Source organism: Podarcis filfolensis (genome assembly GCF_964270895.1).
Source record: "Podarcis filfolensis genome assembly, chromosome: 7".
In the NCBI taxonomy this organism is placed as follows: domain Eukaryota; kingdom Metazoa; phylum Chordata; class Lepidosauria; order Squamata; family Lacertidae; genus Podarcis; species Podarcis filfolensis.
The window spans coordinates 32,873,838-33,018,016 of record NC_139603.1 but is presented as its reverse complement, the minus strand read 5'-3'; the positions used below and the strand labels follow the sequence as shown (position 1 = coordinate 33,018,016).

General features: G+C 42.7%; 2 protein-coding genes and 5 long non-coding RNA genes across 14 annotated transcripts in view; 5 read left to right on the top strand and 2 right to left on the bottom strand.

Annotated features, from left to right (window-relative positions):
• Positions 1–23,028, bottom strand: part of E2F3 (E2F transcription factor 3) — a 23,341-nt gene extending 313 nt beyond the window's left edge. The window contains exons 1-7 of one of the 3 annotated variants that reach the window (XM_083623905.1): positions 22,291–23,028; positions 10,682–10,793; positions 9,202–9,421; positions 6,736–6,894; positions 6,026–6,140; positions 3,817–3,952; positions 1–2,045 (exon numbers count right to left, since the gene is read on the bottom strand). The exon at positions 1–2,045 is cut by the window's left edge and continues 313 nt beyond it. In XM_083623905.1, coding sequence (XP_083480031.1) covers positions 1,780–2,045; positions 3,817–3,952; positions 6,026–6,140; positions 6,736–6,894; positions 9,202–9,421; positions 10,682–10,793; positions 22,291–23,013 — 1,731 coding nt within the window. In that variant the 5' untranslated portion in view covers positions 23,014–23,028 and the 3' untranslated portion in view covers positions 1–1,779. Of the gene's footprint in view, positions 2,046–3,816; positions 3,953–6,025; positions 6,141–6,735; positions 6,895–9,201; positions 9,422–10,681; positions 10,794–11,223; positions 12,395–21,359; positions 21,624–22,290 lie in introns of those variants that run through there. The other 2 variants (XM_083623904.1, XM_083623906.1) reach the window with 2 other exon arrangements.
• Positions 23,029–23,281: 253 nt separating this feature from the next.
• On the top strand, positions 23,282–25,361 carry LOC310767294. The gene is made up of 3 exons (XR_014550849.1): positions 23,282–23,357; positions 23,904–23,997; positions 24,805–25,361. It is a non-coding gene; the product is annotated as an uncharacterized lncRNA (long non-coding RNA).
• A 9,481-nt stretch (positions 25,362–34,842) lies between these two features.
• MBOAT1 (membrane bound glycerophospholipid O-acyltransferase 1) lies at positions 34,843–83,757 on the top strand. 6 transcript variants are annotated; one of them, XR_014550608.1, is made up of 14 exons: positions 34,849–35,011; positions 44,265–44,410; positions 44,790–44,867; positions 45,754–45,849; positions 47,995–48,050; positions 49,677–49,731; positions 50,326–50,509; positions 51,512–51,704; positions 55,187–55,290; positions 56,052–56,116; positions 58,040–58,172; positions 59,380–59,531; positions 60,216–60,405; positions 78,868–83,757. XR_014550608.1 is itself a non-coding variant. In XM_083623940.1 (13 exons), exons 1-13 carry the CDS (start codon positions 34,922–34,924, stop codon positions 60,352–60,354), a joined length of 1,491 nt encoding a protein of 496 aa, XP_083480066.1. In that variant the 5' UTR covers positions 34,849–34,921; the 3' UTR covers positions 60,355–62,720. The 6 variants fall into 6 exon arrangements, 2 of the variants coding, with proteins under 2 accessions (XP_083480067.1, XP_083480066.1); XR_014550609.1 differs by lacking the exon at positions 78,868–83,757 and adding an exon at positions 76,085–76,470; XR_014550610.1 differs by lacking the exon at positions 78,868–83,757 and adding an exon at positions 73,671–76,470.
• LOC310767217 lies at positions 64,513–74,357 on the bottom strand. Its single transcript, XR_014550756.1, has 3 exons — positions 74,274–74,357; positions 68,517–68,690; positions 64,513–66,382 (listed from the first exon to the last, which is right to left on the bottom strand). It is a non-coding gene; the product is annotated as an uncharacterized lncRNA (long non-coding RNA).
• Positions 83,758–87,998: 4,241 nt separating the features above from the next.
• LOC310767260 lies at positions 87,999–92,261 on the top strand. The gene is made up of 3 exons (XR_014550809.1): positions 87,999–88,530; positions 91,813–91,979; positions 92,136–92,261. It is a non-coding gene; the product is annotated as an uncharacterized lncRNA (long non-coding RNA).
• Positions 92,262–102,987: 10,726 nt separating this feature from the next.
• LOC310767253 lies at positions 102,988–117,111 on the top strand. The gene is made up of 3 exons (XR_014550801.1): positions 102,988–106,512; positions 109,021–109,135; positions 116,927–117,111. It is a non-coding gene; the product is annotated as an uncharacterized lncRNA (long non-coding RNA).
• A 13,833-nt stretch (positions 117,112–130,944) lies between these two features.
• LOC310767310 lies at positions 130,945–136,463 on the top strand. The gene is made up of 4 exons (XR_014550865.1): positions 130,945–131,223; positions 131,600–131,718; positions 135,000–135,138; positions 136,109–136,463. It is a non-coding gene; the product is annotated as an uncharacterized lncRNA (long non-coding RNA).
• Positions 136,464–144,179: the final 7,716 nt, after the last annotated feature.

Sequence of the window (144,179 nt, the reverse complement as noted above, 5' to 3'; positions counted from 1 at the left end):
CGCTTTTACTTTTTCTCCACAAGACAAACTTTAAATACTCTATTTTATTTACAGACCCACAGTAAGATTTTTCAAGAAATTACAAACCAGCTATAAAATATTCTGGCAGGTTTTACAAATTCATTCCTATTGTACAAAACTGTTAGATGACTAAAGTTTAAGAACATACAACTTAAATAATCAATGGAATAACTATGCACATGTTTGTACACAAACACACTTAACACTGTTTAACAGTTCTTAATGTGTTGCCTTTTTCACACAATTATATTCCAAGGCTCACTCATACAGCTTTCATACTGTTACTCAGCCATTTAAATTGTGAGTGTTTATAGCAGCATATCAGTGGTACCAGAAAATCCGCACATATATATTTAAAACAAACATTCTACTAATTTATTAATCATCAGATAGAAAAAATACAAACTGCTAATTCATCTAAAGTGGCAACATTTTACACAACTGTGTGTAAGATGTATGAATTGTATTAGTTTCAGAACACATACCCTAAACCAGCAAAGTGTTATAAATTAAAATTCACTACAGAGGGTACTGACAGGTATGTTATTTACACTTTGGGTGAAATGTCAGCTTTGTATCAACTCCCAAAATTGGAAGCAGAGGCAACTAATCCACTAAAATAAACACAGTGTTCTGAATAAGTGAAGCTTGGCATAAATAGTATCCCTTACAGGAAGAAGCCCACAGTGCAACTCTAGTAGGCACTTAACACAAAGCCCCACTTCGTACCACAAAATGTTTACGTACCAGTTCTATTGCACACTGCAGACCATGAAACTTAACGTGTGTGTTTTTATTTCATATTTAACAAGTGACTTCCTCACGTATAGAATTTTAAAATTTCTAGTTCCTATGGCAAAATGGTCACCCTGATCCAGCTAAAGGTTACAGGCACGTGGAAGCAGATTTCCACACAAGTATTCCACAAAGTGGGTGGACAACTTCACAGAAATGTGTACAATTCTCAGCCTTGTCCAACACATGGGGGTGTGCGCATGTAGCTCTTTGGGGGTAGTGAAATCCCATCAACTGACTGTCCAGGAAGGAGACCAAGGAGCTGGATTCAGTTTACCCTGTCCACTCTCCTCCTCTCTCTGTTAAACAGCTGGTCTACAGAACTTCAGTTTTCAAAAGGTTAGTTAGGGGTGTCCCAGATATGCTGTGTTGCACTTGGGCCACCATTAGTTTGTTTTATTTAGAATTGCAATACATTTTTATATAAAAACTCCTCCAAGATAGAGGCATGGAGAAGATTTCAAACATTCCACAAAAGCTTTGGAAGAAGTCCATCTCACATCTTTCTGTATTTTGCACTTTTTTTGCAATAACTATGACGGAACATACAAATTGAAGTCTCAAGACACACACTCTACGGAAGGCACAGTTTGAAATATAAAGGAAGAATTGCTATGTGTGACTAAAACTGTTCTTCAGCCCTTCACAAAGCTTGTAGACACAAGAAAGTATAATCATTCCTCCATTTCAGATTTCATCCTTCTATACTTTGCTAAAACCAGTAGCTACCAGAACGTGGGATTGAGGTAACTCTGATGAGAAAGTCTGCAGTTCTGTGTTTGCACTATTCTAGAATTATTTTTTCCCAAATATCAAGCATTCCAAATTATGATATTGAAATGGGACAAGGATTAAGAGGTAAGAGAACAGAGAACATGGAATGACATCAGGTACTCTGGTTTCATTTTAAAAATATGTGGGGGTGCAGAGTGAGAGAGAGGAAAAAAGAGACACAAGGGATAATCAGCTGCATAAAAATTCATCTACCAATGCTGGCAATTTTTCAAAATCGTAAGAATCAAAGAGGTCACTGATACCCTCCTCTTCGCCAAGACTGATCAAATAGTCTTCATGAAGTAGAGGCGGCAGCAAGCTTACAAATGGCCCTTCAAAACCTGATGCAATTTGGTCCTCTGTCTGCTGCAGAAGGTTGGTTGGAGAGGCCAATGGGGAGATGGTTGCTGTAGTTACTGAACAGTCAAGACTTCCCGAGTTATCAGAAATCAAATCTGTTTCAAGAAATAGCATTATTTTTTAGAAACGTGTAAGAGGGTTGCACACACGATTTTACAATATTAATGCATGTCAATGTTTCCCCCCTCCCCTTGCCACTCAGCCCTTCCCTTCAACGTCTATTGTTGCTGTCTCTACACAGCTTATCTTGGTAGACAAAACAATTTTAAAAGTGGGTAGGTTGCTCTGAGCAACAAGAATGCATCAGAATGATTAGGATACAAGTCTTTCCCTCCCTTTGGCTGTGTTCAGTGCTGAGCAGGGATGCACATGTTTAGGCCAAAATTGTGATCTTTGGGGGGTGGGAATATTTCCTGGCGGTTGCTTCTGTCAGGTGCAGAGTTCATCTCAAGATGCCACTGGAGAAGTCAGCACAGCTATTTGGTCTTTTGGCCACGCCAGTGTAACAAATGGGTTTTTAAGCTTGTATTTGTTCAAAGTAGTCCTACTGAAATGAATGAAACCAAGCCAGCCTTAAATTTCCATGGGTCTACTCTGAGTAGAACTACCATTGGATACAATACCAAGTCTCACGTGGCCTTTTATAAAAAGAAAGAAGTTTCATTTCTCAATGCTGAATGTTACACACACAGCCTTCTATCTAAGTGGCCAAGAGGTGGACCCAAAACAACCAAATAACAATTATTCTGGAGATAAATGAAAATAAAGTTATCAGAAGATGGTTGTACGTAAAGCAGCCTAAAACTGAAAGCAAGGACAAGGCGAACGTCAACAGACACAGCTCAAGTTAACACTATCTTTTTCAACCAGCAGCTATTTGGAGTAATTGCGGCAAAAAGAATGCCTTCCCAAATAGGGATGACATTTTATTGGCAAGATACACCCGGGTGATGGTGGGGAGGTCTTTAGCCCTTAACTCTCCCCCTCTTGCAACATACGGACATTATCTCCCCACACACCAGTTCTCCATCCTGCTAAGAAGACAGGAGGGTTGGAGCAGGAGAAGCATTCTTCTGATTGTAAATTGTGTTGTCTGCTTTTAATACTTCATGTTTACATTCTTGTAACCTGTCCTGGGAAGAGCGGCATTGCTGTCAACCTTTCCCTTTTCTTGCGAGGAATCCTATTTGGAATAAGGGAATTTCCCTTAAAAAAGGGAAACGTTGACAGCTATGAAGAGCAGGTAAGAGCAGACCCAGTAGATAGTTGCCTGGCCCTAGAAGAAGCGACGGCTGCAACTTGTGGCAAATGCAAGTAGTGACAATACCTTCCTTCCTGTCCCACCAGCCAAAAGCCACCTTCTGAGCTATGGAAAACTCACCTATCCTCTTTCCCTTTTTTGCTCTGCCTCACATGCTCTGAGCATCACAAGAGTTTTGGAACTTGACAGAGCATGTCTCTTACAATAGACAAAAATAGTCAGCCACCACTTTTAAGTGACAAGAGATAATTCATAAATGACATTACCTATCATGCATAAATAGACAGCTCATAGTGATAGCCTTAACATGTACATGCATGACGGTACATGCACAGCAGAATTAGTTTATGGTCCGTGATTTCCCACATCCACCAACCTAGATGGCAAGCTCAGGGCATGGAAGTACTTACAATCAAGGCTATATTCTGAATAAAGTATGACAATGTAGAGGGGGAAGATACATTCCCCCCACCTTGTAGCATTCATACTTCCTTTAGTCTAAAGAAATCTAGCATTCAGCACATCATTTATTAACTGAACAGACTGAATTACGCTTTCCCTTTAATTATACTTGGTCAATACAATTTTAAAAGGCAAAATGTTACCTTTGGAAACATTCCTTGAGATATTTCCATTATGATCCTGATCTTGCGTTTTCATTGGACTGTGGTAATCTGTTTCTTCTGGACACAAGTAAACTTCAATAGGCCCCTGGGTACTAGATAAGTGTATCAGCTTATTCTGCAAAGACAAAATATCCCCATTTTCAATATGTCTTCCGCCAACAAAATGCTACAAGCGGCTACTGGATATTTATGGTTCATTTTTATAAGGTCCAATGTGCTAATCAAAGTCAGTTTTGTGTGGAAGAGTAACATGTTTCTGCAAGGGTCTGTGCACATTTAATCATGCAGGTGAGACTGCTATTCTTTTACAAATGATATAAAAATTATGCGTAAGGAACAAGTGGATGGCACATTCTCTTCCTGAACATCAACCTTTGTCTCAGGACAACTTCATATGCAACCTCACAATCCATTTCACTCTTAATATACTAATAGTGCAAGTCTGTGCATGCATATGCAGAAGTAAGTCCAACTAACCTCACTAGGATTTACTTCTAGGAAAGTATGTATAACGACGGTAGCCTAACCTAAGGAAAAGCCCTGCGTAGGTTGAAAGCTTACAAACCAAAAGAGAATTGGTCCAGCAAAATATACTGCTAATGCTAAACAGGCCAGCAGCAGAGCATATGCTCGCGTTGCCCGGGGCGGGAACGTGGGGAACGGTCCCAAGGGGGCACGGCGCAGAGGGTGCCCTCCACAGGTCACAGTTCAGGGTTAGGAGAGGGGTGGGGAAACTGCTGCCCACTCTCCTCCTGTTCTGGTCTGACCTGGCAGCAGAGCTGCTGCAGCCAGGCAGGAGGTGCCTCGCAGCCCAGGAGGGTGGGCAGCAGTATTGCCACCGATTCTCCAGCTCTCCGCCGCCGGGTCAGAAGTGACTTGGTGGTAGAGCTGCTGCAGTGGCCGAGGATGGTGGGCAGCAGCGCTGCCGCCCACTCACCTGCTCTCCTTCCCCAGGTCAGGCCTGACCCGGGCCCCGCGGAGCTGCGCCAGGCACAAGCACCACAGTCAAAGTGCAGCTCCTTCTAGCACGGAGTCAGGCTCCAATGAAGGAGCCTGCTGTGGGGGCACCTGTTTGCACCCCCTCTCAAAATTGGGCCTGGGAACACGGCACCAGCAGCATCCCTCTGCTTGCTGCCCATTCCAAATTGCCCAGCTGAAGCCTTCTTAGAGGGATATTGCAGCAGTTCTTGCAATGGTTGATTTTGAAGTGTTACAGTACTCTTTCCCCCCCTTTTGTTGTAAGCCACTTTGATTCTTTTTGTGGAAAAGCAGCATACCAGTAAAATGGTGAATGAAAAATAAATGAATGTTAACGGCAGGTGGGTGTGGCCTGCCCAAAATGGCCTGGTGGACCAAACTGGGAGGCTTGGTGGGCCAGAGGTTCCTCATTGCTGTCTTAGAAGGTGGAAAAGCCAATATTTTTTTAAAAAAAAATCAAATTAGATTAAGAAGTACAGGGTGGAAAGTCAGTGTACGAAACAGCAAGGCACAAGGCACAAACACTACAATGAGTGAAATAATCAGAGGGGGTGGTAGCAGACCAACTTCTCAGGGAACAGAATGAGCAAAAAAAGATAAATGAGACAGCGTTAACCAAGATCTAGAAGTCAGAAGGAAAGAGAGGGATAGAAGAATGATCTCCCAGGTTCCAGTAACCAAAAAATTAGAAGACTGCCCATGAGCATTTTTATTGCCATATAGAAAAATGATCCCATTCAGTAAAGCTTATGCATAAATATGGTATAAGACCACTGCAAATGTTACACGCTGTGTAAGATTGACGCGGGTGGCGCTGTGGGTAAAACCTCAGCGCCTAGGACTTGCCGATCGCACGGTCGGCGGTTCGAATCCCCGCGGTGGGGTGAGCTCCTGTCTTTCGGTCCCAGCTCCTGCCCACCTAGCAGTTCGAAAGCACCCCTAAGTGCAAGTAGATAAATAGGTACCGCTTTATAGCAGGAAGGTAAACGGCGTTTCCATGTGCTGCGCTGGTGCTGGCTCGCCAGAGAAGCTTCGTCACGCTGGCCACGTGACCCGGAAGTGTCCTCGGACAGCGCTGGCCCCCGGCCTCTTAAGCGAGATGGGCACGCAACCCCAGTCGGTCACGACTGGCCCGTACAGGCAGGGGTACCTTTACCTTTACCTTTAAGATTGACTTACAGAAGAAAAACCATAAGCATTTTATTCTTACCTCTATTGGGTCAGGCACTTCAAGTTTTGTTTCTGGAGGAGCTTTCACAAGTATGACAGTTTGGTCTTTAAGGCTACTTATTTCTTGAATGTCTTCGTATCTAACATAAGCTAATGTAAACTTTGTTAAAGAATTGTCCAGCAGCAGCCTTCAGTCACATGTATCAGCACACTAAAGTAAATATTCTTACACTTATTCCCACATCAAGGCTACTGTTAGCTGCTCTCTCCCTACTTCTAATACTAAATTTAAAAAATAAATAAGAATGAAACTGAAACAGCCCTGAAGTTGGACAAAGCGAGGAGCGATCTGTTGAGATTTCTTGGCTATACTTCACATTTTTTGATTATGAAATAATTTGTAAGGTTTTTAGAAATTACACCAACAAATCAGTCTTGTATTAACTAGAATCCAAACAGTGTTGAAGTGAGCTGCGACTGCAGAACATCAGTTGTAGTTTGAAAAATATCATTATTATAATTCATTTATTACCCACCCTTCACCGAAAGGTCCCATGGCAGGTTACACAATGAAAAGAGTTTAAAACCGCTTACTTACATGCGATATAAAATTATCAGAATAGCTATAAGTAAGCATCATGCCTGCTGCAATATATCATTAATACCACCAATACAATCCACTACCCCTAGCAGTTAGAGAAATGTTAAGATTTCCCAAATGAGTTCAGCCTATCTGATATAAAAGGATATCTCCGATTCTCAGAATCTTCTCTTAGTAGCTTTAGGTCAAGAGAGCAGCTTTGTATCAACTCGTCCAACTTTTGCTCTTCCTGGTTGAGTTCTGCCACCTCCTTGGACAAGCCTTGACAGTGTGCCAACATGCCCCCAAAGTCCGACAGACTGCAGCCCCTACAAGACAAGTGAACAGACACTTCACAGGCATTCCTAAAGTTCCCCGGTCCAGACAAGACAAGAGTTTCTCTTAAAACTTCATGTGACTATTCAGTTCAGAAGAAGCTGAGCGCTGAAGATTTGGCGAGTCGCACCGTCTGAAAAACTAGCACATCAAAGCAAGCTGGCGAGAGGCGAGGCTTAACAATATCTCCTTTTTAAAACATTGTTTCACTTTATTCCATACGTATACAGAGGGATTTCCAGATTCCACCCATGATTATCTCCTTCTGGAAGGATGGTGCGCCTTACCTGATGTGCAAAGATAACAAAACACCATTTACTAATGGCATTTTGGGCATAACTTTCTTTTAGTGGCCGTGACTCTTGCTGCATGTTTGAAAACGCTCTCTAGTTCCATTTGTTTTTGTCATTTACTTTTAAGATTCAGTGTTTGCACATAGTTATTAATAACAAAGAGCTGCTGCTCCTGCTTGCTCTGCTCACTAACCCCAACTTCCCCCACACCTGGCCAAGCCCTCCTTCCTTTACACCCAGCCCAACCCCCCAAGCTGCACACTTCCTTCACAGCATACTTTACTCCCAAACCCTTTTGAAGGAGGGTGGGAGGTGCTTCAGAGAGCTGCTTGCTAACATACTCTCTGAAGCACCTCCCACTTTCCTATAAACAGTGAAGCCATGTGAACTGTAGCATGATTACATTCTTGCAATTTCATTATATAGTAAGAAATGTGGTGGGGGGGGAGGGAGAGAGCCTCTTCCGGACCTTTGGGTAGTGGATAGTGGGGTGCTTCTCCACTTGGACCCAAGTCCAAGCAGGACCCCATAATAAGAGTTTCAGACTAAGAAAAAAATCGATTCTCACTTCTTAGTCCAACCATTATATTCCCTGTTTTAGAAGAATTAAGTCAAAGCACATAAGAAATGCACATGTGCTGCAAAGTATCTTTTTGCCAAGAGATCAATACCATCAAGTATCAAAATTCTCAAGTTGAATGTACGCCACCTCCATATCTGGATCAAATTTAAAGTTCATCTCATTTAATGGGAAGTACATGGCTATGAACTGGAAACTTCTGGTTCAAATTTCAACTCAGTCATGAACTCATTATGTAGCTGTCGGGCAAGCCACTCTTCCAAGCTCACCCCAAAATATCCACCACCGTATTAAAACCAAATTTCTACTGAGGCTATGCTCAAGCTTCAGAACAAGCAAACTCTCAACAGTACTGCTGGCGTAACATGTGTACTTGAGCTGGGGATGTCTAAACTCACACCTGCACCATGCATAGACTTCTCATGGCCTCCCCCAAAGAATCCTGGGAACTGTGGTTTGTTAAGGGTGCTAAAATGACTCTCTGGAGGCAAACTGTATTTCCCATGATTCTTTGGGGGAAGCCATGACTGTGTGGTATAAATGTGCTTTTCATATGTATGGTGTGGATCTGACCCAAATTGTCCCTGACCACAGCTCAAAATGCTTCGTGTGCATTATTTAAGCATAAGCTTAAACATGCAAAATTTGATCCCTTTCTGGACTGTAGCTCTGAATTACAAGTGAAAAAAAAATATATTTCTTTTTTTCCCCCTGGGCAAGTAAGTCCCCAGCCATAGAAAGCTAGTGGATAAGGAGAGTAGAGGGCTCACTTCCCATAATATACCAGTTTCTACATACAGAGAAGTTGCTTTTATTTTATTTTTTAAAGAAATGTGAAAATATGCCACCAACCACACTCAAAATACAATATCAAGGAAAGGGCTGTGCTACATAATATTTCTAGATGTTTGAGTAAGCCATGAGAATGTAGCTGAATCACTTTGGGCACATCAGAATTCAGTTGTCTGTCTCCACTGGTAGCCAGAGGACTCCAAGCAGCTCATAAGTAAAACATGTTGTAGGTTTGTCCACAGCACCTGACAAGCAGAGGGACGCTGCCACTGAATAAGCCTCATTTGACCAAGTATTATAGGCAGTGGTTTGCAAGCCACCATTCCCTTTCCCAATGTATTCCATGTGATATGTGGCCTTGACCTACAGCCAATCCAAACACACACAGTCAGACCACGTCATAAGATACCTCCGTGAATGGCAAGATTAAATTTCCCTGGGTGGGAGTCAACTATGTTTTACTCAGAGTAGATTTAACTTAGCGGTGTTCATTGATTTCAGTAGGCCTACTCTGAGTAAAGCTTAGTGGAATAACTCTTGTTACTCTCCAGCATACAAAATACTTTTGTGAAAATGAAATGTGAAAGTGCAAGGCCGTCCTGTAGGCAACAAGAATATAGCACTAGGATACTTACATCCACTGAATGTTGTTCTTGGATTTTTTTTTAATGAGGTGAATGCCTTCCAGGACATTGGTGATGTCATAAATCCTCCTTTTTTGTACCTTAAGGACTTCTGCTGCTTTGTTCAAATCTACGACACCATCTGGGGACTGGCTCAGAAGCTGAACAAACTTCTTGGTGAGAAGACCCAGCGATGTATCGTATCGCGTCTTTTCTGAAGGGGATTTGGGAGCTTGAAGAAAAATTAAATTCATGATGATTATGAAGCTGAACTCTTTTTTAAACCTTCTGAGTTATTGGGAGTAATTGTGTGAATTGTACATGGAACCACTCAGAGCCAGTTCAAAATTATACATCCATAGAGCAGCTAGGCTCGAGCACCTTTTTCCATTGCTTTTCTCGAGGCATGTGAACTTTCAAGCCATATCTATTGTATAAAGAAAAGACAGTGCGAATAAACTTGAGGTATAGCTTTATATGTAAGAGAAAGGTAGAAAGTGCTTTGTGATTTTGTGCATCACCAGCTTGTAAATAACAAGCTAACAGAAGCTTTAAAAACAGTTACCTCAGTTCAACCACCCTCCAGTTATGACCAATACCTCTCTGTTGTGACATTCAATGTAACTCTTAACATGTTAAGCATTTATTTTGAATGTGTGTATCCTGCATTGTAGCCCCAAGAGCAGCTTTTTAAAAAATCTGCATTCACATTCAAAATAATTTGCACATATAAATCAGAAGCAACATAGTGGGCACGTTTATTCAGAAGGCTCAGTCCATGATGGAGACAAAAGTTCCCTTACTTGTACTAGGCAGCTTCCAAGCGACAGTCCTACTGAAGACCTCAAAAGCAAGGGAGTGAAGCAAATGGCTAGAACTCACTCAACGCATGATGAACGTCAAGCCTTTCTTTGTTGGCAATAACCTTGATTTTCCACAATTCTAGAACATGGGGGGACAAGTAGCCCCCACTTCAGAAGATTTCCTTCCAAGTCATGGAGGGCAATTGCAAAGTCAACCCACATGTATGTGCATAAAACTAGCTCACTTTCATCTGCTATCCCCCACCCTCATATGTTCACTTTCCACAAGCTAGAGAACACATGAAGACTAATATCTAGCTCAATAGCAGTACCTGTGGCCCTCCAGATACTTTGAGATAGAATCACAGACTTGTACAGTTGGATTGGACTACAACTCCCATCAACCCTGACCACCGGCCATGCTCACTGGAGCTGATAGGGAGTATAAGCATATCTGGGGAACCACAGCTTCCTCACCCCTGATCCTGCATACATGGTAGAACAAAACTGCAATGTGAGACAGGGGCTGATAATTTTAGTCAGAGCAAAAGCAACCATGAAGGGTACCTGAGAACACACTGAATGCATTGGCTTGATCAATGGGCAAGGAGCAGTGATTCAAAATCCAGAACGGTAACATAATGCTTTGAAGCTCTTTGCAACACATTTAACAAAAAAATGTTCCTTACTTTTGGGACTATCTGGACTTCTAGTTGCAGCTCTCCCTTTCCCCTTCGGCGTTCTTAGTCCTTCAGCCAAAAACTGCTGTCCGCTTCCTCCCAGTTCCAGTCTTCGCTTTGCCTGTCAAAAGAGCAGAGTTCTCGTAAGAGCAAAATCAACCTTATAAGATGAAGTTGTGCTTTACAGGACCTAGAAATTATTATAGTCAGGAGGTGAGCCAGGAAATCCATGTATCTTTCTCAACTTCTTAGGTGCCTGTAGATATTGTAGAATGCTTTTATTTTGTTGCAGACACCCACCCCCAAAGGCTCCCTCTTAATGGTGTTCTGTAACATAGAAGCTCACAAGTGCTTCAAGTTGAAAGCCTGCATATTCCTGCATTGATTAGGGCATAGAATCATAGAACTATAGAGTTGGAAGAGACCCTGAGAATTATCCAGTCCAAACCCTGCAATGCAAGAATATGCAGACGTCTCATGCAACTGGCACATCATGAGGCTAGGATCTGAGGCCCCCAAAACAAAGACTGTGATCGCAAAGTTTTCCCCACCTCCTCGTTATGCAGCTGAAGCAAATAGTTCACTATCTCCTCCTTTCCTAGTGCCATAGCAAGACCGCTTTCACCCTTCCTATGTGCTTCAACTGTCTGCCCTAGATCACAAACAAGATTCAGCAGCTGAGTGAATAACCCACCATTGTTGCATTCTAACTGGGTTACTTAGTCTGCATCAATAATGCTTTGCTACACAACCTAAAGTTGCTTCTGCTAAACTCTTCTTCCAAATATATAACTTCCTAGTATACTACACCAGGCTTCCCCTACATGCAGATAGCTTGAAGTTCTCATGTGGCAGCTACAGATAAAGTTCTGTGGGCATCGTGACAACTGTAGGGGCTGACTTTAGCAGTATTTCCAAATCATGCAAGTACAGTTGTTTTGCCAAGTAAAATTATCCAGTTATAGAAGAATATCTATGTTCACCATGTCTCCATATTCACTATGTTATAACAAGCCAAGTTTTATATGGTCGCCTCAACTCTATTCAATGAATTCTGTGGTATGCATTTTATTTATTTCCTGCATTTTATAATAATCGTGATATTTTAATTTGTCAGAAAACTAAAAAAATGGCCAACATACACAATGAACACAGGTTAACTGAATGCTGTTAGCTAGAAACAAATGTTGTAAGACATTCTAGGTTTTTCATTTGACCTAGAATATCAGACGGACTAACATTTTCACGGACCTCAGTAGCAAAGTTCACCACCACAGTGGCAACATTTGTCAAACACAACACACATGCAGACAATATGAGGTTTGGCACCGTAAACTTTGTAAAATTGCCTAATGAGACTCATTGCTATTTCAATCCTTTTTTTATGGTGGTAACCATAGATGGGGTGAGAACAGCTTTGAAATACTACCAAAACATTTCAGTCATCTTACGCTTAAGTCTTTGGGGACTAAGAGTTTTCCCACAAATCCGAGCTCCAAACTTGCCACCATGTTTTGGTTCACTAAAAATGAAACTTTTTGAGAAATATGGGCAAAAAAGGAGCAACAGCTCAGAGAAGAATACATGCTTTGCAAGAAAATGGAATCAAGTTCAGTTCCTTAAACATCTGGCTGAAATACAGTGGTATTTCAAGTTTCATACGCTACAGGTTACAGACTCCGCAAACCCAGAAATATTACCTCAGGTTAAGAACTTTGCTTCAGGATGAGAACAGAAATCGTGCAGTGGCGGCGCAGCGGCAGCAGGAGGCCCCATTAGCTAAAGTGATGCTTCAGGTTAAGAACAGACCTCCAGAACAAATTAAGTTCTTAACCCGAGGTACCACTGTAATGTTGACCTGTAGACCTAAGCTGGTGTCCAAGATCTTGAAAATCCATTCCTAGTGTTGGGTAAGATTTGATATAAAGACAGCTCTTTATATCTTAACATACTTCTGTGGTCACCATATTAATCTGATGCCATCCCTTTAGTTGTCTGTCTTTGTGGGCTATATTAACACTTCTACTGCAAAGCCCTAACATTTGACTTAACTGAAGGCATCCATTGTAACAGCATTCTAACAGAAAACATGTTCAAGTAGGAAATTTCCAAAGAACCACCATGAAAGTTAAGCTTACTTATAAAGTATGTACTATGAAATATAGTTCATGTTAGGTTAGTTCAGGGATAGGTCCCCCACTAGTTAATTTGACACTCAACACATCCTTCCATCATGCACCCACTTATATATTGGCATGAGCACTGCCATTAAAATGAGAGCATTTAGAAAAGGGTTTGAAATCTGCAACTCCTCAGATGTGTGTGGACTACAGCTCCCCCATCATCCCTAACTGCTGACCATGCCAGTTGGGACCAATGGGAGTTGTAGTCCAATAACATCTGGTGAGCCACAGTTCCCACCCCTGCTTTAAATATCTCGAAGCAAGGGCTGTGAGAATGACTGGCCTATTACTGCAGAATTTAAGGAAATCCACACCCCATTCTAAAGATGCACCCTTCATATTTATTGGCACAGTCCATTTTGGTTTCAGGTATGTATGCAACAGTACTGCAGACTCTTAGGGGTTGTTTCCACAACTGTGTAGTTTTGTCTCCTTTGAAGTGCACCAATCTTCAGCCTCTTACAGAAGCCTTACAACTTTTGAGCTGGCTGTTAGATTTGGATTTATATGATGGGGTAGGCATTGGAAGATTGAAAGGGTTTCAGCTTTGTTATGTGGGCATTGGACACAGAATTTAAAATTAAACCACGGATCTGTGGCAACCTGCCTCAAGATATGTGTGTGAGAGAGAGTGGGGAGGGGGGAGATTTAATAATAACTCAAGCAGCACCTTCAGCTGCAAATTGAAAATGCAAATATGCACGTCTTGTACATAGCAGTCACAATCTCAGCAGCCACTTATTTCCTGAAAGATCTTGGTCTGCAACAATTCAGATGTTGAAAACTACAAGAATTACTTGAGGTGAGCATGTACCTAGAGAAATCCATGCCTTCTACAATGGGCAACACCCTCCACCCATTAACAAACTACAGAATTCAAGCCAATATATATTTCACACAAATTAAATATATGATATAGGACGCGGGTGGCGCTGTGGTCTAAGCCACAGAGCCTAGGGCTTGCCAATCAGAAGGTCGGCAATTCAAATCCCTGTGACAGGGTGAGCTCCCGTTGCTCGGTCCCTGCTCCTGCCAACCTAGCAGTTCGAAAGCACGTCAAAGAGCAAGTAGATAAATAGGAACCACTCCAGCAGGAAGGTAAACAGCGTTTCCGTGCGCTCCTCTGGATCGCCAGAAGCAGCTTAGTCATGCTGGCCACATAACCCGGAAGTTGTACGCTGGCTCCCTCGGCCAATAAAGCAAGATGAGCACCGCAACCCCAGAGTCGGTCATGACTGGACCTAATGGTCAGGGGCCCCTTTACATTTAAATATATGATGTACTTTAAAAGGTGCTGTGTTTTCATCAGTTAACAATAACCACAGTTGGGATGATACATGTTGTGGTTGAAGAGCAACATAATCAAAAGTACCCAAGTGTCTCCTTGGTTGAAAAGAAGTCCCCAAGGCCAGCTAAGGCTTGTTCTAGTCACACTAAACTATAGTTTGGCAAATATCTGAAGGTGGCCAGTGAGCTCTTTGGATCCTGGTCTTACAGTTAATCTGTAAACATATAAATAAGGGTATTAAGCCTGTTGACTTTTCTACTTCAGTCAGTACAAGCTAACCTGAAGTTTGTAAAAGACAGCTGGATGCTGACATCTTCCATAAGGTGGCAACCCAAAAAAACAACCTGAAATGGCTTCCGAAATAACCTGAAATGGCTTCTGAAATATCACAGAAACCATTTTAAGTACAGAATGGTTACCAGTGACTTCCAAGAACATGTAACCTAACCTTTGCAGCTGCACTAGCATGACTCATATGGAAACCCTCATTCTAAATTGCAAGTTTCACAGTTTTATATCATAATCTTATGCCCATCTACTGAGAAATAAGTTTGCATAGGATTGCAGGCTTAGGCACTTTCTGTAAATCAAGTTATTTGAAAAACACACAGAACTCCATCTATGTTTTTCAGCCACCAACATAATTCATGAATAAAACGTAGTTAACAGTGTTTCCTTGAAGCTTTAGTTCCCCTTATCATAAATTGCATACCAGCAAAGGGGAGGGTAAAATTATGGGGAGAAAAATAGCAAGGCGATGGGAGTTGGTTTTATTTAAGTGTGAGCTGTTGGTTTCCACTGATTTCTCAGCAGCTTTTGGCACCATTGACCATGGTGCCCTTCTGGAGCAGGAAACCATGGTTAATGACTTTTTGACAAGCCTGGGTATGAAGCCAACTTCACAGCATTGCTCCATAACCTGCATTGTTCTGAAGCTTTTAACCATAGTTTATTGGTCTGAACTAAATGGGAATCCAGAGTTAATGGGAGATTTTGCTTCTGTGTGCTGTCAAGATTAAAAAAGGGAATTATACATAGACTCGCCTTTACAACTACCGGTAATTCAGCATGTATGTATTTGGTATTTGGGAGTCCACTTAGAGTGCAAAACCTAACATGAGAAGCAGACATAGGCTAAATATGTTCATAATGGAGTACCCCTTTTGCAAATGACAAGTTATTTCCATATAAAGCAATCAAAGCAGAATATTCCTTTCCAGAAACACAAATATTCCTAAACTCCTGATTTCATCACTTTCCCCCAAACATTTAAGAGCATAGCATGAATGATTGGCTTACATGAGAACTGCTCCAATACTAATAAGCATAAATGTTAAAAATTATGGTCTCATGCTTTCAATAAACCTTTTAAAAGAATGTTAAGTAGAGCCCTGCTAGGACAGGTCAGTGGACCTGATCCAGTCCAGCATCCTTTTCTCACAGTGGTCAGCCAAATAGGACCTGAGCACAATAGCACTTTGACCACTTGTGATTCCCAGCATGATTAAGCCGCTTCTGGTGAACCAGAGCAGCGCACGGAGCGGTACCTATTTATCTACTTGCACTTTGACGTGCTTTCGAACTGCTAGGTTGGCAAGGAGCTGGGACCGAGGAACGGTCAGTCCCCATCACGGGGATTTGAACTGCCGACCTTCTGATCGGCAAGTCCTAGGCTCTGTGGTTTAACTCACAGTGCCACCCGTGTCCCAGCAGCTGCCTCCGACAGCCGAGGTAGAACATAGCAATCCAGGTGTGGAGTTGCTGAATGTGGAGAATATTTCAGAAACAAGAACTTTACTGCCACCCTCCCCTCAGCAATAATCTCCAAAGTACTATCTTGATAATGGCTTTACAGTTGAAGAGCATGTGGGGTTTTTTTTTTTTTTTTAAAAAAAGCCGAATTCCTTTGCAAAAGCAGCCTTCATTTTATATGAGCAGATCATATAAACAGCATTTTAAACAGAAAAAGAGAGATCACTTTTGCCAATCAGGTGGGAAAAGGTGATTTTTTAAGTCAGGCTTCCTCAACCTTGGCCCTCCAGATGTTTTTTGAGACTACAGTTCCCATCATCCCTCACCACTGGTCCTGCTAGCTAGGGATCATGGGAGTTGTAGGTCAAAAACATCTGGAGAACCGAGGTTGAGGAAGCCTGTTTTAAGCGATTCACCAAAAGCTTCATTTTTGCTGCTGCAGACAGCTATATTCTAAAAGAATGAAAAACTCTCTCTCTCTCTCTCTCTGTGTGTGTGTGTGTGTGTGTGTGTGTGTGTGTGTGTGTTTTAAGCTCTCCTGAAATGCAGGTGGGTAGAATAGCTCTATGACATGCAAACCCCTACCCAAGAAAAAATTTTTTTTGCAATATTGTATTAAATGTTCAGGTAGGATAATATTGAAAATGATCAATTTGTATGCTGCTTCTATCCCTCTCACAATCCAAAATTACTAATGGATTCACTGCCATTCCTTGGTGAGTTGCTTATCTTTTAAACATACTCTCATTAGCTGCTCTTTTCCACCATCATTTCACTTGTAATATCCAGTTTCCTAGAAATCCAGACACATTTTAGGGGTAGAGGGAGATATGCATTTCCATTTGGAAACAAACCCAGTGTGTCACTTCAGACATGCACTAAGCCACACTCCCTGTAGCTAACGTCAATGGGCCACAGGACTCTGGAGTATGTTTCTGTTAAAATCAATTAGCTGCCTTAAAAAAGATTGGAATACTTACCATCCTGCAGATGAAGGGTAGTCAATGCAGTACCTTCCAGATGTTGTCAAACTCCAAATCAATTATCCCCTGTCCTCATAGGCAATGGTTAGAGTTGATGGGAGTTATAGTTCAGCAACATCTGGATGGCACCGTGTCAGCTAGCCCTGCTGTAGATGGTATCTGAATCACAGAATCATCTCATCAGGACCAAAAAGAGAGCCCTAATTTAAAGTAAAGCATTCAAAGCACTAATTATCTCAGCGTCCAATTCCCCAAATCAGTTCAAACCTACTTCACTTTAAGACGCTACTTAAGAACTACGCGGGTGGCGCTGTGGGTTAAAACACAGAGCCTAGGACTTGCCGATCAGAAGGTCGGCAGTTCGAATCCCTGCGACGGGGTGAGCTCCCATTGCTTGGTCCCTGCTCCTGCCAATCTAGCAGTTCGAAAGCACATCAAAGTGCAAGTAGATAAATAGGTACCACTCCGGCGGGAAGGTAAATGGCGTTTCCGTGCGCTGCTCTGGTTCGCCAGAAGCGGCTTAGTCATGCTGGCCACATAACCCGGAAGCTATACACCAGCTCCCTCGGCCAATAAAGCGAGATGAGCGCCGCAACCCCAGAGTTGGCCACGACTGGATCTAATGGTCAGGGGTCCCTTTACCTTTTAAGAAATACGAATGGTCCAGTCTTAAGGGAAATTTAATTCAAATGAAGCACCACTGATTTTACTTTTTGTTAACATGAGCAGGATAAGACAGCAAGCTGCAAAGGCAGTGTACCCCAATACACAAGTTCATCCCCCCACTGAGTAGTGAACAGTGCAATCCTATGCCTGTCGACTCAGACAGGGCTTACACCCAGACAAGTGTGTACAGGACTTCAGTCTAACAAGTCCCATCAATTTAAACAAGGCACAACTAGCTTTCTCTGAACTGGGGCCAGTATTTTATAACCGCTTCTCTCAACTTAACCCTTGTTTGATTTTTTTGTCCATTTTAGAGCAAATGCACCTTCCATACTATCAGAATTTTATTTCTATTTCTTTGAATGGATTATGTCTCATCCCCATCTTACCCAGATACCTTGCTTGGGTTGTTTTTCTAAAACAGGCTACTTCACAGTCCTAAAACACCTACTAACATATGAGTGCTCATACAGTTAAGAAGCCGTAACATACCGGTACCTTGCTGTTCTTAGGAATCCACAACTCAAATTCTGCCAGAGAATCAAATCACTATTGGAAACAATAATCTCGGGCATCACAGACCTAAGAGACCCCAACTTGCTCACTGAAAACTTTTATGTGGGAGGTTATGGTTAGGTTGAACTGCCCTAAAGAATAAAAGGCCACAATCTTACCTCACGTACCTGGAAGTAGCCCAAATGAAGTAAATAGTACTTTTAAGAAGAATTTGTTAGGATTGCACTGTTAATCATTAACTTTCTCAGCTCTCAGATCTTAATCACTTAGGCACAGATCTTATATCTAACTTTTCCATTTATATCAAAATTATCCAAGATGATCAGAAATCCTACTTAAAAGATTCTTTAAGAGGCCATGATAGAACCAAAGGTCCCTATTCTCTAGGTTCTTATGAGTTATGTATTAGTTTAATTCAAGCCTTAGCCACTTCCATGATGGGCTACAAGCATTTTCACTATGCAACAAGGCAAGGAAGGCTTTGCAGAATTTGGGATTTAATTCTTCTGCCCCCACCCCCATGATATGCCAGTTGATATGCCACAAACTAATAACATTGTGTGACATCCTAAGCAGTATTTGCAGATAGCGATCAAATATTCATTTTTCCACTACACAGCAAGCTTCAAGTTCTAGAGGAATACAAACTGCTGGCACAGCTCTAAATGTGTATCTTAATTTAAGAGAATATAAACTATGCCTGTATTATTCAGAGTTTAAAATCTGAAATTGTCACAGGATCATAGTAGTTCCTTGCCCTGATCCAACTCTAATCAGATTCTAAAAAAAGAAAAGAAAGATACATAGGCATAACTACTTGCGCCCGAAACACGGGTACAAATAAGCATCCCAGTGAAAGCAATGCAGTTAGCTAGTATCCTCTTTCAATGTGTATTCCAATACATGTCCTATTTGTACAAGTACTGTACTTCCGTATCCAGGAAGTGATATGAATACAACTATCTACTTGCCCATAGTTTGTTTCAGGCATATAAGTTCAGACTCTTACTTTCCAAATTCTGTGTATTTGTAGAGCACGAAATCAACTATAAACTGTCACTAGAAACACTATGGTGTCCTTTTTCTTTTCTTCTTTTTTTTTTTTTTTGCTGGCATACATTGTGGACTTTAATGCCCGCCACAATATAGAAAAGGCAGAAAATAATATAGTTCATATTAGTTGATAAATCATTAACCTTCACTACATTAGCTATATGAGACCCCAGAACTTCTGCCATGTAGAGGCCCCAACAGATGACATAGAAAAGGGTCGTTGAAGGTAAAGTCTTTTTAAAATTACTTCTCTAAAATTTCACCTAAATTAGTGTGATGTACTGGAGTGCCCAGTCACCATGGGCAAGGGCCTAGATCACAGAATCTGCTCTCAGCAACAGACAACCCATTTCTGAGCAGAATTTGTGGTAGAACAAGGATTTGCACATGTGTTAAATCATTCTAATATCTATACTTGTAGACACTACCACTGGAATAAGAACAGACTGTTCTTCTCATTGAAAACCACACAACCATCATGTTACAAATAGGCTTTCTTCACAACACAAGTAATCATCTGCTACTTGACAGACAGACAGAGTTTCTATGGGACCAATACTATGAAAGACAATTGGGCGATCAGTTTTCCAGATTCAATACCATTTGGTAGTACATGAAATATATCTGCACTATGGCAGATGCCTGGCTTGATGTCATCAAGATTTAAAGCCTTATCTCACCATCCCAAATCCCTTAGAGAGCATGCTTCATATGACAAAAGCTTATATTAACACTCTCCAATTTACAGAAAGTGTCCATTAGGCCATTTTAATGTGATTCATACATACATTTTAATTCTTACTGCATGTTTAACCCTGAATTGCCATAGTGGTGAGATGGCATTTGTTTGATTATTTTAATAACCTGATTTGAAGGCTGATAAGGGTAAGAAAGATGGAACCATTCACTTTATTTAAAAGGAGCTGAAATTTGGGTTGTCTTTCTCTTTCTCTACCCTCCAATCCTGTCAGTTGGCTATAGGCCTTCTCTCAACTGAGCGAACAGCCAAGACAAAAAACAAAACAGAGATGATCAAGGCAACAGTCATGTTGTGGGTATAAGCCTCAGCCTAAAAAAGAAAGGTTCAAATGTTAGATCATACAAAATAAGTGGTGTGGTATCCTACATCATCAAAACAATGTCATGGTGATTGGGGCAAGAAAGGTCATTCCCAAAAGCATGCATACATACTGTCAAGCACTCTTTTCAAACCTATCAGTGTAAGCCTACTTAGCTACCTGACAATACCCATAGAAAGGCTCAAAATTCAACAAACAGAAAAGGCCTTCTGGTCCAGAAAGGCCCAAAATAGGGCTGCCCCAAAGTTGAAGACCACACCTAGCAGCTTCCCCATTTTATGGCTGTGTCCTATTTTGCAGGCCTATATTTCCTTACACAGCAAGAAGAAAAATGGGGTTCTATTCCTGTCTCTTATCTCCTCACTGCCACTTGTATATCCAAACTTCATTTTGCTTCTGAACTACTAACTCCTGTGGAAAGTTTATAAGTTATAACAAACAGGTACGAAAAGGCCTCCAGGAACAGCTTCAGAGGAGAAGTCGAGAGGGTGCAGTAACTTAATTATTCTGTAGCCTACAAACCACATTCCCACAGTTTATAAGCCTAACACAACAGGGTTTTTCCAACTTAAAGGGGAAAAAAACATTCCATTCCTCACAGACATCACCCTTCCACCACCTTATCAGTAAAGAAATTATAATCGAATTATACTTAACAGGAAGGGGGGGGGGGGAGAAGAAGAGTTGGAAACAAGACAAGTGGAAGTTTCAGTTTGAAACCCCGCACTGACCCAAGCTCACCCCACACACCCTGACCCCACACCCAAGCCCTGAAGTCATTTCAAACATGAAGCGGCACACAGGCAACGGTGGTCTGAAGCAGTTACTTGAACCGTCCCAACTTTCAGGGAGTCATCTCCAGTGACAGGCAGAGGCCCAACTCAGCTCAGCCACAGGAAGGAAAACACCGCATTCAGGGGCGGGGAGGGTGACCCCACGGTCATTCCAGTCGAGGGGCAAGATGGGGGGAGGTGAGGGGGTACTTTTTAAATATAACCTAGCACCCCAACTTTAATGCCCCCCCAGTAAAAGGACAGTGCTTGAATTTTGAGAAACTCTGCCGGGAAAATGAAACACAGTTCCTTCAGTGGGCGGCCAGTTCTGAAAGTGCCCGACCCCCCCCACCGCACCCCCAAAGAGCCCACACGCCCCCCTCCCCCAGCCTACCTGCTGCAGGGGCATTTCCAAGCCTAGCGGTGCCCCCCGGCAGCTCCCAGAGTTGAGAAGCAGGAAGGGCCGCGTGTGCGAGAGAGGGAGGAAGGCAGAGACCCGGGCACACGCGCGCTGTTGTGTGTCCGGGTGTGCGCTGCGCTGCGCGGTTGCCCAGGCCAGAGGAAGAAGGAGCGTGTGTGTGCGCGCGTTTGTGTGTCCCCCTCCCCCCGCTCGGCTCCGCGCCCCCCTCCTTCCCTCTCCCTCCTTCGCCCGGCTCCCAGTCACAGACGCGGCCTCAGCGCACGTGTGCGAAACGTCACCGCCGCCGAGTCCGGGGGTGAAGCGAAAAGGAGACCAGCGGGACAGAGAGCCTCCCCCTTCCCCCACGGCCATGCTGCCGAGGCAGACCCTGAACCCCACCCGCCGCCCCCAGGGAAGGGGGGGCAGCCGGATCGCGCGCCCCCTCCCCGCGGCCGCCCCCTCCAGTGCAGCCGCACACAAGAGCCGAGGTCCCGTGCCCCGCGCACCGATGTCACGGGTGTCCCAGTCCGGCAAGCACGCAGCTTGCAGCACCGGCCTCTGCTGCGCTCTCTTTGTTCCAGCCACCAGAAATTGAGGGGGGAGACGGGCGCAAGAGACGCCTCCCCCCCCGACCCTCTTCCTTAAGGGAACGGCACCCGCGGCCCCCCTGCGTGTTTTTTGCACCGAGTGGGAAGACTCTGATCGCTTCCCTCCCCCCACAATCCCGGCCCACAAGAACCCACCCTGCGCTAAGAGGGGCCAGGAAATAATAATAATCATAATACAGTAATAAAGTTTCTAGCAAAACAGAGCGATCCAAGGCAGGCGGGCTTCCTCTCCCACCCCACCCCACACACCCCGGTGTGGGAGGAGGGCTGAGCCCCGCCAGACATGCACAAGATTGGGGAGGGAGGGAGGCATTTACCGAGGGTCGGCCTGCACTTTCCAGGGCGGGCTGCAGCAACGCCGTCCGTCCGGAGGGCCCGTGCGGGGTGCAGCACAAGGCGCTGCCGCTGCCCACGAGACTGGGCCGGGCGCCCTCCGCCCCGCTGCCCGCCGCCCCGGGAAAGCAGGAGGAGACCCAAGGCGCCCCCAGCGCGGATGCCCCGGAACTGCTGCGGATCTGGAGGAAAGCAGCGGCGGGAGCGAAGCGAGCAGGGAAGCTGACGGCGACGGCAGAGGCCGCCGCCGCGGAGTCCATGGGAGCCGAGGGCGGCCGAGCAGCGAGGCCGTGTGGCTGCAGTGCTCTCCTCCGCATCCTTCCCCTTGTGGGTCTGCCTGCGCCCGGAGCGGAGTCTCCTCCCACCCTTGGCGCTGCTCCGCCGCCGCCGCCGCCCCCCGCCCGGCCTGCCGAGCTCTTTCGCCGCTCGATGCCCGCGCCGGACTCGAAATGGTCCGGGCCGGGGGTAGCGGGGGGTCTGCGGCTGCCGGAGGCGTCGTCGCGAGAGCGAGCGAGCCCGCGCGGCGGGCAGATGCCACGGATGGAGCCCGGCCGCTGCCGCGCGCTGGGGCTGCCTGGAAAATGGCTCCAGGAAGCAGCGGCGGCGGCTGCCGCTGACAATGAATGAAGGGAAGGGAGAAGGGTTACGCGCCAAGAGCCTCCCGCGAAACTCAGATTTCCCGCCCGCTTTTCAAATCGGATTTGCATAGCCAGGCCCCCTCGCCACGCCAAGCCTGCAGCGCCGTCTCATTGGTTTGCTCTTTCGGCCGTGCCTTCCAATCGCGAGCGGCTTCGGGACTTTGCCGGCTCCTCATTGGGCTGCGAAGGCGCGGGGTTGCCCTGTTTTGCATAGTGCTTGTCCATTGGCTGCGGCTTCGGGGGATTCCCTTCTGAGCGGCTGGGATTCCGTACGCCGGGCTGACTGCTTTCCCTCCTCCTCCTCCTCCTCCTTCTACTTCTCCTGGCGCTGAGCTGCGCGAGTTCCCGAGCTTGGAAAAGGCAGGGAAAGCCCGCAGGTGCCTGGCTGAAGGCCAGCGAAATTGGTCTCACAAGTGAGTGAATGGGAGAACTCAGAACTCGTCAGAAATTACATTTTATAGCGCGGTCTTAGACTTGTTTGCAGAAGTAAGCACTGATTTCAATGAGACATACAGTACTTCGAATAAGTTTGATCGGCGGTATTACACAAGTATCTGAGACAGAGTCCCATTGAACTCAGGGATCTTAATCAGACATTATATGTATACTGACAGCGCTGTAAATAAGTCTTGTCTAGACTTGCCAAGTGTTATGAAAATGAATGTAGCCTAGCAACCTTTGTTTCCATTGCTGCATTGCTAGGGGGTTGGACTAGATGACCCTCGGCGTGTGCCTTCCAACTCTACAATTCTATGATTCTTTGAAACAGATATGCAATTATTTACCCAAGACAAGAAGTGTTCCAAATGACAGCTGTTGTTGTTTTAATTATAAACAAATATTGTTCAAACATACCCTTTTACATTCCAGAATCTACTTCCCCAGATGATGTGAACCTCTTCTTTTCTGTCCATTGTAATATAAGTTATTTTCATTTTATCCCGAATGTTCTTTTATAGGCATTTTGTACAGAGAAAAAGTGTTGTGACCATATTCCCTTGCATTGAATTTGGAAGTCTGGAGGATACTGCATTGAACAGGTCACGTTGAAAAGTAATTAGAACTATTGCTAATTTATTAAACCCTTTTGATTTTGCTTGCTTAACTTCTCCATCTCCTGCAAAGGCTTTCAGATTCCTCAAACCAATCATAGGCCTGGGATTCAGCCTGAAGTCTAGAAACCCTAGATCACTATCCTAACTTGCATGTCTAAAACTGAACTACATATCTTTCCTAAGCAACTGTCCTCTCCTTTATTAGACTCTCTATGAAATGAGAGACAAAATGAGAGAGAAAAGAGGGACGCAGGTGGCACTGTGGGTTAAACCACAGAGCCTAGGACTTGCCGATCAGAAGGTCGGCGGTTCGAATCCCCGCGACGGGGTGAGCTCCCGTTGCTCTGTCCCTGCTCCTGCCAACCTAGCAGTTTGAAAGCACCTCAAAGTGCAAGTAGATAAATAGGTACCGCTCTGGCGGGAAGGTAAACAGCGTTTCCGTGCGCTGCTCTGGTTCGCCAGAAGCAGCTTAGTCATGCTGGCCACATGACCCGGAAGCTGTACACCGGCTCCCTTGGCCAATAAAGCGAGATGAGCGCCGCAACCCCAGAGTCGGCCACGACTGGACCTAATGGTCAGGGGTCCCTTTACCTTTACCTTATGAAATGACAGCATTGCCATCCCTTCTTTTGATCAGCCATGAAACTCTGGCTTTGATTTTTCTCTCTCCCCTGCCTCTCTGCCTCTGCTTCTCCCACCCAACCTGCCACCAGATCACAGCTTCTCCCTGTACAATGTGAAAATGTACCTCTCCCTCTCTGCCCCTTGGATAAAAGTCTTAATTATTTCAATCACTCTCTCTCAGCCTTCAGATCTTTTCAAAACATTTGATCAAAGCCATAGGTCAACATCCAGGGTTGCACAGTCGAAAAGGGGAATGTCATGACTCAGGGATAATAGACCATCTGCTATGTGTTCAGGTCCCAGATTTAATCCCTGGCATCTCTGGGTAGGGCTTGGAGAGTCTTTGGTCTAAAATCCTGGAAAGCGGCAACCAATGAAGTGAGCTAGGTGGACCAATGGTCTGACTCAGCATAAAGAAGCGCCCTTTCTTCCTAAATCCATGTGTGCAGTGGGGCCCCTGACATGCCCAGAAAGTCTGCTCTGGAGGGTTCCTCAACCCCCTAGAGCTGATTTAGGGGGCACATGGGAGGCTGAAGGAGGTAGGAAAAGAAGGAGAAGCCCTGTTGTACAAGTAGATGCCTGCTCACCGTATGTTGCTCTACCACTCACACTTAGCTCAAATAAGTGTAATTTTGTTTGTCACATTAATTCTATGCTACCTTTTACTCAGCTTCCAGTCTTCCCTTCTTTTGGGAATTTGTTGCCTTTTATTCCCTCTGTTATTACTTCCATGATTCTCATTTAGAAGAAGAAGAGAGAAGAGTTTGGATTTGATATCCCGCCTTTCACTCCCCTTCAGGAGTCTCAAAGCGGCTAACAATCTCCTTTCCCTTCCTCCCCCACAACAAACACTCTGTGAGGTGAGTGAGGCTGAGAGACTTCAAAGAAGTGTGACTGGCCCAAGGTCACCCAGCAGCTGCATGTGGAGGAGTGGAGACACGAACCCGGTTCCCCAGGTTACGAGACTACCACTCTTAACCACTACACCACACTGGCTCTCACACTGTAAGCTCCTTGTGACCTGCCTTGTTTACTTATGTTTCTTTGTAAGATGTACGTTGAGGTATTTTATAAATAATAATCTTAAGAAAATCTTAGAGAATTTCACAAAACTCTTCTTCAGGCATTGTGTGTGATGTATATCCATAGCACATTTGTAGCCCAAACAATGTCTTTTAAAGCAGCAAAGAATGTATTTTAAGAGCACCGGTCAACAGCATTTCCTCAAGATATTATCTATCAAGAACAGAAGCAGCCAGAATGATTAATGGTGATTATACTGAAGTGTTGGGGAGACTGGGGTTTGTTTTTATTGTTCCATAAGCCTTGTTGTAATCTTAATTTCCTTTTGTAATTTTTGATATCTACACTGTTTCTTTCTTTCTTTTTTTACTGTAAATCAGCTTAAGATTTTTCTATAGGGCATTGAACATATGAAATAAATAATAGAGCTCATTTTGAATTCTCCCTTTTGCTAGTTTCTGCAGAAAGAAACTGTGTATAGGATGTCACTAAAGCAAATTTGCAGCTTCCAATCTAACAAATGGAATGTAGGTTAACTGGAATGTATGTAGCAAATTAAACTGGGATTAAGAAAAAAACCCCTCAATCCTACTTTTGGCAAAGGCACTAGTCCATCTGTTACTATAAAAGTGGGTTATTCCCTTTCAATTTTTATTCTTTTCTCCTTGAAAGTGGAAGGGCTAATGACTTCCTGTTAAGCACTGGCTTCCTATTTCTGGTAAGACTTTTATCAGCTAACTATTTCTTTAGCTTTTGCAAATAGATTTCGCTTGTGCAACTTTGGGCGTATTTCCTGAAATTGAAAAGTTTGCCACATTTATTTAATTGAAATATTGGTCATTTACTTTTTGACTTAACTTCTCCAGTGTAGCTTATAAGAAACTGAAAACAATACATACTGAAAGCAAAGTGGGTTGATTTAAATCAAGACAACTGAAATCAGCGAGGAAACAAAGGCCTATTTAAATTATTGAGCTAAATCAAATTTCCCATTTATGTCTCTTTGTAGTTCATAAACAGTTTTTCAAATCTAATTAGGAAACCACATTGACTTACAAATAAGGCTGTTATCCTATATTGAAGATATGCACTATTGGCTGCAGCAAGGGACGCGGGTGGCGCTGTGGTCTAAACCACTGAGCCTCTTGGGCTTGTCGATCAGAAGGTTGGTGGTTCAAATCCGGAGGGAGCTCCCACTGCACTGTCCCAGCTTCTGCCAACCTAACAGTTCAAAAACACACCAGTGCAAATAGGTAAATAGGTACCGCTGCAGTGGGAAGGTAAACCTCTTTTCCATGCACTCTGGCACTCGTCACAGTGTCCCATTGCACTAGAACCATTTTAGTAGTGCTGGTCACATGACCTGGAAAGCTATCTGTGGACAAACACCAGCTCCCTCAGTCTGAAAGTGAGATGAGCGCCACACCCCATAGTCACCTTTAAATGGACTTAACCATCCAGGCATCCTTTACCTTCACCTTTGCCTATTTGCTGTGGCACAAATACCACTGCTGTACTACATGGGATTCAGCTTCCTAGGTATGCCTACACAACACTCTACCCATACAGCTGCTGAATTGCTGAAAATTCACTAGCAGGATGGCATTGTAAACAAGAGGGTGGGGTCCCAGCATAAAGGTAAAGTAAAGGGACCCATGACAATTAGGTCCTGTCGTGGCCGACTCTGGGGTTGCGGCGCTCATCTCGCTTTATTGGCCGAAGGAGCCGGCGTACAGCTTCTGGGTCATGTGGCCACCATGACTAAGCTGCTTCTGGCAAACCAGAGCAGCGCACGAAAACGCCATTTACCTTCCCGCTGGAGGGGTACCTATTTATCTACTTGCACTTTGATGTGCTTTCGAACTGCTAGGTTGGCAGGAGCTGGGGCCGAGCAATGAGAGCTCACCCCGTCATGGGGATTCGAACCGCTGACCTTCTGATGGCAAGTCCTAGGCTCTGTGGTTTAACCCACAGCACCACCCGTGTCCCTGGGGTCCCAGCATAGGACACATTTAATGCCCTGTCCTCACTCAGGCCACACCCTGTTGATGGTGCAACTTTACACTGATATCAGAACCAGCAGAAGGAAATTCCTTCCCATTTTGTTCAACAGAGAGTAATGGGGGGGGGGGGGAGATAGCTGCTCTGTGGTACCTATATCACCATTTATTTATAAACAGATTTATATATGTTTAGGGGTACTCTCATTTTGACTCAAGAAAACCACCATTTTATAGTTCAAAATGAGGAAATAAATACAGTAAATGGACAAAAGTACGAAGATTCACCAAATGTTTAGGGGTATGCATACCCCTGCTCCCCCCCCAGAAAAAAGCACTGCATATGGCTATATCACAGAAGACATTAAAGTCCAATTTAAATTAGAGATCATCGACTGTTACAGAAAGATGTTTTCTTAATTGCCTGCATAAGCTTAGCAGCAAAGTTTTCAGAAGGTTTTCAAAGGTTAACACAGAAAGTGCTGCTAAATCTCTATTGGCAGAACATCCCACTGGACTGGGCCCAGTGGTCTGCAGTCAATGGACTAGGGGGACTATCCTAGTCCACTAAATGTTCCCCTGGCAACTCTTTTGCAAAGCCTAGGAAGCTTCTGCCCAGCTTAGGGAGGAAGGCGCAGTGCTCAGACATACAACATCGCCCTCATAAGCGGGAGCCTCTGGCCCTAACTGTTCCCCTACTAAAATTTCACCACATGCCACTGACTGGGCTGATGACACTAAAGGCCCAATTTCTTGTTACTGTCAGATGAGTCTCACCTGCTCAGGGTATGCCCAACTGCTCCTGCAGATAATCTCAATGATTGCACTGGGATGAAAGGGTTCAGGAGGTCCCTAAGACACCCTAAGTGATAGAAGGCTTTGTAAAGGAATACAATGACCAAGCCCCAGTACACCACTACCCATATACAAACCCCACACAAGGATGCTACAACTTAGATGATAGGTACTAAGGAGCATTTGGCAATGTACGTGGTTCTCTTCCACAACCCCATTTATCTTCACAATAACCCTATGAGGTAGACTAGGATAAACAATTCCAACCATTCCTAAGTCACCCACGTACTTAATAGCTGAGTGTGGATTTAAATCCAGGTCTCTCTAGTTTTTGCCCAACACACAGCAAAGACAAGCTAAAAAACAAAACAAAACGCACAGATCCAGTTCATTATCAGTTTCACACAGAGATAACCCCATGGTTACAAAACAGAGGCTGTAAAAGTTCTTCTGATTGTCATTCCACATTCATGTTTATACAATCCTCTTTTGCTTTTTTTAAAAAAGTGCCCATATTGCTTTGTTATTGACACTACAGAAGGGAAAAAAATCTTAAAAGTTCTGTCGTAGTGAATGGCACACGTGGGAGGAAAGAGTGGCCTTTTTCAAAGATAAGATAAAAGAAACAAATTTCGGCGAGCAGCTCTACTGCCCCAATGCAAATGGTAACAAAAAAGACCTATGACACTTTATAAAATAAGTGCCACGTTACACTAAAGGGGCTGGGGGGAAAACAACCCAGGAAACTGCTTCCAGAAATGCAGGATACTTCTAGAGGAGAGGTGGCTAACCTGTGGCCTCAGAACTTCATGCAGCCCCAAACCCAAGAATTTGTGATGCCTTAAGACCCCCCCCCCCCAATTTGTTTTTAAAAGCATGCAGCGGGGGAGGAATAAATGTAATTTTGTTCTGACTGCTTCTGTCTCCATATGGGATGTCAAGATGCCAAAAACCTTTTTTGCGTGCGTGCGTGCGTGCGTGTGTGTGTGTGTATGAGAGAGAGAGAGAGAGAGTTGTCTGTCTTTCTGCCTGCCTGCCTACACATACACTTGGTTCATGGCTGTCAAGTGTCCCTTATTTGAAGGGACAGTCCCTTATTCCAGCGCCATGTCCCGCTGCTGTCCCTTATTGATGAATGTCCCTTAAATGTCCCTTAAATGATGTCCCTTAAATTTCAAAGGAAGCAGCTCCTCTCCCTCCCTCCCTGCCGGCCAGGGAGGAGGGAGGCTCCAACTGTGTTGCTTGGCTGTGTTGCTCACCCAATAAGAAGTCTAAGAACGACTGGGGGGTGGAGCTTGCATGCCTTGTGTGTGGCTAGTTAATGCAAGCTGAGGGGGTTTTTGAATGCTGGATGCCATTTTGTTGCACATGCTGCTGCAAACTTTGCAGTGCAAAGCCATCTTAAGTACAGTACAGCCATCTTAAGTTGAGGCTGCATAGGCCTTGTGATTCAGATTCTATTCAGTTTAACCTCTGGTTACAAAGTTGGTTGGACGGTGTTCTCAAACTACCCAGCATGAGTTTGACCAGACTGCAGGAGGACAGGAAGACTGGAGTGCCTGGAACAGGTGAGGCTGCAGGTCCCTTATTTTGGCTGCTGGTCCCTTATTTTCAAGGCTGCTGGTCCCTTATTTTCAAATCTGTAAGTTGACAGCTATGACTTGGTTACCAACCGCTTTATAAGTTCCCTGCTGTAATACTGTGATGCCCAAAGTTTTTTGTGCTACCTCAAAGCCCCCCCAAAGTTTGCCCATTTTAAAACAAGTAATTTCTCTCCCCCCCCCCATTTCCACAATTCCCCAGATGTGATTCTGTGCAGCCCAAAGTGCTTTGTGGCACCCCACCCAAATGTTTCCTTTTTAAAAACATTAATGGCTGGCAGCGTCCCCTTCTACTATTAGGCCATGTTCTACTTTTACATGCGGCCCCTGGAAGATGGACCATTGGTCAATGTGGCCCTCAGACAAAAAGATATGAACCATTCCTGTCCTAAAGAATCATCTTTGATTGGTGTGGTTTGAGTATGCAAAACTGCAGGAAGTGTAATGATTAATTTGATGAAAAGGACAGTTGCCTTCACTGGTAGATTAGTTTATTTTGCTCCCAAAAAAGTTAAATAGTGCTGTAAACTAGTACAGTGGTACCTCGGCTTACATATGCTTCAGGTTACAGACGCCGCTAACCCAGAAATAGTACCTCGGGTTAAGAACTTTGCTTCAGGATGAGAACAGAAATCGCGCGGTGGTGGCGCGGCGGCAGCGGGAGGCCCCATTAGTTAAAGTGGTGCTTCAGGTTAAGAACAGTTTCAGGTTAAGAACGGACCTCCAGAACGAATTAAGTACTTAACCCAAGGTGCCACTGTACTCATAGTGTGTGTGTGTGTAAAATTTAAAAGAAGTTCAGTGGTGTGGGAAAGAAAGTAGTTGTTTGGCCATTTGTCTTAAAATGTAACAACTACCCTATTCAAGAAGCGGTCATATCTCAATCCACTTAGGGCACATTGATAGCTTCCATTTTACATTTTGAAACAAACGCATAGATGTTCTACACATCCACCAGCAGGGGTCACAGCTTCACAGGTGATTCCCCCTAAAAGAGAGATACACGCACAGAGAAAGACATGCAACACAACACACACCTGTGTAAAGGAACTTTTGCAATTTCTAAAAGTGCAATTGAGTCAGTCGTAATTGCTTTAGAATACATTCAGATACATTTCAAAAAGCAATTGCTCTTTCAGAAGCAAATTGCTCAGAACACCTTTAGAAAAACATTCAAAGGCCCAGGGCATACACGTTACAGTTGTCAGGTGAAAACACCTGCAAATCACTTCACGTAGCTTGGGTTGATACGTGATAATTTGGAATGCCGGCTGGCAGTTGGGGCAGGGAGAGTAGGAAGCAAGGAGAGAATGGAGTTCTGATCTGAATGGAAGAACTTAACACTGCAACATTTTGTTACAGGGCACCACTTATTTTTGTATTCTCTTTTGCTTTGCTTTTCTTTTTTAAGCAGCCTGAGTGCATGCATTTATGTATATATTGGAGGACTCCAGAGGTATGATGTAATGTGACTCGGAACTCCGAGGTTTTGTACACACCATAAAGCGTGTGCGCGCGCACACACACACTGCCTCAAGTAATTCTAGAGACTGTAGTTCACCCCTCAAGAGTTTACCCATTCAAGTTCTCAAGAGTTATACTCCCCACCAACCTTAACAAACTACAGTGTCCAGAATTCTTTGAGGAAGGAAATGTGCTTTAAAAGTATAGTGTGTATGCAGGCTGTTTCTGCTTTTCACTGGATCCAAATGAACAAGTACTAACAAGTGCCTGAAGCCCATAATGAGGATGGATGAAAGTTAATACCACAAAGCTTAATCCAGGTAAACTGATGACAGCAGTAACAGAGGTTGTCCTGCCCTGTAAGGATCAGGTTTGCAGCATGAGTATACTCTTTGGTCAACTTAGTTGGTCTCTAAGGTGCTAATGGAAGGAATTTTTTATTTTTATTTTCTCTCACTAGTTATATACACTTGGACAATGTACAGGCCAATTATTGTAAACAGGGTATGTTTGAAAGGCATTCAGAAAGTTCCAGGTGGTTCAGCAGCCTGCTTATTAACAGGCTTGTGCCATAATGAATATATTTTGCCTTTGCTGAAAGATTTGCACAGGCTTACAGTGTATTTTCAGATGCAATCTGAAGGATGGCTTTGACATGTGGGATGAGTAACTTTTTGTAGCCCCAAAGCCACGTTTCCTCTTGGCCAATCCACCTTGGAATATACGTTCAAAAAATGCACTCTTTTGAAAACAAACAAACAAATTTTTATGGGTCAATGAAATTACACATATGGCAGCATGCCATTGAAAATTAAGAAGCAAATTAAATAAGAGAAAACGTATATAAGGAATAATAAGGAAATGTATACTAAATAGAGGAACAAGAAGTTTACATATATTTGTAAGAAGGTAAAAAGGTAAAGGACCCCTGAACTGTTAAGTACCTATTTAAGTACCTAGTTATCTACTTGCACTGGTGTGCTTTTGAATTACTAGGTTGGCAGAAGCTGGGACACAGCAATGGGAGCTCACCCCATTGCGGGGATTCGAAACGCCGACCTTCCAATCGGCAAGCCCAAGAGGCTCAGTTTACCTTATATTTGTAATAGTAACTATACCAAGCAAATAATTTGTTTGTTGCAATAAAAAAATGTTAACAGTACATCTTGAGGAATAAACAAAAAAAATAGCATTATTTAGAGTATGTTAAGTAATCAAACATGCTTAGCCTCCAGGTTTGCATCTGCAAGAAATCCCACTCCACTTCCTTACTGAATTGACTTGGCATCAAGGCAGAACTTGTATTGTATGCTGCCTTGAACCTAATGAATCAGTTTTGTTTTTTTTGTGTAATATGAACTTCCACTATATTCTATGAAGCTGAGATAGTCTGAGAAACCCTAGCTAGCTTTGGTCAGCTACAAAGGGCAGGAGTCAAGAGGGCATGTCACTGGGCACCCCGTCAACGTTGTTGTCAATAGAACCCTTTCTGCCTTCAGGTTTTGCAAACTGGAATCATCCTGAGGGGGGTGGGACAGAATTATTCTGCCTGACAGCTTCCAGCAAAAGCTGACATTAAATTAAATTACAATTCTGCTTTGTACTGAACTGGAGTGAGACAAGAAGCCTAACAGGGAAAGTGACAGAACTGGGAAGCAGCCTTCTCTTGCAGTTGCCACTTTAACCTTTAAAATAAAATTTCAAAGTCTGCAATAAAAGGGGCTGAAGTTCAAGTGTGTCTAGTAGCCCAGATTTCATTCTTAGTTCAGTAGGTAGTGGGAGAGATCCCAGCAGTGTGGCTGTTTAGTGGAGAGACAGAAATACTTTGCACATGCTCAAAGATCCTGTTTACTATTATTTGATGCACGAGGGATGAGAACTAAGGTTTGACCTGGACCCAAGCCTTGCCAAACCTTAACTCTGCAACTTATTCACAGACTGAAAATAACAACTATGAGGAAATAACTGTATGAAGAAACATCCTCCAACAGGAAAGGTTACAAAATTTGAGGATTTTAATTAAGAAAAGAAAGCAAGTAAGGGGGAGGACGTGACAGAAGTGTACAGATTTAAACATGGGGTGCGGAGATAGGAATAAGAAAAAGTTTTTCTTCCTTTTTCATAAAACGAAAACTCAGGGCCCTCTAATGAACGTGAATGTTGGGAAATTCAGTACTTCTTCACATAGTGCATAGTTAAACGATGGAATTTGTTTTTAAGCAGAAGTTGCAATGGCCATCTGTCATGGATGCTTTAGTTGAGATTCCTGCATTGTAGGGGGTTGGACTAGATGACCCTCAAGGTCCCTTCCAACAATGCAATACTATTGTAGTTATGGCCACCAACTTGGATGGCCTTAAAAAAGTTAGACAAATTCATGGCAGCCCTGTTTAGAGAGGTTTTTAATGTTTGAATATGATTTATTGTATTTTGAATATTTTGTTGGAAGCCACACAGAGTAGCTGGGGAAACCCAGCCAGGTGGGTGGGGTAAAAATAATAAATTGTCGTTGTTATGGAGGCTACCAGCCACAATGGCTATATTCTAGCTCTACTGGTGGAGGCAGTATGCCTCTGCATACTGGGAGACTCCCAAGTCTGGAGAAAGCTACTGAGCAAATTCCCTGCTTGTGAGCATCACACACGGGCATAACCTGGATTTATATGGGGGGTGGGGTCAGGCTTTATGTTATTGGGAGCAGAACCTATTTTTATTAATTTACTTAAGGGGGGCAACTGTCCCCCTACCCCCATGGCATCCCATAGGCACCTGCTTGGCCACCACGGCAAAAGGATGCTGGCCTCAACGGGATTTTAGTCTGGTCCAGCAGGGCTCCTCCAAAACCAAAGCGAGAAGGGGGAGGAGGTTGCTTTGGAGCATGCGAAGAGTGCCAAAGCGCCACCAAGCCGGATCCGGAGGGCTAAGAGTTCGAGGGCAGCCCTCGAAGGATTCAGCGTCGAAACCAGCCCCCGGCAAGCAAAACAGGTTCTGCCTCGCAGCGAGACCGACAAGGGACAGAGAAGAGGAACGCCTTGTGCCGCGCAAAGGCGGCGGCGGCGGCGGCGCCCGCCCAGCTCCAGCCAGCCGGGCGCGGCCCGAGGAGCAAGGCGAGCGCCGGGCTCGAGGGGCTGGGAAGGAGCCAGAGCCCCGCCCGGCCGCCCAGTCCCCGTCTTCTTCTTCTTCTCCCCTCCTCGGGCGAGAGCGGCTGTTTTCGCGGCAGACCGGGAAGAAGAGGAAGAGGCCGCGCGAAAGGCGGAGCCTCGGCCCGCCGGCGCCTGCATTGGCCCGAGGCGCACGTGTCTGGGATGGGTGTCTGCGCCCGGGGAGGGAGGGAGCGCAGCGCGCCAGTGCCGCGAGCGAGGGCAGGCGGGGCGCCGGAGGGAGGGAAGAGGCTGCAGGCGAGCCGGGATGCGCGATGGCAGAGGCGGCCCGGATCCCTTATAGGACCACGGGGTCCACCCTTTTGCACCCGCTGAGTGACTTCTTGGGCATCCCGCTGGACCAGGTGAGGGGAACGCGGAGAGGTTTGCAAGCAGGCAAAGGAGCAGCTCGCGATTCTTGGGGATTGTGGCACGTGGTGGAAATCCGGGTGGTTGTTTTTCATTCAAAAGAGAAATTGACCGAACAGGACTTTTTTTCCCCTCTCCCTATTGATCGCGTCTGTTTGTCCCCCCCCCCCCCCGTCTACGAAGGGTGATTTTCTGTGGGAGAATGATAAAGAACGAAAAGCCCAGTCTTTGTGCATGTTTACTCCTACTGAGCTTAACGGGGTTTATTTCCAAATAAGCGAGCGTAGGATTGCACCCGCAATAGCTTGGAAGCGCGCAGGTTTCAGAACTGTGGCTTTATTTGCATGGTAGCAATCGGTGTGCCTTATGGCGATATTGGGTTTCATCGAATGGGTTGGGACCCCAAACTGAGTCACAGGTAAACCTAAGGTGAGTCATATCTATGGCACCGATTTACCTTAGCTTTTTTACACACACACACCCGGCAGAAATGATAAAGCAGGAAGAGTTGGGTTTGGTTGATTTGCAAAAACACTTCCAATTTTCTGTCATTAGGTGTACCGCTTGTCAAGTGCCTCTCCCAGAAGACAGGAGCTTAAAGTCAGGAGACCTGTGAGACTTGCCTGTTCTTGTGATTTTTTTTCTTCCTAATGTGGTATTAAAGATTGGTCACCTTTGGAAAAACTTGACAGATACTAGGCTGTGTAAGAAAGCATGATGGGGTGTGTGGTTTGACTAGTACTTAATCTCAGTCACTAGGTGCAAGTGATGCAGTGTGCCCTTGATGCTTACATGCGCAGGAAGCAGCAGCCTAAATGAACAGGAAGTAGCAATCAAAAAAAGAAAGTATTGTTGTGGAAGGTTTCCCATGGCAACTAAATTGAAACTAAGCCCGTCTTTGAAATGAAGATGCTATCTTCTTATGTTTACATCACGCCACCTTCCTTCCCTGCTTCTACAACCCGCCCTTCCCTTTGTTATATGTTCAGAAGGTGAGCTCCTTGGGCCAGAGATTTGTCTTGTTGCTCTGTGAAGCACCACGTGCATAGATGAGGCTGACAATCATAATATCACCTGTCCCTTGTATGGAGCCATCACCTTATGGGTTAGGAGGACATGCTGGGTGTTATGTACTGAAGTTCTCACCCTGGGCCAGCAGGGGGATACTGTAGATAGTTATGCAAATAAGGGATCGAAAGTGATGTTCAGTGATTGGATAGTTTTAGAAAATTGTTACAGTTACGTTGTTCTGGAGCTCTATATAAGCAGGCTGACTGAACCCTTCAGTTCAGTTCAGTTCTGGCCTGTGAATAAACAAGAGCTGTTTGAAGAATTGCTGTGTCGTCTGATATGTTCACCCACAACTTAACACTGTCAAGGTTTAGATGCGTTGCAGGGACGCTTCTCATTCCTGAAAATCACCTCCTTCCCATTGTGCATGCAGATCCTTGATTAAGATGTGCTTATTAAGCAGAGTCATCCCTACTGTTAGGCAGAACGTGACTGCTGCCTCAGGACACAGGTGCTGGTGGGCGGTGAGTGGGTGACAGCAAGCAAGATGTTGGAGTACAGAGCTGTGCAAACCTGCCTGCTAGTTAGGTGTGGGAGAGGGTGCTGTCCTGTCACCAACGTTGAAGTAAGACTGAACTGCCAGTTGGGGTTGCTTCTGTTAGTGGCATTTGGGGTGGTGGATCATGTCCTCAGGCAGCGAAATATTGGGTTGGCACTGAAATCAGTCCCACTGCTATGGAAGAGGGTTTATTCCCAGGTAGATGTTCATAAACACTTTGCCTTTGTATATAAGGTCTCCTTAAAGTTGTAGTTCACAAACTGTTTAAAAAACCCCCCAAAAAACTTAAGCATCTGTGTAGAAAACAGCTGGAAGTGCTACAGCTGAGCAAGTGGCTTTTGGATTGAGAAAACACTAGTACAGTTTCAGAGTGTGTGCATGAATCAGTTTGTTTTCGTTTGTCTTTATTATTATTTTGTCCATTGCTTGAATTCATCTTGACCTGCTTACAGGTGGTTGTTGTTTTTTTAAAAGACAATAAAGTCTCCACCTTAACATTGGTGGAACTGTAATCTAATTTCGGGAATTCAGATCTGAAATAGTGAGTAGTCATTAATACTCTTGCCAGACAGGATGTCAGCTTTAGAGTCTGATTTTATTTATATTCGCTCAGACATAATCCCACTGAGTGAGGCTTACTCCCAGGAATTGTGACTTTTGAGCTGGCTTTGGCAATAGAGTGTCCAAAGTTCTTCACGTGCCTTAATTCAGTTTGGTTTGCTATAAACATTTCAGCTAATAAGACAATTTCGATGTAATATAGATACGGTTGTTTACTGTGTTGTTTCTGCACTTGGTAAATCAAACAAACCACTTGTCTATGTCACTGTGTTAACACATGGGTAGGCAACCTGTGGCAGTGAAGAGTTTGTGGTGCTTATAGAAAGGAATGCCCGTAGGTTTGATTATAGAACCTGCCTGACTCACTTGAACTGTACTATTTCTTGCTCCTCAGCTCAAAAGTTTACCACGGAGGCATGGATACCTTCATTAGTGCTATAGTCCATACTAGTGAGTGTGGCACAATAGTTTCACCTTGGCTAACACGGTGGCAGGTATGCCACAACCCAACGGCACAACAGCAGTTAGGTCTTGAGAAGAATAATCTTTTATTGCTGCAGGTATTGAACTAAATATCTTAAGAATATTTTATATATCAAGGCTGGTTTGTTGACCTTGGGCCCCCTCGTGATCAATTTGTCCCAGAATTGTTATACAAGTTTTTAGTGTGATTGGGTTTAATCTAGGCCACTAAACTTATGTTCATCCTTTACATGACAGTAATCATTGGGGGCCCTGCTGGACATCTCTTTGCCACAGCAGCAAAGTCTGGTATTAACTAAGAGGCCTTTTGCGGCCCCCACCTTATTGAAATGCCCTGTCACTATACTGCTTCCGGCGGTTGGTGAAAACCTGACGTTTTTAAAAGACCTTTGGTTGTGTACTTTTTGTTGGCTTAGTTCCATATTGTTTCAGTGCTGCTGGAATTTGTTAAGTGGATCCTGTTGAATGTATATATTGAAGTATTTTTAGGTGATTCTGTTCGTTTTGTTTTGTTTTTCTCACTGTTTGTTAGTCGCCTGGAGTCTCTTTGCAGAAATAGTTGGGATAGGAACTTTTGAAATGAATAAGAATAACATATTGTGGTAGCACAAAATCTCGTGTGCCAGATGTACTTGGGTGGCGGTGGGAGGGCAATACAACTATAACATGGGATGTGCATCTCAGTGGTGATGTATTTTCTTTCAAGGCTTGTGGGAGGCTTGCTCTTTTCCTGGCAGCGAGTGTGATTGGTCTTTCCTTGTTAGATTTTTCTGAGGCAGCCATGAACTTGCTGCCCTTTCTGTATTCCCTCAGCAATGAGGAAGCTTGTGGTGGTGATACTATTTGTTCCACTAACTGGGGAAAAAATGGGCTCCACTTACAGATTGTGCTGAGAGATAAACCAGGCAGCAAAGGATTTATTGTACTAGGTTTTAAAAGCAGCACAAAAAAGGACTCTCTGGAACAAGGATGAGTTGGTTTTAGTTTTGCAGGGTCTACTGTTTGAGGTTTGCTTGCTTTTTAAAACTTAAATAGAAAAAGGGAGCTGAAAACAGAAATTATTTGTGTGTGATATTTGGTTCAATCCGCTTAGTGTGGAAGAAAATAACGATGCAATCTTGCAATCACGGGGAGGGGGGGGGAGTACGTATATACCTGAATCTCTGTTGTTTAGTTTGCCTGTCTTAAGTGAAGGTTGAAGCTATATGCATATAGCTGAGGGAAGGGAAGATTTGGGGGTTTGAGGAATTGGGTAATAAGGGGCATGTTTGTCAGCTTCTTTCTGAAAACAATTCCTTGTAATGTTCACACGTTTACTGGTGGATTTATTGAATAAAGGGGCGGGGCCAAGAGGATTTTCATTTCATGTGGGGTGGAGAGTTTAATTTATTCACTTCTTAAACTATTTATTATAAGGCTACTGCAGTTTGTCTTGCACTGGAATTAGAATTCGTTTATATTAAAAACATTTCTGGAATGTTTACCATCCACGGATCCCAAAGCAGATTCCAGAATAAAACTCTAAAATGCTAAAAACACATAAAATAAGTATTAGAATCTAAGTGAAATCAACCACTGACAGTAAGCACCATATCTTAAAGGGGTCAATAACCTAGCTGGGGGTTGCTTGAGCAAATATATGTGTGCTTAGCAGCCTTTAGAACTGCCCTACTGTGAATGACTTGCGTGTATAACACACATAAGAAATGGGAACCATACTTCTGTAGATAGTACCAACAAAATACATGTCAAATTTAAATTTTTTTATTTCACATGAATTCTGTGAATTTGCATCTCCTTTCTTTAATCACTGTGTTCAATAAGGGCCGCTGCAAAAGAGTAAAGCGAATGTAGAATATAGGATGATGCAGACATTGAAAAAAGTCAACAGGACGGATTGAAAGAAACATTCATTGGTGTAACTCTCACCCTGTTGACTTTCCCCGAGATTCCTTTCTTCCTTCCTGGAAGCAGAGTCAAGTTCAACCACCTCCGCAGCATGACTGTTGCACAGAGATTTTTAACTGCCTCTGAAGGTCAAGTGCTTTGCCTTTGGAATGCACCACAGGGCTTGGCAACTCCACCCTGACTGTCAGGAAGGAGAGTGGCAAAGTCTAGTTCAATACTGCTGCAGGCCACCCCAATCCGAGTGGCGTGAGATTCCAGGGGTTCCAGACGCTCATCCAGGATCCATGTTTTCTTTGGGAATGAGGCACACTGGAGGCTGTGGTGTCTTTATTATATATGGAGTTTTTTTGTTTTTTTTTACACGTATATACAACCTGAGTTTAGGGACGCGGGTGGCGCTGTGGGTTAAACCACAGAGCCTAGGACATGCTGATCGGAAGGTCAGCGGTTCGAATCCCCGTGACAGGGTGAGCTCCCGTTGCTCGGTCCCTGCTCCTGCTAACCTAGCAGTTCGAAAGCACGTCAAAGTGCAAGTAGATAAATAGGTACCGCTCCGGCGGGAAGGTAAATGGTGTTTCCGTGCGCTGCTCTGGTTAGCCAGAAGCGGCTTAGTCATGCTGGCCACATGACCCGGAAGCTGTACGCCGGCTCCCTCAGCCAATAAAGCGAGATGAGCGCTGCAACCCCAGAGTCGGTCACGACTGGACCTAACGGTCAGGGGTCCCTCTACCTTACAACCTGAGTTTATGTTGGAGGGGCTCATAGCATCAGCACTCCAAGAACGTCTTGTTTCTCCCATAGGCACAGCTTAGGACAGGGCTCAAGAAGAAATCAAGCATCATGCTTTGCCTCTTTCGCTCTAGTTCACATTGCGGCAACTCTCACTCTGATCTCTCTAAACTCTGGCTTTATCTGTTGAGGGAGGGTGGGGTCCCATCAATTTGCCATCTCATGCAGAGTCCCTTGATCCTTTGTTCTTAATGGCCCATTCCCAGGCTATCAGCTCAATCCAGGAAGTTTAGCCTAGCTTAATTATCCTTGAACACTTGGCTTAATTAAATTATTAGGAGTGTCTAGCACATAGCCTAATACACACGGGTCTGGATTAATACATACACGGGTCTGGTACCCAGAGTTTTAACACCTGGATCCTTGATTAAATTCTAACACCTCCTGATTCCAGGAATTTAGGAGTGTCTAGCACCCACAAACTCGTAACAATCCTATCAGTATTGTCATAACAGAATGCAAACATGTCTGTGCCTAAGCTTACTGAACATTTGTTTGCCAAAAGGTGCTGCCTTCTTATTTGCCCAGGAAAAAAATGAGTTTTCATTTAGCGAGAAAACAAACACGTTTCTCCCCTCAGTCCTTCATGATGAAGTAGCCCAGAGCTATTCCCATACCACATATTTTCTTACAGAAACATAATTCCATTATACGTACAAGTTTGGTGCTTAGATGCTTGAAGTTTGCAGCGTGTTTTATCAGTCAGTACACCAAATATTATCCTTTCATGAAAATTTCCATTCTGACCCATACTGACATTACACAATCAAATAAAGTCATAACCATAGAAATAATCCTCTATTCCATCATTTTCAGCGTATAAATTATAGGGTTTCTGAAACAACTCCCCTTTTATCTCTAGTCTCTCATTTAAAATTATTCATTATATAAAATTATACTATGCATTTCCTCCTGTTTATTTTGGTTGCTATGTGCCAGACACCACAATGACATTGCAGTAACAGTTGTTAACGCAAACAAGATTGCCTACTAGCAAAGTAAGGGCAGGCTGCAGAAACTGCAGAAATGCTTCATTCACTTCCTATAAGTCAGGGGTGGGAACTGGATCTGGTTTGTGGGCCAAAATGAAAACACCTCCCCTGCAGGAAAACGCTTTTCCTGGGGCAGTATGTTGGTTAATATTGAATAATGTGTGATACTTCAGAAAATAGAAACTTTGGGCCAAGCTGGAGTCTCCTTCAGGCATTCGGACACTGTGTAATTGTGTGCCTGGGAGAGTGGGGTGCTGTGGGGATGAGCATGGCTAACTCTGTCCCTCCTTGTCATTCTCATTGCCCTGCACAAGTTAGAGGATGGTTGGGTGAAGCAAGGAGCCTCCTCTTTTAATGGAAGCTTCCTGTGCATTTTAGAATCCCGATTTTCTGGGGTTCAAGTGTCATGAGTCTCTACCTGCGCACCTCAAACTGAAATTGATTTGGAGCAAGCTCTCCCAAAACTTGAGAGAGAGGAAGGAGAAGGAGCAGCCCACACATACTATTGGACAGCTTTCGCATACTCAGGAATCAAGAGTTTTGTGTCTCCCTTGTAGGAAATGTATACTTCTTCGTGCATTCTGCAATTTCCATCCAGTGGAATAGTGGCAGAACTTTGTTGCTCATAGCCGAACACTTCAGAAACTCTTGGGCGACATTCAAAGAAATGGCAGCTCAGTGTGACTTTTTTTTGAAGCAAATAAAATTGCATCTGGATCAAAGCCACTCATTCATTCAGTCATTAAAAAAAAACTGAGTAGAAATGATTACGGTATCAGAGTCAACAAACATACATTGTAACACTTAATTCTTCAGATTTACTTTTAAACATTTCTCCTTTTCACACCGTTGTTGACTAAGGATTTTCCTCTTTATTTTTTTTGTTGACTAAGGACTCTGTCATCTGTTCTGCAGTTTCTCTGCCAGGGCTGCTAGTGATTATTCCTTCAGCTGTTTCATCATGGTAATCCCCCAAGAACATCTGTTTTGAATTTTTGAGTTCAGATCTCAGAAGGTTTTTTAAATTGGGAGAGAAGCAGAACTTACTGCTGGAAGCAAGACTTCAGTCCACAACACAGTCAGATTTACCGTGTGAGAGCTCATGCATGAAATTAAGAAAGATGACTACAAAGTGTAATTGTTTCAAACTAATGTGTGTGCATATTTTAATGCCCTCCTTGGAAGACTGTAATTTTCCATTTTAAAATAACACTCCTGCTTTAAAAACAAACAAACACATATGTGCTGTACAAAATAACTTACAGTATTTATGTGGATGTTGTCTTTCTTTCAGCAGACTATTATAAGCCAGATATGGATTCTAACTCCCGTCAGTCCCATGCAAGGGGAGTTGTAGGCCAATAGCATTTGATGGGGGCAGTCCTGATTTGAAACCTTTTCTGAAATATCAATCTGCTTCATTTTATGTAGACAACTTAAGAATCACAACGCCTTGATAGCAGAAGTAGCTCATCCTAGCATATTCCTATAGTAAACATTTAGTGGGTTTAGCTTAACATGACCCACTGGTATTCTATATATATAGAAGAAATTAAGTATACCATGACGTATCAAGTATGCCACGAAAGTATGCAGGTGTACATGCACACATTACAGGAAATTCTGCTCCTTTGGAATATGAATTTTGTCTTCTACAGTTTTTGGTCTCACAAGAAGCCACAATGTACTTCTGTTGATTTCTTATGTGGACATCTAGGGAACTATCCAATTTTCTCCCTTGCCATTTAAGTTCCTACAAGCAACACTCTTCCTTTTCCCAATGCACATGTATATTTCTCTGATTTCCATGACTTCTCTGTTAAATTGCAAACTTTCTTGAGCACTTGTTTGTAATTCTCTTTTGAGGCTTTCCTGTTAATAAATTTCCACCTTTGGACATTTTCTTACTCTTGAAAGGGAGCAATTCTATGTGGTAAATTAGGTTTTTCATTAAGTGTGCCTGTGAATTTGCCTTAATGTGCTTTGTCCTAAATGTACCAGTTAAAAAACAACAACTGCAGGAGATATGGATAACTAGCCATAGCAAACTTGTTTTGCTATTGGCTTGCTCGCTGGGCAGTTTCATGAATTATGCAAGAAAAACCTGGATTTGCCACCACTGAGTATATACTTGACAGGGAGCCGGACCTAATCAAGTGTTCCAGTATAAGACACACATCTGTCACATTCATGTTTTACATTTTTGGGTGTCGATATAAAAAACGCCCTGGACGTATCCCTGAAAACAATTTGCTGGATCCAGACTAGTAATGAACTACCACACACATATTCACTTACCTGGTCCTATTCACAAGTCCCTGGGAAAAGCTCCCTTGAATTCAGTGAGATTGGCTTCTGATAAGACACGCCTATGATGGTTCCACTCCTTTTCCATTCTTTTCATTGAGATCTGTATTCAACCACAGTGGTACCTTGGTTTGCATACGTTTTGGATTACAAGCATGTCAAACCTGGAAGTGCCGGTCCCGGTTTGCAACCTTTTTTTGGATTGCAACCCATTTTTTTTTTATTACAAACCAATTGTTTTTGGAGGCCCCATTGGCGAAAGCGCGCCTTGGGTTACAACTTGTTTTGGTTTACAAATGGACTTCTGGAACGGATTATGGTTGTAAACCAAGGTACCACTGTAATGTAGCCTAGATCTAGCTCAAATTATGAAGAGGCTCTTTTCACCTGAAATAAAATGGGAAGGTCTGAAACCTCTTTCTCTGAAATATCCTCCTGGGAGCTTTAGGTGTCTTTTGAATATTTTTGAGGAAGCAGCTCCAAATTACTTCCGCACCCATTCTTTAAAGTGCAGTGCTAAGTTGTGCGGGGAAAATACGCGACGACTTGTCCAGGGTTGTACCCAAGAGATCTTTCTTGGTGGTGAGGAGCATGCTGACAAACAAAAGTCAATTGCAATCTGTTTTCATGTTTCCTTAGGTCAATTTTGTTGCTTGTCAGCTCTTTGCACTCTTGGCCGCCTTTTGGTTTCGCTTGTACTTAAGTCCCAGCCATGCCAGCTCTGCTGTTCGTCACGCATTTGCCACCATATTTGGAGTATATTTTGCTGTTTTCTGCTTTGGTTGGTGAGTAATTGCTGTCTAAATAACTAATAATTGCAACAAAGATGATGATGATGGAGTTGTGGAGAGAGATGTACACTCTCCGTGCTTTAAGGCATGCTGTTGAGCAACTATGGGAACTCCTGAAACAAATTTGAAATTGTTTTATCACCAAGTAGTGCTTTAGAGAGAGATGTATCCAAAAACTCAGTGATTTGGGAACAAATACCGTAACTTGAAAAGGGATCTAGTTAGGCAATTGTAGAATGCAGGGTTGGAGGAGAGTGGAGTTTGTGTTTGCTCTATCGTTCTATATTGCTTATTTACTTTATAAAAGGTTTTTGCCCTCCCTTGGTATCCATCATTGATCTTTGAATATGAAACTTGTTTTCTTGTTTTTAAGGTACTCCATCCATATTTTCATGCTAGTGATGATAAGCTACAGCATCCTGAATGTGGCCAGCATTCCCAACATTCACAGGTAAGGTTTCATGGCTACCGTAAGTAACGTGTTTTAGGTTATCCTTTTTTTTATTATAACTGTGTCCTTTTCCCCACCTCCTTTCATTGGAGCTGATGTGCAGTTAGCTGATAGTGGCGTGGCAGCACCCAGATTGTGGAACTCTTTGCACCAAAAGATTTGCTTTGCCTTTCTTCACGTTCATTCCCATTCCGCTGTCCCTGGTTCAAGCAAGCAGTTCTGGGGGGTGTGTGTGTGTAATAAATAAAATAAATAAGTGTTCTGTCCAATGAAAGGCATACTATCTCTGAGCCACGGAAGCCTTTAAAGAACCTTACATATGATGACAATTTATGTTCTTGTCCGTATCCTTGCCAGTGTTTTAGATTTCAAAAAACGTGTGTGAGAGTGGGTGTTTTTAAAAGATCAATTAAGTCAATGGCTTACCATTTTGTTTGGTTGTTCTGATCTCTAGTTCCAGTCTAGAGAAGTCATTTGAGTACAAGCGTCAGTGGCTCCTTTTGCTGTCATTAACATCAGCTTTCTTCTATATTGACAGTTTTTTTAAAAAAATTGGAGTTCTTTTTTTAAATGTCTGCAATATGGCATGAAGGCAGGACTGTTTTTTCTGATATGACTGGGGACAAATATATTGCTATGCATGGGAGACCAGTAATCCTTATTTGGATGTACTTAGTGGGTAGGAAGTTCTAGGAAAGTGATATGGACTTGCAAGAGTTAGTTAGACAACCTTTTGATGCTACATATTAAGCTTTAAAGTCCCAAACCCCTTGATGTGGCAGAATCAACATGTTGGTTTGGGAGTCAGTTGTTTTGAGGGTTTTTTTTTATTACAGTTGTTCTTGGTAAGACTTACGTTTTGTGTATTAAATGTCTATGATTATAGGTACTCTTTTATGGTAGCTATGGGATATCTCACATTATGCCACATTAGCCGGATATACATATTCCACTATGGTATTCTCACTACAGATTTCTCTGGGTAAGTAGTGATAAATGTTATTTATTTCTTTTATTTAGAGTATTTGCAGGCCCCTCTTCAACCAAAAATATTCCCAGATTAATTAAAGCAAAACAATCCCTGCCTGCAGGCTTTACAGTCTTAAAAACATAAGGGAGCAGGGATATGGAAGAAAGAGGAAATAATTTGTAATATTAAAATGTTTGTATTCAATAATACATAGAAATCACTTTCTTTGTTACGTTAACGGCCCACACTCACCATGATCTCACCAAGAAGCTGGCCTGGCTATTCCAGCAATTGCATCCTTGCTGGATCCAGGAATTAGAAGGGGGACTCAGGCATACAGGTTAACTGCCCCACCCCCCAATTCACAACATGGACATTTACTGAGGTGTATAAGAGGTCCAATGTGTTTCAATGTGTGACAGTTATTCTTGTGGACAAGACAATCTTGTACTGCTTTTATTATTCTGCCATCTTGCTGTAGCAGTTCACTTGGGACATATCAAACCCCATTTAAGTCCAAAAGATTTAAATGAACTTACTTGGGCAGAGGTAGAAATAGGTTAGGCATCATATTGAAAATAATTGGTCAAGCACAGCATGATTACTTTTAATTGTGAACCTGTGAATAAAGTAAAATATAGATTTGCATATTGCTCAGTTTCATCTTCTCTGTTTTGGGTTTCTACTTGCTTCAATATTAAAACATTAACACTGTTTCTGCTTGTTGATATGTTCTACCTGTTGGTGTTTGCATTTAATTCATACTACTACTTCTCTCTGTAACTGCATGTCTTCTCTTATGCCAAGAGGATTGTGTCGGTGAGTTGCTCTCTTCTATGCGTGCTCTTAATGTTTCTGATCTTCTCGCATGTTTGCTTTCAAATGATAACAACTGGTGGTGGTTCAGATGAATAGCCAGTGGCTTCTGGTGTGATTGAGCACCCTGATCTGTTTTTAGATTCCTTGCCAGCTGGGGAGCCTTGCCTCTGTTAGGTCTTCACACATAATCAGAAACCTCCTTGCTATCTGTTTCAGATACGGATTAGTGGGCAACATTAGTGCTTTTGAATTGTTCACATGTAAACAAACACCACCCCCACAGCACGTCAGTTGTGTTTCCTTTACAACTGTCAGTGCGTTTATGCATGATGCTCTGAAGCAAGGAACCTCTGCTACTCATTGAGACTTCCCAAACAAGTGATTGCCCTGCAAATCAGGCTTCTAAATCACAGGGGAGCCTCCCAAAGTAGTGGAGAATTTTCAGACGTTTGTGCACAAACTTGTGGTCAGCTGTAAACAGCATACAAGCGACTTGTCAGAAGGTGTGGGGTATTCTCCCTCCTGTGTGTGTTTCTATCTCATTCCTAATTGAGGATGTGGGTATTTGCACCACACAATGTGTGTGAGACTGTTCAGAGCTAGCACATATTATTTACCTATTCCAAATAGCTCTACCCACCTCCCCAGTCTTTCAACACCATTTACAAATATGACTAAGACAATAACAAACATAAGAACGCGATGAAACACTGAAAAGATTGGAAAAAGCATTAAACAACACTACTGGTAAATCAACAACACTTGACTTACACTTTCTGAACAGTCTTCAAGCCCTGTAAAATGTTCATAGTCAAGACCTGATGCATGAAGGCCCATTAAGGACAGATTAAGTGCATTCATATTTACATCATTGTCCTTTAATACTTCCTTCATGCCCCATATTTAATTGCATTTCTGTGCGTTAAGTGGCAAAGACCTCTGTGAATAATTTTGTCAACTTAAGTGCAGTACACCACGTTAGGAAATGTGTAATATTTTGCAGTAAAAAGGTTAAAATAATAGTCATTGTAGTCCAGCGCATGCTTGATTAGAAGTGATCTATATAGCCTGTTAGTTGGTCTTATTTGGTATTAAAGTTCATGTGGCAATATGGCATCATGGATAGAGTGTTGGACTTGGGCCAGGGAAACCCAAGTTCATATCCCCATTCAGATTGATAGGTCATTGGATGATCTTTCCAAACCTCCCTCTGTTGCGATGTGGATAACTCCCAAGTACATGGCTTTGAGCTCCTTTAAGCCAGAATGTGAAAATATGTAATCAAATGTTGTACCATGCAACATGTGATGCACACTGTTTTCCTGTATTTCATTATAGTCCGTTGATGATTGTAATACAGAAGATCACTACTCTTGCCTTCCAAGTGCATGATGGTAAGAAAAGATACATTTTCCAGCCCAGGGCCTGTCCACACTAGGGTTTTTCACATCACTGCAATATCTCGCTCATTCTTATCCCACACAATGGAATGACAATCTGTCATTCACCTCTCCTGTACGTTATATCCAAGGAAGTCATTGTGTTCATGGCTGCTGGCGCAATGGAACTTGCTCTCCCTCTCATCCCCCAAATCTGCTCAGGGTTCGTTCCCCCAACTCACCCAAACAGATTTGGGGAGGTGCAGGAGGAGTAAAGGAAGTGCACAGCGAATTCTGCAAGACAATGGATTCAGCCCTTTCCTTACAATCTCTGCTCTTTTATTTCTGTGCTTTTCCAAGCCTACTTCATTAAAACAAAAGGAGATTGTAAAGAGCTCCAGAAGGACCTCTTCAAATTGAATGCATTGGTGCGGGGGGGGGGGGGGATAGCAAATTTAATTCAGTGTAAACAAGTGTGAAATCATGCATGTTGAGGGAAAAAAAAAATCTTCACTTCGTATATACGCTCATGGGTTTTGAACTCGCAGCAATGGACCAGGAACGAAACCTTATAATCAGAGCAGATACCGTAACTTGATGAAGATGTTGACGCAGTGAAAAAAAAGGCAAATTCCATGCTAGGGATCGTTAGGAAAGATGTTGGAAAATAAAGCTGCCGATATCATATGCTGTTATTCAGATCCATGGTGGGAGACCGCATTTGGAGTACTGTTTATGGTTCCTTCCATCTTGCCTCAAAATGGGGAAAGGAAAGGGTTGTGCTTGAGGGAAGGTAGCGGCAGTGTCACAGAACCATTGCCATGTGGACATGAAGCAACTTCTGTTTAAAGCAAATGCCGGTACAGTGATACCACAGAAACAAAGGGGCTTCCAGTGTCTTCTGCCCAAAGCTCTCTAAATATACACTGGCAACCTTTTAGGAAAAGTTGAAAGTTTATGCTGAAATTGCCAAGATATTAAGTCATCTTTTTGCAGTTAGTCTGGCTGCCTTTGCTTGGAATTAAGAATAGGAAAGGAAAGCTGAAACACCCACCTACCCACCCACCTTTTGCTCTGCTGCTTTCTCTATACTTAGAAGAGAATTGAGGCTTCGTAACCAGATCTGCTAAATTCCAGGTTTGTGGTCTAGTATGGAGATCCTGACGGTTGTCATGATTCTCTTGCTTGGTTCGATAACTAGATCACATTTATGGAATCTCACCTATCTCACATTGCTTCTCAAAAAACATTTGCCCACCCCCCCACTTGGGCACCGAACTAAGCAGTAGTTTGCTCCTTTCTGTTTTTATTTAAGAGGGGGGAAGGAAGAAAAACTAAAATCATGGAAATAAGGACTTGTGCATCTTCCAGAACGACTCAGAAAGAAACATGCATTCATTGCCAAGGGTGGAAAATTGTCTGACTGGTGAGGCCCTTTGTGTATGTTGGAGGTTTCTTAACTTGGTAATAAACTGATGTAAGAAAGTAGGCCATGGAGAAGAGGCCAAGAATAAATGTGTGAAAACATACAGTATTTATTAATATACTTGCTAACACTAGCAGCATATTTGACAATTATATGTACCATCCCCACTGTCCTCCAACATGTGATTTGATTCTTGTGTCACTTATTCTTGTTAGGAATAGGCCGGAAAGCTGAAGAACTAACTGCTGAACAAAACCTGCTTGCTATAAAGTAAGAAAGCGTCTCTTTTACTGAACTGTTCCCCTCCCCACCCCACCCCACCCCAAAAAACACACACCTGGATTGTATTGTTTATGTGTGTTTATATAGAATAGCTTAAGTGGAAGTTTTCATTGTGTGGCTTAATATGCAGGAGTTCTTCCAGGTTAAAAAATATGTGTAGCTTTTCTGAAAAACAGCGGCAACACTGATTGATGTAGCAATAGGATGGAATGAATTTATAAATCGGCACATGCAAAACTGATATAGACCAGAAATAGACCCATCTATCCATGCCTAGTGGAGGCTTTGATCATGGATCTCCTGTGTCATATCAACTTTGTGTCTTGTGTATATATTATTTTGTTGTCTTTGAGTAAAGACAGACTGATCCAGAAGTAGCTTGAATACATGCCCACTGCCCTGAAAACAAGCACATAGAAATACAGTGACTTTGTGTTCAACCCAACTTCTTCCACGCTCAGAATTGCTCCCCAGTGAGGAAAAACCATAATACTTTTAAAGGAGTAAACCATCTACGCTTCCCCCACATTTTTTTTAAAAAAATCAGATTTTGAAATAATTATTGTGTGGTTGTTTTGGTAGAACAAGACCTTCATTACTGGAATATCTGAGCTATCAGCTCAACTTCCTGAGTATCATAGCTGGCCCATGCAGCAATTTCAAGGACTACATAGCCTTCATCGAAGGGAGGCATGTGCAGATGAAGCTATCAGAAGTCAGCTGGAAGCAAAAAGGTCACGATGGACTCCCTGATCCTTCTCCATTGGTAGGCTGTAAAGTACTAAGAATTTACTTTCAAACTCTTCAGTTGTTTTTGCAGCAGCTGTTGCTGTAGTTAAATACTTTTTAATTTCATCCGTTCAGCTGCTCGATAGGATGGGACATAAATTCAAAAAATATATTTTCATATTCTACTCCTTTGTGTCAGTTTGGGGCAGCTTTCAATGTTTTGACAATCGTCTCCTCTGTAACTTTCCCCTGTTCTGCCTTAATTGTCCAAACTCATAACTTTCACAGGCCAACAGTGTTGTCATAGGGTAATCCGGCCAGATGGGCAGGGTACAAATAATAAAATAATGATGACATCATCATCAAAGCGCCATTGCTTTGAACCCCTAGGAAGCCAAATCTATGGGTAATCAGATGGTGGAGGAGACAGCAGCTATCTGACCTCACAAGACAAATGGACTTGCTTTTTCTGGGTCATGCATCCTCTTTTCTAACATGCCATGATCTACTTTTCAGTAAACTCTTCCCCTCTAGTGTCTGCACAGATCCCGGCAGCCAAGAGATGCTTGAAGTCAAGCAAGTTCCCAGGGATATAGATGCTTATTTCACCTGTTTGTTTGGGGGTGCACCGGTCTAAGAAAGTAATGTTATTGGAGCAATATTTGCTGCACCCGGCCTGGCACTGATTCTACAAGAAAGAACGACTCCTAACTGGAACACCAGCATTACCAAAATGGTGTTCAGTGAATGAAGGTGGCTGTGCTCTGCACTGTCTTCACTAGTGCATAGTGGGAGCTTGTGGTTTTGTGCACAGTGCTCCTCACCCTCAACAGCTGCAAACTTCTTACTTGCCTTGTGATTAGTCTCGGGGTTAAATATGAACCACTCCAGTTTTGTGCTACCAATTCCTCCTTGCAAAATAGTAAGTGTAAGCAATGGGTGATACTTTTCATTGGTCAGTTACCTCTGAGTATTTTATAGGGGAGAAACGTTTTGCCTTCTCTCACCACGGATGGCACTCATTTTCTTCTTCTTCTAGGGAGCTGTGCTGCGCAAACTTTCCATCACACTTGTATCTTTGCTTTTGTTCCTGACCCTTACCAAGAGCTTCCCGGCAACTTATCTTGTTGATAACCAGTTCATCAGCAAGTCTTCATTCTGGTCCAGACTTGGCTTCCTGTATGTTGCCATGCAAGCTTCAAAGCCAAAATACTACTTTGCATGGACACTCGGTAAGGTTGATATACTGCTTCTTTTTTTAAAATGTATACACATCCTTGAGGTTGAAGTGATGTTTCTTTTCATACATTCAGATAGCATGGCTATATCTACACATATAAACTCATGGAACAAGTGTGATTAATTGCTACTCTTTCTGCTAGGTTATTGGTAGTAGAAGTAGTCATGGGCGGGATGCCAGGAACTGCTAGGAAAATAGTTCAGCCAGCGCAAGCTTTTCTGCGTGCCAGACAGAACAACCCCCCCCTCTGTGTGCTGTTCTGTGGGTTCTCCCAGCCCCACTCCCAAGTCAAGTAAGGGTGGGGGGGGAGGAGAGAGGGAGAAAGCCCCGTTGCACTAATAGGAGCCCCTGCACTGGCTTCTGCCAGTGGGGCTCATTTGTTGAATCCCACCCTTTGTTTCTAAACTGCCCTATATCTCAGGGCCGGCTACAATCCATACATTGACAATACTGTATACAACCATAAAATCACAACAATCTGAAGGGAGGGCATTACATAGAACCATAGAACTGTAGAGTTGTAAGGGACCCAGAAGGTCATCTAGTTCAACCCCCACCGGCAATGCAATTTGAAACGATCCTGGACACCGCTTAGTTTTGCAAATGTGCTAGCAGTTTCATTGCTGCAGCACTACATAGCTAGACGTTTCAGGAAAAAAGTCACTTTTTCATGTCACAACAAAATGTACAAGTTCCCACAAGTGGGACATGGAACAGAAGTGCCCCCCCACAACAGATTTCATGATCAAAAATTGTGATTAGAGAGACACAAATGTTGACCAGTCTGAGCAAAATGTAAAGAATATAAGGCATGGAAAAGTCACCTCTCTGAATTCTGCAGTACTGTTCTCCCTTCAAGTAATGTGTATCAAAAAAACGCATGCGCTAGGATAAAGGGTGCATAAAAAGGCCTATCATAGTGAAAATAGCATACAAAAATGCATTACTTTAGGAAACATTGATTTGCAAAAATGTATGTATTAGGAGAAACGTGCAGTAAAATACTGTTGAATTTTCATAAGGACTTCTTTCAATTAATTTTGCAAGTTGATGGGATAATGTGGAGAACCAATTTAAAGACCGGGAAAAAGGGTAACTGAGAGAGACTGAAATTGACACCCATCCCTAATTCCAAGTGTGTGTTGGAAAGGATCAGCAGTCCCCCAGTCCCCCCTACTTTCTAAAGCCGGGGACACCTGCCACTTCCCACCCACAATTCCACCTGTGCAGTCCACACCAGAGCTGTCCCACAGGCAGGGTGCAGTGCAGCACAGAAAGGTTTGTGCAGAGAAGAGAAGACATTGGAGAATAGCTGCTTAAATTGGAAATAAAAATGTAGAATTGGGTGTCTGGAACAACCAGGGCTGTAAACAACATTTTGCTTTGCATTGTGGTTTTTTGGGGACAGCAGCGGCCTCTTCTGCATGGCAATGGGCGAGACTTCTCGTTGTTCTTCCTCCTGGATACCAAAATATCATTTGGGCAGCAGTGGCCTTTCCTCGCTTTCTCAACAAATTTTATCTAGTGACACAGAATAGCCTGTTGATCAAATATAGCTGCTGCTAAGCAGTTCTTGCTTGTGAAGTAGAACAGGCATGCTTTTGTGTGAGAGTCAATTACTGAATTCTCTGCTCATGAAAGGGGAGCGGGAGAGATAAGTTCATTTTTGTCCTAATGTTAACTGCTGAACTTTAGTTGGAATCGAAACTAAGAAGCCAGTCTTCAAAAGTGCTCTGCTAACGCAAGCTCCAGTGAAGAGGCTTTAATCAGTGGGTGATCAGAGCTTTGAAGTTGCTTCTTCAGAAGTAGAGATGCTGTAGCAGAAGTTGATAATCTTCTTCTTGGCAATCACTTGTAGCCGAATAAGATTGTCTTCCATAAACAGGGTTTGAACAGTGAGAGAAGGTCACTCACTGCATCATCACCTTGTTGTGGTGAGTGGGCTTGCACGTTCCTATGACCCTTGTGAGCGAAGCCGCCGAGAGTCTCGTACTCCCAGCAGGGTCACCCAAGGCAGTACGGTCAAAGGGGAGGAGCTAGACAAAGAATGATCCAAGAAGTCCTCAATGGCAGAGCAGGCGGATGATAACAAGCAGTATGTTACAACAGCTGTGAAGGCGGATGAAGGCTGCAGCAGATAAGAATCTACTGGTCGTCGTGATACTCATGCCATCAGAATACAGTGGTACCTCAGGTTAAGTACTTAATTCGTTCCGGAGGTCTGTTCTTAACCTAAAACTGTTCTTAACCTGAAGCACCACTTTAGCTAAAGGGGCCTCCTGCTGCCGCCGCGCCGCGCCGCCGGAACATGATTTCTGTTCTCATCCTGAAGCAAAGTTCTTAACCCGAGGTAATATTTTTGGGTTAGCGAAGTCTGTAACCTGAAGCATATGTAACCCGAGGTACCACTGTAGGGCCTTACTGTTAAGACTTTGCATTGATCAGCGTGCACTGATCTACACACATAAAACAAATTCATGCATAGGCGTCTTCCAAAAAAAGAAGTCTGTAATATTGGGTTCCTGACTGTAGTGCCAAATTCATGGAGGGTAAGGCTGTCGATGGCTACTAGCTATGATGGCTATGCTCTGCCTCCACAGTTGAAGAAGTAATGCTTCTGAACACCAGCTGCTGGAAACCACAGAGTGGGGTGTGGGGAGCAGGTCCTGCTTGCATTTTTCCCACAGGCATCTGGTTGGCCAATATGCAGACAGGATGCTGCACAAGATTGGCCATTGTCATGATCCAGGAGGCTCGTCATATGTTCTTGCATTACATTCTTAATTTCTAAATAAAGTGGGGTGAGTTTCTAAATAAAATGTCACTGGTCCAGACTAAGTGACTTGAACTTTTGTTTGCAATCAAAGGGACTCAACTTCATAATTGTTACCTTTTCGCATTGATTTCAGTGGGACCCAAGTTCCAACTTACTTATTCTGGATTCAACCCATTATGTTCTTCTTACACAGGTAGTCATTTTGTTAACTGACATTTTATGCAGTACTCTTATGAAATTGTGGTTTCTGCTCCAGTGAACACTGCTTCTGCTCTCAGTTGGTAGAGCATGAGACTTAATATCAGAGCCATGGGTTCAAGCCCCACACTGAGCAAAAGATTCATGCATTGCAGGGGGTTGGACTAGATGACCCTCATGGTCCTTTCCGACTCTACAGTTCTGTGGTTCTGTGACTAGTTCCAGATACCCAAAGGGGTTTTGAAGCTCCTGTTGTTTTTAAAAATAAATCTTAGTCTGTGGCATGGAGAGCTCAAGCAGCAGCTCTCCATGCCACAAACGAAGGCTCTTTTAAACCAGGAGGAATTTCATATGGCATTGTAGTCTCTTTGTGGTGTGTGTGTGTGTGTGTGTGTGTGTGTTGGAATTAAAGGTCCCACTGGGCATGCCAAAATCCTTGGGCATGCATAAAGCAGCTCTTTGGATTTCAGCCTAAGACTCTTGTTTTTTTGCAATTATAGCAGATGCAGTCAACAATGCAGCTGGCTATGGGTTCAGTGGTGTTGACAAGACAGGCAATTTCCACTGGGACCTTCTGTCTAATTTGAATATCAGGAACATTGAGGTAAGTTTAAAAGAAGACATCATGAGAAGGGAATAGCATGAGCCTGAAAAGATAATTACATCCAGTGAAAACGTCTTATTACTACACAGATATGCATGCAAACAAAAGTTATTTTGTATTTTAGATTATCAGAAACATTTTTTGGTGTGTGTATTAAATTTTAAAAATGTAAAACCACAAAAAAGCGGCTGCTGCTGCTGCTTTTAAATAGAAACTCATGACCATGTCTCACCCTTGGCTTGTTAACTTGAAGAATTTGAACTCAAATATCTGACATTTTCAGCAAGGGCTGCTTGTTATGCACAGTTCTGTTGTAAAAAGCAGTAATCTTACCCTTCACATAAAAATATATACTGATAAATTCTCTACAAGGGATTATTATTTTAATTGAAATATGGATTGTGAGAATCCAAACAGTTTAAGGATGGATTCTGATCCTAACTTAGTAGTAAAGCCCACTGAATTTAATTTGGCTTATATGTGAATAGGCATGGTTAGGATTGTGCTGTAAAACAAACAGTAGCCTCTGGATTTACCATCTAGGGTTTTGCTGGTATAAAAAGGTTATGCTTCTTATCTTTTAAAATAAATTGCAAAGCTCATCTCTGTGTACTACTTAAGATAAATTCCAGACTTCGAAGTTCTAGGGTGGTGAAAGAAGCATAGGCAAAGCATTTGAATTCAATGGGTGAGGATGAGTTGGACTGACATTTTTAACGTGAACACAGGCCAGTAATGTCCAGGGCTTTCCTCTCTCCTAGATGGCAACGAGTTTTAAAATGTATGTAGAAAACTGGAATATCCAAACCACTGCCTGGCTCAAACGGTAAGAGCAATGTACTTGAGGTGCTTTTACACTGCTTTGATAATCCTCCTCATCTGTCCATACATTTAACAGGGCTTTTAACATTTGTCACTGAAGCCTATCTCTACACTAAGGGCTCGTCCCTCTAGCATAGGGCCGAGCGGATTCCCCCTTGCCCCATTCCTTTCCTAGGGAAAAATTTCACTCTTTAGCTCTAAATCGGTGCAAATGTCGATCTGGGAGAAACCTGAATTGCTGTTTGCTGCAAATAAGCGTTAAAGAAAGAGCAGTATCCCCCGGGAAAAAATAGCGGGACAAGAACAACTGTGAATAAGCCCTAAATCTTTCAGTCAGCTATGGGAGACATCCAGTGAACCTCATTAACATGTGCAATGGGACTTCCAGCTTCTCTTTCTCTCCTGTACACCCTTATAATTGGCTCCAGGGGGTCCCCCAAGCTTCAGAGCAGATTGGGGAGGGGCTACAGGGGGAAGAAAAAGAGACAATGCTGTTCCACTAGATGGACCTTCCCCTGTATGTTTTTCTAGGATTCCAATAATGTTAGGTAAGATGTGTGTTCTTCACTGGGTATTCCTATGTCAGGTAGGAAGTTACAACAATCAGGTCCCTCCTGCTAGTGCCACCCTTCCATGTGAAATGGCTTCTTCAAGGAGTCCTAGCAGGCCTGTCACTTGCCATTATTGGAAACTGGTTAATACCTCCTTGTGTGGTCAGGCATTTGATTTTGCTGCTATCTCAACTGGTTGCTGATGTGGCAGCTTAAGATTTTAATTTTTATGTTGTGATTTTATATTTAAGATACCTCGGGGTGCCTTTTCAGATCTGGTAGGCAAGATATAAAATTAAAATTAATGCTTTGTTTATATCACCTTGGGCTGCTGTCACCACTGCTTTCTGTGTGTCTGAGTTAAATAGGTTCAATTTTTACATCAATTCCTCCCCCCACAACAAAGCCTTTATTTTTCCCTTCTCTCATTGCGCAAGAGAGTGTCAGAGTGATTTTGTTAATTTGGAAAGTGATTAATTCTGTTTCCACATGCCTACAGACACACAGCAAAATTCCTTCCCATGGAAAATAGTTCTGTTCAGTAACGTATATACAGTATTGGTTTGCCATGTATAAAACCTGTTTGGATTTCTACAAGTCACACTCATGACTTACATTTAAAAACATAATCAGAAAGAGAGAGTGTGTTTGTGTGTGTGTGTTTCTGCTACAAAAAATTAAAAATCTATACATGCCAAAAATCTAGAAACTTGTCATAAATACTTCTTTTGAATTTTTTTTTCCAAAACACACCATTGAGTTAAAGCAAGGAAAGCGAACCAAACTATAAGGAATTCAAATGGGAGTTTTGTGTCTGGAAAGTATATGTTCTGAGTGCCTGTGGACTAACACTTTTAAAATGTAAGATGCCCTTTAAGATGTCTCTAGATATGAAAATCTGGGGTAGAGAAATGACAGCATTATAAAATCCGAAGATTTACTGCCATGAAAGCAGGTTACACTAGTTGAAGCTTGTCTTGTCCTTATTCAGAAGCGACTCGCCCATTGGGGTGGAGCTGCAAGAAGATACTTCCCAGCAGTGGGGCTCCTGCTGCTAGTTACTAGGAGGGGCAAGGTGGCAGGGAGGTCTGCCAGGCAGAAGTGTTGCATTGCCCATGCCAGCGCCCCCACACCAAGCTGACCTCTCTGCCGCCTCACCTCTGGCCGCCTCCCAATAAGCAGCAGCAACCCCTCTGCCAGGAAACCAAGGTTGCTGCTTCGCCATTCTGGGGAAGCCAATTTTGTCCTCTCGTATAAGTATGCTTTTGAAATGCCTCCCTTCTGCCGTAGTTACGAAGTCAGCTTCAAAAGCGTTTGAGATGCAATCCATGTATTGTCTGCACATGCTATTATTTTGGTTTTGCTTTTCTTCCCAGCGTCTGCTATGATAGAGCTCCTCAGTACCCTACAGCTTTAACGTTTCTTCTGTCAGCTGTTTGGCATGGCGTTTACCCCGGATATTATTTTACATTTGTCACTGGGATCTTTATGACACTAGCAGCCAGAGCAGTATGTATTTCCTTTCTATTTTTTTTTTTTTTAATGGGTGCAATCTGAAATGTAACTATTCACACTCAGTTCTGTTCAGGTCATTGGCACATGGTTGTGGGCATGAATCCTATTGGTTTTCAGAGTTTTCTCTTGAATATACCAACCTGCCTCTCTCTGAAACCCCACATTTTCTGAGCTATCTCACCCTGACCTATTTATGGGCCATGCTTGCTATCCCTGCCCCCATTGTCAACCTCCCACCACTCTCCGTGTGTTGGGTGGGGTGGAGATCTCAAGCAGGGAGCCCACTGCATTCATGTAGGCTTATTGTGCCTGGTTATAAATATGTGTACAGCGACTCCTTGCTTCAGACCCCACCCCTTCACATAGTACATGGCAGGACCAGTCGGGGTGCAAAGGCATGATTGTAATTGCTTGATGGGAAGATGTCCAAAAGGAAAAGGAAATTCACTTCCTGGAAATCATATATCATCAACACGTTCCTACCAAAAGAAAATTGACAACAGTGTCTGCTAAAGAATCAGAAACTAGAGAAGGATGTGACTGCATTTCCTGGTAGTTGTGGTAGCTTAGATGGTTCCCCTCTCTTTCTCGTTTCTCCTGTGACTGCTCCCGGACATTAATGTAAGCTTGGTATTCTGCTTTGACTGTACAATTTGGGGTGGTGGGTGTGCATTCGTTTGTATGCTAATTATTGCATTGGGCTTTTGAGGTGTATTTTACTGAATCTTTGTACTTCACAGTGCAATCCTATGCATGCCTGCTAGGAAATATGTGTGTACAGTAGTACCTCTGGTTACGAAAGCTTTGGGTTACGAACTCCGCTAAACCAGAAGTAGCTGCTCCTGGTTGCAAACTTTGCCCCAGGATTCGAACAGAAATTGTGCGCCAGAGGCCCCATTAGCAAAAGCATGCCTTAGGATAAGAATGGTTTCAGCTTAAGAACAGACCTCCGGAACAAATTGAGTTCATAACCAGAGGTACCACTGTATAGGACTGCAGCCTAAGCCACTTCTTCCAGTTCTGTTCAGCTGCTGTTCTCCTCAGTTTCTTGCTGAGACACTTCTTTCTTATTTAGTAAGAGGAAAGAAGAAACCAAATATTCCTTATTGGTATACCAGACCACATCATGATTAAGTGGATAGGACAGCAGCCATTATGTGAAGATTGCTTTTAAACTTTTTTCTTTTTTGCCTTTTTAAAGGTCAGGAACAATTTCCGGCATTTCTTCGTCTCCCCAATGCCTCTCAAAACGGGCTATGACATTGTGACCTGGTTGGTAACTCAGCTCTCTGTCTGCTATACCGTTGCACCATTTGTTCTGCTAGCTGTTGAGCCTACAATTAAATTATACAAGTAAGTCACCACCTATTATTATAGCTGTTGGGGTTGCATCAGGCCATAGCTTTTTCAGATTTGCCAGCCTGTGGTCCACGTTGGGTGATGTTTGATGTTTCATCATGGTTTGAAGGAAAACTAAACAGGTTATATTTGCTACCTGTGTCACCTTTGGAAGCTCAGTTAATATTTGAAATGTATATTTGGGCCGTTGATGCAAATATTTGAAAGGAATGAGAAGGGGCAATGCATCTGTTTCATTCCAAGTTGGAAAGTGCACTCAGCAATTTTATTTTTATATCTGTTCCTTCTCTTAAAATTCATAGTGTATGGCGATGGCAGGTGGTTGTGTAGATGGAAGAAGGATGCAGAACAACATTGAGGGAAGTTCCATGTGAATGTTTGTTAGTAGGATGTGGTGAAAATTTAAAACTGAACTCTTGATGGAGTGTAGACTTATTAAATCTCCAACTCAGGGCCCAAACATACAAGGTTAGGTTTGGCAGATAGACCAGGGCACTTTCTAGAAATCCTGAGCTATTGCTTTGAGAGGCATAATGGTCTGCTCCCCTTTTCAAAATATTTTGCTTTAGTAGTCCAGGAAGAGCTGCAACCCAATATGTTGGGTTGTTTTATAGGTTGTTTTAACCTGACTTCCACTTGCTTTATATTCCTTGCTACTTCTTTCTTTGTCCCCTACAGGTCACTGTACTTTCATATGCACATTTTATGTGTACTTGTGTTGCTGGTCCTTCCAATCAGATCTCAAAAACACATGAAAAGGCAGCAGCTTCCCATTCAAGGCACGCACAACTCTGACATAAACGAGAAAGCAAAATGATACCTCAAAAGGGAATTGTCGCTCCTCTTCTGTGAGACGCTGGAAAAATGGGTACGAGCAATACATCATTGCAGTGGCTTAATTTAAGAAACTTTTTAAATGGACAGAAAGGAAATGGACTGATTACCAGTTAAGACTTGTTACTGGGTAATGTTTACATCCTTGATGGGCGAAGATAATATATTTTTTTGTAAACTAAAGAGAATAATGGAGTGTCTTTAATGTATTTAAATTCTTGCACACATCTACCATCTCTTAAAGTTAATCTTAATTATCCAGTGCTTTTGATGTAGGGGAAAGATAATCATTGGAGGTTAGCTGTCATGGACTGGCTAGATGCAGAGGAGTGGGGGGGCACTAGCTGGGGAACCCCCAAGGGAACCCCCAGGGGAAGAAGGCTCAGAGTGAAGGGACTGGTGGTGGGATGACAAGCGAGTGGTCAGAGGGAGAAGAGGGAGCAGACTGGGGGGAGGAGGTGTCGGAAGCTGAAGAGGCAACAGAGTTTAGTGAGCAGGGAGAGGCCGTGGCAGAGACAAGTCCTGAGTCAGAGGCAGGAAAGGAGGCTCAGGGGGGGGGGGCAAGAGGCAGTGATCAGGCAGGCTGCTGAAGAAGCCAGGGAGTCTCACCTCCCCCCCTCCAGTCTCCCAGAACACAAAGAGGAATGAAGAGGGCAGAGAAAAGAGAGACAAGATGAAGGAGTCTCGGGTTGCATGGGAAGGTCCCAGGGGAGGAGGATACGTAGGCAAATGTGGGAAGACCTTCACTCCCCACAACTGCCTCATTCAGGCAAGATCTACTGGGAAGAGTTGCCGTGCTGACTCAGCCTGAGCTGTTTTTTATTTCTTTGTATAAAGCGTTCACTTCACTGACATCTTGTGAGTTATGGCTGACCTGACCCCGACGCCCACCTTGACATTAGCAGATGGGTGCCCTAAGCATCAAAATGTTTTTCTTCCCCCACCCCCACATAAAACGATTAAAGGTGAAAAGTAACTTGTAGTGTGTACCTGTAATTCCCAAATGGTGGGTTGCAAGGAATTTCATGGGTGGGTTTCCTGAATGCACCAAAAGCTGCAAAAAAATTGTGATTCATGGTCAACAGGTATGGGGACCAGTAGGCCCACATAGACAGTACATCCCTGCAAAAAGGAAATTTACAAGGGTGGGTCCTGTTTGGTAAAATGTTTTAAGAATCATTAACCTAGAACAAACAAAGCGCATGCTGAGTGACGGACTAGGCATTAGGAAAGGGAAGATCATGGAGCAGGCTGGCTGTGGTTGCCCATACAGATATAAAATCAGGTATAGACTGTTTGAGATGAGAAATGTGGGCTAGACAGGGTTTAAAAGAGAATTACAGGCTTTTCCAGAACACTTCCTGTTTGACGTGTTTTCTATGCTGAGCTTGGGTGATTTCTCACCACCACCACCACCGCCACTGAACTCCATAATCTTTTCCTGATACTACAAACCTTTCAAATGTTGCCTGCATTCATTATTTCATGATAGCCGAACAAAGATAAATTACTTTGGCGCTTGGAAAATAACTCAGGGAACTTGGTGCGAAGCACTTGACTTAACCTTTTCGGAATATGCTTCCTAATATTCAAAACGATGCTTTTAGGTTTTTAAAATGTAAATGGTTCTTTCCATTTTTAAATAATATGTTTTCTTTATGAAGGGAACGGGATAAATTTAAAATTAATGGAACTGATGCAAACCTCTTGCCCTGTAAGTTTCCTTCCTTGTCACCTGCCTACTCTTAGCTCATAAGTGCTTCCCTCTGTCTGCCCAACTTGTCACCTATAACCTATCCCAATTCAGAAAGCCTACTGAGCCTCAAGGATGGAGTGCCCTGGTAGTGAAAGACATGGGTGTTGCACCTGTCTACTACTTAGGCGCAATGATAATCTTTTTGCCCAAGTGGGTTCCACATTGGATCCACATGTCTGTTCTTTGTAAGTCCTCTTTGGCTAGATGCTTCAGAGCTGAATTTGCTTTGATAGCTTTTTTGTTTTGTTTTACAGTGGGAAAGGTATTAAAATTCCGTATAAAGTTGAGGGATGAAAAAACATTTTCCAGTTTCTGGTTGGAAAGGCGAGGGGAAGCTCTGATCTTAATGAGCTGGACTTTTCCAAATCAAATGATCAATGTGAGAGTAGCATTAAATCACATTTTAAAAGGTACAAGTGAAGCAGAATGCCTTGGGGACCAATGTTGCTGCTGTCTGTTAGCACTTAATTACTGTTTGGTCATATTATGTATTTCTTTGGGACATTTTCACCCTCTTCTTCAATCCAGGGATTCTAAGCGCAAATCTTTGTAAAGCTTTTTAAAATAAATAATTTTTTAAAAAAAAATCCAAAGAGCACTTTTTGAATTATTATTTATTTGAGTATTTATACCCCATCCTTCCATTATAAGAACACTCAAGGTGGATCACAATATATGAAAGATAATCGAAAAGGTAGCAACAGAATAATTAGTAAAACCATGTGGCCTTGCTGGAGATCTAAGATTCTGTTTTATAGGTATGCTTTATTTATTGTTTATCAAGTTTTTATTTTTATGTATGATTCTTATGTATAATTTATGTTCATGTGTTTTTGTCTGGCTACAACCTCTATTTGACTGCCTTATCGACAAATTTTATTTACTCAAGCTAAATTTCCTCAAGAGTACAGTGGTGCCCCGCAAGACGAATGCCTCGCTAAACGAAAAACCCGCAAGACGAAAGGGTTTTCCGATTTTTTAGCGGCTTCGCAAGACGAATTTCCCTATGGGTTTGCTTCGCAAGACGAAAGCCCATAGGGAAATCTCCGGGGACAGCGGGGAAGCGTAGCGCGCCTTCTCCTCTGTTCCCGGACCTGTCCTGAAGGCTTGCGGTGGGAGGAGGGTTTTTCCTCCCCACCGCCAACATTCAGAACAGCCTCTGTTCCCGGGGCTTGCGGTGGGAGGAGGGTTTTTCCTCCCCACCGCCAACATTAAGAACAGCAAGCCTTTTCAATGCATTCCTATGGGAAACCGTGCTTCGCAAGACGAAAAACTCGCAAGAAGAAAAAACTTGCGGAACGAATTAATTTCGTCTTGCGAGGCACCACTGTAGTCTCACTAAAATCAGTGGACCAAACTTAGCCATGCTTATTAATTTCAGTGAATCTACTCTCAGTAAAACCTAGTTGACTTCACCCCCCCCCCCATGGCCTGGTCTATGCTTCCTTTCTGCTGCAGCTGCAATCTGCCTATGAACTCGCCAGTTCCATTTACGTCTCCTGGCTAGTTGCTGTTGATAGACAGCGAATTTATTTGATTTGTCAGATCCTTTTAAAAAGGGATCTATCTAAATGCCACAAGTTTAAAAAGCTTCCCTTTCAAAAATGTGACTTCTCACATATTGGGAAAAAGAGCTAGCTTAAAAATAGCATATAGTACTGGTGACATCTAGTGGCCACTGCTGTACACTTGTCCAATCTACGTTTAGTTTTTGAGCTGATTTTAATTGTGTGAGAGGGCAGGGAACTGGCAGCCTTCCAGATGTTGAGATTCATAGAATTGTAGAGTTGGAAGGGATCACAAGGGTCATCTAGTCCAACCCCCTGCAGTGCAGGAACCTTTCGTCAAACGCAGGGCTTGAACTCATGACCCGAGATTAAGAGTCTTATGCTCTAGTAACTGAGCTTCTATTGGGCTTGGTCTCCCATCATCCTTGGCCCACAGATTTCCCTGCCATGGATAAAGGAAATGCTTCTGTTTTTGTGTGGTTGGGAAGCAACTGCAGCGACTCTGAGAAGGGCATGGAAAAGCATTAAAGGAACACAACCTTCTGCTTGTTGTTGTTGTTGTTTAGTCGTTTAGTCGTGTCTGACTCTTTGTGACCCCATGGACCAGAGCACACCAGGCACTCCTGTCTTCCACTGCCTCCCGCAGTTTGGTCAGACTCATGTTTGTGGCTTCGAGAACACTGTCCAACCATCTCGTCCTCTGTCATCCCCTTCTCCTTGTGCCCTCCATCTTTTCCAACATCAGGGTCTTTTCCAGGGAGTCTTCTCATGAGGTGGCCAAAGTATTGGAGCCTCAGCTTCACGATCTGTCCTTCCAGTGACCACTCGGCTGATTTTCTTAAGAATGGATGCATTTGATCTTCTTGCAGTGACCTTCTGCTTGTCAGCCAGCAAATCTTATTGTCAAGAGTTTCTGCTCTTTTCCCCCCTTTGGATCTACAAATCTCAGGGGGAAAAGACTGGATTTATCCCCAGGAGTTGCCAGTTGCTGACCCCTAATACGAAACTGAAGGACTCAAAATCATTCTTGGCAAGGGTAGTTTCAGGCTTCACCCTTTTACCCTGTTTGGATTTGAGCACCTTTCCAACACAGAAAGGTAAAAGCGTTTGGGGGGTCTTAAGTTTGGAGAAAAAGGTAACTGAAGGCTGGGATGTGATACGATCTAGTTGAGATTCTTGCATTTGCAGGGGGTTGGACTAGATGACCCTTGGGACCCTTCCAGCTCTAAAATTCTATGATTCTATGCTAGAAGGTCATAACATTATTAGCAGTCGGGAAAGAAGGGACAGAGAGAAACTCGTCTAGCTTTTGCTCTTGCTCCCACTTTGTGAAACTGGCAGCACAATGCCAGAGGAACCTAGAAAATCGCCTTTTACTGAGACAGCTGGTCTGTCTAGCCCAGTCTTGTCAACACTGGCAGCAGCTCTTCAAGTTTCCAGGCAGAGGTCAGCCCTACCTGGAAAGGCCAGGGATTGAACCTCAGACCTTCTGCTTGCAAAGCCATATACTCTCTCTTGAGTTGCACCCCTTTGCCTGGTTACCTTATGATGCATGAATGTGAAGATGTCTGAGTCTGTGTTACCTGCATGAATTGAGAATGACCCCCCAAAACATCAGAAAAGAGGTTGCCCTGCTTATGAGGAAAGAGTTGACTGCTGCTGGGCAGACCTTTGCTGTGTGCAAGGCAGAGTGGGTCCAATACAGACCTTCATGTGAATGTTGTCATCAAGCAATCTCATTCCAAAGTCTGGTCAAGGGAGAGGGGCATCTTCAGGTTCTGAGGCGGTGTGTAAAGGTCGGTTCCCTGTGCAGCTATCCGTCTAGCAGTGGACAGCTTAGTTGGTTAGAGCATGATGCTGATAACACCAAGGACACAGGTGTGGTCCCTGTATGGGACAGCTGTGTGTTCCTGCATTGCAGGGGGGGGGTGTTAGACTAGGGTCCCTTCCAACTTTACAATTCTATGATTCTATTACCAGTCTTGGCTGTAGGAGATGAATTGGAGAAGGAAGGAATCCTAGGAGCTCTTCCAAGAGCTGGGACAGCAAGGGGAGAACTTGACACTTCTCTGCTTTTCAGACCCTTCCATGACAGGATGGTAAACATTGCTGAGTTTATGGGTGGAAACTCATCTCTGGAATGCTGTTTTGTTTTGTGCCCAGGGCTTGGGTATATATAAAACTGCAATGCAGTGTGTCCGTTCAGCAGGAGTCTGGGTGGGAGCCTGGAGGGGAGTGGCTCTCATACCATTTTTTGTTTTATTTGCAGTATTTATATAACACAGTTCTCTGGGCGGCTTTCAAAGAAAATGGTGGCATGCAATAATACAATACCAGAAAATAACAGTTTGCTGCATAATTGGGGGGGGGGGGTTCCAGCCAAAGCAGAAAGGGAGACAACTGAAAATATAAAGTGTGCTATCATTAAAAGCAACATTGAAAGGTGAGCAAGACTTGTGGCAGGCACGCTGCAGCTGGGGTGCCACCATCAAAAGGGCCCTCTCCCTGGTCATCCTTTCCCTTATTTCACTTGGCAGAGGCACCCACTTGGCGGACTGGGGCCTGCTGAAGAAGACCTCCGGATACAGACAGGTACATGTAAGGTAAAGTGATCTTTTCAGTCTCCTTGTCATAATCTTGCTGACTGCAGCACAACTTTCTACAAGGTAGCCAGCTTTGAGTTAGGAATGGACGAACCTGTCAGTTCTCATTTGTCTCTGTTCCTCATTTTTCCTGTTTCATTTTCTCTGTATTTTTGCATGTGTTTGCAATTTTTTAAAAAGAAAAAAAAATCCTCATGAAGGTGACTATTAAGTACAATAAGTGGTGGTGATGATTTGTAAAGACACTTTCCCCTAGCATAACTTTTTTTTGTACAGGTTTTTTGGTGGAGAATTGCACCACAATATTCAGAGAAGTGTGGATTTCATAAATAGCTACATTTTGGTTTGTGTATTGTTTTGGGAAGTGTGACTTAACGGAAGATCACGCTGAAATATAAACCAAACTAAATTTCTCTCCCATCCTTGGCTACAATTCCTGGAGTTTTCAAGGACCTCTTGTGCTAACGGCAACTCCCAAACTCTCTGAAGTTTACTAACACCCCCCCAACTCTGCATTAATTTATTGGGGCCAACTATGTGCATCCCTCCTCCTTCTTTAAAAAAAAATAGATTCCACCATGTTTTGTTTTATCTCGGATCAGTCATGGTGAAGTAGAAATATTTGCTAGAATATTTTAAGATGTGAAACCACTGCTATGATTTCAAGGAACTTTATAATACACTCTGGGACATCTTCCAAAAATCCTTGTGTGTGGATAGAGATTTATTTTATGGGAAGTGATTATGATGTTGCTATGAGATTAAAACGGTGTCTCAGCAGCTACTTCAGATAAATGCTTGCTTCATCCTTGCTAAAACATTGCAGAAGAATGAATAGTAGCTGTTTTCCTAAAGAATAAAGCATATGGCTGAAAGCAACTTGACATATTCTCCCCGAAGAGCATGGAGTGCAAAGAGCACAGCTGCCTGGAGGGTGGAATTGCTTATGTTTCTCCCGTTGAGCTTTTTGCTGGAGAACTTGGAACCATAATCGGTTGCTTATAATCAGCCTAATGGCTTGGATCATAAAATAGGTTAATGTGAGGAACTTAACTGGAAGGAAAGTTTCCCAGCCTCTCAGTCAAATTCTGGGCGATTAACCTCTCCTCTAGAAGCCCCCTTGTACCCCATCCCCTGTTGTTCAGGAGACCCAGATCTTCTAGATAAGGTTTTTTAAGGGGAGTGTGTGGGGTGAGGGGAGGAGATGGGAAGCTTTTCCTTCTGTGAACTTCCGTAAGTTAGTTTATTGTAGGAATTCAACTTGGTGCTAAGGAGGCTCTGCCAGCACATCCTGCCCTCTCTTCCCCCTGTGTGCTGTTCTATGGTTTCTCCAACCTACCCTGAGCCAACTGGGTGGGGGCCTTAGGGCAGGCATAGGCAAACTCAGCCCTCCAGATGTTTTGGGACTACAACTCCCATCATCCCTAGCTAACAGGACCAGTGGTCAGGGATGATGGGAATTGTAGTCCTAAAACATCTGGAGGGCCGAGTTTGTCTATGCCTCCTGAGTGGGAGGGCAGCAGGCAACCCCTTTGTGCTAGTGTGCTTTGTGCTTGATTCTGGCAGGACTCATTAGCTGAACTCAGCCCAAAATGTGGCAACAGAGGCGGTTTTAGGGCAGCGCAACCAGTTCCCCCCTACTGGGCACCGAGCAGAGAGGGTAAGCACCTGCCAAGCTATGGGAAAGAGGCAAGAGGGCTCTGACAGGGTCCTAGAGTCCTCTCTCCTCCTTCCCAAAACCTAGTTAGCACTCGTCCAGCTTTGGGAAGGAGGTGGAGGTGCTCTGAGACCCTGCTAGAGCACTCACAGATTCTTCCCCAAGTGCAGCACAGTACAAGGAATAGTGGGCAAATTTTAGCCTCACTTAAGGCGCCATAGTAGGGACGCGGGTGGTGCTGTGGGTTAAACCACAGAGTCTAGGACTTGCCAATCAGAAGGTCGGCGGTTCGAATCCCCGCGACGGGGTGAGCTCCCGTTGCTCGGTCCCTGCTCCTGCCAACCTAGCAATTCGAAAGCACGTCAAAGTGCAAGCAGATAAATAGGTACCGCTCCAGCAGGAAGGTAAATGCCATTTCTGTGCGCTGCTCTGGTTTGCCAGAAGCAGCTTAGTCATGCTGGCCACATGACCCGGAAGCTGTACGCCGGCTCTCTCGGCCAATAAAGCGAGATGAGCACTGCAACCCCAGAGTCGGTCACGACTGGACCTAATGGTCAGGGGTCCCTTTACCTTTACCTTTAAGGCGCCATAGTACCAAGTCTGCCCCTGGCGGCAACCTACCTTTCTGTCGCATCATGGTGTTTGTGAGGTGGGCTCAGAGACGGTGATTGCTGGTCTCAGTGGCATTGCTCTGTCGACCTAGCTGGATGTAAATATGGGCAGGCCCAAAGAAGAGTGCCATGGCGGCGATGGGCAGAGGTCACACACAGGCTCTGATGTTGCATTAAAGGCGGTCTGTGGGAGAGGAGAGCAAATCGACCCTAAGCATTACAGAGAAGGGCTTGTCTTGGTGAAAAGCAATGAGTTCCATTGCACAGTGTAAGAGCTGCTGCATTGTCTTGTTGACATGCCCTTAGAAAGCATCAAATCCATTTAAACTCGAGCACCTTATTTCATATGTGAAGGATCACCATGACACTGAAATGTTGGAAGCAGGAAGGGAGAAATATATGGCCTACCAGTTCTTGTTGAACTTCAGCTTCTGTCAGCCACAGGCAGCATAGCCCGTGACCAGGGCTGATGGGAGTTGTAGTCCAAAATATTTCTGTTGTCCAAAAACATTAGCCACCCCAAGGAGTCTTAGGTTTATGTGACCTATTTATTGAGGGTTGTTCAACATCGCAACTGCGCCTATAAATCTGCTTTGCATCAGGCAGGACTCCTATGATCTTATACATGCATCTATTTTATACAGTCGCGGCTCAATTAATGAACAGTCATATTTTCAATCTCTGTAGAAATTCAGAAGCAGTTGACACTTGGGCTTCTGTCCTAGGCACTGTGGTTATCTGCCAGGCGTGGGGTGGGGTTGAGGTAGCAGAACATTTCTGCTGCAATGATCAAATTTTCCTACTTTGTTTGAGATTTTATTTCCCAGTGGATTAACGTTTCAGGGCAGCATCGCAGGCGGAGGGCAAAATTCAATTAATTGAATATGAAATATTTATAACCCTGCTCTATATGTCTATCAGAGAAAGGTCCTTAATAAATCTTCTCATTAGAATGGACTAGTGACTCATGCCTCTCTGCTTCTGTAGTCGTTCAGAATTTAAATTCAATTAATCTGCTGTCCTCGTGAATATGATTTAATTATTCGGAAGGGGAAAATCACTGCATTCGCAAGATAATGACACATAGGGAGAGAACAAAAAAGGAATACCCTCTCTTCCCTTTAACAATGGCGGCTGATACCCACCAGAACTTGTGGGGTTGTTAGGAGTCTATGGGGATGCGGCCAATGAGCAGGTACGGCCTTGTTATTCTTGTTGTGTCTCCACCCTCCTCCCTTGAGAAGTTAAGGATTGGCCTCTAGGCCCAAGGTGCCCTAAACTGGCTCTAGATATAGTTTGCTTGCAATTCTCATCAACACCAGTCAGCATGGCCATTGATCAGGAATTATAGGAGTTGTTGTACAACAACTGGAGGGCCCAACATTGGAGAAGGCTGCTCTACAGTAAAGATTCCGGCATGTGCCATTGGGGGGATATACTGTGCATTTGTATTACTGTTCAAGGGTGTGCAAAGACATTTGGAAATAAGGAACAGAACCTGCAAACTCTGTTCCTTCTAAACCTTGTATGTGGCACAGCTGCCCTGTTGTCGCTGGGTTGGCAACTTTTCTGTAGCTGTGTATTTAACTGTAGCTTAGTGTGTAGGCACCAGCAGGTTATCAGGGCGGCCCACATTTTTCTAGCCAGTTGGCAACCCTGTTTATTGCCAGGTTGCTTCCCAGGCTTTCTGATTACTTCTATCCAGTGGCTTTTCTTGAGTTCAGCTGCCTTTTCCCATTCCTAGTATACCAGCCAGCCTATCCATTCAGTTTTGTTTTCATTATGCTGACGTCCTATGGTGTTTCAAATTGAGTGTAATGTTCCCTCCCCTCAATTTTAGGCCCCTTTAAGGCACTTTTGCTCTGCCAGCTCTGGTAAACTGGCGTGTGTTGTGAATCCAGAGAACAGTTTTAGAGAATGTGTAATGGCATGCAGTTAACTGCTTTTTAGGCCACATGCATACCATTCATGTAAAGCGCTATGATACCACTTTAAACATCACTGGTTCCCCCAAAGAATTATGGGAGCTGTAGCATGGTTAGAAGTCCCCTATTCCCCTCCCAGAACTACCGTTTACAGCGGAGCTTTCCAAACCGTGTGTCGCGACACGTGTGTCGGCTGCAAGGTGTAGGTGTGTCACGCAAACGCTCCCCGTGCTCCTCACGGGGCTGGGTTAGTTTAAACTGGTTTGCTAGTAAAACTGAATTACTGTGTTGCGAAATGATGCATGTCTAAAAAGTGTGCTGCCAACATGAAAAGTTTGGAAAGCTCTGGTTTACAGAGTGGTTTAACAATGGGTCCCCCTTTATGGAGAACTCCAAAAACTGTGAAGGGGAATAGTGGCCTCTTTACAACTCTCAGTATCCTTAAACTACTTTTCCCAGAATTCTTTGGGAGAAGCCATGATTGTTTAAAGTAGTACCATAGTGCTCTAATGTGGCCTTAGTCTGCTGTCGGTTTTAGTGTTCCTATCCACCACCTGCTTGGTTTCTGTGAATGTGTTAAAAAGCAACAACCAGCAAACTTTCTAGCTGACCCTGCTATCCTATGGCCCTGCCTGGGATGGTATCCCAGGGGCCATAGGATGCTTCTGAACACTGTCTCTGAGGTGCTTTGACCTCTGAGAGGATCCAGTGTTATATTCCCCCTCCCCAGTGCTGTGACACCTTTTGCATCCTGGACCCTCGCATTGCCTAGAGGTAGGGAGTGGACCAGGGAAGAAATGGAACGTAAGGATCTATAACCTTCCCAATTCCCTGTCACACACCCAAACCACAAAATAAATCACACCAACTGTAGAGCTGGTTTCGTTTCAGCTCTCCCTACTCCCATCCGATAAAGAGATAAAAAGTTTTAAAACCACTGGAAAAAGGACAGGAGAGCAAAAATGTTCTTCTGCCCCAATTTCTACCCTGTCTGCAAGATCCCAACAGAGTGTTGGAGGAGGATAAGGTGAATTAGCCACATTCAGTTCCCCTCCACCGCCCAATACTTGTAGCCTAAAATATTTTTAAATTATTTTGTAATGCTTAGCTGAGTTATAACAATATAGCTTTCACTGCTGTACATTTGTTGTCTTTTAGATAGTTGTTTTGATTTTATCTTATCGGTTTTTATGCTTGTTCTCCATTTCATGCATTTTATGCTTGTTCTTCATTTCATGCTTTTTATGCTGTCTTGTGAGTGAGGATACGTATCCTGAAAGGTGGCCTATGAACACTTTAATAAACTGCTTAACATTTCTGGACCACCGATCTCTAAAATGAGGGCTAGAAGCTCTCATAACGACAAGTTTGCTCATAATCTGAGATGGCAAACTCTTCCGGATACATGAAATAAAGTGGTATTTTATGAAAAGCTATGGATTTTGGCTGGAGAGTTGGGGAATTACCACAAATGGCTTCTGACATTCAGAAGCCATTAGAGATTATTATGGGCAATACCATTTACAACATCCCCTCAGTCACGAATTCACTAGATACTATTTGGCAAGCTACTATACCTCAGCCTTGCTCCTGTAGAGATTTGCCTTTATGAGATCACTGTAAAGATCAGGGAGAAAATGGCTCCCTTCAGATGACCTGCTAAACCATGGCTTTTCCTATCATAATAGGAATGAGCCCTGTGTGAATCTTGGGCTTTCACGCTCCCCACCCCCCAGCACTTTTGCTTCTGTTTTTTGATTAACTGCAGTTTAGAGTTACAGTACATTCAAACCTTAAATTGTTGTTTTAATCCTAAACAAGCCATCTTTATACTTTGTTGGTTTGAAGTTGGCTTGCTTCAAACAAATTATAGTTAAGTTTAGCCACAGTTTGCCAGATTTCAGCAACACCGGCACGGTATGCACAGGTTACCAATACAGTATACTATTGAGCCCAATACAATATGTTAATGTTAACTTATAATGCCCTAAACAACTTAGAAGCCAAATAGTGGAATACTCCCTATATCAGCCTGCTCATATATGGAGATCTGTCTGCAAAGGAGACCCTTCTTGTTGCCCTGTGGAACATCCCATCAGATGTCAAGGAATAAAACAATCATTTGACTTTTAGAAGACATCTGAAGGCAGCCCTGTTTAGGGAAGTTTTTAATATTTTATGTTTTATCGTGTTTTTAATATTCTGTTGGGAGCTGCCCAGAGTGGCTGGGGAAACCCAGCCAGATGGGTGGGGTATAAATAAAATTATTATTATTATTATTATTATTATTATTATTATTATTATTATTATTAAGGTTAAGGCTCTTGTACAGTGAAACCCATGGGGCCTCCTCTGAGTTGGTGCCCCATCTATGGAACTTCCTTCCCTTGGAAGTACAACTGGCACCTTCAATACTTGGTTTCTGGCACCAGTTCCCAATTTATCTCTTCAGCTGGACTTTCAGAAAAGATTATTCTGGCTGAGATCAGCTGCATTTTAAAAATTATGGTTGCATTTTTATATTGGTTTAAAAATGCTGGTGGGTCTTTCTTGCTTTGCTGTACTGATGTCTAGATGGTAAATGGCCTAGTAATCATAACTGATGAAGGGCAGTTTGGACAACAGATGAATAAATTGTGAATAACTCAAATGCAGGAAAGAGGAGTAGGACCTTGTAAGTTGCCCCAAGATCGTTAGAGGAAACTTGGGACATAAATGTAAAACAAAACAAATGCCCCAGGGTTAATCCCTGGCATCGAAAACTGGTGCGCCCTGGTGACCTCTGCTAAAAATTAAGCTCTGCAGACTCTTCACTTACCATATTTACTTGAATGTAATGTGCCATCAAATCTGATGCACACCCTTATTTTTGTGATGTAATTTAGCAGAAAAAGGTGCACATTACATTCTAGTAAATACGGAATTTATCCTTTGGTGGAGCTGTGGAAATAATTTATTTACTCTGACTACAGTGTTACCTGGGCTGCACTCTGCCAAGGTATTTTACAGGATGACATTTCTTTGGTATGAATCCTGATGTTGCTTTCTCCTTTGGATGCTAAAAGGGAATCACCTCTAAACCATTTAGTGCTTTGATTTTCACATGCTGGCCTAATACTCATTACCTGCGAATTCTTTGAAACCAGAATGTTTCTAAGCAGCAGCTGAACCATCAGGGATGGTTGTGAATTGCCTTCTTTTATTTTACATTATTCTCTCTCTCTCCTTCCTAACATTAGGCTGAAAATGAAAATACCTCTTCAACCCTAGTATTATTACCCCTATAGATGGCACCTTTAATGTGTACTATTCATTGTCATAATAGCTGCACCTGTGTGGAGCAAGCATATTGGAACTGCAGCAGCTGTGGACTGTAATTGCAAAGCATTATTTTCTGTTTCTCTCTGAATGTGTGTGTGTGTGTGTGTGTGTGTGTGCGCGCGCACACACACACACATGGTTGCACTGCTGTGAAGATCCATTTATAATTATTCCTTCTGTAGGGCTCCCCATAACTATGATTACATGGTATGTAGGGCCAATGAAAAGGCGTGGAATTAGGGTTGCCAACTGACCAGGGAAAGACCACAGACTGCATGCTAAAAGATGCAGATAAAAAGCTGGCTACTCTGTAAAGAATGATTTGCTCTGCTGATCAGTTACTTTTAAGCAGGTCAGCAAGCGGTATCAGAAATGTTTAATTTGTTGGTTTGTTTCCTGTAATTTAATTGTTCTCCATCATTGCACACAGCCCTGTTCCTCCAGGCTCTGCTTCCTCTTCCTTTTCTGTGACTTGCTTCCAAGAAAGGCCCTGATTAAAAAAAAAAACTGCATTGCCCCACCACCTCTCTTCTGCCAGGTCCTTAGACTCATGCCACTCCTCAGCTCTTCACTTGCTTGGTTCACCATCTCAACAAGATGGCCCCATTCTCTAATCCCCAGCCCTGGCTGCCCCTCCAGGCACAGATGAAGTTAACACCTCTGGTGAACAAAAAAATCCAGGACTTCCCCTGGAAAATAGGGACACTTGCATAATCTGCCCAACAGTTTCTGTCTTCAGCTGCTTTTCTTCCACCATTCAGTGTATCCAGAGGCAGCCATTGTAGATTCTAGGACATTCATTCAGCTCTTTTCTTACATGATCACACACAGAAATACTCATGCAGGTTGGCAGATTAGTATAATTCGGAGAGGGAAGGAGGCAGGCAAGTAAAAAGACACCAGGGCCTACTCCCGCCAACTGCCTTGTGAGGAAAATTTTCAAGAGAGCAAGAGATAGGCAGGCGAAATTCTCCTCAGAGCATGCTGCAGGTGACCTGTTGCCTCCTCTCATGGGGCCATTGATCATTGTCCTATGGGAACGAGTCCAGGAGAGACAGGAAAATATAATCTCAGGGCCTCCTCCTGCTAGACTCTCTCCTCTGCCCCCATGGGGCCATCTGCCCCCAACTACCCTGTGGGAAGGCGTGGGCCAGAGGCAGTTAAAATGGCTGCTGTCTCCTGAGCAGCCCAACAGGCAATCACTCAGAACAGGTTGTTGCTGAAGATACCTTATACCACATGTGGTGGACTTGTAAAGAGGTAAAGGCTTTCTGGGAAATGGTATATAATGAGCAAAAGAAAATGTTTAAAAATACTTTTGTTGAAAAACCAGAAGCCTTTTTACTGGGTATAGTGGGTGAAGGGAAGATAAAAGACTGTTTATGTATGCAACAACTGCGGCAAGAATTCTTTTAGCCCCAAAATGGAAACAACAAGAAGTACCAACGAAAGAAGAGTGGCAGATGAAGATGATGGACTTTGCAGAACTGGCGAAGCTGACAGGAAAAATCCGAAACCAGCATGATCAAGTATTCCAAAAGGACTGGAGTAAATTTATATGATATCTGAAAGATTCTTGTAAGCAATTAACATCACTAGCAGGGTTGTCTGAAGACTTGTAATGAGAAATTTTCTATCTTACTATTTTTATTTAAATTTTGAGCTATTTTGTAATGAGTGCAATTAGAATTGGAAAACGTACAAAATGCAATGATACAAAGGTTAATTTTGAAAGCCATGAGGCGGGAGGGAAGGAAGTCGATAGGCTCTAAAGAGCCAAAGCCGTAAAGTGGATAATAATGATGTGAATGTATAATATTAAATGGAAAATAAATAAAATGTGTGTGTGTGTGTGTGTGTGTGTGTGTGTGTGTGTGTGTGTACAGGTTGTTGCTGAGTAAGGGCAGGGTTAAGAAGAAGCAGAAAGCCTCCAGTGTGAGACTTTATTTATAAGTCCAAGAGAAAGGCATGAAAGAGCCTTTTCTTCATAAAACAATTGATGCAGGGAGCAGCAAGTAATATGCGAGGTGGTTGTGGGGTGTGAAACTAAGGAAATCTGCTATAATCCTTAAACCCTGATGTGCCAAACGCATGCCACATGGCTTAGTGGAATATAATTGTTTTAGAAAACCCCTTTACACTACTAGTGATTAGGTGAAGAGTGGGTTTTAAGCTCTAGGAAAACTCAGATGTTGCCTGGGCAGTGAAAATGCCATGTGGTTCATACCGCCGAAATGCTGGAATGGCTAATGTACAAGACAAACTTTGACACGGTGTGGATAAGCCCTGATTCCGGAAGGTGGAGATTGTTATGAGTTTGCTGTCCCCTCAGGATGAGCTGGACTTCTCTGGACTGACAAAGAAACACAATCAGCTGCTGCAAGAAGCAAGGACGGCTATTCTGAGGGTCTCCATTCTGAGGGAATGGAGACCCTGTTCCTGTGACAGAAGAGCCCAAATGAACCATTATAATTTGATACTGTTATGATTTTATTAATGCCTCTTCACATTACTTTCAAACTGTCTTTGAAGCATCTGTATCCTGACAAGCAGGATATAAATAACTGTAAATGAATAAATAGTCCCTATAATAGTCCAGACACATTAAGAAAGAAGAAAAATCAGACGCAAGCAACTACTGCCCATTTGATCTTATCCAATCAGTCCCTGTCATATTGTGACTTTACTTTTCAGATTAGAAGTTGAAGTTAATAAAAATATTGTTGCAGAAAAGCAAGGTTTTTTAAAGTAAAGGTATATTAAAGCATTTTTTAAAGGGCTATACCACCATCCACCCATTCACCATCTCTTTTACAGATGGCAAATGTGTGTGTGTGTGTGTGTGTGTGTGTGTGTGTGTGTGCTGGAGACATTTTTGTGTGTGGACTTTTTCCAACACTTCCTCTTTAGCCAAGCAAGTCAAGTAGACAGTGGATATAATAATTGCTACTAACCAAAACATACCAAAATATTGAAGTAAAACCTGTGGTAGTTCTGCCATTTGGCCGTAGTGCACTGTTGCTGTTCATAATATGGCCTTGCAAGCTTTGGCTTGTGCCAGCTTTAGGACAGTGACTGAGAGATGGGGGTTTCAAGCAATGTTGTTCTCTGTGGATAGGGCAACAAGTGATGTGAGCTTTTGATCTGCTGTGATAAATCACAAGAGAGCCAGTATGGCCTAGTGGTTGCTGCATCAGACCGGGACCTGAGAGGCTACGGATCAAATTCCCACTTAGCCATGAACCTCACTAGGTGACTTTGGACCGGCTGGGATCTCTCAGCCTAACCTACATCACAGGGTCACTGTGAGGATAAAATGGAGAGAGGGGGAAACCACATATGCCACTTTGAGCTCCTTGGAGGAAAGGCAGGATATGAATGTATTAAATATATTTTCGTGAGCTTCAGCTGTGAGATGTTTTGTGCACCACTGGCAACTGTGTCTGGAAGTGTCAGGAGAATTCATTTTGCTACCCAGATGTTTGAGAAGACATTGCTCATTTGAGTGTCATGGCATCCATCTGTGTCGGAAGACAATGGAGGAGTCTGCCTTTGGAGTGAGGTCATGGGTATACTGCAGGGCATATTATGGGACCCGTTGGGCCTGTTATATTGCTAGGTGTTGCAAACAAGCCACAAAACCTGGCAGCTCTGCAAAACTGACCATCATTTGTGTGTGTGTGGCATCAAATGTGCTCCTTGGCCAGGTCACTATTTATTTTAAGGCTGACCCTTTCAGAAGTTCTCAGATGCATCTGCAGACTCTCATCTGAGATCCACTACACAGATTTAAAGCACAGTCAGCGCACATTTAAAGCAGAGACTTTCCCCCAGATATCCTGGGAATTGTTGCTCTGTGAAGGTAAAACTGCATTTCCTTGGATTCTTTGGGGAAGTCATGTCCTCTAAATAAATGCTGTGGATCTGCTCCAACGCAGAAATCTACTGTTATGTTGTGGCTCCGACACAGGATGGCAGTCTCTCCACAAACTTTGCATGACTGCTGCAGAAAGCAGAATTTCTCTGTGGGTGTAGTTTTAAAATAAATAGATACAAATTAATAAGCGCATAAAATAGGGTTGCCAGGATACCCCAAAATGCCAAAAACCCCTCAGTTTTTTAACTGACTTGCCTAAGATCCAGGACAAAGCGCTGCCTTTCGGAAATTCCACATTTGAAATCCTGGTGATGTCTGGGAAAATCTGGACGTATGGCAGCACTAGCATAACACAATATCTTGTTCTTATTCTTCGTTTTGGAGCAAGAAAAAGTTGGAACAAATTTTTTAAAATGAAAAATGCATTAAAATATCTCAGAGCTGTATATGAACAGTATTGTAGTCCTTTGCGAGTCTTGCCATACTTCACTTCCCAGGGAGGGGTGTGTGTGTTTATTCTCTCAGAGGGGCCTATAGTACTGTATGGCAGGGTAGAAATCATTAAATAGATACAAATAAAGCAAAGGTATGTTACACCGTTCTTTTTCTAATATACTTGCTTTTTGAAGCAGCCTGCAAAAACTTTTCAGATCCTTTCAAACCACTGAGTTTTGCGCACTTGTTTTTGGTTTACAAGAACCCCCCCCCAACCCCCCCCCCCAACACTGGGTTTTCGCTTCATTGTTTATTTAAATAATTTATAAGCCACCCATCATTCAAAAAATGATAGTGGCGGTATTTAAAAACAAAAACAACAAATAAAAACAAAACAGATAGTTAAAACAGCAGGAGGACTTTACACCTGTTTGTAAAAACCATAAGTAGTCTGCCTACAAAAATATGGGTATTTTGTTTGCATGATGTAGGTATATCAGTCAGGATGCTGAAATAGACTAAAGCTCTTTTATATTGCACAGAAAAGAGACAGGAAGCATTATGAACCCTGTAGTGCAGACAGGGGCTGCATATGAGACACTTGCCTAACGTCACCTAGTGAGGTAGCACTTGAAGGATTTTTTCCACAGGTATTACTTATTCAGGGATAGTCATGTAAATATGTGCTGAGTAGCGTGAGCCAATTTCTGGTTCTTGCTCAACGTCCTTCCAAGAAAATCCATGTGGATTTTAAAACTTAGACAAAGATTTAGAACTTCTGCATATTATATATTTCTTCACAGGAATCATTCAAAAATGTTCCAGTGCAGGAAATCTCCACACCTTTATTATAAACAGGGAGTAACACACATGCGTAATACAATCATTGATTGTGCATAATAAATATTGGATAACAAATCGTAGAATAATTTCATCTGTGAACTTGGTGAATTTATAAGTTCAAGGAGAGCTTCAGAGCTGATCTTTCCTTTGTATGTTCATCCACACATATGAGTCTTCCACACATATTAGTCACAAAACCAGCAGAGCAGGATTTTGAGAACTACTTTGTGCTTGCTGACAAATATGGTTCTAATCCTGCCCCTCAAAGACTACATATAGTAGGAAAACAATAGCATAGCCTTCCATCCTATCCTTTCCTTGGTCTGATTTTTGCAATAAGAAAGATAATTGTGCTAGTGGATACAGTGTTGTACTTGGAGCAAGGAGATTTGAGCTTATATTTCTGCTCTGCCATGAAGTTCTTAGGGTCGTTTTGAGGCGAAAATCAGATAACAGTTATGTGCCAAATCTCTTTGGAGGAAGCTCAGAATACAAATATAATAACTATATAAACAGTCACTTACTTGCACACTAATAATTAGTGAAAGTGAAGCCATCACCTTTCCTAAATGGTCAGGAAAGCATCAAAATGACAAAGTGTGAGAGAAGTATTACTTTCCATTCACTCATTAGTTATTACCACTGACCGCAATGCACCTTTTTTTCCAAATGTTTTGCCAGATATATTTTGTAAACCATCAAAAATTACAGGGTCCTCTACCCCTTCTTTCACCCATACTGGAAATATAACATGAGATCATATTGGTATCACATTGTTTGGGTTCTGGTGGTTGCAATATGCAAAGTCCTTAAAGTGAACATGGTTCACTTTTTATGCACAGTGCAAAAGTCGAGATTAAATTGACGAATTGACAGGATTTATATTCCACTCAATTGACAAAAACCTTAGCTAAGTGACTTACATAAAACCATAGAAAAATTTCATTAAAAAATATAGATACACTCAAATTTTAAGAACAAGTAGATGTAAAATTTATAAAGCCAGCAGTTTTAAATGAATATCTCTATCTATCCAAAGAGTTTATGAAACATTTCCTGGCTGAAGTTATCAGCCAGTTATAAGCTTCTCTGGCTTTTATTTTGCTCAGCAGTCCTCAGTTTCATCCGCAAAGCCCTGGTGGATTACAGAAGCAGAGAAGGGTGAACAATTGGTTGAATGACGCTTAAATGATTGTTAAATGAAGCAGATTTTTCTAGCTGATAACATTTATTTCTCATTAGTATCTCCCACATTGATGTTGTCCTACAAGGTAGAGGTTGGTGCATGAACTGCACATATGCATAGGGTGGAATCCAATGTTATGTGACTAGGCAACCAGGCTCTGTTTTCCTCTATTTCTCCCCGCTCTCCCCCGCAGCCCACCTCACATCAAATGAGATTTTGAGGGTTCACAGAGGTCTGCAGCCAGGAGCTGGAGTCCCTTTGTGTGTGTGGAAATCCTTTCCACTTGCTCTTGAACAACTTTGGATACAATCCAATGTTCTTCTTTTTTAAATGCTCTTGTAACCACAGAATATTATAAAAGCATTTCAAAATAGCACTTTGGTTTTCATTCAACATTGTCCATGAATGGAATGGAGTCTTGCATAGCTCAAATACTATATCCTGAAGGCCTTTCAAATCAGGGTGGGGTGGGGTGGGGTTGTGTGTGTGCGCATTAAGAGCACATTGATTTTGATACAGTCTGCACATCTTTCCTTGTGGTATGCTGGTGAATATTGCATCAGTGCTCTAAGTATTGTGCCAGGTTTGCTATGCTTTGGCCTTGGGCAAATGCAATACTACTCCCAGATGATGTAGTCACTGCCAAGGTTACTGCAGTGAAGAAATAGGGACAAGGGGAAATAGAGAGCAGAATCAGAATAATATTTATTTACACCAGTCACTAGCCATAGCAATAAAATGAAATGCAATGTACTGAAGATAGAGCTAAAAACTTAACTATACAAAATACATTCTGGAGGTTTACATCAAGAATCAAATAATAGATCTTATTCTAATTGCCCCTGCTAAAAGGTTTGCAGTTTTTGCTGTCACCTGATTATCTTGATCTGCTAGAAGAAAGGACACAGTAGCAATGGTTGAGCAACCTAGTATTAATAGTAGTAGAGGGGTGATAACCTCACTCCTCAAATCTTTAAAACAGTACAAACTAGAAGCACACTGCCAGTACTGCCATCTCCACATGGACATAAGCGTTTTTTTCTAGCGGAATTTTTTGAAATCGACCCTCAAGTGTAGCTGAAGGCAGTATATTTAATCTTGCGAAAGTGAAGCCATGTCTGTATTTTGGAATTGTTAAATTTTGCAAATAGGGTGCCAACGTATCAAAATGGCTAGATGGGAAATAATCATACTATGGACAAAATTTTCTTATTGTTGCCAAATTATTCTGTCGCTTCATATTATATAGGCGCTGTGTAATTAAATTATTTGCTTTACTGAAGCCCAGTGTTAATAACGGTTGTGGTGATAAACCAGAAAAGTAAAGCTTTTGGTTGACAATTTTAGTCCAAGCGCTCTCATGACAATCTTGCAATACTAAGGGTAGTAGACCGGTGGGGTTTAAATTTAGCCAAAGCCAATAATTAAATGTCCTACACCAAATCTGTAATTCAACAGAGGGGAGATTAGCCTCCAAGCGCAATGAAGCATTGGAAACACAGGATGGAACAGACCAAAAAAATTGCCTTAGGAACATAGACTGACCAGCTTCTGTAGATCTAAGGTGAGCACCTGTTCAAATCTGAGCCCCATATAATAACTGTGCTAGGAAGTTTAGCTTTAAACACTTCAAGTGCCGATGGTATGTGACTGCCACCTTTTGCATGGAAAAAGCACGTCAGGGGAAAAAGAGGGACAATCCAGGATCAAATCAGAAGCCAGGATGGCTTTTGTAATTCCAGTTCTGTCCCTGGAAAATCGGGACACTTGGAGGGTATGTAAATCTTGCATAGGGAAGTTATATCTCCCCGTGCTGTTTTTGTTTTGTTTTTAGAAAAAGAGGTGTCGGAACTCACCATGAACACTTCCATTGTTCTCTTATAATGGCAATGGCACCCACCTGAGAGGTGCCTGAATTGAGTTCTGGCAGGTTCCGGCTGGGAAAAAAACCTCTACACTGGTAAAATCTTTGCAGTATTTCGGCTCAAATCCATGCACATTTTGCAGAGTAGGGCAGAAGCTTAGTTGCTTGTTTTCTGACAAACTCCACACACATTTTGCATTGCAACACAACAGTTTTTGCACATAATTGTCTTTGATGACAAATGCAACACCAGAATCAGCCCCGTCTGCATTTCTCATTTTTGTTGCTGCCTGAAGATTGGCCAGACCCCGTTCACTTTTCACTCTGTTGCCTCTTAAGAAATATGTGAGAAGCAACAACAGTCTCATTAGAGATGCCCATATTTGGAGTAGGCAGAACTGTGGCTCCCATTTCCTTTATGTTTTCAAGGTTGTCGAAAGCATCTAAAAGAGAAAATTTTAAAATAAGGAGCTCAGAGATCCCCAAAGGCAATGACAAGTCATTTTGGGGAGACAATAATCCTAGCCTAAAAAGCTGAGAACTGTTAGCTGTTGGGGTTTGTCCAAGCATTTAAGGCTGTAATATAATGAATGCCATGGGGTCTGCTTCCAAGCAGGCATGTATAGAATTGCACTGTTGTTTGGTGCAATGCGAGTGCCTTCTAGCAATGGGCAGATCCATCTATTTCCATCGCTTGTCAGTATTGCATGTGCCCAATCACATATATGCTCCAGTCTGTTGTTGGGTGTGTGTTTTTTGCTGTGCAAAAATTGGGGAAAATTCATTTAAATTGTATGTATTTTTTACACACTCTTTCCTTAAAATATTCCTTCCTGTATGCATTTAGCCATGAAAGAAAACACATCATTCCTGCATTGCTGTGCACTGTTCTGCACAGCTGATTTGTTATTCTGGTTCTGGTTATTTTGTGGGTTGTTTTTAATTTTTATGATTTTAATGGTGCATTGTGTTTAATTGAATTCTTCTATTTTTGTAGCCCACCCTGGTACCATTTGGTGAAGGGTGGGCTGTAATATAATAATATAATAAAAAAAACATCATTGTATGCATTTTAAAACAAATGCTGCATTGCAAAAACAAAAAGCCACATACGCACCCAGAGATAGTAGCATTCTAATCCACACACATATATGTTGAGGACCAGCTAATAAGATTGCATTTGGAGTAAATTTCTCCTCTACCTCGTGTCTTCCTCCTTATAACTTGTGCTTTATGTTAGCTCCTAGCCAGGAACTGGGAAGAACAATAATCCAAATTGTCTGCTGCCAAGGCTCTGTGGAACCCTTCCTCCTCACTTGGCACAAGAAGGGGTTGGATTGCAGACTGAAGCACTAGTCTGGTCACAGGTCATACATAACGTTGTGGGGCTGGTGCAGCCTTCTTACAGCAGGATTGCTTTTCTGCAGGGGAATGCCTCTTTGCCACTTACAAAAAGAACGGGAAGTTCTTTATTGGGTGAGACTTGGCTGGGATGGATAGGGAATTATCCTTACACTTATTCACCTGTTTATTTGGATTTTTACATTTATTTATTTGCCTTTTTAAAAGGCTAGCACAGACGAATGCCTTCTGTAACTCTTGTCATACTGGTTTAGGGTAAAGGGTATTGGAGTTTAACATCATCTGAAGGGCATAATGTTGACTTCCCCGCCATATGGAAATCCGGACATATGTGGTCATCCTTAAAAGACTCTTCAATGCATTGGAATTCTGCTTCCTCTGTAAGTGGTTATATATGCAATTAGCCATTAAATAAAGGAACGTACTCCCCAACCCCAACATTTGGTCTCTGTTTTCATACTTTGTAAGTATTTGATTTAATGAATTTCTGCACTGGGGGGGGATGCTTGAAGAGATGTGGATATATGCTTTAGGTATGTTTTTATTATAGAGGAGACACACCTCTGTGAAATATTTTTTGTTTGTGTGTGTGTGTAAACTAATTGTTCAGAAATATTACAAACTGAATCTTTAAATAGAGTTTTAAACACAATTACAGCTAACACCCCCAACCCTTTACAGCCACTACCAAGGTTGCGCAGCCATGGTGGAAGAGAAGTCACATCTCTTGCTGTTAATAGCGTCTAAGTAGAACCAGTAGGTGCCTATGACGGCCGTACAACAACACCACACACAGCAGCAGACTCAATAACAGTGGCTGGGAGAACTGCCTTTGAAAAGTGCCACCACCATGTAGTTTGACAGCAGGGTTCTCAGAGATATAAGCACAATATGGAGGGAAGATATCAATTTACCTGGCAGGAAAAAGACAAAACACGTTTAAAGTGTGTGGCCACCTTCCTCCACAAAACACTTAAGCTTTTGTGTTGTGTTATCTTTATATCTTACTAGCAGCCTCAGGCATGTTATGAAACACACACAAAAATAGCATAGTTTTGGAATCAGTGAATAAAATAAGTGTTGTTCAGCCCACCATTTTGATTCAAAATTATATCCAGATATAGACGAAAAACTTGTTCCTTGATCTCAGGAACCATCATGCCAAATTGGGTTACAATTTCTTAAGAGGTGTCTAAATACATAGCCAACAGGCAAACGGCTTTCCAAAATAATGATGCTGAATATTGATCACAGAAGTCTAGTTCTTAAAGAGAAGAGAGGATCATAGCACACATTCTCTTTTTGTTGCTGTTGCATGTGACTATTTCTCTGAATTCTTAGTTTTTATCTGGGTACATACAGTGTGCAATCCCTTCTTTATTACTGTGCCTGGACCAGAAGGAAAGAGAAGAAGAAACCACAATCTAAGCCACATGTCTATTCCAGTGCTAGCATCAGAGCCTTACGGCGCAGGTACGAGTGAGTTGCAGCAGCAGAAAGGTATCTCTCCTACCTCCGTGTGACATGGTAACAATATCTTCAGGCACCGTATTTAATAAACAGATAACAAAGTGTCTGTCAACCTCCTCAGCATTTTAGAGGTTGCTTCTATAGAGAGGTTTATAGACTTATTTCCCATCAACGAGCAGCCCTGACGGCATTAATTCCTCCCATTGAAACAAATGAGTCTGGATGGATCTGACTGCATGGCTTTCAAGGGAATTCATTCTGTATCTTTCATGTTTGCGATATCTGTGAGAAACAGGAAACTGTTTTCCTATCTCATTCACATAATAGATAAGATGAGAAATTAGCTGCTGGATGAGCATCCTGGGGGCTGTTCGTTTTGCCACAATAAATAAGGTTTGGCTGATGCTGAAGCTATGTGTGCGTGTGTGTGTACACAGCCTGCTACACACCCACCCACACATACACCCACCCACCCACAGACACAGAGAGAGTTTTGCCACAAATATAGCTCAGCTTTCTCATTGCCAAGTTTTGTTTCTTGGTTTTGCATGTCTTATATGAAAGGGGTGTTTCTGCTACACAGAATGATCTGTTTCCATCAAAATTATTCCAGGATAGTGAAGCCAATGTCATAGTCTGAGCTGGAGACTGCAGCAAAGTTCTGCTTCTGCATCTTCAGAGGAGGTCTCATCAGGTCTTGGGTCTCCAGTGTGGACACAGGTAGGTCCTGGAATATGGCAATCAGGATGCAGTGCCAGGTTGAAACTCCATGGGAACAGTCTACCGGTGCAATTATGGGCATGAGTGTGTGCTAAGGAGAGAAAGGGAGGGTGAGATTAGGAACTGACATAGCTAAGAGCCAACCTGGACTCTGGAGAGTTCTATGATAGCTATGTTGTGCCTCCACTGGCAGACGCTACGTGCCTCTAAATACTAGTCACTAGGAGTCACATGTGAAGAGAGTGCTGCTGCATTCAAGCCCTCCTTGCAGGTTTCCCAGAAGTATCTGATTGGCCAGTGTGAGATGAAAATGCTAGACTAAATGGACCTTTGGCTCTTCCTAAGTTCTTATGAGGGATGGGACTCTGAATAAACTTTTACCAAGTCATGGGCCAGTTTTACTGGATGATACCAGGGAGACGTAGGGTGGTAGCTGATTGAACATTACCAAGTTGGGCCCATTCATTAGGTCTACTCTGATTAAAATGTGAGTTGAATTTCACCCACATGTCATAGATGCAGGTCAGCGTTTTCACTGAGGCCTTGTAACTTCTAGTTATTGGTCACTTCCACAGCACTCAGCATCTTCTCCATAGTTGTGTTGTGAAACACCTTTCACTTCCCACCTTCATTTTGTCACCTTGCAATAGTCTTCTCCCCAAATCTGTGAAAATGAACATGGAGAAAACAACCAAGGAGATGCATTGTTCTTTCCTTGAAGCTGTGGCTCAATGTCTCCGGCTGTTTGTGTGGTGCAACTGGGGTGCCAGTTCTATGGAAGATACCTTTTCTCACCTTCAGCAGGGTCTTTGGAAGATGAGAGCGAGAGAACTTGTCCATGGGTGTGCAGCTGGGAAGCCAACGGATGAAGGGATAGTCAAAGCAGGTTGAGGATGGGGGGGGGGGTTGTTTAATGTTTAGAAAACTAAAGAAAAGGAAATCAATTATGAGTCTTACCTGAATTTTATTTCCTCACCCAAAACCAAATTACTCAGCAAACTTATCGCTTGCTATTGCAGGCCTTGGTATTAAAGAAAACAATCAGGCCAGCAGGATTAATCTCTGACAGCTGCCTTATCTTTAACTTGCACCTTTGTTATTTTCTGATGAGCTTCTCTTTTTTTGCTGCCACGTTGTACCATACCTCACTGGTTCCTTTCATTTTATCATCAGCCAGGAGCGGAGGACCTTTCAGTTTATTAAAAAACCTTTATTTGTGAAGAACAAAGAGGGAGAGAGAAAAGGCAAACAATGAGGTCAGACAATCTCCTTCCTACCAGAAGTCACTCACCTGTTATTTAGAGCGTTATCAGGTGCTTTTTTTTTTGCTTTTTTTGTGCGTGTCTGTGTGGGGAGAGACTTGCATCATTGAAAAATGGGGCTCTGACAGGCTACTCTGTTAAAACGAATACAGACACACACCAAACAAAACCTGCAGAGCTCTGACGGACACAGATCATCCTCGAGACAATGACCTCGTCAGTTGTCAAAGAAGCTATATTTTCACTTGCTTCATGGGGGATTTGTTTTACGGACTTTCCTTTAAGGTAGTAAGCAGCCACGACACAAACATAAAAGCCTTGACAGGTCCAGCAGCAAAAGTATATAAAACCACATGCATGAGATCTGCCATTAAGGAAGGTTTCCATTGTGAGTTATGTTGACTTTCCTGTTTCTGTTGCTGCTTTCATTGATGTATACAGTGAATGCCGCGTGATTTTACGCAGCCTGGTTGTATGTATGCTTACTCAGACACAAGGCTAGTTCAAATCAGTGGGGCTTGCTCTCAGGTAACAGTGCATAGGGTTGCAGCCCAAATTGGTTAACTAGGCAAGCATTTGCACTTCACCTGGTTTTATTTATTCATCACATTTGTCTCCTGGTCTTCCTTCAAAGGAAAGCATGGAGCTTTCCCTTTTCTGTTCACAACAATTCTAGGAGGAGCTGAATTGAAAGCAGGGATTTGAATTGAATACTTCAAAGACAAATACAAAACTCTGTACTACGTGTGCATTCGTGAATGCTATCCCATGCTACTGTAAAGTGAAGAAACAATATGGAAGACAATGCCTTTGTTACCCTAGCCAACAATTTATGTCCCCCTTCAAATCTGAAGAAAATTGAGGGGACCAACATATTGAACTGCAGATATATACCGTATTTTTCGCTCTATAAGACGCACCAGACCACAAGACGCACCTAGTTTTTGGAGGAGGAAAACAAGAAAAAAAATATTCTGAATCTCAGAAGCCAGAACAGCAAGAGGAATCGCTGTGCAGTGAAAGCAGCAATCCCTCTTGCTGTTCTGGCTTCTGGGATAGCTGCGCAGCCTGCATTCACTCCATAGGACGCACACACATTTCCCCTTACTTTTTAGGAGGGAAAAAGTGAGTCTTATGGAGCAAAAAATACGGTATATAGTGGGAAATATTTCTACTTAACCCCAGAAATGGATAATTGACCTATGTGTCAACATAGTCAAACTGGTTTTTATGTGTGCATGAAAATGCAAAAGCACAAATGGATAATGCCCCTTTTTTGCCTAAATGCAAGGCTAATGTATACAGAACTATGGCATGTACTTGGAGACCGAAGGGAGCACTATGCAAGCAGATCTTCCAGGCAAGCAGATGTGGCAAGGGAAGATATGTGGCTAGTAGTGGGAATGTGCTGCTCTGCTCTGTAGGAACAGACAAGGGAATGATGTTCAGGGGAGCTGCTCTCCCTGTCTGAGGCCACAGATCAAAATGAGCCAAAGCTTCTTCCAGCCATAAAATGTAAGTGGTCTTAAGTCTGACATCTTGGACACTTCCAGGTCTAGACATGAGTGGCGAATCCCATTAGCAAAGTGGTCTTCTCTGCGTCCCAGTGATATAACGCTCCTATTCATAGCTCCGCCAAATGTGATATAGAGGACTTTAAAGTTTGACATTTTTATTCAAGGAAAGCTATTACTGACCTAGGACTGCTTCTTGCCTGGAGAGCAATTCCACATCTTTGGAGCAGACGTTTCCTTGACAGGTAGGTTTTAATGGTGGCTATCAGAAGATACATGGGAGGATTCTGTGAGACTTGTGTGTACTCTACGGGCAGGGAGGGAGATGATGTGGTCCTGCAAGTCTTACGAGGTAAGCTGTCCACATCCGCCCCGTCACTAAAAACAAAATCTCTGTTACTTTCCGTATTGCCAAGCTTTTTGAAGCTGTAACAGAGGGATTGGAGGGGGGACAAACAAAGGCATAGTGGTGCAAAAGAAAGGCAATGCCTCATTTCTTTTCTTGTCTGCTTTCTCGATTTGGAAAGGCAAGAGGCAGTGGTGAGAGAGACATGTGAGAAGGAAGGAATCATCTTCCATATTATTCCTGCCTCACTATGCTGGGAGCAGCTGCTGCAGCTCTGACATGGCCAGGGTGGGGGCTGGGTTCCCCCTCTTTCCTTGGAGGTGCCTGTGTGGCCCTTTAGCCAATCATGAGTGTGTGAGGTCGTGGGGCTTGGGAGCAGACCTAAGAGAGAACTGTTTCCTTCTGATTTCACTGGTGTTCTTCAAGCAGAGGCTGGATTGCATTTCTTGAGGGATGCTCTTGATTTCCTGCATTGAGCAGGGGCTAGACTAAGGTTACTAGATTTTTTCAATGAATTTGGGGACACTTTTCAACTTCAATGGATTTTGTATGGGGACTGGTTTGTAAATCCGGGGACTGTCCCTGGGAAACGGGAACGTCTGGTAACCTTAGGCCAGACTAGATTGTTTCCAAAGCCCCTCTCCAATTCTAAGATTATACGAATACCCAGAATTTCCAATGGGTCACATGGTGATATGCTTGGTCCTTCTCACTCATAAGGAGCCCATAAGTGAAGCTGGTTGCTGACCCCTGGCATTGATGCACTTTGATAGCTGCTGTTTCAGGTTGTGGCACACAGGATCCCAGTTCACCTGAGCAGATTTTACATGTTGAAAGCCAGTAATTTAATTTTTTCCTCCAATGAATTACATATTTGAACTTGTCTTGTGCATTACAGCACGTCCTGCTGGTACCTAGTTTTTTGCAAGTATTTCAATACATGCTGTGTTGTGCAATGAGTATGCAATGAACTCTTGTATTGACTTCAGAATGTTTTGGAAAACAGTAATTTGAATGAGGTTTTTTTTTGAATGATGTGGACCAATGTTATATTTTTTGGAAAGCTGGATGTGAAGACTCATGCTTCAGTGCCGCAGATGGTATATAATGGTTTCCAGGCCACCATTTTAATATTCTTTTCAATACAGAAGATCAGTGGCGGGCAGGAGGAAAGTAGAGAAGGACTGATAGCCTCATGTGTGTTTGGAATGTGCAAAGACATTATCTGAAAGAAAATGCAGCATTGCAAGGAAGATAAAATGAAGCCATTGTTTGCAGTAGGGATCACTCCTTAGTAGGCTAGGAAATTGTACCCAAACCATACTATCTACAGAAAGCAGGCCTGACCCATTTGAGCTACTGAGATGATGAAACTTCAGTCTATGTTAGTAGCAGATCCACCTCAATTAAACTAGGATAAAGATGGAAGAAACAGCAATACTGCAGAAACACTGAATTCCTCGTAGTTTCCTCCATTACAAAATAGGTTTAATAATTCTTTCTGTGTGAAACCCTGATAGAAATAACTGAAGGAATGTGCTTAATTAGAGCACTAATGGCTCACTCCTATGCAAAATTACTTGGAAATAAGTCCCACTAGGCTTAATGGGACATATTTCTATGTAAACATGCATAAGAGAGAAGTGCACTGTTACTAATTTAGATGCTTTTCTGGACATCATTTTTTTGCTGCCTGGTGCAATTTCTCAGGCAACACTCTTGCTTTCTAAATAAAATAAAGCAAAAGCATTCCAATTTGCATAACTAGTAGGCACCTTTACAATACCTCCAGCTTGGGCTAAAAGTGCTACAGTGATCTGATATATGATCCTCCCTCCCTCCCTCCCTCCCTCCCTCCCTCCCTCCCTCCCTCCTTTCCTTCCTTCATAATTTTCTAGGTCTTGTGTTGTCTGACTTGTGCAATGTGCATTTTGTCTTATGACTGCAGTGCAGACAATTGTGGTTTAGTACCACTGCACAGGACTCTTCGGTGTGTGGTCTTCTCAAACCAAACACCTACAGCAAGTATGAATGAGCAGAAAACGAGAAAAGTGGAGATTTTGTGGAACTGAAGTGTACAATGTGCCTGAGCAGAATGAAGGATCCATGCACAAGTGTGTACTGTTAATTCAGTCCACCTGCCTATCAAAATTGACCCAACCTAGGATTTCAATCATGGTTTTGTTGCACGCCACCCCAATCACCAAGCAATGTGAGATTCCAGGGGTTCCAAGGTTTTACCCAGGCGTCATGTTTCCTGGGAATGAGGGACAGTGGAGACTGTGGTGTCTTTATGATATATGATTTATTTACACATATATACAACCTGAGCCTTCAGTGGAGAAGTTCACAGCACAAATATCCCAATAAGGTCTTCATCCCCCATAAGCACAACCTTGGGTTGAAACAGAAATCAAACATTGCTCTGACTCTCTCTGGCTTCTCTTTTGGCAGCTTTTTCTCCCCAGCTTCTAGCTCACATCACCCAACTCTCCTTTCTGGCCTTCCTCCGTAATAATAATAATAATAATAATAATAATAATAATAATAATATCTATTATTTATAGCCACTCTGGGCAGCTTCCAACTATTAGCTAGTTGAGGGAGGGGGTCCACCCATTTTCCGCCTGGCACAGATCCACTTCCTTTCCTCCCTTAATGGCCCATTACCTAGGCTATCACCTCACCAGGAAGCTAGACTGGCTTATATTTTAACACTTGCTGGATCCAGGAGTCAGAAGACCTACTGAATCAATGGAGATGAGACCATCCTGTGCTTAACTTTGTCACTGGAAGTAATGGAGCCGCAGTATCTTTTAAACTGGCTGTGCGTTGCTCTTACTAAGCAGCAAATGTGCCAAGATAGCAGCAGTTGGGTGGTTCAAATTTTGTAGAGAGCTGTCCAAAGCTGCCAATCAGCTGAGCAACATATTGACACATTGGCCCGATGTCATTGGTGTGGCACTATCACAAAGCTTTTGTCTGGAATTGCATTTATTTGTGTCTAAGATCCATAGGCTGAAACAAATGTTCCAGGAGCAAGCACATTTGTTTATGGATTTATAACTATACACACACACACACAAATAATAGGCATGCCTTTAAAGAGGGAACTCATTTTGTGTGATTAGAGAGTCTGCATTCACCCCCCCCCCCACTAATCTGTTTGCCTTCTTTCTAGGTGATTTCATTTCTTCTCCTCCTCAAGCATTATTCAGCCTGACGGCTGCCTTTAAATCCACACTATAGTAACCTAGCTGAAAAGAACCTGGAAAAATAAGCTAAGACAGCCAGACAAAGGGAGGTGTAGGGGAGCAGGGAGAAACCAAGATGAGAAGAAAAAGAAAGGTAAGATAATTTGGTGGGTAATTTCATCCTTTGGATCTAGCAGGGTTGTAGTTTGCATTGTTTGCCATTATATTTTTACTCTCTAGACAACTTGAGCCCAGTATTTCGTTTCCTTCCTTCCTTCCTTCCTTCCTTCCTTCCTTCCTTCCTTCCTAGACTACTAGTTGCCACACACTGCAGTGAGCTGTCAGTATAAACCTGAAAGACATGTCAAGGCTCATGGATTCCCTTGTGAAAGCAAACGGATGATCTCTGCATCATTTATCAAGTGCTCCAGGTTGGTTCAGGTAGGGCAAAGCCACATGGGGGTGGGGGTGGGGCGGCTTCCATGAATTCAGAAGGTATTAGGTTGCCCATTCCCAACGCTCTCTGAAATGTGGCTGTTCTTTTTCTTTGGGGTGGGTTGGTAGAGCAGTGCCCCCTCCCCCAGCTAAAGTCATTTCTCAAAGCTGTAGATTTTAGGTGAGTGGACAGTTACCTTCTGCACTGGTACCCCTCAGATCTGCTCAGAACTACTGCAAGCCACCTTTCATTCCATCCCTGGACCTTCTCGTGTCTCCGCTTCCAAGTCCAATCCTACACACACACACACACACACACACACACACACACACACACACTATACATTTAAAGTACATTTGATGCACATTCTTTCCCCTGAAGAATTCTGGGAACTGTAATTTACCCTCACAGAGTCAAAGTTCCCAGCAACCCTTAACAAACTACAGTGCCCAGAATTCTTTGTGGGGAAAAATGTGTTTCAAATGCACTTTAAAGGGACAGTATACGCAGACGAAGACATTTTGCTGCCTAAGGCAGAAGAGCAAAAGACGTTCTCTGCCCACCCTGGGCAAGTCACAATGCATAGTAACTAACCCTTAGAAAATTCCGCAAGGACCTCTTTTCCTCCCTGGCAATAATGTTGGACTCCAACTCCCATCATCCCCAACCGACAAGGCCAATAGTCAGAGATGATATAGTCCAACAATATCTGGAGGGCCACAGATTCCCCATCCCTGTCCTAAGGCTTTGGAGAGCCATTGCAAATCAGTGTAAACTGGAGTCACCAAATGTGTTGCTGGAGTCTAACTCCCATCAGCCCCTGCCAGTGTAGCCAAAGGTCAGGGATAATGGGAAATGCACTCCCATGGCTGCCACTCTTGTAGGCAGTGCTAGGCTACACGGACCAAGGATCTGACTTAGTAAACGGCAAGTTCATAAACATCTATTCGTCAAGCACACAGTACAGCTCTGGAAAGGTTATATAAGCATCTAGTTACACTCACCCAAAATCGCCCTTACTTTTCTGCTTCCTTTCCCCAAATTGTCTCTTTTATTTGGAAGTTGTTTCTCAAAGAGATTATAACAGATTAGGAGTCATAATATAACATTAATAATCTAAATACATGTCTTGAACCCTTCACTGAAGGTGCTGGGCTTCTGAGCGCTTGTCTAACATTAGAACCATTTCTGGTCATAAGGAAAGGATATTGATATAGTTTGGGGTTCAGTCTTTTTGACATTAACAACAACAAAACCCCACAGTTGAGTCATATCTACAGAGGCATGAATTTGTATACATCATTAACGGTTCAAGGAGTTGTTCGTGCGACTGTGAAAGCAGACATTTCTTCACATCCTGATATTTGGATAAGCGAGTTACTCGTTTTAGCTATATGAGGATGATGATTATTAAAGCTATTCTATAGAAATATTCAAGTTAATTGGCATGTTTCTTGGAATGTCTTGCTCTTGGGGGTTTAAAGAAATGAATGGGATTCTGATGCTTGGACAGATAATAAATTATCTTTCCTTCCCCTCTCTCCCTCCCACCACCGACTTGTTGAGCCTCAAAACCCAACGTTTGGTGGGTGGGATGGAGGACATTTTTCATTTACATTTCCTGCAATGAAACTAACATTACTTAATCTTATTTCCTGTAATGAGGCCATTAAGGTTTTTTCCCCCTGAGGTACTTTTATCTCAGCATTATCTCAACACTGATCTACAGGGGCAGACTTGGATAATATGGCACCCTGAACTGGGGCAGAATTTGGTGCCCCCCCCCAATATTTCTTATTTGCACAATAATTCATTTTGGTACAGCTGCTTTTTAATAATAATAATAATAATAATAATAATAATAATAATAATTTTTATTTATACCCCACCCTTCCCGGCCAAGAGTTTCACGTAGGGTCTACTTCCAGCCCTACTGGAAAATGCTGGACATTGAACCCAAGACTTTTATTCAGCAGATGCTATTCAGCTGAATTTACTCAGCTACAGTGGAGTGGGAGAGAAGGATATGTCAGTGTTCTGGTAGGGGCAGGTGCTGATATGCCATACATATTTTGGGAAACGGGGGGAAACTGTCCTCAGCACCTCCTACCATGCCCACAGCAAAATGGCAGGGCAGTGGGTATGGTGGAAGCTCTGCCAGCAGAGTTTTCCCGTTTCCACCATAAATATGCAGTCAGATTGCTCAGTAAGCTTGCGACCCTATGCACATTTACCTGGGAGCAAGTACCTTTGAACACAGTGGGTCTTGGTTCTGGGTAGGCATGTTCACATCAGTTGAAACGCAGGTAGCCCTAGAAAAGTCATTTTGTTACTAAATTAGTTTGCACTATGAATTTTAAGACAGTGGTGGGAGAACATCCCACCATCAAAAGGCACCTTCTAACAACCCCTGACTGATCTGTCTTCCCTATGTTTGTATTTTTAGAGTTGCATCTATTTATTTTGCTGACTAAAAATAATGGCCTCTCCTACTTTTCTAAGCGTTGCAAAGCCAATAAAGTCCTTGGAGACTCAGCTAGATTGCGTTCCGGTTTTGTATGCCCTCTACGGGATTATTAATTAGCAGGGAATCAAAGAGCTGTTATTGCTGAAGACGAACGGGCCAGAAAGAACTCAATGTCTCTTTTGGATCTCATGCTTCAACTAGCAAGCTGGGACTTGTGGAATTGATGTTCTTACCAAAGGATAGAGCAATCTAGAGACACCGAGAGATAACAGCACAGTATCTCAGATCACCTTTTTTTAACAACTGCATTCTGGAACTGCACATCCATGTTGTGTGTTCAGAATGTAGAGTCTATGGATATGTAACCTTCAGCTCTGATAGTGTAACACTATGCTTAAAAAAAAAAAATTCTTTTAGTGCTGGTTGCCCATAGATAAAGCTGTGTACAGGAGCTCCGTGTTCCTGAGAAATTTCAAGGAGGTCCTTGAGATACAATTTTAGAATCCACTCTAGAAAGGAGCAAAGTCAGTCGTGAAAATTTCCATGGACAAACTGGAGTGGTAGTAAAATATTGATAGCATATTTTAAATTATACCTAAATATAAATTTATACCTAAATATAAATCTTAAAGAAATGGGAGTGCCTGATCACCTCATCTGTCTCCTGAGAAATCTCTATGTGGGACAAGAAGCTACAGTTAGAACTGGATATGGAACAACTGATTGGTTCAAAATTGGGAAAGGAGTACGACAAGGCTGTATATTGTCTCCCTGCTTATTTAACTTATATGCAGAATTCATCATGCGAAAGGCTGGGCTGGATGAATCCCTAGCCGGAATTAAGATTGCTGGAAGAAATATCAACAACCTCAGATATGCAGATGACACAACCTTGATGGCAGAAAGTGAGGAGGAATTAAAGAACCTTTTATTGAGGGTAAAAGAGGAGAGCGCAAAATATGGTCTGAAGCTCAACATCAAAAAAACAAAGATCATGGCCACTGGTCCCATCACCTCCTGGCAAATAGAAGGAGAAGAAATGGAGGCAGTGAGAGATTTTACTTTCTTGGGCTCCATGATCACTGCAGATGGTGACAGCAGCCACGAAATTAAGAGACGCCTGCTTCTTGGGAGGAAAGCAATGACCAACCTAGACAGCATCTTAAAAAGTAGAGACATCACCTTGCCAACAAAGGTCCGTATAGTAAAAGCTATGGTTTTCCCAGTAGTGATGTATGGAAGTGAGAGCTGGACCATAAAGAAGGCTGATCGTCGAAGAATTGATGCTTTTGAATTATGGTGCTGGAGGAGACTCTTGAGAGTCCCATGGACTGCAAGAAGATCAAACCTATCCATTCTTAAGGAAATCAGCCCTGAGTGCTCACTGGAAGGACAGATCGTGAAGCTGAGGCTCCAATACTTTGGCCACCTCATGAGAAGAGAAGACTCCCTGGAAAAGACCCTGATGTTGGGAAAGATGGAGGGCACAAGAAGAAGGGGACGACAGAGGACGAGATGGTTGGATAGTGTCTTCGAAGCTACAAACATGAGTCTGACCAAACTGCGGGAGGCAGTGGAGGACAGAAGTGCCTGGCGTGCTCTGGTCCATGGGGTCACGAAGAGTCGGACACGACTAAACGACTAAACAACAACAACAACAAATATAAATTTCAGTTTGCTCAGTTCTCAATCTGCTGCCTGGTTTCCAACTTGCAGAATTCCTAAATTGGTTGTTGGTCAAATCAGGGGTTTGTTATTTCTTGATGGAATACATGGCTTAATTAATTTTTTAACATGTACATTTGAGATGAAGGTGCCTTCCTATTTCCTAAGAACAGAGATTTGAACATATTTCTCCAGGAGGCTCCTTTGGGGAGATATTGGTGTCTTCCACTGTCTTGCCCACAGATGAAAACTCCTTGGCTCCTCGTGCTGCGCTATGGTCCTCACCCTCTGCTGGCGGCTTGGCAAGCCACTGTGATTGATTTATTTGATAACTGGAAGTTGTCAAGTCAAACGAAGCATATTCAAAGGCAGAAATTCACTATGTACACACAGCAAGTGCTGGGACATCCTTTGGGGGGAGCGCAGGCTACGCGACCTTCTCCCAGTGCCATGCACTCTTTCTTCCCTTGTTCCAGCCACTGTCATGTTCAGGTATGCAATGGCTTGTGATACCCATGCTAAGTTCTGATTTGGCAATTTTGCGGAGCCAAGACAAAGGCTTATGTAGTAGTTGCTAGGCAACAGGAAGGGACCTTCAGGAGCTGATTGGTTGGTTCCCTCTTCTGGAGGACAAATGCCCCATTTGCTTTCTAAGTGAGTTGGCCTTGGGCTGACGCATAGCGATATGAGATATGAGCTAAGTATTCAGCAGCTTGGGGGAGAAGGAAGGAAGGAAGGAAGGAAGGAAGGAAGGAAGGAAGGAAGGGGACCATTAGCTAGGTGTTCTTTCAAAATGCCACCACATCTCATCTGGTCTCAGCAAAGTATGGAAATTCAGTGGCGTAGCGTGGGTTGTCAGCACCCGGGGCAAGGCAAGTAATTTGCGCCCCCTAACCCGTGGATTTTGCCCCCTAACCCGTGGATTTGCCCTAACCCCCAGATGTTGCGCCCGGTGCGGCCGGCCCCCCTGCACCCCCCACGCTACGCCACTGTGGAAATTCTATAAAAGTAGTTTAACGATAAGTGCTTGCTAAGTGGCTTCCAAACTAATCATATATCTCCTCGAGGTTTTTTTTCTTTTTATTATTTCTCTGCAGTTCATTCCATTAGTAGATTACATGTTTGCTTATTCTGGGCTAGGAAATTTGATCTTTGCAAGAAAAATCAATGAGTGGCTTTTCTGTTATTTAGCATAACGTCAATAAAAGGTGTACAATAGCATAAGGATTACAGAAAGTCTTTCTGCACTCACTGACTCAGAAGACTAATCAATAGTTCCCAAAAAAAAGCAGCAGGGTGTTGGGTCGGCTGTCTATTGGTGTCAGATTCAGACTCGCCATTAGCCTGAAATATCTCCCTCTTTACAAGAGGGAGATGCTCCTATGTGGGGGCATAGCAAGAGTATTCCTGTACAGTGGTACCTCAGTTTAAGAACAGTCCGGTTTAAGAACAATTTGGTTTACAAACTCTGCAAAACCGGAAATAGTGTCTTGGTTTGAGAACTTTACCTCGGTCTAAGAATGGAATCCGACCGGCGAAAGGGCATTGGCAGTGGGAAGCCTCATTAGAGAAAGCGCGCCTCGGTTTAAGAACAGTTTTGGTTCAAGAACGGACTTCCGTAACAGGTTAAGTTTGTAAACCGAGGTACCGCTGCATTAAAGTGTTCCAGTTCTAAGTCCGACTTAGCCTAATGTATCCCCATCCACAAGCCACATGCTGTTGATTCCAGTGACCTCCTCTGAGTGCAGGCACTTTGAGCAGAAAGAGCAACCTCAAAGTGGTGCAAGGAGAAGGGCTCAGTCACTGAGTCCTGTTGCCAAGGCAGGCTCTAACGCGGCATTTCCTTTCCCCCTTCCTTCTTCCTATCAAACGAGCCATCTACAGTGACAAGTGTTCTCACTGAGCCTTTCCTTCTTCTCTTTCAGGGAAGCGTTATGGAGGCTAAAAGCTTAATCTCACTGCTGATCCTACATTTCTGTATCCATCACTCTTCCCTGCCCCCTCTGGCTGCTTCGGCAGCTGCCCTGCCAACACCACTGCAACTATTCTCTTAACAGATTATTTTATCAGAGAGAAAAATATGATTAAAAAAAGGCAGGCAGGCAGCCTCTCTGTTCACACCAATGCCGGTGGACAATAATACATGTGATTGTGCTATATGGCACAAAAGAGAGAGGAAGCTGAGTACGTTCTGCCTCTGTTTTTCTTTAATTTGCTTCCACTGCATGATAATGGTGGCTGAGGAGGTTCAGCTGCAAACCTCATGCAGTTGTGTCAGGGCCATATCTAGGTTTCAGAGTGTGTGGGCAGGTCTTGGCAAGTGCTCTCCTATAGACCTCTGTCCTTTGCTGGTGGGCCCACCTGGCAGCAGCAGACCAGCACCACTTACATTTTATGGCAATGCCCTGGAGTGATATTGCATTGGAGGGCATTGTTGGCTGAGACTCAGCTGCCAAGTGCAGGGGTATTCGAGCTGGTGTCAGTGCCAACAAGCCCTGCCAGGACGCTGTGACCTGAAGATGCCTGGGTGCCAACACTGGGCCTGGATTGTGTGCCACAGGGTATTGGTGAAAGGAAAAGGAAAGACTTTGGGGGTAAATATACAAAAGTTTCAATGCTGTGATGTAGACAAAGTTGCATCTTGTGCCCATGGAAATCTTGGAGACTGTTGCTTGAAGCGCTATCCTATAGAAATATATTTCAGTTTCCCAGGAACAATATATGTGGAGGAATATATTGCACCGAAAATCCCAATGTACAAAAATGTCAAATGCAAAAAATAATAATCCCTATTTATGTGGTTACTGCTTTTTCAAGGAACACTTGAGGGGTGGGGTGGGGTAAACGCTTCACAATAAACTGACTAAAAACACAGCAATTGTTTTAAAACAAGAGATGAACAAGACAAACAGAAGAGGGTATAATTCATCTGCTGTAGAAAGGAATCCAATCTGCAGTATAATGTCACACTATAAGTACCCAGAAACTTGACTTTGGCTCACATGACTTAATGGGGAAGATCAATGAATATTAAGGATGCTTGACTTAGTTCTTTGCAAATTCCAGTTAAGAGCTGGCTATGAGCAGCAGCAGATGGACTAATGTGTGCAGATTGCAACACATCTATCCTTCATATTTTGTACTTCTCTGAACTTTGCAATGCAGTTCTTGGCTTTAACAAAGATGTACTAAAATGCATATAAAATACATTTAGGATAAAATACATTTATGTATTTATTTCATAATTTTTATACTGCTTGATTGTAGGGGGGAAAAACCCCTCAAAGTAGTTTGAAATAGTTACTTTGAAAGAAAATGCATACTTTCATATATGTTTATTTTCCAAGACAATACGTTTATATAGTACTTACTTAACTGGCAATAGAGTAGTAGCCTAACTTTCTCACCTTAACAATATGGCCAGGATCTGTTTCTGATGTCCAAATTAGCTTTCCCAAATAACTGCTTTCCCAAATTACTGTTCATGTCAGTAGTCTAATTGCATTAGGAACGGGAAATAGGAGCAGCAACCCCTTGTGCAAGATTGTATGTTCCCTTCCGTTAGCTAGAAAAATCACAGCAGGAATAGAAAGTTGCTTCACGTTACGCAGCTCAGATGAATAGACTGCTCATGCAAGCAGAGATTTGTGGCAGCAAAGGCTGATCTGATCATTGGAAGTGACTCAGACTTCGGTTTAAGAAGCCAAATCTTTTATGGAATATAAAGTTCAGAACACCACTGAAGAGTATTAATTTTGCAATTTGCAACAAGAGGAGCTGAAAATGAAATGCACATGCGTGTCTACAGGCAAGGGAAAACAAAGCGAGACTTCCCATGCTACTTCCATCAGGTCACTTGAGTGCTGATATACAAGGGGCATTTTAGAATAAAGACATTTCTCTGACAGCACATACAAATGAAACAAAAATTGGCCTGAGGCTGGGATGCCAGAATCTAAACAGAGAACAAGGACTTGGCAAAGATGCTAGCTTAATACACCAGAGAAATAGAGCTAGGATAATTTGCAGTGTGGGTGCTGAAAAGATGAAAGGGGGAAGGTATAACAAACCCTAGGAACTAAAATAGGCTTTATAGGCTGCAAAACGTGCCCCATAAACATGCCTCATAGCAAGTGAACTAAAGGATGACAACTAACTGCAGCATTGTAAAGGGTTTTAAAAGACCTAGATGCTTTCCCAGCCAACATTCTCCTGAAACAAAAAGGTATGAACTTTTCCACCTGGCAGATGAGCAAAATCCTGCAAAACCCAAAGAGTAAAACTTGGTCCATTCACATTTCAAACCTGAAAGCCCAGAGAGAAATATATCAGTGTGGGGAGGGCAGGCTTGCTTGGAAAGGGCAAGGAAGTTGCAAAAAAGGAATTCAGTGAGTGAATGGCAGGATGCAGCATATTCCAAAAGCTTTGACACCTGCTTTTGGGTATGTTGTAAGCAGGGGCGAAGGAAGGCTCTCTGGCACCTGGTGTGGGGTGTTGAGGGGCAGGACAAACCACCCACAGGGGCGCCACTACATATGGCACACACGCATGCGCCATACGTAGCCTCACCACGCATGTGCCGTACGGATGGTGGCAGGATCCACCACTCATGGCTGCAGCGGTGGCAGCGGGATTCTTCGCTTGCAGCTGCAGCGGTGGCGGCAAGGTCCTCCGCTCGTGGCGGTGGCGGGATCCTCTGCACACAGCTGCGGGGCAAGCCCCCCGTGGGGTGCCTTCTTGTCACCCCCCTCAGAGATGGCACCTGGGGGGGACCGCCCCCCCACCCCTTCTTCCACCACTGGTTGTAAGAGGCATGGGATATTTCTACATTTGCTGGTGCTAAAAGCAGCATGCAGGTTTTGGGTGTGTGTGTGGGGGGAGACAGGAGTGTGTGTGTGTGTGTGTGTTTACAGGGCCATTAAATATATACATGTGTGGTCCACGTCATGACTGAGGAGAAAACACACAAAAACCATGGCAAACTATGCATTTAACATAGAATATACAGTTCTAGAGCTCAGGACTCATCTTTCTCCAGAGCAGCAGGTATCAGTTCCCCAACCTGAACCATAGCTGTTAACATTTCCCTTTTTTTAAGGGAAGTTCCCTTATTCCGAATAGGATTCCTCACAAGAAAAGGGAAAAGTTGACAGCTATGCCCTGAACACTTCAATTCCAAACCATATATCATATTTCAGCATCCCTTTCTAGTGTGAAGGAAGTGCTTGTGGTTTTGCGAAGCACCCCTTTAACTCATAAATGAATAGGGGGGAAATTAGGCTGGGCAAAACTGTATTATGAAAATCCTGGATCCTAGGCTAGGGCCTTGTTTGGCTGCTCAGTGGTCCTGGCAGGTGAAAAATGGCACCAACCTATCAGGAAAAAATCAGTCAAGTAAAGGGCCACATACAGACCGTTTTGGAAACTCTCTGACGGACTACTTGAATGGCTCTCCTTGGCTACCAGTAGCGTGTGGAGCACAGTTTGAGAACCTCTGAAGTACAGTACATTCCATCATCATCGTTTCTCAGAATCCCCCGGGAAGATGAGTTTATTGTTAAGCAAGTCTGGGAACTGTAGTTCTGTGAGGGGAATAGTGGTCTCCTAACAGCAACCCTTAACTACGGCTCCCAGAATTCGTTTTGGGGAGCTGTGACTGTTTAAAGTGGTATATTACTGTTTTAAAAGTATAATGCGGATGGTTCACGTGTGGAAGCTTGGGCAACAGAATTTCTGTTCATTTCCATCTCTGAAAGGCTGGAGACAGCACCTGTGCTACCCTGATACGTTTTTTTGTTTTGTTTTACTTTTTCCATAACACGCCCCTTTTCTGCCAAGCAGCTCAAGGCAGTGCACATGGTTCTTTCCCTGCCTTTTTATTCTCACAACAACCCTGTGACGTAGGTTAGGCTGAGAAAGAATAACTGGCCCAAGGCCACATAGTGAGCTGAATGGGGATTTGAACCTGTGTTTCCCAGGTCCTGTTCCAACACTTACACAACATTGAAATGAACCTGTGACCTAACTAACTTCATGGAGAGAGGAATTGCTTTTTATGGTGTATTTTGTCCTATTGTTACTTATGGTCAAATATGATTTGCAGCCCCACCCCCCCAAAAAAACACACAATACCTTGCAAACCCTTGTGTACTAGAAGGAAAAGTGGGATGATCTACCAGGAACAGCTTTCGGAGAGTGAATTATGTGTTTCCAGTCTTACTCTAACAATCACCCACTGCTTTCTTTCATATTCTAGGTGCTGCTTTGTTTTTAAAAATCTTACACTACATCCTTCCTGCTCACAATGTGCCTTTTGCTACCACCTTTTATTTCTAAATTCACAACATCTGAGCAGACTTATCCATCCCTTTGAAAAGGCAACAGGGGACTTTATACAGCTCCCCTGTAATAAGCTCTGCAGTTTCAGAATTATTACACATTTTGAAACGAGTTCTCTTCTTTGTCTTTTAAAAATAAAATAAAAACTGTTTATTATTTCCCCCAGTTTCATATTTAGAAAAGAATGAAAGCCGCAGTTCTGAATTATCTATAACTTGATTTTCTTTATTAATAATAAAAATTGGTAACAGCTTATCAGATACATGCATAGACATGCATAATATATGTGGTGAAACATGCATTCTCCGCCTGCACACGCGTCTTGATAATGCACTGTTTGAAACAAAAGGAATGGTAAAGGCTATTGTGGTAGAGAAATGCTACTACGGAGAGCTGCAGTTAACATGATTTTACTAGGGTTTCCAAACCCTTGAAATAATAATAGTCATAATAATGTCATCAGGGTCTGCGGACACATATTATTTCCGCCATAATAAGAGTTTGTTTTCAGCACTCTGGAAATCATCGTTCCTGTCGAACGGCAGTGAAAGCTTCCTGGGCAAGACTTCGGAAATGGTTATATAACCCCAGCAAACCATTCAAGCTAAGGTCTTGCTGCGACCCTGGCAAGCTTTGAAGCACTGCTCTCTCACTCAACGTGAAAAACAACCAGCCACACAGCTTAAAGGGATCCTTGAGATGGGCTGCCCTCCGCCTCTTGACAACCCCCCTCCACACAACATGAATGTAACAACTGTAGTTTGTCATTTTGCCCTTCCTTTTCTGAGGAAAAAAATGCTTGTGATTTCTTTTGACTTAAACTGGGCATTCAGAAAGCTGTTTTTTATTAATGAACCATATTAAGCCACCAGTGAAAAGCTCCCTGACTCTGTTTAAATAACAGGCTATGATTCCTCCCACCCCCTCCCTTTGGCTCCACAGCTATTAATTGAGGAGTTTCTTTGTTTTTTTCCTAATGAAGCTAACAGAACACATCTGTCAGGTGCTCGTATTCTTCACCCGTCTATAGTATGTAATAGCCCAGCTGGAGGCTATAATGCTGCACAATACCCCTGGCCGTTACAGCAACTATTTATTCCTGGGCTTTTCCTCAGATAGGGATTTGGTAAAAAAAAGAGAGAGAGAAAAGTCTGAAATTTGGGCCTAATTGCTGTTTACACAGCGATAGACACCTGTTCTAGCTAAGACCCTGGCTCGTGAATCCTACACCTCAGACCTTGGGGAAAGCGGAGGGGGAAATTTCAATTGGCTGCCAGTTTAGACACTGAGAAGTTTTCCGAGTGCTTTGTATGCTAAAATGTACAAATGTGACTTGATCTATGTCCAATATTTGACATAACACCGTGTTGGTGTTGGGGATGTGTTTGTTCAAAGGCTAAAAGGGACATGGTGGGAACTAAATATTGTCACACACACACAATTCTGGTTTTTTTTAAATTTAATTTTTTTTAATAAAAAAAAACCAGCCACAGTTTCCTGTTTCTGTTGCTGTGAAGCATTGCTGTTAGTAGCTAAGAGCCAGTTTGTATGCAATGCTAGGGCTGCTTTAATAAGATGTATGAATTATGCTCTCAAACAGGGATTTTTGTTTGTGGGATAAAGCTCATAGACATGTGGATGATGCCCTATGAATTAACCAAAATTGGATAAATAAAGGGAGCATAAGAAAAGGCTTGCTGGAACAGACCAAAGGCCCATTGGCGGGGGGGGGGTGCCTTGGTTTTGGATGAATCCCTAATCTCAAAGCAAAGCAGGGTGTCTTAAGAGGGATTTGGGGCATCTCAGAGGTGAGAGGGATCTTTAAGAGGTGGCATATACCAAAGTGGGATTGCTTTTTAAGGAAAAAATGCTGCAAACAAGCATCTGCTGAAAGCAAAAGGAATGTTATCATAATGCCAGGGTGAGGTGATAGGGAAGGGGAGAGCAAACATCAGAGTGGGGAGAGAGGGCTCAGAAGAAGAGCTCCGTTGTGGCTGTTGGGTCAAACTTGTAAGAAGAGGTGCAATTATTTTCGCCAGAAAGGAACCACCCCAAAAAGGTTCCTAACACAACTCCCTGAGACCTATTTGTCTGCCATTTGGCAGGATTCTTGTCTGACCTAAGCAACTCATGTATTATTACTTTTCATGGTCCATTGATGAGTACCGGTAGTTAAAGGGTTCCCTAGTAAGCCTGGGCTTAAGCTACACCCTGTTTGTTAACTTCCCAAGAAGGAAAAACAACAATATTTGCAGCATACCCTCCAACATTTCTCAGACAAAAATAGGGATGTCCCGTTCCCTGATGATAATTTTACTATCTATACCCCACACGTCTTACTGGGTTGCCCCAGCCACTCTGGGCAACTTCCAACATACCGTATTTTTCGCTCTATAAGACGCACCCGACCATAAGACGGACCTAGTTTTTAGAGGAGGAAAACAAGAAAAAAAATATTTAGAATCAAATGTTGTTGAAGAGGCTTTGTGTAGCAATCCCTCTTGCTGTTCTGGCTTCAGCGATAGCTGCGCAGCCTGCATTCGCTCCATAAGACGCACACACATTTACCCTTACTTTTTAGGAGGGAAAAAGTGTGTCTTATAGAGCGAAAAATACGGTATATAAAAACATAATAAAACATTAAACTTTTTTAAAAACCTCCTATGTTTAGGGAGATTTGATCTCTCTCAGCATCAGTGTCCCTGTAGAGTTTTTGGAAGTGTGTCTCCCAGGTCATTGGCGAGATGTGACAGTCTGCCATTGGTGGACTGCTAGTATGAAGGAGTATTATGGTCTTCCAGAAAAGGGCAGGATTGTTGGATTTGGCTGCATGAATAACCCGTGTCCAGTTCTTTGTTGTTGCTTCCTTTTTCTTCCAGGTCAGCGGTTTTTTGTATTGCCTTTTGTGATACAGGAGATCCATTGCAGAGGCTGGGGTTGTATTGGACGTGAAGGCTTGGTGTTCAGGGCTTTTTTGGCGTTGATACAGTCCTTGTCAAACCATGGCTTGGAGTGGTGTTTTTGGCATCTCCTGTCAGTTCCGTGACTTTTGCTGAGAGGCTGATGTAATTCTCACGTTAGGTCCTTGTAAGCCATCAGGAGGCTTACCTGATTAGTGTATATTTCCAGTATCGTCTAGGCAAACTCCTAGTATCCTAGTATCTTTGGCAAACTCCTCTAGAGTGAAAGGCCACACTCAAGGTAGCCCCATGTGGCTTAGTTATAGTCAACCTATTAATGGAAGGAACTTGGTGTAATAAAACCATACATGATTCTAATATAAGTTAGCAGCCTCTCCAATGCAGTTCAGAGCTCAAATTGATTAAAATGCAATTAGGCCATAAAGCTCGCTGTTTATTACCTCAGCTGTTTGTCAAAGGCATAGAGCGAAAGGAAGGGTTTGTTTCCCCATCTCTCCTTTTTTCCTCTTCTCTTTCTTGTGAGTTTATTTCTGATCAGTGCCAAGCACACTCATTAGCCGGGTACAGGGCAGAAATAAAATGTTATTGCCGTGCCACTTAATCCATAGTCCAATCAGAGGGCAGTAGTCTCTACAGCTGTCAAGGGAGGATTGCAGGCAGTTTTTCGAAACTTTTATTTTCCATTCACTAGTGCCTGGGAGCTACTGGACAGATACATTCCTGCAGCTGAAACGGCCGATGTTCCGACTGATTGTTGTCTTGTGATCTCTGGTTATTCAGAAACTGAAAATAAGATAAAGGCAGTTAAAGGAAGAGGATGGGAAAACGAGAGCAGCAAGTTCTAACAATTAACTGGAAGGTGAGCTTGCATACAAACGAAGAAATATTTTATTTACACATGTGTACACCACCCAATAACCGAACATTATCTGGGCAAAGAGCAAGTAAATTTACAAGCCATAGTTGAAAACAACAACAGGCAAGCAAATCATCACAATGGTACATGGAATAGCTAAAGGGCATTTTTCACATATGAAGCATAAATTGGCTCTAATGGCTGCAACATACCATGTGTGCCACCTCAGTCTCCAAGCAGTGCGAGATTCCAGAGATTCCAGGCCCATACCAAGTGATCAACTTTCCTTTTGGAAATGAGGCACTGCAGAGACTGTGTTGTCTTTATGACATATGGTTTATTTACACACGGATACAACCTGAGGCTATGATGGAGGGGTTCACAGCATAAACACCCCCAAAGAGTCTTGTTTCTCCCATAGCTGCAGGCTTGGATTCAAGCAGAAATCAAACATTGCTTTGGGTCTCTCTCCAGCTTGCTGCCTTCCATCTAGGTCACATCACTGCTCCCCAAACTCCCTACTCTAAACTCTGACTTTATCTGTTGAGGGAAGAGTTGCCACCAATTTGCCATCTCGCATGGAGCACCTTAATCCCACTTAATGGCTCATCACACAGGCTATCACCTGGTTAGAAGGATAGCTGAACTATTCCAAGAATTAGAACTGATTAAATTCTAACATTTGCTGGATCCAAGGATTAGAGGGGTATGGCACCCAGCTCAGCACCCCAAACTGATAACAATATATTTGATTTATCGTTTGAATTCTCACCCACATTTACAGTGTTCATAGCTGACCTGACAAAGCAAGGGAGGCTCAAATGCTTTATAGACAGTTGTAAATAGATAAACAGCTATATAAAATGCAATTATTTGTGTGATTCTCTGAGAGTAAGCCTGGCTGAACTCAGAAGAACTTGCTTCTAAATAAGCATGCATAAGATGTCACTTGTGGAATCATCCAACCTTGGACTCTTTAATAGTGCCCTTAAATGCCAAGCTTTTAAACGTGTTTCATTGGGATTTTGCAGTTTGAATCCCCTGCTCTCCTTGCTTTGAACCCATTTAAATTTTCTTAAATGTTATACACAATGTTTTATATTCTTTCCCCATGACTGTACTGTTTTGTGCAGGGTAGTTGCGTTTGCTAGGGTGGAATAATCCCAAACAATTCTTATAATTAATGATGAAGGAAAAGAAATGGCAAGAGCTGATATGGACATTTGTTATAGAAGCAGGTCACATTTTAAGAGCTAAAACTACGAACTTTTTTGAAACAAAGAGATGTGTAAAGAACTCGGTTCAGTTGCTGGAGTGTGCTGGGATGCTGAGGTTAGTGATGGGGAAAGGGAACAATTCTTACTCCATCTCTCTGCCTTGGGGCTCGCAAAGATGGATGGGTTACAGCCAGAGACAGAAATTAATTTCCTATGGGAATAAACAGAAATACAGAGGGAAGTTGAGGTCATCTGAGGACAGGTAATAATGAAATTAGAGTTAATGAAGATTAGAGGACACCGGACCCAGCTGGGCTCGCCCTAGGGTTCTAAGGGGGCTTCTCACTGGAAAAATGTATTGGAAAGAAAATATGGGAAGCAGGTTACAACTGCAGCCTGATCCAAAGGGTAGGAAAACCCCCAACAACCTTGGGCTGTTCAAACCTAACTTTCAGCATTTCACAAGAAATACACCTTTTTTATTTTTTTTGCCCCTTAAGCCCCATGTAATAAACAGGCTGCTTCTGGCCGGAGATCCGTATAGACCAATATTGTATAGAATAATGTATTCTAAGCATGCCCCCTTGACTACTAGTATCTTATAAGGCACTAGAAATTTTCTCTCCTCTAAAAAGCAAACATCTGCTTAACATAATTTAGAATGCAGTAGAGTAAAAATCTCATCTTGCATTTCAGTGGGAAAATCTCAGTGACTTTGATGAGGCCATATTTTTTATTCTTTTTTTTTCTTTTCGAAACTAAAATAATCAGGTAGGAAAATATTTCATGATTTCTGAAATAAACTATATAATGGCCTGGTATATACAACCGTAAGCTAAACCAGGGCTTACTGAGACTGTACAAAAGTGCAGGGAGCTTGGAACTACATTGATCTCCCCTGGTCCCTTTTAATGGCACTCCATAGCGAGCTGAGCTGATGTTTGTCATAGTTTGTCATTCGAGCTATGACTCGTGGTTAAACTCTAACCCCAAGCTGTAGTCCAGGACAAACCTAGTTAGTGAGGAAGCAACATGCTAAGCTAAACCTTGTCTTAGCTTGGCACAGCAGAGCATAAGAGGATTTGAATAACAGAGCAGCTGTGAGCTCATCTCTAGAAATTGCACTTTTCTGTGATCTCAGTAAGCTATGGTTTGGCTTACCGTGCCATACAAACCAACTCAATATGTACTTAGGCCAATGTAAAATTCTTCTGTGAAATGTTGCTACTCATCTTGAGCTGCCTCTTGCTTTTTCCGAGCTCCTTGAAAGTTTTTTTTTCCTTCCTCTTTGCAGGAATCTTCAAATTTGCCTCAAAATTTCAAGTTACAGGGAAGCCTTGCCTCATCCACCTATTCACACCAACCATAGTCTTTCAGCAGAACATCCAGTGCCAGTACCATGAAGACTGGTAAGTGGCCATTAATGTTTTCTGAAGATGCCAGGAAGGTATGAGCGGAACTTGGCCAAAACATTTATTAGTCTTATTAAATTATTTTTGCTTACCTAAAAATGAACCCTCAAAACTGACTTTGTGTTTTGGCTATGACAACATTTGTAATATGTATTGTATCGTGAGAAGCATATTGTACAGTGTGAAGGGGGTGCAAAGGATTGCACAGCTCCATAGCTGTAGTAGTACCCACCATAGCGGAGAAAGGAGTAGCTTCAGCAGCTCATTTTAGGCCATTTTCTCCCCACACTTTTCAGAACCCAGGTGACATTGCTATCTTTGGTTTCATTAGCCTTGAGAGAACAAGATTAAGACGCAAAAATGATTGATGGAGTTAAAGTCCTTCTGATACATTATTTCCACACCATTTGAAATCTGATGCTCTCATAATGGTTGGTCATTTGTGACATTGGTTCCACATTAATGCTCCACAGAGAAGGTGAGGGTAACCTAAGGTCCTTTTATCATGAAGATATTGAGAAAGATTCTTCCATGTCTCAGTACAAGTACGGTGACTATTCCTAGACTATTGCCATCCATATAAGAGTAGGTTTTTCATAAACTTCAGAGAGTTGGCATCTTCTTCAATGTCACATGATGTGGGATTGATTCCTTTCTCATGCTTTTGTTACACCCTTTTGTGAGATCTCTACTTTTTATGTAACACCCTAATAAAACGTTAATGACAACATACTTCTGTTACCCCTGTCATCAGATGTTCTAGGTTGTTCGACATTTTGAGTTTATAGAAAAGTACACACACACACACACTTTACAAATGCGTGTATTTGTCAGAATTCAATGCAGAGAGTCTGCCTGCCTGCTCTGCAAAAGCTAACAAGCAGCAAGAGAAAGCATAGCTATTGTGCATCCTGGTCTACCATATCTTTTCCAGCTGCAGCAATCAAGACTGAGTTTTGCCCTATAGTAGGCTGGGGTGGGCATGGTGGTCAGTGGTAGAACAGGGCAGGCAGTGCATTAGCTTCAACCTCTTCCATGTGTAGCTTTTAACTTGGGTTAACACATGCCACTCATGTTTACTCTGGCCTGGAGTATAGAGAATGCAGGTAAACTGGTGAGTAGTACTATTACTGCCTTATAAAACTGCAACTGGTCTTGAGGCTTTTTTGGAATCTTCCAGCTCTGTGATTCTGTGGTTGATAAAGGCATTCTCTCCCGCCCCCTTGGAAACAACCATTTGTCTGGTGAGTGGGGGTTTCAAAGAGCAGCCTGAAAGGGCATTCCTTGAGCACCCTTGATTGTGAAAGATGTTATACGCTAGCAGTGTCCCTTGGGCATGGTCAATACAGGGGTGAAATGATCTCCTCAGCTTGCAACCAGGCAACTCACAAGAGACTCGGGTGCCTTCTCAAAAGGCTTGTAGTGTTATATGGTTACACATAGTCAAAACAAAATCTGTCTTGTGATTCTTGATGTCCGATTTATGAATTTATGAAGAATCACAAGACAGAGAAACCAGTAGGAGAACACTTCAATCTCCCAGGACATTCTATACAAGATCTCAAAGTAGCTGTATTACTACAAAGGAATTTCAGAAATAGACTGGAAAGAGAAGCTGCTGAATTGCAACTCATTACCAAACTTAAAACCATGGAGAGACCTGGTCTGAACAAAGACATTGGATTCTTATCTCATTATACATGACAAAGCCATTTTTCACCTTCTCACCCCTTGCTTTTTCCTGTAAGACCTATTGCAGTCGTTAAGAGTCGTCAACAGGCTCATCACAGCTATCTGCCAATCACCCATTCCCACCACCCGTCTGAGTAATACCCCTCCCCACCTTCTCACTATACAGAAGGATCTGGCAACTTCTGTTTCAGTGTATCTGAAGAAGTGTGCATGCACACGAAAGCTCATACCAAGAACTAACTTAGTTGGTCTTTAAGGTGCTACTGGAAGGAAAAAAAAAATTTTTGTTTTGACTATGGCAGACCAACACGGCTACCTATCTGTAAATGGTTACACATGTAAAAGAACATACCAGATTGTTAATCTACAGGGAATGTATGTGTTCATGAATGTGTGCGTGTTGGAGTAGGAGCATTTATTCCTGCAAATATCCATTTGCATTCTAAAGTAGTACACTCCAGACATAGGCTTACTACTCTTGATGGATAATGGAGCTGACCTGCCACAGGTGTTTTCAGTGTAGTAGCATACTCTCCAACATTTCTACAATGAAAATAGGGGCGTCCTATTCCATTACAGTGGTACCTTGGTTTATGAACTTAATCCGTTCCAGAAGTCCGATCTTAAACCAAAGCGTTCTTAAACCAAGTTGTGCTTTCCCATAGCAGCGGGGGACTCAGTTTACAAATGGAACACACTCAACATGAAACGGAACATGTTCTGCTTCCAAGGCAAAGTTCACAAGCCAAAACACCTACTTCTGGGTTTGCAGCACTCTTAATCCAAGTTGTTCATAAACTAAACCAAGGTATCACTGTGTTGTTGTTGTTGTACCTCACCAATCTGACTGGGTTGCCCCAGCCACTCTGGGTGGCTTCCCGCATATAAAAACATAATAAAACATTAAACCTGTCTTCTAAAGGTTGTATAGTTACTTATCACCTTGACTGGGGGATAACTCCATACTCTCCAACACCTCTCAGATGAAAATAGGGATGTCCTGAGGAAAAGCAGGACATTCTGGGATCAAGTCAGAAACCGGGATGGCTTCTGTAAATACGGGACTGTCCCTGGAAAATAGGGACAGCTGGAGGGTCTGTAGTAGGCCCTAAGCAGTGGTACACTTGGGTAATTTAGACTCTGGTCATACAGCTTCCCCTTTGGACAAAATTGTAATGTGTATTACTTCACTTATGCCAATGTTCTTACTTCTCCTTTTGCTCATTCTTTTGAATGGGACCCTAGACTAACTATCCCCTAAGTCCTGTTGAGTTCTCCACTGACCCTAAGGTTAAATATATTAAGCGACTTGATCTTAAATACCTACCATAAGTCTGTTTGCATGCCCCGACAATGAGTATAATACATGGAAGAAGGTTTGTCTGCAATCAATAACATGTATATTATTTTTTTGCCAAAAATCAATATAACTTGTTTTCCACGTAATGTATTTACTAGGTCCAATTGGTGGAGGCTGTTAGCATTTGATTGATATTTTGTTAAATATGCACACCCAAATTTTACCTCCTCTTTTCTTCTTCTTCTTCTTCCTCTCATAGTAAATTTAAGCACTATAACACAAACTCCTTTGGCAATTTATGGCACTGCCAAGAAATGAACTGAGTTCAGAGATAAACATTTATTTCATCTCTCCTTGCGAGTGGGAACATAAAGCCATTTTATTTCTGAGTATTCAGTAGGATTTTACCCTGAGGCATGTCCGTGTCAAGGAATATAGGGCAATTTTTACTGTGGTAACCTGTTCTGAAAACACAGCCTTCCGTTTTGTGAAAATTTCAATTAGCAGCAAAATCACTTTGAAAATAGTAGAACCATTCAAAGTATGCTGCAGTTACTAGGCTGCCATTCAAGCAAGAGATGTAAATATAAAACAAAGCGGTAAAGGCTGGCGAAACATCTGGTAATATAATTTTGCAGACATTGTTTCTGCTTCTTTGTTTAGCTTTCATTGATTTGTTTCTCCCTTTTATAATAAAATGAATTCCTCCCAAACAAAGGCTTATATCTGTTCTCATTTTAGGTAGACTTGGATTTGCAGGCTTGCGATGGGACAAGGCAATTGTAGCCTTTAATCGGACTACAGAAAATAGAGTTCACACTAGAGATTTCACACAGCAGTGGCGTGACATGAGAAGTCCTTTCCAAATCCTCCCTCCTGTGGAATTGCTAAATAGAGAGGGAGTCTTTTCCATTTTGGAAAATTGGTAGTCTTGGTGGTGTCTTCCATTCTAAGAAGAGAAATGGCCCATTGGCAGCTCCTGGGGAGCATCTATAGCCAAGAGAATGAGTCAGGGACACTCCAAGACCTTTTGCTGGCTGAGGCAAAGGACAAAATGGCATCTCCCACAACTTCATGTACAAAAGTCAACAAGCCTGCAGTTGAATATGTCTTCAACACAGGCAACAGTGAGCATCCTCCATCATGCCATAATACACCAGGCTAGCTTACAAGGTGCGTGGCAGGCCACACTGACACCCACACAGGAAGAAGAAAGGAGGAAATCTCCAGTGTTCAGGGCAAAGTTTATTAGCCCCAATGCATTTTGGGAGAATTTTTTCTTCATGACACTCTTATTCTGTCCTGGAAGAAAGATTTATTCTGAAATGCATTGGGCCTGATAACTGCCAGGTATCCAGGAAAAGGATATTCTCCTTTCTTTTTTCTATGATTGGTACTTTCCCTTTCGTTTTTCTTCTTCAGAAGCGTCAGTTCCCAAAATTCTGTGACACTCTACAATGACCACGAAATAGACCCTGAGATGCAGATAGGAGCAACAGTCTGCACAATAGGTTGAGTCACTGGAGACACCAGGGGCCTGGAATGGGTTTAACCCCAAGTACACTCTTTTGACTCTACCTCCCCCGATAAGCTAGCAATTGTGGTATTCTATTAGGAGGAAAGTGAAGCAGGTGAGGGGGAAATGTGCCTTTTGCCCCCTCAGACATGGCAGCCTGGTTCTCACTGACAGGACTCCCGTGGAAGTAAGGGTAGAACGTAATGCATAACTAACTAACTAACTAACCCAAAGGGAGATGCAATGTGTCTCAGTGGAAAGAAACACTTGGAGAAATTCAATATTTCCCATGGGTTCCTGCATTATTCAAATGACATACATGTTGCTAGTAAAATAATAACTGAAGCTGTACTCTTGAGGACCATGCAAACAGTTTTGTGCACACAGGCAGGGCCTCTTTTTAAAAATTTCCTACCAGCAATTCCTGCATTTTTCAGATTGACAAACCATTTTAGAAAGTGGGGAGCATCTCAGGGTAGCTTATGATGAACTGCGGAGAACTAATATTTGGGAGTGGGAGAGATCAAAAGCCCCACTACATGTGCCCCTCAAAGGTTGTCTCAGGATTGTCGCCTCAGGGAACTGAGTCACTTAAAAGTTGAATGCATCTCTCTCAGATGAAAATGGGGCTCAGGGCAATCCCAAAGTAGTACAGCAAGCTATGCTTTCTTCATAGCCGTTGACTGTGATTTGTGGACAGTGTCTTCCATAGGAGCTTAGAGATTTTAATTTGTAAACACTCCTTTACTCATCCTCTGGACATTAAAGTGCACCTGGAGGCAAGATTATGAAAGCATTCTCAAGCCTTCAGTAAAAGAAAGAAGGAATATGGAGGGGCACCTTTAAACTCTGTGCTTTGATCTCGAAGCTGCCTTTGCAAATTGTTGTTTGATTTGGGCAAAGTAAGTTTCAAATTGATTGGATGTGCCGTGTGATCCTAAACATGTTTACTGAGAAGTAGTCCATGGAGTGCTGTGGTGTTTGCTCCATAATAAGATACAACTTTGTCTGGCCTTAGCCTGATAATCTAGGATGGTTCAGTCAGAGGTTTGCAGGAATGTTTTGTGATGGGAGCTCTGTACCCTGTTTCATTTTGCTTGTGGTAGTGAAGCCCCTAACACTGATTAACTGAAAAGAAAAAAAATGTTCAGTAGCACCTTATAGACCAACTAAGTTTGTTCTGATATAAGCTTTTGTGTGCATGCACACTTCTTCAGATACCAGATATTGATTAACTGAATTAATGTGATGGGCACATAATATTGTTCACAAACATTCCAGCTAACCAATGTGGGAGCAGGGGGGAGCTGTGGGAATGTTAACAGTCCAGATTCTGTGAAGGCAAAGCAAGTTTTCAGTTTGGCTGGGATTAAAACTTCACACAAGCACAGATCTTCAAAAAAACAAAACAAAAAAGTTCAAAGATAACATTATCAAAGATAACTCACACCCATATAAAACTATATACAACATAACCAAAATAACAGATTTCTGAGGCAGATCACAACATCCCCCTTTTATTAAAGGTAAAGGGACCCCTGACCATTAGGTCCAGTCGTGACTGACTCTGGGGTTGCGGCGCTCATCTCGCTTTACTGGCCGAGGGAGCCGGCGTACAGCTTCTGGGTCATGTGGCCAGCATGACTAAGCTGCTTCTGGCGAACCAGAACCCTTTTATTAAAACAATTGTATATTTTAGGGGACTGCAGTGACCACAATATTCACTTTGTACCTGTATTTTATAGTATTGTGATGCAACCTGATCTGTTTCAGATCTGATCTGTGTCATTCTGATCAGATTTGTGATCTGGAATGAGATCTGATCTCTTAAATGTGAGCTTTGTTTGGCCCACATTGATTACAATGGGGGATCAAAAAAGGGCTGTAATTCCCCCCTTTTTTTTACTGTGAAAAGTGGATGAATTTGTAGGCAAAGGAGCCCCTCTGGAGTGGATTAATCATACCAAATTTCAAACAAATCAATCGATTAGCTTTTGTTTAGCTTTAAGAACATTTTAAAAGTCTGTAACTTTTAAAACAAATTCTGTCAGAATTTAATATGAATTGCAGGCATGGTCACCATTTCTGAAGAGGGAATAAACTAAAAGATTGGAGCGGTGTTTCTCCAACAAGGGCAGCCTTCCACTCTTACATGCTGGCTGGGACTGATGGGAGTTGTCGTCCAAAACACCTGGAGGGCATCAGGATGGCGGAGGCGGCCATGATGGCAATGGCAATGTAACATACGCCCCAATTCTCTAAGCAGTGAAAAGTCCAAAGGTTCAGGGGTTACCCAGGTTGGGTTCACTTTGGAAAGAGATCACTGGGGATTTACTGGCAAAGATTGAATATAGATGGAGATACACAATTTTAATAGCCCAACAAACAGCCCAAGTCCACCCTTCCCATATCACATATCAAAGGTCATATTCCCTCCTGGGCAACATTCTGAAGGCCACATGCCACTGGTGGTTGGGGCCAGCAGCAAATGTGAGTCTTACCTTTCATCAATGGGCTACATTCTCACCATGCAAAAGGCAGAGGTTTCTAAACACGTGCATGTACACCCACCCACCCTCCAATATTCCTCAGGTGAAAATAGGGATATTTGTAGTTTTAATGTCATATTCTTATTTTTGCTTTGTGAGCAAAAAGGGAACTTTTCTTATACAGCAACAATATAAATGTGCATAAGTAAGTAAGTAAGTAAGTAAATGCTTTTATGTATTTTTCTGCTTGTACATCTCATTTTTTAGGGTGCTGGTGCAATGCCTTAATTGTCCCCCAATCAATTTATTTCATTTGTGCTTTTTAAAAATCTAATCAACCAAATGTTATCTGGCTGCTTAAGAGGTTTCTCTTAATGCACTAATGCATCTCTTGATATGATAAACTCATATTTGGAATGAGATTTCAATCGGATTCTTTCAAATTCCATCCATTACATTTTCTCTTCCTTTGGCTGAATTCATCATGACTGTTCCAGTCTAACGATGCCCACTGGTGATCTACTCTTGTCTTCCACACAGAGGTGGGTACTGCTCAGTGATGGAATAAGATACGCGTACATAACTCATGCCGCTCTTGGGGGTTCGTCCCTAGATGAAAGGCGTCATTATAACAATGTGATCATTATCATTATCATGAAAAATCTTCTTAAGGAAGCGATTCCACCTTCTGCTTCTGACACCTCATTTCTCTGTTGTCTCCAGAGCCCCCTTTGTATCTCCTAGGAGCGTCAGTTCACATCTTAATCTCTTTATGTGTAATCTCATTACAGATAATCCCATTTGCTGAAGATGTCAGGAGTACCTTGCCTCTATGTGAGGAAGGATTTCCACTCATCATCTCACTTTGTAACCGATCCCAGATACATTTATTGTATAAACAGTCTAGCTGGAGTGGGAATCTCCCTCAGGTTGGAGTTGTCTATGCTCTGCTGGTATAAAAAATATGTCGGGGAGATGCAGAATAGTTGGGATGTGGTGGGAGGGTGGGGGAGAGATACTGTCTTTTCCTTTCCAATTACTCTCAGCAAAATGACTCACTATTTACACTAGGTGGAGAGGGAATTTGTGATATTTTCCCAGCTAAAAGAACAAGATTTATAAAGTAATTAAAAACAAAAAGCTCTGAATGACTTTTAGAGACTCATTTATCTTGGACCCAGTCAGTCTTGTAGAAGAAGACACAGTGTGAGCCGTCCTTACTTTGATTCGGTGTGTTGTTTTGTTTAAAGTCAATTGCTGTTTTCATCTTGTCAGTTTGGGGGAGGATATAGAGGTCTCTCAGTTTGTAAAATGGGCCACAGTAGGTAACCAATGATGAGCTCCGGGAAGTAAAGGCCTTGAGGGGTGGAGGGCAGGATGACAGGGATAAAAACAAACAAACTTGGACGATAAATGATATGTGCAGCAGTTTGGGTGTGTGTGTGGAATGCTACTTCTTATGTTGTTTCCTCTAATATACTAATTCTTAATGCTGTTGAGTGGGCTACTATCACTGATTTTGTTTAAAGATAAAAAATCTGAAACCTAATATTCTTATTAATAGGAGGGGGTGGAATAAAAAAAACCCCAGTCACTTTCATTTGATGGTTTTGTTGGGGGGTGGGGAGATGTTTGTACCACTCACCGACTGGCTAATGAATAATCAGATTTCACAGCTTGAGTGCTGGGGTGGTAATTTGGTTGCACGCCATGCTCCAAATCCATGGAATAGTGCTTCATTAATGTGAAGACCTGTATAATCAAACAATTAGCAGTCTCTTTGCTGCTAAAGCAGCTTTTCATCAGCATATATACTTCACTGGGAGATGAGTCTCAAATTGGCGGATCTGACAGCAGAACAAGTCTTCTACTAAATCATGGTGGCTAAGAAGAGTGTGGACACAAGACCCATGTTTTTAATGCCTGAAGGGCACGTTGTCACTCCAGGCATATCACACCGCATATGTTAATATAGCGTCAAGGAATGAATGAAGTTGAAAGCCAATGGACTACCCATTCATTAGGGGGAAAAGGAGATATCTTACTGTATATGTGAAGCCATTATCAAAATGCATAGCAATCTTTTTCTGAAAAGCAATCTATCAAATTATTTCATTTAAAACACAAAACAAAGCAAATCATCATTTTTCTTTCCTCTACTCTTTTTGTTTGTTTTTACCAACCATGGTTCAAAAGTGTACTGAGATTGTAAGAAAATCTATGCTTGGAAGTAGCTTGGATAGCATATGTATGTGTAGCTTGGCTGAATTTAAAGTCAATTTGGGTTGAAAGAACCAAAAAAACCCAAACACCCTTATGGAGAGTCAATACACAATGGGCAAAAACATGAATTTTCCCTTTGATGGCAGCAATGAAGTTCTGAACATGTGCAGTTTCAAGGGCCACATTGCAGGAGTTTGACAAATCTCTTACACAGGAAATAGCAGGCAGATTATTATAGTGGCAATTGCACTCATTTCTATTTTACTATGTTCATGTAATGGGAAGCACATTGACTGAAACACCAATGGTAAGAGCAGTCAGGCTGGTTCGTTTCACACAAATTGCTTAGAAGCATACCTGTACATTTTGCTTCATAACTTTCTTCAGAGGAGGGCTAGGGATTCACTTTTTTCACTGATGTTTCCAGCGCTACTCAACCTCTCCTTTCATCAAAGAGCGGAGAAATGCAGAAAGCATCTTCTTGCAAATGAATGCAAATGTTGTTTTGATACAGATGGGGAACTAAGGCTGAAAAAAGTGACTGGCAGAAAGCCACATAGTGAATCCATGGCACCTAGGCTTCCCCAAGGCAAGTATACAAACAATGGACCACATTATATTATTCAATACACTAACCTTTTTCTTGCTTTTCCCCACAGAAGTAAAGAGGAACATGAAATAGCCAGCCTTCCACAAATACATGCGATTCTTTCTAGCAGAGAAGTGGGTCATCTGTAGCTCTACAGATGTTGCTGGACAACTTCCATAATCTCTAACCATTTTCTGAGCTAGCTGGTGCTGATGAGTATTGGAGTCCAACAATACCTGAAAGGCACAGGTTGCTGTAGGTTTTTTTTATGATGGTTGCTCTCAACCATGGTGGCCATGATCTCTTCTTATCAGCTCATTGCATTCTCTCCTGGGTAAGAATGTTCTAAGCACTGATAGCCATGCCTGATATTTTTCAGATTAGACTACTAGAACACATATTCTATGGCGTCCTGGAAGAACCTGATCATCTTCCAATCTGGATTTGGAATCACCTCTTCCAATCTGGATTTGGGACAGGGAACGTCTTTTGGATAGAAACTTCCTGGGTCACCCTAGTATGTAACCTGTTTCAAGAGTTGGCAGGGAAATGTCTCCTAGACCTCTCAGTGCTGCTGTTTGAAATCACCAACTGTGGTGTCCTTCTGGATCATCACAAAGGGATGGGAGACCCAGAAGGTAGTGCTGTGGGAGGGATGCTACTGTTCTTCTCCGTGGCTGATGGAGTTCATCAGCATTCCATCTTGTCCCCCATGCTGTTCAAAACCTATATGAAAATGCTAGGAGAAGTCATCTGGAGATTTGGGTTGCGGAGTCATCTATATGCAGATGATACCCAGCTCTGTTTCTCATTCATATCTGATCATAGGGAGGCAGTACAAATCTTGAAACACTGGTAGCTGTGAAGGACTAGCTGAGGCAGAGCAAACTGAAAAACAGTTTGACGCTACAACAGAGTTGGCATTAAAGAAACATATAAAAGGCTTAGGTAAATAAATGCATTGTAGATACACTGACAAGTAGTGGATGGTGTGGCATGGAGGCTTTGCCCATTTGATCTCCCAAGTTGCTGCTGCTTACTGGAAGGAAAAAGAGAGAAATGAGGCAGCAGGAAGCTTGGCATGGTGCAAATGCGCTGTCAGGAGCGCTGGATTGGCTCCATGAGAGCATTTGCACCATGCTGACCTTCATGCCACTCCACACCCCAGTAAGCAGTGGCAACTCAACTGTCAGGAAAACCAGTAAGCACTGTCTTTCTACCACACCACCCACTAGTGACATTAACAAAGAAGATCCATAAGGTCTAACTACATATGAGGATAATCTTGATGGAACCAAGACTCATGCTGACCTTTTGGTTAAATGTTTTGGATATTGGTGCCATTTTAAAATTGTTTTTATATTTACTGTGAGCCATCTTGAGGAAGACATTCTGAAAGGCAGCACGGAAGTTCTCAAAATAAATATTTTTTTAAAATGCTTTTAAGTAAGTTCAGCACTGTGCAATGCAGGAGATAATGCTGGCTGGGGGCGGGGAATTAAATGCATAAGCTGCACTGATAACTATCAACTTGACAGTAATTGTCCAACAAGTAAAGATGATTTTCTTTTCTCTGATAAATATATATACACATACAATATTTGTAACCAGCATTTTCATTTTCGGGTCACTTGTTCTGCTGTCATAATTTGTTCTGACCAATCAGTTATATGTTGTAACAGATGTGCTAGATTGGAGCAGGCTGGAACATTTGGCTGCAGTAATACAGTTTGTATAATAGGGGTCCCAGCCAATGAAGCAAGTGCTTAACTGTTTCACACACCGGCTGAGGATTCAATCCATTATGCTTGCTGCTAACATTGTTTAGTTGCAGTGAAAGTTAAACAGGCTTCAGGTTTTGTGTGTAGCTCCAGATTTTATTTCTGCCAGTAGTGTAGTCCTGAAGATTCCTGTCCTATTGATCAAAGAGCAACTTTTATTCATAAAGTGTACATGCTCTATTTATTCTTTCATCTTGTAAGCTAAAATCAGCCCCTGTGTCAGCAGGAATTCAGTTTCTCCTTGGTCTCTCCAGTCTACCCAAGGCTGAAATGATGAATGCAGCAGAAGGCTGCAACTGAATTCACATCCTCAGCAATTCAGCATGCCCCGCACAGGTCCATCTTCTAGGCATTGTACAGTTCGTACAGGAGGCCTCTCAGTTTGATAAATTGGGTCCTCCCTTAAAGAGGGCACGTATTGCGGTGAGACCTGGACAACCGACACCCTGTGTTGTGGGTGGGAACATTTGGTAAGCCACAACACCCGATTGGTAGGTCCCTCGAAGCTGGGGACAATCTGGCCAATGGGATGCACTCCAAATGGTTCGAGGAACCTATTTATGCCCATGCACGTGACCCAGAGCTTCCTCTTTCAGCACATGCATTCGCAACACCTGCCCACCTCTCCCTACTTTTAGGGCTTGTTGCGTTTGACCTTGCTATGCCGTCGTGTGTCGTCAGTCCGTCATTGGGACAGGGGCACAGCATGAATTTTCCCCACTTGGCTGATTGGCTGTTGCCATTTGGGTTTTGCCTGCCGCATAGCAAATCGTCACAACTTGTAAGGTTGTGGATAGGCTCTGGTTCAAGTGATAGGGGTGGGAGAACGCTCTCGCCATCCCTATGTGAAGGGTATTTCATTAAAGGAATCCAGGGACTCGATGGTTTGGTCAACCCCTGTGAGCGGGTTGTGCCCGTACCTGAGTCCAGGGGGACATTTGGGTGGTGGAGTTAGCCCGTGCCTGGCTTTCCGCTTATCCAGGTGTTCACCCTTGGCTGACCTATGCTGGTGCCCTGGGTCAGCGCTATCTGCATGGCAGGGAGCTAGTCCAACCAGAGCCTATGCAACCAGTCACTTTCTGTAATCAATAAAGTTGTGGCCTAAATTCTGCCAAAAACCAAACCAAAATTTTGAGTCAAGTGTGAATTTATTTAGGGGGGAGGTTTCTGGGTCTGAACATGCAACGACTGCAGAGAAAATGCCTCCAAGTGGTGATGAAGGATGGGAGAGGATTTCAATTTGGTTTGCATTTTTCAAACCCAAATGCAACTGAAATTCACACTTCTCTGAATTTTGCAATGCAAAACGCAGACGAAATAATGTGTATGAGAACGTACGAATTTGGGGAAAGTGTGTGTAAAATGCTTATGAATGGAAATAACATACAAAAATGTCCCATATTAGGTAACACTGCTTGCAAAAATAGGTGTCTTTGGCAAGGACAGCTGCTGCTCATTGGGACTGGTAGGGCAGAAGCCAGGGAGGACAACAAAATGACCGGTGGTGGCAGTGAATCTAGTGTCCACCCCCCATCCTCCTCCCCACAGAGTTCTGCAATGGCAGCACTGAGATTATGGAGAAGGAAGGTGACAGTCAATGCCGTCCCCTAGACTGGAGGTAGGTCAGGCAAGTGGTGGTTGGCTGTGAGCAGTCTGGGGTTAGTGGAGCAATACCCCATCTGTCCTAATGGACCAGCCGCCACTGTTCACAGGCAAAATGGTGTATATGAGGAGCAATGAACACAAAAATGTTGAAAAATTGTCATCAGGCCTTTAATTTTAAACTGCAAGCTGCAGAAATGTGGCAAACTGAACTTAAGGGAGGGGAAGAAGAGAAACTGAGAGACTGAAATTGACAGATTTGTCATTTCCTGGTGGTGAGATAGCAAGAGCAGCCACAAAAATAGATAACCTAGGAAAGTTTAGATAACCTAGGAAAGTGTCTGTGGGATCCGCACTGTGCCCCTCCCACAGCTCATCCTGTCACCAGTGCCGTGTTCTGAGCATGAGCAGAAAGGACCTCATGCCTCCTTCGGAGGTGAACCAGAAGTTATGGCAGGTCAGTTTTATCATACTGCCTTGACATTTGAGGGACTGTCCTTGTGAAAGCTTCTCAGTCGGGACATTAGCCCATGTTCTTCCAGTGTTTCCCAAACTTGGGTGTCCAGCTGGTTTTGGACCACAACTCCCATCATCCCTAGCTAGCAGGGGCAGTGGTCAGGGATGATGGGAATTGAAGTCCAAAAATTGGGTGAATCCAGAAAATGATTAGAGTGAAAGGAGAGTAAGGTTAAGATAGAAGAAGAGATCAAAGAAATAATGAAATGAGTTTAAGCTAGTTGGAAAAATAAAGTAGCATAACAAGAACGGCTGGAAGTCAAGTCATTTGGTGGGCATCCGTGTGGGGTAGGTGTGTAGGTATGTTGATATGTATAGTATAGGTAGGTATTATATAGAGTAATGTAGGTATGTTTTATGCTATGAAAACAAGGTAGTGTGTTGTGTATGTGTGTTGTGTAAATGTATGTGTTTTATATGTTATAATAAATTAAATTAAAAAAATGAAGTCCAAAAACACCCAAATTTGGGAAACCCTGTTCTACACTGTAATTTCCATTGGGAAATACTGTATGAAATATCTCTTCAGTACTTTCGCTGCGCTTGGCAATTCAGGTGAACCCTATGTTTCAATTTTAATGGCAGATTCCAACTCATAAGACTGCAGAAAATATAGCTGGCCAAATACCATGCTTTAGCCATTAAAATTAGGACACATCTATTAAAGGGACGATGAGTTTTTAACCAAAATTTGTCTGTATATTTTAACTATTTCTGATTGTGGATTTTGCTATACTCCACTTTTCATAGGCGCAAGCCTTGCTGAAATAAACGGAACAAGTTAATTGTCTAAAAGTCTCATTTGTTTAAGTGGAACAAAGATGGCCAATCTTCTATAGATCTGAGTCATTAAAAAGCTTTGAGGTTTTATTTCTAATTAAGTGGTATACAAATTCTCTTTAATAAAAATTCCCACACAACCAACAACAACTTTAATATCACTGCTCTGCATAACTATATACTGTAGACTTTCCATAGCATTCACTAATGGGAAGTTCAGCTTCTCTACCACTTATACACCTGACTGTGTTCATATATTAAATGAGTTCCATAATATTCTAGAGTTATAAACATGAATAATGGCTGATCTAATCTTTAAAATAACATAATATACACTGGGTATTCCAGTGGGGGGTGGCAACCAATGTTCAATTTTTGCTTTATCCTATGCAAAATAATTCAGATTCCTCTCCCCCACCCCACATTCTGTGGAGAACTTATGCCAACAAATTGCTGCTATGAGCTAGCCTACATCTAAAGCCAGAAATGGCTTTCAAAATTATCCTTCTCTGTTCACATATATTTGACGTAAATTACATCAAATTGTATTTGAAACACCAAACTGGCATTAATGGAAGCTTTATCCACCCCCCACCCCCTTTGCTTCAGGCACCATTTTAAAATAGATGAGCATAAAAATGCAGTCTGCATCATTAAGTTTATATGAAACTAGTGAGAATAAAAATCACCATGTAAGTTTTTAATAAGATGTGTTTTTCATTCCAGTTTAATAACCCAAGTCTATATTCATCTTCCAGTATAATAAATACACTGAAAGGGAGGCATTCTTTTGTGGGCTTTAACGTGTTGAAGGTTCCTGAAGATGGAGCTTTCCGGGAAGCTGGGAAAAAGAAAATTCTTTTAATATGGCAGTGTGGAGTATTATTATCATAAATAATTAATGTGCACAGCGGAAGAAAAGCTGAGCTTCATTAATAATTCTTATTTTTAGTTGGCATAGGCTGGAGGTGCTCTATCTTTTTTCATGCGATCCGTGTCAATTTCCTTGATTTTAATTTAATAGATGTTAAAATTTTAAAGGTGGTCTGCTGTGTTCTGCGGCGGACTTTCTGTGTGTGTGTTTATGCATTTGTTTGTGCCTTTTCATTAATATCCCAGCGCCAATTCTTATCCGCAAAGATATTTTTAGTAGCGTGTACACAAGGAAGGTGGGGGTAGGGAAAGCACCATCGAGGCAAGGTGGAGTGGGCATCACTGTCAGCTTCTTTCATCTTACATTTCCCCGTGGGACAAAGATTCTTCTTTGATTAGGACCTCAGGAAATATTAAAAAGCTTTGCTGCGAATTTGAGCTCATCAAAACCGACTCTGAGTTTTTCTCCTTCTTCTTTAAAGAAAACAATATGCTGGGATAATTCACCTTTTCTTCTTCTTGCTTGCAATGGCAGGCTCCCTTTCATTTGTGATGAAACGAGAGCTAATTTCTCAGACCGGTTTGCATGCTAACCCTTGTGATTTGCTGCTTTTTTTTTTGCGCATGGCAAACCGCAGCCGCTATTGGATCGCTAGCTTGCATGGAGCTGCTATCAAGGATGCCTCACTGTTGCAGATTGTTTGCTTCGGTTGTTCTTCAGCCGGCTTCTCCCTTGTAATGTCGCACAGTGATGTAGAAGAAGGAGCAAGAGCTGGTGGCAAACCTCTGATTTACGGCTTCGCATATTCAAGAGGACAACTTAAGACCCTGTTCAGGCATTAAAAAAATTCTATCCATGGAAGGGGTACAAGGCTGTGTCAGTTAGACCCAACCTCTTTGCCCCTAAGCTTTCTGGGGTGAGCGGGAAGATTTGAAGGATAATTCTAAGTGCATTTGGCTGAATGTTCTTACAGTTCTCACTGCACTTGGGAACCTTGCTCAGTCAGAGGACTATAAATATGTTTGATCAATGTACTTAAAATTCCTCTTTATTTTATACATTTTTTATTCAATTTTCCATTTCCCCCAATATTACATCATAACAATTATTATTATTCACAATTTCAAAATTTTCCTCAACCTCCTTCTCTGGTTAATTTCACAATAATATCATTCCTGCATATTACCTTTCCCCTTCCTTTTTTATATTTTAACTTATAAAATATAACTTTTGCTAATTATAGATGATTATTCAAAACCTGCTAATGAGTTCAAGTCTTTGCATTGATTCTGTACGTAGGCCGAAAATGGTTCCCAGTCTTTCTTGAAGGATTTTTTGTCCTTATTTCGAAGTCTCTCAGTTAATTTTGCCATTTTGGTATATTCCGTAAGTTTTTCTTGCCAGTCTTGTTTAGTTGGTGTTTCATCGCTTTTCCATCTTTGTGCAAATAACATCCTTGCCGCGGCTGCAGCATACATAAAAAGTTTTTGTTTACCTTTTGGTAAATCTTGACCTAAAATTCCTAACAAAAAAGCTTCTGGGCTTTTGACAAAGGTTATCTTAAACATTTTTTTTTTATTTCATTATATATCATTTCCCAATAATTTTTAATTGTTTTACAATTCCACCATAAATGATAAAACATGCCTTCCTTCTCTTTACACTTCCAACACACTGGAGCCCAGTTCATCTTTATACTTTCCCACTCAATCTGCACAGCCCTGCCACAGGTAGAATTTAAGAATGCCTGAACAGGACTTCAGCTTTGCCTGCGTGGAACCAAGCATAAAACTGAGAATACACTGATGTGCGAGAGCCAACTGAGACATTATTTTTGCCATGGGAACTGCAATCCCCATGGTGTAGTGGAAGCTGGTCCACTGGCGCAACCAGGCCACAGCCCTCTCTCTGAAAATGTCAGGCGATTTTTAGAAATTTCTGTGGGATATAACCAGCCTCATGAAACCAACATTCTTAACTCTGATTAATGCATGAAAGGGTTAAGACCATAGAGGAAGCTGTTCTTCTAGGCTTAGCTAGGTCACACTCCCTCACCTTGGAGGGAAGGGCTACCTAACTCTTTGTTCTCTCACTTTCCACCTTTTTGCACCAGGAAGGACATTTGGGTTGGTCGCTCCAAGTCCAGGCCAATACCACATGGCTTTAGCAAGCCATCTTTGTGTATCTATACAAATAATTTAGAAACTGCATTGGCTGCCAGTTAGTTTCTGGGCCCAATTCAAAGTGCTCAGGACCACCATACGTCAAGGACTACCTCTTCCCATAAAAACTGACCCGGACACTGCAGTCATAATCTGAGGCCCAGTTTTGTGTGCCTCCTTCATGAGAGGTCTAGAGGATGGCAACATGAGAAAGGGCCTTTTCTGCCATGGCTCCCTGTTTGTGGAATGTTCTCCCCAGGGAGGTTCGACTGGCACCTTCAGTATACATCTTTAGATGCCAGGAGAACTCAATCCTCTTTAAACCTTTGGCTAACAGTCTATGTCCTTTTAAATGTGTTTGTGAGAGGAGGGTTATTGTTTTATTTGTTCTTGTTTTTATTATGCACTTTGTGGTTTTATTCTGTATTTTTTATGTTGTGAACCGCCCTGAGATCTTCGGATGACGGGTGGTATACAAATTTACTAAATAATAAATGACAATAATAACAGTCATGCCTCCCCCTGCAAATAATCCTGGAAACTATGGTTTGTTAAAGGTGCTTGTGGCTCTATGAGGAGTAAACTACAGTTCCCTGGATTCTTTGGGATAAATCATGCATGTTAAAGTTGTGTGTGTGATTAAATATATGGTGTGAATATGACTTTAAGCTCAACAAGAGGCCTAACTACTGATTGTGTTTCATGCTTTTGAGAAAAGTGTGCATTTATTCGCTACTTTTATTTTGAAGAAAAAGCAGCTACAGGACCCTGATCTGTAATGTTTCCTGCCCATAGCTGGCACACTCCCCCAAGTCCTTGGATGCTGTTTGCCTCCAAGGATGCTGTTTGCAATAAACAGTAGTTTATGCCAAACTATAGTTTGGTTATTGGGAGTATGCACTGCTGGCTCATGATTTCCCTCCTCCCCTCTCCCTTGTCCTTTTATGTGTTGTTCCATTCCTGTTTTCCAGGCAGGAAAGCTGTCTTCTTGTTTAAGAAGCAAGGAGCTGGAATAGCAGAATAAGGTGGTAGCATTCACCATGATATCACTCGGTCCCCACCCTGCAAGTCTCAGGGTCTGGATTAGTGGGAGACATAGTAAGCATAGACTACATCACAAATTGCCAAGTCCTCTGGGAACCTATGGTGAAAATCAAGAAGTGAGCGTACAAAGGAACAAGACAAAAGGGGAGGAAAGACCTTGAGAACACCCTGTGGTTTGATTTTCAGCTGTGGCCAATGCAAACCGGTTGTTTTGTGTGTATGTGTCCCAAATAAACTGGAAATAAATGAGCTTTGCAAACTGGAAATATAAGTGCTTACAGATGGCACGAATGGGGAAACAGAACTTGGTTCTTGACCTATGCTCACTGATTTGAATGCTCCCATGTGCACAACTGTGTTCAAATGAAACCGTTCAGGTCATGCCAGTATGCTGGGGAGGCAGAGTTTAATGCCGCGGTACTTCCATACATATTCATTGAATGTGCTGCTGAACATCCTTGAAGAACTACAGAGTGATGACCACTAAAATTTTTCATTTTTGCTTGCCCAGGTCCAGCCTGTTGAGAGAAGCTGAACAATAGCCAAAACCAGGTTGGAACTGCTACAGAGTCTCGTACACTGAAACTACCAAAATCATGGAATCAGGACTCTTAGGGCAGACTCAGAAACATTACAGGCAGGGTGGCAGAAAAGTTCCCCGTTTCTCATTCTTGCTTATTTTAACTATTACTGGTCAGTTTGAGATGGTTGTGTAAAGTGGCTAATAAGCTTAATTAATGATCTGTGGGGATGGAATTCTGTACTGGTTACCTATTATAGCAATATTCTATTGCAAGAATCTTCCTAGGAAGATTCTTGAAGTGCAATAATGATGAGTTATGACGGGGGGAGTCTTGAAAAAGAAGAAAACTTTCCCCCCCTAACTAACCTAATTTGAGATGTGATTGGAAGGACTGATTGGCAGTTGGCAGAAATTAACGATAATGAACTCATTTTGATAGAAAATGAACCAGATACCATGCCGGCTGTTAAAAGTTTTCAAATCTGGTTTCTCTCTACTAAACACAGTCCTCCAAGCTCTGTCCATCTGCCTACAAGAAAAGAACCTTTTACATGCTTCAAGAGAGGGAGGGGGAAAGAAAAAGAGAAATCCTGTTATAAAAATGCTGCTGTGAGTTGCTGATTACATGATCACTTCTTTGCTCTCAGCAAGGAAGCTGAATGGTGTTAAATTCAGGGCAGAGGAGCAGCAGGTAACTTGAATGCAGCAAAAAGGGGTGGGGAGGGAGAATCATCATAGATGTTTACCAGACATAATTTCCAATTTTGCTTTGAAAGCAACTTGGATGTTTCAATATTAATGAACTTAAATGGGTTATATGCAGATTGCCAAACATTCAATAAGATGTGTTTGGAAAAGTTTGCCTTATGCATGCTCAAATCTTCATTAGCTGGAGTAACGTAACGTGTAAAAACAACAATACCACACACTTGTAGCATGACTGCAGTCAGAATCCCATGCACCTTTCGACAGCTTCAGTTCTATTAACTTCGGTGGGATTTAGTTATGTCACTTGGTAGTGCATAGGTTTTGAGCCTGTGACACTGATTCACTCTGTAGACAGAATTCAATGCTGGAGAGTCAATGTAGTGAACGATATATTGGCAGACAGCTACTGTTGACTGAAATGCCAGTTGTGGGTCATTCTGCTCCTCATCCTAATATAAGGCATTCTAGGACACGTAATCAGCTTTTACCTGCAGGACAGTGAGCTAATTCTTCACTTTGTTCTTAATCAATGAAAGCCATCAAACACAACAGACGTTTGTTGACCCACTTAATGTAATGTGTGAAGCTGTTCTCCCAAGCCAGGCAAAAGGAACACACCTATATGGTTAGGTATGTACTAAGGCCCATTGAAGTTCCTGTGTGCTGCAACGCACATTCAGCATGGACAGTGACTTACATTGTTGATGTTAGCCCAATGCAACAAGTGAGGGGTTTTGCCTTCACAATTATTCCCTGCCACAGTGGCTCATAAAATTAAAATATAAATAATCAATAGTGGTTTGATGGCACCATTCTTGGTACTGTCCAGTAGTTAGCTCCCCCATCCTCTTTCTTTCTCTCTCTTTTTTACCTGTGTCATCTTTCATGGATGTTGCTCTTTAAATAACAAACTTTATTCCACATTTACTTTGGTGATGATAAAAGACAAGACATTTGCAATGGATTTGCATGCCTGAAGGAGCGTCTCCACCGCCATTGTTCAGCTTGGACACAGATCCAGCACTGAGGGCCTTCTGGCAGTTCTCACTCCACAAGAAGTGAAGCTACAGGGAAGCAGGCAGAGGGCCTTCTTGGTAGTGGCACCCTTCCTGTGGAACGCCCTCCCATCAGATGTCAAGGAGATGAGTAATTTTATATCTTTTATGAGACATCTGAAGGCGGCCTTGTATAGGGAAGCTTTTTAAGGTTTAATGTTTTACTGTGTTTGTATACATGCTGGAAGCCACCCAGAGTGGCTGGGGCAACTCAGTCAGGTAGGTGGGGTACAAAATAGTAGTAGTAGTAGTGGTAATAATAATAATAATAATAATAATAATAATAATAATAATAATAGTAATTTTGCTTAAAGGTGGCTGGAAAACAACAACATAGCAGCCTCCTATAAAACACACACACAGTTTGCCCTTTGGGGAGCGGCTTTGTACCTAGATACCTACACACACCTGTGTCACACACCTCAGTCACATTTCTTGGCATCTTGAGGAAAATCCCAGAGAATGCTACACACACCTTGAAGTAAACAGTCTCTATCAGAGTAAGAACAGGGACAAAAGAGATCTCTTGGGTACTGCCTTCCATTTACTCTGTGTAACCTACTCACTTTCTTATCCTGCGCCAGTGTTTACTCCACCTGTTTAAAGATACATTCATTACCAGCTCTCCTCCCATTTCGGTAGCTAATCTAGCCTGGAAAAAAACTAAACTGATTGTTAACCTGACTACAGACAAGAGGCTTGCTGTGCAATTTTCTAACCATTAGGACAAGGGAGTGAACCTGTTTGTGTTTCAAGGAAATGTTTTACGTGTCCACCCATTTAATTCAGGTTAAGGGTATTGTTCTGCATCTCAGTGCAGTCTTGGGTAAGTGGCATGATTATTGCTGGCATGGAGGGGTGGGGTGGGGGGACAGGAATTAGGGCAGTGCTTCATGTGGGTTCAGCCAAAGTCTGTGCTTTATATTAAAGAGAACAAAACAGGACTGGACAGAGTGTTCTGGGAAACTAATAATCAAATAGACTGCAGCCCATATTTGCTTTTGGGAATGTGATATAGAGGCATTACTTGGAGATTTTCTATTAAAAACGAAAACGAAAAAAGCAACAGAGAAATCAAGGGAACCTAATAATAGCTTCTTAACCACAGAAAGCGAGAAACAACATAGATACGATAATTGAATATGGTTTTGATGGTCAGAATCTGCCTTTATTCTACAGCTGTATTTTCGGATTTGAGGCTTGATCCTGGCAGCCACGACGACAACTTTTTGTATGTAATTGCCTGCGTATTTGTTCATTCAAGAGTGTGTTCCATTTCACTTTTTAGCCTTGCTAGATTTTAATAAGGCTGGGAGATCTTTGTTGTTGGTACTGCTGCTGGCTGTTGTCAATACAATCATCTTGCTTTTTTAACTATTTATATAATACGTTTAATTTCATTTGTTCAGATCCCAATCCAGTAAAGCATGCATTTTGGATATGGATACTATTGAACTGCAGAGCTAGTGGCATTGTGGGACAATGACGGCTGCCACACAAACTATGGCAAGGCCTACACTTCCACATGCTCAAGCCTTTCCCTGTGGATTCCCTCTCTCCCAGTGAGCTCATGGTCCTAACAGGCTGCTTCTTGTATCCGGCTGCAGGTTCATTGGATTTTTTGCCTGCCAACTTCCTTCCACTGCTGTTGAAAATTAAGATTCCTTGCTTGGCAGCTGCCCTTCCTTAGCTTCTTGGAGCACCAAGCCTTCTTTTTCTCCAACAGGTGTGCCGTGGTGTGAACGTACAGACAGAACCTTATGCTGAAAAGCATTAGAAATGGAAGATTTTATTCTCCAAATCATTTGCAATTATTCAGTTTAATGTAATTGTTATCTCGATGCTTCAGGCGCTTTGGGGACACTGTGGTAGTCCGACGCAGGGGACTGTTCTCCAAAATATAATTTTCAATATGCGCTAAGATTCACAGGACATTGAAAATCATTGTTGAACATGCCATTAAAGGTCAAGGCCATTTTGGGCAAATTAACATAAGGATTATATTCAACACTCAGGAAGCAATTGTGCCATTTTTGATCGCACTGGGAAGACCTCATTTAGAGCCCTGGGTTCAGGAGGTCTGAGCATTTTAATTCAAGAAAGGTGCTGACAAAGGAGAAAGGATTGAGAGGAGAGCTAGAAAATGATAAGAAGGTTAGTCGTCCAGGGGAGGAAGCAATTTCCCTTTCCCCTTCTGCACCTTCAGGTACAATATCTGAACTATTTGTCTCTTGTAAAAATCAGCTAAATGCCCATTGAAAATACTTGGCAATGAGCAGAATGGAACTGCAACCACACCTGCATGTTGTAAGGCTGGGGTGGGGAACCTGGTGCCTTCCAGATGTGTTGCTGGATTCGAGCTTTCCTCCACCCAGGTCATCATGGCCAATATGGGTCATGAGATCTGTAATCCAGCAACACCTGGAAAGCTGCAGGTTCCCCACTTCCGTTGCAAAGTGATATGTGCAGGGCTAACTCAGGACATTTTGTCACTAGGGTAAAATGACAAGACAATGTGTGTCCCCCTTCCGATTGGACTCGTAGCTGAATCTGACTTCAGCACTGGTGATGGGGCAGCAGGCTAGTGTAGGGTTGATAGTGCAGGTTGTATGACACTCACAACTTTCTCCTACAATACCTGCCCATAGCATCTGCTGTCTAGGGGGCTGCTGTATGCAAAAGTATGTTGTGTGGGATGCCATATAACTACAATGGTACCTCGCGTTACATATGCTTCAGGTTACATACGCTTCAGTTTACACACTCCGCTAACCTAGAAATCGTGCTTCAGGTTAAGAACTTTGCTTCAGGATAAGAACAGAAATTGTGCTCCGGTGGTGTGGCGGCAGCAGGAGGCCCCATTAGCTAAGGTGGTGCTTCAGTTTAAGAACAGTTTCAGGTTAAGTACGGACCTCTGGAACAAATTAAGTACTTAACCCGAGGTACCACTGTATACTGCTTCATATTTCAGCAGAAATCTCTAAACTTTTTCCATATCTCAACAAGAATGTACAGAACGTGGAAGCAAGGTTGCTTGTGGTGGGCAAACTGCCGTCAGCATATGATAACATCTTTTTCGTGGGATTTGCATTGGCTGTCAATCAAGGTCACTGCATTCTGCTGGAGATTTTCTCCCCCAAATATCAGAAGCCCTCTCTACAGCAACTCAGAGCAGGACTTTCAAAGTTGGCTACTGCTGTTCTGTGGAGCAGCAGTTCTGTTGAGATATGACAGGCTCCCACTATCTCTATGTTCCGGAAACAATTGAAAATGTTTTTGTTTCAACAAGCTTTTCCAAGTAGACGGAAAGGTCATTGCTTTGGGTTTCATTCTGCGTTGTTTTTGTCCCTGTACTTGGTTGTTCTTATACTATTTTCAAAAGCTTTTTTGCTATTTCTAAAGATGGAACATGCATCACCCTTGGGAGATATATTATGGAAGGTGTCTCACAAAATGAATGAATAAATGATATATAATACAAATTCAACATCCAGTGTGCTACAACTGTTAATAATAACAGATCCCATGTTTTAAGTAACATAATTAAGTAACAATAAGTATCTAAAGACAATGTAAGTTAGTAAAGTAAATGGGGAGGGGGAGCAAATCATACAGAAAACATATGGTATATTTGGATATGTCTGCTAAATTTGTAATATGGATCACAATCCTAACACAGTTCCAAAGAAACCTAGCTGCCAAGTGCCTAAACCACTACCAGGCAGTCCAAACAGCGATCCAATTTTTAAATGATGAGAACATGTATGCTGGGGAACACCACATGTGGTAAGCAAAAGTGAAGAGACACTAACGTACCTGGCCTATTGGCTTTGCTTTTCTCTGTGTTTTTTTTTTTAATTTCACGTAACTATCCAGAACTAGAGTGAAATCCTATATCCTGTAATTTATTAGATTAACCTTTCAGAAACTGCTTTTAATTAGAACACTGGGAAACCTCTCTTCACTTGCTGCCAAATTGTTAAAAAAAAAAATCACACAAAAGGGGAAACAAATTAAACAGAGAGAAGTGTTCCATTTTGGATTTTGGTCACTCTGTAAGAAATCCTATCAATAACAGAATTCTGTAGTGAGATTCATGGTGCTTCTATTTGTTTGTCCACCACACTGAGAAATCTATTTTTAACAGAATGCAAAACACACACACACACAGAGACACAATGATAATTACCAAAGTATAAGAGTATCTGAGTGGCTGAAATAGCGACATGTAGCAAGGAGTCTTGATTTTTTAAAATAATAATAATTGCTTTGTGTGTCCTTGTCTAATCTTGCCCATTTCTAAAATTTATTTATTGGTGTGTGTTTTTCTTCTTGTAAATCTACCAAAGAATAAAATGAAATCAAATCGGGATTAAGGGGTAAAGAGGGCATGCGCACTGTGTCGTGTTGATGTCATGGTCGTGGCACTTGCCCTTCATCTGATAGGAAATGTTCTGTACGGGTGGGCATACACAAAAATGGGTGGCTGGGGAGGGTCAGTTGGGGGGATTGAGAGAGAAATGTCCCTGTTTTCATCTGAGGAACGCTGGAGGGTGTGTGCTTTGTCCGTACAAGTAGATCTTCAAAACAATGCGACAGCTACCTTTCAGCTGAGAATAAATCTACGTGGTTGAAACAAAGGCAAGTAGCATTAGCTCATCATGACTGCAGATGAGCCCTGGCTACCTTGGGATAATTGAATCGTAAAATAATTCAGCATGATCTACCCATTTGTCTGTGATACGTTTTGAGTGTGCAGCCATGTACATTATGCGAAGGAAAATCTGGGCTGGCTTTTCACTGAAGGAAATTGTATTTTTTTTTTTTTTTTTTGAGAGAGAGAGAGAGAGAGAGAGAGAACTTGCTTTGTAAAGAACTTTTTCAGCGATGGAGGGAAAATGTCACCACATCCTCTGAACAGCAACATACTGTACAGGCCCACTTCCGTGCCAAAGAATGAACAGAGATAAGAGAACAGTGGGCAATGTTTATCCTTGTTCCTTTCAGCTCCTCACAGCTGTGTAGAGCCTGGTCATCATTACCAACAAATGAAAAGGAATGGAAACATTAACTCTGTGGAATCTTTGAAGAAGCTGGTGGCAATGAAGTTAAGAAAGCATTAACAATGGAAAGCATTTAGGAAAAGGTCAGCGCTCAGATTAATGTATGCTCTCGCTACTGGGCTGCTTCGGGGCTAAGATGTGCTCGCACTATAGATGAAGGGACCAGTTTAGGGATGTAGTTAGTCACGGGCTTCCTTCTGTGAGACTGAGGACTGTAGCCGCTTGATGAAAATAATTACCACTACCATTCTTTGCCGCCTTTCATGGCTCCGATGGGAAACTGGCTAATGCTGCTGCTTCCTTTCTTAGGACTTCTGCCAAGCAGCCAATGTGCTTCTCTCTTCCCACCAGCAGGCCAGCCTTGATCCTTGGTAGATTTGACAGAGCAGGATATGGTATCCATGGGACCTCCAATAGTTTTGTTGTGCTGCAAAGGAACTGGTCACCATGTTCATATAGATACCAATGAGTGTTGCTATGGACGATGGTGATGAGGCAAACGCAACACACACACACACACACACACACACACACACACACACAACACCAAGCTAAGTCACTTCTTGATTTGCTATTCAGACCACTCTTGAGCACTGAAGCAGTGGCCATCTGCCAGTGTTTGTAATAGGAGGTCAGTATGCACTGACATTCAATAAATTGGTATTATATGCCTCAGATTTGTGCTTTATGGGTTCTACATTCTTTCAGAAATATGAGCCTTGAATGGAATTGTGATTGAAAATCCACATAGACAAATTTGTGTCCAAAGACAAGCAGATGGTTGCATTGTCTATCTATAAATAATAACGTTATTTAACCAGAGAAATGGTTTGACATACTCACTGAAAGTAATGGGACTTAGGCTCAGTCCTAGGCACATCACTCAGCTCAATGAGACTTATTTCTGAGTACATGCAGGTCCCACGTTCCAAAAACAGTGTGTTCCCAATACATTGTTTGTTAGACGAGTGTTCGGATAACAAGCTGACAATTTCCATTATTTCCTATGGGAACATTCCTAATCTGTGATCTCTCTCCCCTCTCCTAACATAGTTTCTTCCTGAAATGGCTGCAGTCAACCAGCAAAAGAGAGACAATGGAAAAACCTATTTGCCTTATGTATCCTGCTCTCTGATTTATCCGATCTCTCTCTCCCCCTTCCCTCTCTCCGTGGTTTTTGCCTGAAAATGACTGCCATCAACCAGCAAAGCAGAAACAAGTAAGGAAGTGGGCAAACTCTGGCTGTTTGGATATCTGAATTAGCCATGTGTGTAGCAATGTTTGGGCATAATTATTCATGTTCGGATAAGTGAATTTTCACATATCGAGCTTTCAGAAAGCAGGACCTGTTCTTTGCAAACAAGCTTATTGGTCTGACAAAATTATGCTTTTCATTTAAACTCATTTATTTGGGATTCACTCTTTTTATATTTATTTATTTTTAATGCAATATTTCCTTGAAAACTGAGACATTGGAACAAAATCTGGTACTCATGTTTGAAACACAATTCTAGATTTAAAGTAGAAATATCAGCTTGATCTCTGCACCTATTTTCAAAGGAAAGGGACAGGAAAATGCAAAATGCACCACAAGGGAAGATTGAAAGTGAAAATTTAATAATTTCCATTTAAATGTATTGATGATTAGCTCCCTTTGTCCTGAGAAAGATTTTAAGATACTAGGCTCCCCACTCCTCCCCAGTTCATAAAGAAAACATATAGCTCATAGTGAATGTACCTATTAATAGAAAAGCCAGTAAAATACATTTCAAAATGTACTAGTGTGAATCAAGAAATAGGACTGTCATTTCTTTTCTTTTCTTTTTGACAGATCACATTATTTCCTTCATTAGGTTTGGGTTCAACTCCCATCTACAACGTGAATAAAATTCAGGGTACATTCACTGTTTTATCAATTGACGTTCCATGTCGGGTAGTAGCTCCATTCCACATTCCTGTGATGTGAACTTGTCACAGAGTTCACACAATTATTATTTCTCAAGTTATTCCTGTGGAAAACCACTTTCACTTTCACTCTGCAACATAAAAAATATTTGAGAGTACCAGAGACATGTCAAGATTGGAGTGGTGGGGGAGGGGGGAGAGCATTTCCTACACTTTTTATTAGATTTTGACCTAGGAATGTGCCCAGCACATTATTAAGATCCTAAACATGATGAAACAGCAGCAGACATTGATTCAGTTGGACCAGTGCTATCAGTGGGTCTGGGAACTGAATTTGCACAGGGAATGAATGGGATCATCCTCTGTTAGGAATGGGCAAAATCTGTCAGTTTTAGCAGATTGAATCCATTGTAAGTCATTCTCAGAGTATGTACTTTGAAATTGCTTGGCATGTCCAACTTAGGTCCATACGTTTCATAGAATCATAGAATGGTAGAGTTGGAAGGGACTACGAGGGTCATCGAGTCCAACCCTCAAACCCACGGCCTTGAAATTAAGAGTCTCGTGCTACTCTGAGCAGAATTTAGTTGGTACAATCCAGTTTCTAAATCTTAAGTTCAGTTTGTCACATTTTTACATCAGTTTGTGATTTTCATTCTCTTAAAAAAAAGTTCTCACCTGCATCTCAATGTGTATATTTACTAATATACCAATTTTTTAAAGCAGTTTTGCCTAACATGCGTTTCTGTATGATTTTTCACAAAGATCAGTAACATAGGAGCCACCTTCTCGGGGCTGAGTTCCCTTTGCCCCCCCACCGCCATAAAGTATTTGAGGGGGTTGCCCCCCAAGTTGATGTGCATTGCCATTCAAATGGTGTATGTGAACTGTCACTTGTGAGTGATTATGCGGGGCAGAGCTTACTTTGCAAATCCCTCCCCCATATTTTATTCAAGTTGGCACCCCTGATCAGTAATAAGACTAGGCAGTCATAATGCGGATCTCCATTTAAAATACTGTAAATACACATACTGATCAGGGAGGTGGAAAATGACAGCAAGCCATAGGTGGGGGCTCCTAGGGGCCGAAGCACTTTCTCCCCCACATGTTTTTTTAGGGGGCCAGGCCCCCTCAATGTTCAGAGGGCGTTCGGCTCCCACCCCTGGCTCCTTGTGACATCACACATGCTGTGTCAGGACGTTGTGTCGGACGCCCCTCAGTTGTGCTGAGATGCTAATTCCTCTGCAGCAAGAAGTGTTATAGTTTTGTTCTGGGCTTTTTTCTAGCCGGAACTCAACAGAACTCAGGTAGGTGCCATTGCCATTATAAGAGAACAAGGGAGGCATTCAGGGTGAGTTCTGCCACCTCTTTTTCTAGAAAAATAGCACTGCCTTTTGTTTTTGTTTTGTTTTTTAACCATCTTCAATTTTTAAAAAACTTTTTATTTATACTTTTCAGATTTATACATTTCACTGATTTTACAATCATTTTGACACTTCAAAACTTGACTTCCTTCCCCCCACTTCCTGCAGTTCCTTAAATTTATTTTTAATATATTCTGTAGATCCAAATTAACTTAATTTGTTCATTTATTCCTCTTCTTTAAATATATATTCTTATGAAACTGCAGGTTGTTTACAAGAACCCTGCCAATGTTTTTATCTGTTTACAATTTACCTGTAAATATTCAATAAACCAATTCCATTCTTGTATAAAAGTTTGTTATCTTGATTTCTTACTCTTACCATCAGAAATGGTAAGTTTCGCCATTTCTGCATATTCCATAAGCTTTTGTATACATTCTTCCTTTGCTGGGACTTCTTCTTTCCATTTTGGGGCAAGTAACATTCTTGCCTCTGTAGTCGCATATATGAATAAGTTTCTATACATTTTAGGTAGTTCTGCCAACAAAGGTCCGTATAGTTAAAGCTATGGTTTTCCCAGTAGTGATGTATGGAAGTGAGAGCTGGACCATAAAGAAGGCTAATCGCCGAAGAATTGATGCTTTTGAATTATGGTGCTGGAGGAGACTCTTGAGAGTCCCATGGACTGCAAGAAGATCAAATCTCTCCATTCTTAAGGAAATCAGCCCTGAGTGCTCACTGGAAGGACAGATCCTGAAGCTGAGGCTCCAATACTTTGGCCACCTCATGAGAAGAGAAGACTCCCTGGAAAAGACCCTGCTATTGGGAAAGATGGAGGGCACAAGGAGAAGGGGATGACAGAGGACAAGATGGTTGGACAGTGTTCTCGAATCTGACCAAACTGTGGGAGGCAGTGGAAGACAGGAGTGCCTGCCATGCTCTGGTCCATGGGGTTACGAAGAGTAGGACACGACTAAATGACTAAACAACAACAACGTCCCTATAATTCCCAAGACTGGCTTTTGTTGATTGGTGAGAAAGTGTGACCCCACAGGGAAGGGATGGTGGCTGGAAAGAAGTGGAGAACAAGAAGGGGAAATGGAGGATGGGGGGCAGGGGAATAGTAGCCAAGTCAAAAGAGGGGATTGCAAGCTCCTGATAGGTCTTAATAAATGATTGGTGGCTTGTGGTTGGCTTAAAAGGTCGCAAGTTGTGCAGACCTATTGGACAAAGATGGTGCCTGTTCTGCTACCACTGCCAGTTCCTTCTCCTTTCCCTTTCTTCTCCCGCCAACCTTACTGAGCGGCTGGCGGTGCAGCTCACGCTTAGGTGACTGCCTTTTTGCTATCGGCTTTCAGCAGGGCTTAATAGTCATTTCAGGAAAGAGCTCTATGGAGGGTAAATTTTAATACTCGTATGACTTGAGGTTTCTTGGACTGCGGCGAGGAATGGGAGTGTCACCTGCTATTTGCTTGTTTGTCACACATTGCGACTCAGTCCTGGCAGGCTGAACAGAGGGAAACCTAACAAGTTCTGTATGGCTCACTGCTTATCAGGAGCAGGCACCAGCAGCCATATTGTAGGTCAGCAAAACAAAGAAACAACAAAAAGAGGCCTTTCGTGAGGGATGAAAGGGGTTTGGAAGTGTCTGAGCTGCAGACTCACTGCTGCTGCCAGTGACTTCTTGACTGCATTCTTTTCTGAAAAACCTTTTTTTAAAGAAAAATACAGTGGTGCCTCGGGTTACAGACGCTTCAGGTTACAGATGCTTCAGGTTACAGACTCTGCTAACCCAGAAATAGTACCTCGGGTTAAGAACTTTGCTTCAGGATGAGAACAGAAATCATGCAGCGGCAGCGTGGCGGCCCCATTAGCTAAAGTGATACCTCAGGTTAAGAACAGTTTCAGGTTAAGAACGGACCTTCGGAATGAATTAAGTTTTTAACCTGAGGTACCACTGTGTGTGTGTGTGTGTGTGTGTGTGTATTGCCTGCAGGCGGGTGTTTGTTGCTGGGTCCTTCCCAAAATCTCTATTTTAATGGCCTTTTAAAAAGCTTGTATAAAGTTTAGGCGCAGTCTGTGCAAAAAGTGACCCTTTCTTGAGAGAAATGAATCAAGTTTATAATACTGGAGCCTTGCAGCTTGTAAAGTGAGATAAGAGTCTGTCAGTGCTTTCATTACTCAGGCACAAATTTCCTTTACAATCTGCACTGTAGTCTTTACTGTTCCAGCATGGCATTCCTATTCTCCTTTTCAGTAGGCTACGCTTATTTTGCCTGCTACAATCCCAGTTATGGGAGATAATGGAACAAATGAGAAATGGTTTCATATACCAAAAACTCTATTATAAAGCCTCAAAGGGGTTTGGGCCTTACATTTCCAAAACAGTTTGCCTAGAAGTAAGTGGCATTGAAATCTGTGGGATTTACTTCTGAGAAAACAGGGTTAGGAGGACTGTGCAGTAAGAGTCCAATTCCTTTGCTCCATTACATACCCTCTAACATTTCTCTGATGAAAACAAGGATGTCCTATTTAAGAAGAAGAAGAAGAAGATTTATACCCCGTCCACCTGACTGGGTTGCCCCAGCCACTCTGGGTGGCTTCCAACATATTAAAGCATAATAAAACTTTAAATATTAAGAAATGTCTATCTACAGGGCTGCTTTCAGATATCTTCTAAAGGTTGTATAGTTACATATCTCTTTCGCTCGGGAGTTCCATAACTCCATACCCTCCAACACTTCTCTGATAGAAATAGGGACATCCTAAGGAAAAGTGGGACATTTGCGTGGACATGCGGAGTCCCCAGATCCCGAGCGGTCCCCCCCCCGTCATGTGGAATAACGACTCAAGACAACGTGCTATGGGATTAAATTGGCCACAACTTTATTAAATTTCAAATGTGGGTAGACCTTGGCTCAGGCATTGGGCGTTCTCCCTCCCCAGTCCCCAGCCGGGGACCTAGGGAGCATCAGGGTTATCCAGTGTGTGTGTGTGTGGGGGATGGGCCGGCTCTGGAGAACATATGTTCAAGCAGAGATAGCCACCCCCGTTACGCCGCCGCTGCAGGGGAGAGCAATGACGACCTTTCGGCGTACGGTCAAAGCCTCCCTTCAGAAACCCCTTTAACGGGGAACCCTGGTATCGCTGCCGCAAAGAGGAAGATGGACTAAAGGATTCCGCCCAAGGCTTGATACCACCAAAGTTGTGACGTTTTGCTATGGGAAAGGCAAAACCTGCCAATGCAGGGAAATTCCTTTCCAGCCCTTTAACAGCGACCTTAACGTAGCAGTGCCCGCATACCTGTGAAGAAAAGTTAACCTGCAAAACCTGTGAAGGAAAGTTAACCTGCAAAATAAGACATTAACTGAGGGTGGGTAGGGTGGGAGACGCTCTGCAGCCAAGTGAGGATTCCCAGGTAAGATCCTCCCTCTATTGTGTGGGCAGGTAATCCCTCCCCCACCTGGCCTGGTCTCCTTGGCAACGCTTCCCCCAGGTGGGATTGGACAACTGACTGAGGTAGGCGGAGACCTCCAGGTATCCCACCTGAGGGAAGGCAAAGCCAAGCCTATGCTGATGGAGCCGCTCCAGATCCAGGGGCTGCGCGCGTCCATGCAAAGGGCGCCCCCCGTTTTAAGCGGGGAGCGGTCATTCAGGATCTAATCAGAAACCAGGATGGCTTCTGTAAATCCAGGGCTGTCCCTGGAAAATAGGAACATTTGGAGGATGTGCCATGATAACTTCAACTAACTGGAAAATCACCTCCTAAGAACAGCACCAAGATATGAAGATAAACCTACTCACAGGGCCCTTTCCATCAGGGTTGCCCCCCAGCCCGTTACAGAGTCTGATGCTGTGAATACATGAGGGTACAAAAGTTACTATATCAAGGAGAAGGCTTGAAAGTAACTGTGATGAGTTTGGTGGTTTTCATGTGGAAGATGTGGAAGAGACAGCACTGCACCTGAACGTGAAGGGCTGCTGTTGGCACTTGTGCATTTAGCCGTGTCACAGATAACCAGGACACAAGGAAGGGTGCTTTCAGTAGCTGATATAGTATCATGGAACTCCTTTCACCCTTTGTGGATTGTCTAAATCAGCTCATGAGCATTTTTGGAGATGTGAAAGGCTGTGCTCATAGTCCTCCTGTAAGAACTCTGTTGTCCCTCATAGGGCCAAATCTTATGCCTTCTGCTGCAGATTATGTTGGCTCAAGGAACAAATAGGTAAAAAAGGAGAATTCCTGGATGCCAAGATCCAAGTTTGGGGCAAATACGCTTTGGTGAGAGAACTCCGGCAGAGATTTAAAGTCACCAAGTATGCAGCAAAGCAAAGTGTAGAAATATAAGCTGTTCCCAGGGGTCAGCATACTGTTTCAGCAGGGGGCCAGTCCACTGTCCCTCAGACCCTGTGGTGGGCCGGACTATATTTTTTTTGGGTGGGGGGGATGAACAAATTCCTATGCTCCACAAATACAGTGGTACCTCGAGTTACATACGCTTCAGGTTACATACGCTTCAGGTTACAGACTCTCCTAACACAGAAATAGTACCTCGGGTTAAGAACTTTGCTTCAGGATGAGAACAGAAATGGTGCTCCGGTGGCGCGGCAGCAGCAGGAGGCCCCATTAGCTAAAGTGGTGCTTCAGGTTAAGAACAGTTTCAGGTTAAGAACAGACCTCCGGAACGAATTAAGTACTTAACCTGAGGTACCACTGTAACCCAGAGATGCATTTTAAATAAAAGCACACATTCTACTCATGTAAAAACATGCTGATTCCCGGACCGTCCGCCGGCCGGATTTAGAAGGCGACTGGGCCAGATCCGGCCTATGGGCCTTAGTTTGCCTATCCATGTGTTTGCCCTTTAAAATATACCCTTTCAAGTGAGCTCCAAAGTTTCCCTCTTCCCCTACCTTAGAAAAAAGACCAGTTTGGTAAGTTTAAAAATGCTTTAATTACAAGCTCTCAATAGGTCAGACTCATGTGCTTCAGAAAAGTTGCACAGGCATTAAAACTTGGGTTAGTGGTGAAAATTCCTAAATTATTGGTATAGAAACTCAAGAATGGCTGAAGAAAGCCATGTGGTTTGAGCTTGAGCAACCAGCTCAAACCTCATTATATGCTGAGCTTCTCAGGCAGACTGGAAGGAGAATAAAGTCTTGATTACCTAGTTCCTCTCAAGGTGAGGGGAAGTGGATATGGCTAAGCCTAGCAGGAAAGCTTACTCTGTGGTATTAACCCCTTCGTGTTAATTAGATTTACCGTAAGCATGTTGGTTATATGAGGCTGATTATCCCACAGATTATATATCTCAATGGAACAGTTCTGCCAAAAGACAATTTCAAATCCCTGTTTAATGAGCTCCTAATCACCTCATACTGTATCTTTCAATGAATATATTTGCTATAGCAAAAAAAGAACCCTGTTACTTTCTGTATAATCAAATTTTGCTTTGGCCACAGCCACACAGTTCCGACCCAAGACAACTTTCTGTCTGATGTGGAGTTCAAAGGGACCCTCTCCTCTCCCCACGGAGTCCCAGCTAAGACCCTTATAAGTTTTTGCTGCATCCTTATGATACCAATCCCAGTCTTCTTCTGGCCCCTCTCATGGTATCACCTAAAGCAGGTTCTTTTATCCTGCTGCTTTGCAAGGATGGCCCTGTGGTCACATGCCAGGTTTGGCATGAATCAGGGACAGAAGATGTCTGTGTACACACTACCATATTAAAATGCAGCTGGGGCATTATTATTTTTCCAGTTCGGACCAAAACTGGTTTGGAGAGTAGTGCAGCAACATGCAGTATGTCATAAGAAACAGCAGGCTAGATACATCCTAGATGTGGATTGTCTCT

Coding starts and splice junctions, on each gene's coding strand:
- MBOAT1 (XM_083623940.1), top strand. CDS start 34,922: ATGGCAGAGGCGGCCCGGATCCCTTATAGGACCACGGGGTCCACCCTT. Junction 56,117..58,039: donor ACCACTGCCTGGCTCAAACG/GTAAGAGCAATG, acceptor TTTTCTTCCCAG/CGTCTGCTATGATAGAGCTC. Junction 59,532..60,215: donor CCTACAATTAAATTATACAA/GTAAGTCACCAC, acceptor TGTCCCCTACAG/GTCACTGTACTTTCATATGC.